This window comes from Drosophila grimshawi, unplaced genomic scaffold (assembly GCF_018153295.1).
Source record: "Drosophila grimshawi isolate 15287-2541.00 unplaced genomic scaffold, ASM1815329v1 contig_80, whole genome shotgun sequence".
In the NCBI taxonomy this organism is placed as follows: Eukaryota; Metazoa; Arthropoda; class Insecta; order Diptera; family Drosophilidae; genus Drosophila; species Drosophila grimshawi.
In genome coordinates, this window is record NW_025063639.1 from 919,915 (window position 1) to 1,064,093 (window position 144,179).

Consider the following 144,179-nt stretch of genomic DNA (forward strand, 5'->3'; position numbering starts at 1 on the left):
ATAATTTAATAAATAAATAATAAAGCAAGTTGAATTTTGCATTCGACGTAAATTAGCTTGTATATCTTAATATTTAATTTTATATATTATTCATTAATTTATATTAATTTTATTATATTATATTACATTAACTTATTTTAAAATTTGTACTTTTTATAAATTGGAGGACTTTTTTTAAAGCACATTACATAAAATAAATAATATTAATAATAATAAAGCGACTTTGATTTGTTTTTATATAAAGTTCCCTGTATATTTAAATTTTTCCTTTTTATAATCCAATTTATATATTTATACATTCATCTAATGTAAAATTGATATTTTTCAAAAGCTTGTTAATATTTGTGTACCGTTTTTAAGAATTGTTAAATTAAATAAACATATAATAGTAATAATAAAGCGACTTGGATTTTAATTTTAATAGCTTTAATTTTTATTGTACAATTTATTTTAAAGGCTTTTTTAAGTTGTGCACTGTTTTCTTGGAGCCACTAAATAAAATAAATAAATCAAAATTAATAATACGATTTTGGTGGCTAAAAAAATTTATTTATAATATAATATATATATATATATATATATATTTATAATTATATGTTTGTTGTTTTTTTTTAGATGATTAAAACAGGTTCTTGGGATTGAAGCAGTGCTCAAGGAATTGATGCAGTGCTCAAGGGAAATATATAAAATGATGCCGAAAAAGACGTCGTGACACTAACAAAGACATCCATATTCACAACCCGTATTCACATCCACAAAATCGACATTCACATTTACATTGAGCCTTTTGCATGCAGCAGCATCCAGAAAGGGAGGCCAAAAACTGAAGCTCTTTATTACGCCTGCTATTTATACGCACAGACACACACATGCTTGCTTGCATGGTTGCACATGTGCTTGTGTGCTGAGATCTCAATTAACTGCATACAAAGTTTTGGCGTCGCATTTACAGTTTAACTATTGCTGCGTCTTCTTGTGCTAGGCTAGCCCGTAAGCACATCTTCTTCTTCTTCATAGAGATTTTGCTTATACACAGCGATCGCTATGAGCCTCCTTGCAGACAATCGATAACAATACAGCGATGCGCTGCAGGATTTCATTTAATTTAATTGCAATTTTTAAACAGAGCGTATATTACATTAGTTATGAATACCTCAATTTATATTTATTTATTTAAGTATTTTTTCTCTATTATGTATAATACATATAACAAATATTTACACTTATGTGCATGCCACTACAACAAAATTGGTCGTATGACAATTTAAAGGATGTTCCCTAACAACCAAAAAAATACACAGGACTTCGCAGGCATGCATTCTATTTTGAAGCAGCCAGTGAGGCTCAGTTTGTTGTTACTTACGCGAGTGGGAAGTATGTGGGTAATGTGTACGCATCCATTTCGATTGAAGCTCCGCTCGCCGTTTGAGAAGGAATTTTGTTTTAGTAGCACTTAGGATGCGATGTGAAAAGAGACACACTTCTGTCACGGCATTTCACATGCATAAAGTTCGCCGCCGGAAAATGCAACGATTTGCTTTCAATTACAACTGATGAATTGCGAATATTTATATACACATATATATGTAATTAAAAACACAGATGAACATACACATAATATATATTTGTATTTATCATTGGAATTTCATTATTATTTTTAGCACTTGTATTTTGATGTTATTTATTTTGCATAATTTCTCATACAGTATTTACACACACATAGACACAATACACATACACATATACAAACGCTGCTGCAAATGAAGCACTTAATTTGTACTAACAGCAAGGCAAAAAATAAATTAAGTGTGACAAAGTCAATATAATAACGGCAAACAGGCACACGGCGCGTCGACGTCGTCGTCGTCGTCGTCGTCGTCTTACTGACTGAGCAGCAGCAGCTCTTGCAATGCCTCGCTTAACTTAGCTGGAGCAACGCATGCTGCTCACGCACACACACATACATACTCACACAAAAAGAAAAACAAAATAAAAATCAAACAGATACTAGCAACACAGATTGAGACACACTCACGCACACAGAGAGAGAGTGAGATAAGCACTTCTCACACATACACAGGCAGCAACGCCGCCATAGACACAAGTGTACACCACCAACAACAACAACACATGCGCACAGGTCACGATCTGCTCTGCCTCTGCTTCTGCCTCTGCCTCTGCCTCGGCCGCTGCCTCTGCTTATGTTTACTTAGAGCCGGAAAACAAATTGAGAGAGGCGGGCAAAAATTGAAGATGGCCAAGGCAAAAAGTTGCCTCTCGCTAAATTTGACTTGCTCAGATCAGAGCTGCCAAATGAGCTGTGAAAAATATCTGATTTAGCGTGGTGTTCAAAGCAATAAGCAAAACACAAACAAAATAGCATTAATAAATACAAAAGTACAGATTAAAAGTAAATCAAAGAATTTTATATATTTTTTTTAATTTTATACATTCTAAATAATTAACAATATTATATAAGTTAATTAATAAACAAAACAATTATAAAATAGCTTTAATGCATAGGAATGTGTACGCTAAAAATAAATATATTAATTTATTAGTTTTATTAATTTTTAACAAGCTAAGCAATTAGGAATTTTCTTTTTTAGTTAATTTATTATAGCCGTTTTGCGTTTAAAACAAATTTTCAAAGCCATAGCATTAATACACACAAACGTAAACGATATTAAATAATTATTATTTATTTTATACAATTAAAAATTTATTTTTTAAATGGTTTCATAATTTATTTATTATTTTCAGCCATTTTGCATCCAAAAGTTGCCAGCACTCGCACAGATAAAACTGTCGTTGCTCTCTCTCTCTTTTGATACCGCTGCAGGTACAATACACACACACAGACACAGGCACACAATGGATGTTGGCTCGGCGTCGACGAAACCAACTTCAACAACTTGCTACTTGTTATGCAGCAGCAGCAGGCATCCAGCAAACGTGCAGAGAGACGACGACGGCGATCTTTAAGGCGCACCCACATTCTGTCTGCACAACGCTCTCTTCTCTGCTGCTTCTCTCTCACTCACGCACACGCTCACCCGCGATATCTGTTTCGCTCGCTTTGTGTGTATTTTGCTCTCTGCCCCGCGCACTCTCCTGCTCTATTGCAGACACACTCGCACTTGCTTGTCATCATCATCATCATCCTGTATCTCTCACTCACTCACACCACTTGCTCCCTTTGCTAGCGCTCAAAACTGTACACAACTAACACACACACATTAGCTCCATATGCATCTGTATGTGTGTATGTATGTGAGTGCTCAATTAATGCAACAAAATGCTCTTTTTATAAAGAAATTACCCCGCCTGTATCCGGGTTTTTATTTAATGGCCCGTCTAAATAATTTGAAGAAATTACCAGCGACGATTTTGATGATCCTGCGAAGCCTTTTTAAAACAAACAAATTTAAGCGATGCATATTTTAATAATTTAATTTCATGACAGAAGAAGAAGAAGGAATAGAAAAAATGGGAGCAAAGGAAGAAGTAGCAGAAACTATCAAATGCTTACAAACTGTAGTTTTCGCAAAAGGTAAATATGTACACACTTACACTAAATACATACACAAACACACATGTGCGTATGTGTATGTGCGCTCATATTTGTTTGCCCTCATCTGTATATTTGACTTTGACAACATGCCACCGAATACACACACACACGCATCTGTAAATAGGAAAAAGCATTCATTGCATGACATTTTTCATGGTATTGGAAATCCTAGGAATTGATACACTGTTCACTCCCACAACAAAAGTTTTTAAAACACCCTATACGCAAAAAAATAATTAAGTTAATAAATATGAATAAATATGAAATAAATTCTTCTTTACCCTGTAAAAACACCCTTTGCACACTTGCAACACCTATGCTAATAAAATGTAAGATAAATCTAAATAATTCTAAACAAATGAAAATAAATATAATTAAAATAAATTGGCATGAATAAACACAAATAAATTATAAATAATCATAAATAAATATAAAAAAGCATCAATTAATATAAATTAAATGCATTCAATTAATATTAATTAAATAAATTCTATTTCCCATTTTCTATTTCTTCCCATAAGCAAAATCTTTTTTAAAACTGTATTGGTTTAAATTTATTGATTTTACTTTAGATAAAACGTTATCGAACAAGTGATATAAAATTCAGTTGCATTTGCATATAATAAATACATATATAAATTACATAATTTAAGATTAATATAATTGTATTTGAATTGATTTCGTTTAATTATTTTAAGCAGCTTTTATATGTTAACAGATAAATAAACAAATTAATACATATATACATAAGTATGGTAACGTACTAATGAGCACCAAAAACTGATTCAGGCAGCCGTGTATGTGTTTGTGTGTGTGCAAGTACCTGCAAATGCAGGAGACATTTCTCAAAGCGAAGGTATTTAGGAAGAAGAAGCGCAGTCGTCTTCGGCAAAAACGATCCTTCTTCGGGCAACCTGCGGCGAGGAACACTCTATTTTGGAAAGTCACCAGCAACACACACACAAGCATCTTAATGCCCAAACCTGAGCAACGTCTTTTTTTTCTTTTTGGGAAAGAGCACACAGCGGGTACTGGAACGATCCTTAAAATGCGCTGCGCTGGCTTGCGTGCTGTGCGCTCTTTTTTTTTGCGCCAGTGCTGGCAACTTTAGCGGCAAATTAAATTTAGAAAAATCAGGTGACTAATATATATTTCATAATATAGAAATGGAAAACATTGTGAAATATATTTTTTATGCATATATTAAATGAAGTAATTCTCTTTAAAGAAAACCCAAGAGAAAGCTACTTTTTGACGGGGTAAAAGCGATATGATCAATAAAAAGCCAAAGCGAGGCAAACAAATACAATGTATAGAAGCACTCTGAAAAAAAGCTAAATTACAGGTCAGGCTGCTGAAAAAAAGCTAGTTTATGGACATAAACGCGGATATTTACATATTTAACAATTAAAGCATCGCTCTCTAAAAAAGCCAAATTGCCAGCCAGTTTTTTCACGGGAACAAAATGCAATAGTGTCAGCACTATCGCGGCAATGTTCTCATAATGTGTGTTCCTTTTGTAATTTAACGTCTTATTCAAGTCATTTCAAGTTCTTTTTTTCGTTTTTCTTATATTTTTTTATATTTATTTTATGAACACGAGAGCGAGCTGTGCTGCGCTGCCTCTGCCTCTGCCTGTGATTGTGATTGTGGATTGTGAATACAAAGCATTCACACTCACACTTGCACGCATTCGTCTTATTTAACGAGGGAACTTCTGTCGCTTCTCGGAAACAACATAAAACCAGATAGGTACGTATATGTATATGTATATATATATTTATATATATATGTGTGTGGGGATTTATGTATGTATTCATGTGTATATTTAAGTTTTTAGGTTTTGCATCTGCATTCAAATCAGTTCAGCAGCATCAGCATCATCAACATCTCATATACAAATGAAAACGCCTCGTTTTTTTTTAAACTTCCACGTTCCAGCCTCTGTAATTGCATGTGTGTTTGTATGTACATATGTACTCTTCTATTTAAGCACAGCGTTCTCTAATTTTTCCTATTCCAATTCCCAATTCCAATTCGAAAGGTGAATTTCCTATTTTTCGAAAACAATGCTTACACATCACAATCTGTACAATTTTTCAACAAAGTGTTCGAACAGAGGAAGAAATGTAAATTTTCTCATTTCTTTTAGTGACTTTTATTTTGTATATATTTTCTTGGTTTTGCAACAATTTAAAGTACTTGCAATTTTTTGGCAAACTCTTAACTCTTGAGAAGTTAAGAAATTAAATTAAATGAAATCAAACTAGATGTAGATATTTATTTGCTTTATTTATTTATGTTATTTATTAATATTAAGTAATAAACTAAGCCTTAAATTCTAATAGGCAATATTTAATATCTATATATTTACTATTAATATTTAGGGTGTTAAGTTGTAATTATTTATTTATTCATTTAACTTTTATAAACAACTTATTCGATATTTAATTAAAATTCAATTTTGTTATTTATGGATGTCAGTGATAAATATTAATGAATAATTAATAAAATGAATAAATACACGTCATTTTTGTTCTTTTAAGTCTAGCTTTGATATTTACATTCAATCAATTTATATAAAATTTACAGCGGTTTGCCATTTTTTAATATATTTTTTAAAATGGAAATTATTTCAATTTAATATATAGTCAAATATATATTCTGAATATAGATATTTTTTTTAATGTTTTGAAGAGTTGAGATCTTCTTTAATTAATTTTATATAAATATCGCAGACAAAATTAACTTTAATTAATGGAATTGATGTTTTCTGCTTTCTTTTCAAGTTCCATGCAAATATCCTTGCAATCTGGCAACCCTTTACCCCCACATTAGCACAGGAATTCCCGAAAAGGGAAGAAGAAGCGAACCACGCTCAAGGAAAAAATCGAAATGCAGAAAATCTTAATTAAGATAAGTAAATATATGTCTATATACTTAAATAAATAAAGAACTATATATACATATATTAAATTAAAAAGCAATTGTAGTCTATAATAAAACTACTAAAATTTCACATATAGAAATATGTTTGTATTTTTGCTGGTGGCATTAAGGCTGCTTCCAAATTATCGAATTTTTTCTTCGTTGTTGTTTGTTGTTGTATAGTTATTACGGTAAACAGCTCGGCTGCGATTGTCAGTCATAATAATAACAGACTGACAATCGCAGCCGACGAAATGACTTTATTTTCCAATGCGGCTCAGCTCTGGCTACGAGCTTGGGTCTCTGGGCCTGGGCCGATCTTAAGGGCTTAATTAGTCAGCAAATCGGAAACCAAAACGAAGCAGTCAACGACGAAGTCAACTCGCTTCATTTCCAGACAAGCCAACAATTCTCGCTCTCAATTCCAGTTTTTGTATTACACACACATACATACTTACATGTTCACATACATACATATATCGATGCGACTACCGACGGTAAAGAGCTCGAACTCGGCGAAGATCAACAATTATGTTATATGTCTGTATGGATGTTGTGTGTGTGTATGTTATGTGGGATGCAGGGCAGGCAAAAGAAGAGAACATTAGCTTGGGCATGACGAAGTTTTGATACCCTTTAAATTTACACTGCATTTAAATTTTTGTTTAGTTTATGTTTGTAAATTGTATTATTATTATTGTTATTATAATTACTATTAATATAACCATTATTATTACTATTATTATTATAATTATAATTATTAAATATTCTGCTTTGTTACAAACCTAACGCCAAATTATTACTATCATTATTATTATTTGTCTTATTATTATTATTATAATTATCATTCTATATTCTGCTTTGTACACACCCAACGCCAAATTCCAAATATTCCATCGCCAAACGTTGACAAGAACAGCAACATCAACTACATTTTGGCTTTCGTCGACTTCTTGCGAGGGCTTCTCAACTAGTATGACAAAAACACAAGAAACCACAACACGTAGCCTGTCTGCTACGACACCCCACTTTCTTATACGCTGAGAAAACACTTATACACAGCAAATCTTATACAACGCTGTTATGTGTTTGAGAAAATTTCGATTAACCCATGCCGGTAAACTTTCCGCCTTAGGCAGAGCGCTCGCTCAAGTCTAAAACCCATTCGATGCAATCGCTTGCTATCGTGACCTCTCTTTCCCCCTCCCAATCCAACTCGTTTTCGCTCTTTCGCTCACTAGCTGCCTGCCTGCCTGCCGTTTGCTCTGCTTGCTGCTTGCTTTCGTTATCCATCTCTTGCTGCTGTCGCTGGCTTTTGCTGATGAAGACATTACTATTTATAAGGCCAACCGCAGTGAATTTTTGCGTGTCCGTGTTTTTGGGATACGGCATCTCTCTTCGTCTGTCTCGCTGTCTTCACAGTCTGTTTTTATGTGCGTGTGCCTCCAGCAAGACACACACACACACTCACAGACACACAACACAAAGCAAAGACAAAGAGCTCTGTGTGAACGTCATCAGCTTCCCATTATTGTACATACATATATATTTTATGCTTACATGTGTCTCTGTATGTGTGCAAGGAGACTGTAGCATGTAGACTTTATGTATTTGGTGTGTGCACTGGAATGCATGTTCTTTACAAAAAGCCTAATGCTGGAATTCTTTGCTGTTTTTCCCTCTTCCCCATATTTCGTTGATCACGATTCCTAGACCAAACAAAAAGTCACAGAAATATTGGCAAATGGATCGTTTCAGTTGCAGTCACGAATCCGTTGTGAATTAATCTTTTGTTTCAATTTAAACTTAATCCTTAAAATATTTATATATTTACACACACAGATACATATTTTATTTTTGGGGCGTAGCTTCAGTTTTTAAAACAGCAAAAAACTTGTCATTCAACTGCCTTTTAAAATTTACTCTAAGTTTTTTTTGAGGCGTGGCCAAGCGAAAAGGTGGCAACAATACTGGAAGGATGCCAAATCTGGTCACTCTGGCAGCGAGTGTGTGAAAGTTTCAGGGTTTATTCGTTTTGCCGACGCTAAAGGAAATTGGGTTCTTATGGGGAAATTTGTTGATCGTTAACAGCTTTTTCATTAATTGCTCTAATTTACGCAAGATGGCGCTTATATAGTGTGGAATATTTAAATATTATTTACTTATTTAATGTCAACTAAAAAAATACAAAATGTAAGAAATGCGCTTAAATTTATTTAAAAATTGACTTTAATTTTACATTACAAATTAGAAAATACAAGCATTGTTTATGAAACTTAAAAGATTTATCAGTTATTATTAAAATAAATCAAGTAAATTATTTTTGATTCGCTTAAAGCCATTTATTTTAACACAAACACTGAAATAAATATGTCATTTAAACGTAAAAAGTATATATTTTTGAGTTTATTTATCCATTTTCATGTTGTAATTTCAATAATAATTAATTAAAAAGTGCTTCATTGAAATTGTATTTATTTATTAAAGAGCAGCATAAACAGTTTTTTCTTTAATTTGCAATTAATTTGTAGTTTCGTTCGTTGAAAATCACGTATTCAATTTAATGAACCAATATAGGAACTAAAATACATGCAGATATTATTAACCACAAGCTTACATATATATGTATGTATTTATCCATGTATATATTATGTATAAGTATGTATATAAATTGATACAGCAGATTTTCTTGGGGATTGGGTTTTTAAAACCGCAAGCTTTATATGCTGGCTTAAGTAGACCAATTAGTCTCACCATGAGAAATGTAACACCCAATAAGTAACTGTATATATATCTAAATATATATATAATATATAATTGATGTCAACTTATTAAATAGATTTATTTATTTAAAGTCGACTAAATTAGGTCGCAAAAATATTAAATCAGAAATAAAATGTAATAAATCAATTATATGAGAATTATTCTTAACACATCTGTGGGATATTTAAATTTGTATTTATTTATTTATTTAAATCAGTCTACAAAATCTGAACTCAAATGTAACAAATAATATATAAATTAAATATAAAATTGGCAGCTAAACAATCCAAGAATCCAAAGCAGAAAATATAGCTGAAAATAGGTAAAAGAGAAAGAGAGAGGATAAAAAATATAGGGGAAATTATGCGAATCTGTCTAATTAAATGAGTTTACCATACTTAAACCGATGGGACTTTTGCTAGAATTAATAACTCAATTAAAGGAAGAGGGTAAATAATTAAATTAACAAATAAATATTTAAATAAATAAATAAATAACAATCTTACTAAATAAATAAGTAAATCAATAAGTAGGTTAATAATTACATAAATAGCTAAATAAATAAATAAAGAAGTCAATAATTAAGTAAATGAATCAATAAACATGTCCATAAATTAATAAATAAATAACAACTACGAAAAAATTAGTAAAAAAGGCATTTGCAACTACAAAACAAAACTAGTAAGTACACTATTATTGTTATATTATTGTATAATATCCGCCTTCAGCTTGTGGCTTTTTTTTTTAATTATTGGCTAGGGTATTTAAGTGTTGGAAACCTGGAAACCTGGATACTGACAAGCTGACAAGTTGAGAAGCTGAGCATGTTTGTCTGCGGCTAATGAAGACATTCCAAACTTGATGGTTTGATGCCTGATGCTGATGCCTTATTCTCAATGCCTAATGAAGCACTGCACTATGAAACCAAGAGAGAGAGAGAGAGAGAGAGAGAAAGAGAGAGAGCGAGAGAGAGAAACACACAATAAATGACCAAAAACCGGTCTAATCGAACTTTATTTTCGAGTCGTTCGCAGCGTTATGGAAGATTGTAAATATGTATCTATATGTATATATATATATATATATATATATATATATAATTTTATGCTCGTCTACCTACCTAGCAAATAATGAAGTTAAATTGATTGACGTCTTATTTTGTAGACGCTGAAATAATTAAAAATGGAAACAAATATCGATAAGAAAATGAAGAACAATCGGTAATCGGAAAAAGCTGAAGCAATTAAAAATATGTATATGTTGGGAAACAAACAACAGACTTTATTTATTTAATTAGCAGGCAATAGGGTGTTGAATTTTTGGCTTTTTTATTTATTAACTTATATATTTATTTACTTATTTAATTATTTACTTATGCATAAATTTACTTATTTATTTACTTATTCTCTTATACATTTTTTCATATTCTAATTTATTTTGTAAGTTGTGTATTTATTTTTATTTATTTACGCATTTATTTATTTTTGTTTCGTATTTACCTATTTATTTATTTACTTATTTATATAATTAGATTTATTTACTCATTTCAGCTGGAATAGAGTGTTAAGCATTTTATTCTATCTCTCTCTCTTCTGTTCGACTCCTAACCGCGATTCGTTTGCTGCGCTGAACAGAAAGAGAGCACAAATGTATGTATGCCGTGTGTGTTTGTGTGTGTGAAGTGCTCTCTTTTCAAACATGGGTTCAATACTTTTGGCGTCGAACTAGTTATTTATGAGGCGAACAGCGCAGACAGTGCGGACGTACAAAAGGTAACAAAAAAAAACAGGTTGCATAGGAGGAGTTTAAGTTTTGGGAAAACAAAATGGCGAGTCTACGCATCACTTACATAAAACGGCATATTGGTTGCAAACCAAAAGGGGGCAATTCAAATTGTGATAAACGAAAACTTCCCTTTTTAAAAATGATCTAAAAAAAAACAGCAAACAAAAGTTGTGAATTGATTCTTAAATTTAGATAACTGATTTCCATTTAAATAACTAGATTATGCCATTATATATATTATATTTAATGTACTTATATATAAATTATTGTTACACTTACTGGGAAGCATTTATGAATTGCCTGTAAATAAAATTCTACACTAATGTTATAACAGCCAGCTTTATACGTGTGTGGGATCTGTTCCTTTAACGTACACACATACACATAAAAAATGCAGCTGTGAGCGGGAAATTTATGCCAATTGCCAAATAAATACGCATATTTATTCATTTATGTATGTAATTTATTTAGTTATATATATGTTTGATATGTTTATCTTTTCTCACATTTGAAAATATTAAAAATTAAAATAACTGAGATCTTTTGCCAGTGCTGTTCAAATTTTGAGGTGCATAGCAAGCAGCTTCTGCGAGACAGGCCCTACTGACAAGTTGCTACACAGCACCAAGAGAAAAAGCTTTTAAGCGGTTTGAAAGCTGAATCAAGACTGAAATTGAATTGAATTTTCTAGCTACATATTGAAAACCCTTTTTATGTAATCAAATCAAATCTAACAAAGTTTATTATTAAGTATTCGGTTATTTTACAAAAAATTGTGCTTATTTACAAAATCCAACTGATTACAGTAAACAGTTAACAGTGAAAAAGGTCAAAAGCTTAGTTCTTCTTCTTTTCGTCGGCATCCTTCTCCACTTCGGGATATTCCAGTTTGACGCCAGGTTCGCAGATGAATTTTGGACAGCAAAATGGGAATGGAGCCGTCTTATTTGTCTTCTCCGTGTCCAGCTTGCATTTGTCGTTGGCCAGCGACAAAGGCAACGGTCCGCAATCCTCCACGAGTTCCAGCAGTCTATTTAGAAAATTATATTTAGGTTACTTTCATGTTATCAATTAATTCTGTGATCGCTTTTACTTGGCAGGATTCTCCTCGTTTTGCACGCAAGTTGAACGGCCACAGAACGGAGTCAATTCCCACGTCTTTCCAGGCTCAACAGTTGCACAGCGAGTCGAGGCGAAACACATTCCAGGAAAATCTACGGGAATAAACGAGAGAATTTAAATTAGAAGAGCGAATAAATATTGACGTTATAAAAGTAATAGGTCATAAATAATAAATTATAAATAATAAGTAATAAGTATTAAATACGAAGTATAAATATTAGGTATAAGGTATTTGTAAGTGATAAATATAAGTATAATAATGAGTGAATTTACATTACAAAACTGATTTAGTAAGTATAAGTAGTAAGTCGAATTTTAATTACAAAACTGAATAAATAAGTATTGTAGTAGTATAAGTAAAAAAATATATGGGATAAGTATAAATAATGAATGCAGTACTAGTACAAGTAGTCCTTATCGAATTAAACATTGAAGTAGTACAAGTAATAATTATATAACTATAAGTATAAGTAACACGCACAAGTATAAGTTAGCTCTCATCTAATTACACTTCCATCTCTATCGACTTGCTGCCCAATCAATTTACGCTTCCACTCATCTGCTACAATATAAGAGTATTAAAACTGATTTTAATTTTAGCAAGCTATGGAATAGTGTAATAGAATAAATATTTAAATAAAATTAATTAATTAATTTAAAAAAAAACATTTTTAGAAATAATATTAATATATCTATATATAATTTACGTAACTTTTTAATTTCATTAATAAATTAAAAGGCTTGAACCAGTTTAATTGAAATAGCAGCTTTAGTTTCTCCACTTCTTCTCTGTTAAATGCACTCAACACACACACACACAAAATATAAGTACAAGTAGACAATGGCTGTCTGCTCATTTTCCTGTCTTGGAACTTACCCCACGCTACCCCATACCCCTCCCCCCCCTCCTCCTCACGCCCTCACCAACTTTTCCCCTGCCTGGCCTTGATGCAATTTGTAATTTGTATTTTTTATTGTGCTTTCAAAACGGCTCAAGCGAATCTAAATTAATCTTTGTACATTTATGTACATTTAGCAATATTCAAATTTGACTCAAAAGAGTTTTGAATGTAAAACCTGGCTTACATTTTTTTTTTTGCACGGCAACTGAAAGACTTCAACTTAAAAATATACACACACACATGCATACATAAATACGCTTAAGCCACGACTTCACTTTAATCCGTTAGGAAACACAAAAGCTCACTTGCCAAATGTATATGTATATTTATGTATGTAGATGTATGTATGTGTTTACAGACAATGACTCACCTCGGAGCACATCGGCAGGAATGAGACGTTTGTAAATTTTTATTTCACCATCTGTTTTCGGCTCCTCATTCGTAGCGGTTTTCTCAGCTGCCCAGCCAATGGATGGGACCAGCACCAAAGCCAAAGCGCAGCCAATTAGCAGTGAATTAAATGTATTCATTTTTAAACAAATAAAATATCAGTTTCAGTATTTATGACAGACAAATAACAACAACAAATGCAGACAACGGTTCCGAAACGAGTCTGCTTCAAGCGAAAGTAAACGCCGAATTGAAATAAGCCGACCAGTGTTACCACTATTTATAGGCGAAATCGCGCTTGCTGGATTTACAAGTTTTTTTTAACACTCCCTCCCACTGTCCCGCCTTGCCCACTATTTTGTTGTTGTCGCTAACAAAACCGAGCTTTGTCTGCTGCTGTTGACGGCGTATGTGTGTCACGTGTGTGTGTGTCTGTTTCTAAATGGAAACCTCACATATATATATATATTTTTTATATAAATGCTAACTACACACACACATACACTATATGTATGTCTGCTCATTCATATATAAATGCATTATGCATATATTGAATTTGATTAATTCTACACTTTATACATGCAGGAAGAGCATTAATTAAGCCGGTGCAGTTGGCATTTTTTTCCCCCAAATTTGGTGCGCGGCAACATTTGTCGCCATTTCAAGATGTAGTTTTCAATTTCATAACAAGCTGGATATTACGAAACAAATCTTGAAATAAGCACTATATAAATTAAATTTAACATATGTATTTGTATTTATACTTATTAGTATTTTATATATGCACATTAATTATTAAAACATAATTACACACCTCGGACCACTGTGCTAAAAACATTTAAATCAAATGGCGGATTTAGTGCAAGCACAGCCAGAAGTATCGATATATCGGTGTTTAAATGTAGTTTTGTCGTAATAAACTGCAAGTCAGTGGCAGTAATTTAGTTATCTTACTTATATTACTAGAAATGTCAGCTGTATCAATTACGAAATATATTCATATTTACTTAGCGTTCTAAAACAAAATACAACAAAGTATCCATCTTTTGCTGCCCAGCATCGGTTTTTGCTGCCACCTAGCGGCCGTTCAAAGTTGGGGCAAATAGGCTTGCCTAGCATCGGTTGTGGTAGCATTCACACAGGCGCCACCTAGCAGATTTCCACAGTTGCGAAAAATAAATCGCAATGCATTTATAAATTAAAAATTGTTAATTAAAAACAAATAAATAAAATTTGTTTAACAATATTTTATATGCATTTTTATAAATACTGTACATATTGTAAATATTTTACAACAATATGCTGCACAAATCTACAATGCCAATCGATAGTAGCACTGACAAGTAGCAAGCAACTATCGATATCCGAGTAGCTGCAATCGTAACACGTCAATTTTTAGTGACACAAAAAGTTGTGTGAAAAATTTGGTTCTTAATTGTTTTTTGGAGGAGCAGAAGACAAAAATATAAAAACATGGGCCTAACAATATCCAGCTTACTAACGCGACTCTTTGGGAAAAAACAAATGCGCATTCTAATGGGTAGGTTGCTAATTAAAGTGTGTGTTTAATTTCTGAAGCGGTGGCAATTTACATTTACCGCTAGCCACATGAGTACGTAATAAATAATATACAGCTCCAAAGCTCCAGCCACGCAGCCATGAACATACACACACGCACATGCAAACATAGCACTGTTAAGCACACACATCCATGTAAATGTGTATGATATGTACAGACACACACACACACATTTATAACGTTCTTTTTCATTCCAGTTGGCCTGGACGCAGCTGGAAAGACAACCATATTGTATAAATTAAAATTGGGCGAAATTGTGACGACGATTCCAACAATTGGTTTTAATGTGGAAACCGTTGAATATAAAAACATATGTTTTACGGTTTGGGATGTGGGCGGTCAGGATAAAATCCGACCGCTTTGGCGTCACTATTTCCAAAATACACAAGGCCTCATTTTTGTGGTTGATTCAAACGATCGCGATCGTATTAACGAGGCTGAAAAGGAACTGCAAAATATGGTAAACAATATATGGATAATAAATGTATATATTAATTACAATTTATTTGTGCGCAGCTGCAAGAAGATGAGTTGAGAGAAGCCGTTTTGCTGGTGTTTGCCAATAAACAGGATTTGCCGAATGCGATGAGTGCTGCCGAATTGACTGACAAGCTGCATTTGAATCAATTGCGGAATCGTCATGTTAGCGTGAACTCTTCACTAGTTCCATTTGCCATGCTGACTTTAATGTTATATTTTGCGTTCTCTTTTAGTGGTTCATTCAGTCGACTTGCGCCACTCAGGGGCACGGATTGTACGAAGGACTCGATTGGCTCTCCGCCGAATTGGCCAAGAAATGATTTTCCCTTTTGTTTTGTATTAAAATAAACTAAAAAAAAAAACAATTACTATTGCTTAGATTCTTAATAAATAAATATATATGTGTATAATAAGACGAAACAATTGTTTTGCTTTTTCTTTTATATATGTATTTAACATTTTCTTTTTTTAATCAACAAAAACAATACAAAAACTGTCGCAGCCAATCAGCTGTTAACATAACATGCAGCTAACATGCGTATAAGATATAATAACATTTGTGTGTGTATAAGAGAACAGAGGAGGTAACTTAGGCCAACTACAAACAATTATGTATGTGTTTGTGTGTTTGTGTAAAAGTAAGTACAACAGTAATGACAATTGGAATGTATTCGCTTGGAGGTTGTACATGCATAATATACATTTACAATCTTAACGATTTTAACTAGAGTTTAATCTACAAATTTTATAGGCAACAATATGTATCTATATATATTATAACTGTTATAATATATAAATATATATATATAGCAACTGCATTATTGTGACACATTTTTACTGCTTTTTATTTAAATACTTATTTTTACATATTTATATATATATATATATATATATATATATATATATATATATATATATATATATATATATATTATATATATATATATATATATATATATATATATATATATATATATACTTTATTTTAGATAGTCTAGCACTTTTAAAAAAAAAATGCTAGCAAATAATACTCTCTAAGCTATTTTTCTTGCGGTGTCAAAGGCTGATCAAAGATCAATATCCAAGGCATCTGGCGTTAGTAACATGGGTTCCCCATGATTATCATCCAACAAGGAATCATTTATCATGGCCGAATGATGATGGGGATGATGTCGATGATCCTCGGAGGATAGCAATGGATCATTATCGCCACCATCACTGAGCAAACCAAAGGCGCCACTCTCCCTGGGATGATGATGATTATGATTCTGATGGAGTTGTCTTCTCGAGTTGCTCTCACAACTGCTGTAAATTGTGGTTGCTGCAGGTTCTGTGCCACTCCTTGGTGAATGTGGGGCGGACAACAAATGGCTGCTGTGCGAGGATAACATGGGATCACCGCCCTGCACAGGATGCTTGCAATCCTCCATCAACTCATCAATTTGATTGAGACCCAAGCTGGCATCATCACTGCAGTTTACAGGCAGCTGTAAGAGAATTAATATTAATAATTATAATACTAATAACAATAATATTAACATTAAAGTGAAAGAGATTCTCCTTCTGCTTACATCCTCCATCAGGGAGACGGCGTGGCGTGTTTGTGCAACGGATGTCGAGGATGTTGACGTTGAGGTTGGACTGCTACATTTGAGATACGAATTGGCGGGCGTCGGAGCCGAAACGGATGTTAAATTATAATCGGATAGAGAGAAAACCGGCGATTTAGCCTGCATTTCCAGTTCCTATAGAATGAAAATTAGCACTTACTTTATTAGTTCATTTTATTTAAGTTAAATTAATTAAATTAAATTACAAATAAATATTAATTTAATTCGAATAACAGGAATGGGAATGTATTTATTTATTTAGGTATTTATATTTAATATCAATATTAAAATTCAAATAATATTTATATAATAAATATTCAAATATTTAAACTAGTTAAAATTTAATTTAAAATCTATTAATAAAAAATTTAGATATTTTCATAAAAGAATTATATTTAAGATTTATCAAAAAATGTACAGAGACTAAAGAATAGTTTAAGTTCAATTCAAAATCATATTTAATATTAAAGTTAAATCATAAATACTTGAAAAATAAATTCAATTCAATTAAAAATCACATTAAATAATTATAAATTTAAGTTTAAAATAAGAAATATTTATAAAAAAAATTTGAAAAACTAAATAGCTTAAATTCAATGAAAAATCAAATTTTATGCTAAATTTTAATTAGCAAGTAAAATGAATTAAAAATGGAATTTAATATTAAATTTTTTTGAAGAAAAATAAGAAATCTATTTATGTAGATGCAAGACTTACCCGCACACGACCAATTAATTTACGATTCTGCAGTTCCATTTGGCGTTGACGGCTCTCGTTTTGTCTGAGCCGAGAAACTTCGTGTTTCAGGCACTTGATATAATCCACAGAGGACTTTAAAATTGTGCCCTTATTGGGGCGTATATCGCGAACAACCTCGTAGAAGGCCTCGCTGCCCTTGGGCAGCAAAGTACCCAGCTCCTTGATTCTATCATTGATATTAAAGCGGCGACGTCGCTCAACTTGAAAATAAAACAATTATTGTATCAAATTTAATTCTAATTCGAATTTTATGCCCAATGTTTCAGCTCACTCATATTGTGATTATCCTTTTTCTGGCGATCCTTGGCTAAAGCATTTAATTCGGCGTCCGTCAAATTTTGTGGCTCCTGTTTAATGGATAGTTCCGAGCTGAAGTTATTATCGAAATTGAAGGAATCGTTTTGCAATATGTCGTCAAAGAGATCGTCTGCCTGTAAATACAAGAAAATCAATAATTAAAATTTAATTCAAATTAAATCAAATGCAACACTTCACTTACTTTTAATTAACTATTTACGTTTGAACTATTAACTATATATTATTATTAATTATTCAATTATTTTCAATTAACTATTTATTTATTTTTAAACTATTAACTACTAATAATTTTTCACGATTTTTAATTAACTGCTAACTATTTATTTTTTAGCTATAAACTATTTATTATTAATTATGCAATTATATTTAATTTATATTTAAATTTAAATAAATTATAAATATGAAATGAATAAATAAGTAAATAAATACATAAGTAATAAATAAACATAATAGTGGAATTTTCCAGCATCTCATAAATTAAACAATTCTATCAAATTTAGCAGATGAGCGCAGTAATAATAGTTTCGTCGCTATTCAGTAATAATAGTTTTAACAATAAATGATAACTTTGTTTGTTATTTAATTTATAAATTCACACATAAACGCACACACATACATATATGCGTGTATTTCAAGGTACGATTTGCGAGAGCTGGTCACACACATTTTTTGTTAAGTGCGATTATTGAGCAGAGTCGTGCTCTACTGATTAGGAAGCCAACTCACCTCTCCCCGCTACACAGCGCACTTAACAGAATGGCCAAATTGATTGCGTAAACAATTGGCACACGATAGAAGTGGATAAATCCACACACACGCACACGCACATGTATGCAACGTGCTTTTCAAGTTGGTGCTCTCACTGTTTGTATGTGTGTGTGTGTGAGTGAGTGTAAATTGTTTGCTAAGAGTGTATGCATTGGCTGCTTAGTGCTGTGAGCGAGAGAGAAGAAGTTCTAGTGTGGGAGGACACGCAAAAAAAAAGCGTAAGCAAATAACTGTTCCTCTCGCTACATTTATAATGCTCAGCCGATGCTGTTGCAATTAATAAGTGTAAACACATAAAAGAGTTGCCAGCTTAAAATACACAGTATCATACACTCACATATATTGCAAAACAATACTTAGTCAATGTTAAGCTGGTAACTTTTTTATTGCATGTAGCCGCAAAAAGCCTGCACTGAATTTTAATAGATTGCCTTCAAAATAAGTAAAATAAGCGAGCATACTGCTACATACCCTGTATTAAGATCTAAGTAACCAGACTTTAAATATAAGTTTGGAAATTATTGTAGACTTGTATTATCAGTTAACTAAACATAACAAACTGATAGAGAGATATTTATTCACTTACATCGCTGTCAAATGAGGGTAGCTGAAAACAAATACAAAAAAATGGTATTGGTTAATCAGAAATTGAAATAAAACAGGGGCTCATTGAATCTTTATATTGAATCTATATATATATATATATACACACATAAATTTATGTTATTGGGGGACACACATTGATGACAATTGGGGAAATGTTATGTATGATGAGCGTTGTTGTGTGCAAATGGTTGTGATAAATATACATTTCGTAACAACATATAGGCTTTAAAATCAATTTAGGTAATTTATGTCTGCTGTCCACAAGTGAAGATAATATAAAACAAAAATCGAATACTTCCTCGTTTCAAAGTCAACATTTTACTCAGTCAACAAAGTTGACACTATCAAAAAAAAAAAAGATTTAACACAAAATATTGCCCACTCCCCCCACCCATCATAAATTTTCCTGTCTTCTATAAGAATGATTGAACACACACATATACAAAAAAAATAATCTGTTTGAGCAACACTAACAGCAACATCGATATTTATTATCATTAAATTTACTCACAAAGGCAGATCATAAGCAATCAATCAAAATGTAATCGAATAATGCATTTCTTTAAGAATTAAAGCTTGTCTAATTTACACACGCACGCACACATCTAAGTACACAAGTCTGAAATTAATATAAGAATTATCTGCGCATGATGTAATACAGATGTACATGTGCATATGTTAAGCAAGTATTTTAATATGCCAAGAAATTCAAGTAATTAATTGCATAATGATAAGGCCATTTTTTTCACAACATCAAGTTAAGTTTGTTTGTTTGTTGACGCAAGTTCTCAGATACCATAAGTAAATGGACCAAAGCAGCTTCTGATTGGTTACCACTCGCATGTTACACAGACACATACACGCATATGACACACATAACTCGCACAAGGGGTTAAAAAATAAATAAAGACAACCCACATAATAATTGAAATGTAAATGTAAATGTAAACATTGCCATTGGAGTTCAATTTGTTAACATTATGATTACCAGCATTTTTTTATGGGCAGATATAGAGAAAATTCTATATATAATTGAGTAAAATTGGGGTTTACAATAAAAAGAAGCAGAAGCCGTAATTCCCAATTGTGATAAAGATAAGTCTGAGCGGTTTTTACTATATTTTTATGCATCTAACATGCATTGCACCTGTTAAAATGCTTATCAACTGTTAAACATATACATATGTATGTATGTATTTACATAGAGATCAGTTAGTTTGTAATGACGTTAATACCCCACCACGCAGTACACACACACACACATACAAACGCACACATACAGCTGTATGTGTTGATAGCTGTAAAGTTGTAGAAGGCCCCTTAGCGATAATAATAAAAAAAAGGAAAAAACAAGAGAACCTAAATTGTTCATGTTATCTAAGCAACAGAAATCTTATTGTCATTACGTCTACGCGCAAGCAAACAAAATAAATAACTTGTTAGCATACATACAAACACACTCATGCATAACAGAAACAGCAGCAAAAAAAAACAAGCCTGAACTGAATTTAAAGAGAGAAATTATCATACAATATATACATACGTATATACAGTTATATACATCTGTACGCACTTATTAGAGATCACTCGTTAATAATAAATTTACTTATTTACACACGTGTAACATACACAAACACACACATATAGTATACATATATATATATATATATATATATTTACTTAAATCAATTTGAGTCAAGCTAGCCAGTTAGCAGCGTTTGCCGGCCGAATTTAAAACCGGTTTTCAATCAAAATTGGAGTCTAATTCGCACGCGTTTACCAATTTGAAGGACTTTTTTTTCACAAATATATGCACATACATACATACAGACACAGATGAGAATTATTTGACAGCGGTTCTTTTCTCTACTCTCTTCGCTTTTAATCTTTAAAATTGTAATTTGCAGGAGATCAATGAGCTTCTGTCGCCAACAATCTATACATTCCTCAATGCTGTTCGCTATTTGTAAGCTTTTGTATAAATATGCATATTATGCACAGTATAATATATATCTACGTATATATGTATATGTGTGCATTATCAAAAGCAATTGCGCAAATATTTGTTAATTATAATTAATTGAAAATATTCGCAAACAGTCACCACAGTCAGCAGCGAATCGCATTCGATGACTCGTTCGTTCCGAGCGAACTGAAAATCGAGAGTGGAACGAACTGGAACATACCCTAAAAAAAACTATAGATGTAAAGCACACTAACATAAGAGAGTCTAACAGAAAATATAATATATTTAAAAGCTTTAAGCTGTCAATTTCATAAATGTTATGTATTCATTTTGTTGGTGGTGTTTCAAACATATTCTCATTTTTATAATACCCATTTTGAGTTATTTTATTTTTCAGGGTATATTAATGGAACAGACACACAGACGGACTTGAGTATAATGAGACTCGGCTACAAGGGTACAAAAAGTTAAATTTAAACAAGTTCTTTCAAACGCTTGTCAAAACACACACATAATAATTAATAAAAAATACATAAAAAAAAAAAAAGTTCAATTAAAATTCGAATGCAATTATTAAAAAATGGTAGATGAATGTGAATATAATGCTATAATCTCATCCTACATTCTAGTGTTGGGCAACAGCAAGAGATTAATGCGGTCTCGCTCGCTCTCTTCCCCTCCCAAACCACGCTCTCTTTCTCAAACTCTCTCTACAATGCAGCCTCCGCAAAATTGTTAGATTTTTCTTTCTTTTTTTGTTTTCACCTTTGTACGCCTGCGCGGTATAAAGCTGAGTATCGGCATATTTATGCATCGACTCGCTTGCTCAATTCTTGCCTGCTCCTCTTTGTGTCGCTCTTTCGTTTTGTTTATTGTCTTACGAGGGGATGGACCGTTCCTATTGGCCAACGTTGCTGTTGTTGCTGCTGCAGTTGTTGTCGTTGCTGCCGAGGAGCAACGTTTGCTGCGCCGCTCTGGCACACTGGCAGCCGTTATCCAAGGTAGCACGTGCATTTGTTTTCTAACACGCCTCTCTCTTTTTAACTTATTTACTTAGGGTACGAAGACGTTTATCGTCACGGTCATCGAATTTGTAAGCGAAGATCTTTTATCAGTCGATAGACTTCGTAATGCTGCATTTATCTGCTGCATTCATTCACAAGTCTTGTCATCGAGCATGCGCAGAGGAATATCCTTAAAATCCTATACTTAAATTGGCAGGGACACATCATTTTCTATTTTTCCAAACACTGCCAATAACTTTTTTTCATATTGATGGGAGTATTATATTTGAATTGCATTTATCTATACATATATATTATGTATGTTTTGTAAGGCAACCACTTTAACTCCACTCCCCACTAAATTCAATTTACTACTAGTAGAACGAAATTTCGCGCACACATTTTTTTTTCGGAAATATCTAGCCATGACAACCTGTTTGATTGATTGCCTTAAGTTGGCAGCCCAATGGAAAATACCGCTCATTATGTACACCACACTACCCCCTGCTGATCAAGCGCAACAAAAAAAAGCAAAAGATTACTAAATGTTAGTGGGCAGACAAAAGCTGCTTATCACGAAGAACACGCCACAATTGAAGTTTATACGCAGTTTTTCCGTTTAAAAATGTGTATTTTAAAAACGAGGCCGATAATTTGCATAATTTCTGACAAAAGCTGCTTAGCACGATAGATGAACCGTTCGCAGTCTGACAAAAGCTGTATGCTATGTAGAGCGTTCTTAAACTTAATTTCTGAAGTCGGTAAATTTAAATATTTGACGCGTAAATGATTTTACTGACTATAATAAATACGGTTTAGTTAAATAACTATTCAATTTAATAGATTATTAAATAAAACTCACCTCCGAAGCACTTGTGGCCACCGAACTCAGACTAGGTGACATGGGAGCTGATGTCGATTGCAATGGACTCGCTGTGCTGCCACCCGAATAATTTGAGGAACGCATTTGACTATTATTTATATTGTTCGAAGCACGTCCAGCGGAGCTCAGCGAAGAGTTAAGATTAAAGTTGGCTTTGCTGTTGCTGAAGAGGCTGTTGCCATTGTTTAAAGCAGCCTGATCCTGATCCAAGGCAAAGAAATTGCTGGAATTGCATCTGCCACCAGTTGTTGCAGCTGCTCCTGTTACAAAAGCTGAGTCTTCCGAGGAATGCAACAGTTTCTTATCGCAACCAAAACTGTTAGGCTTCTGCTGGGACTGTTGTTGCTCATTATTGTTAATATTCCTATTAATTATCGTATTACATTGTAAGTTTCCCGTTGATGCTGATGTATTTGAGGCATTTTTTGTGGTATTCTATTTTTTTTTTTTTTTTTGGGAAATAGAACTATTTGTCATTTAATTTGTAAATAAAAAGATACATTTTAAATAAATAATTGGCTCACATCGAAATTTTGGCAGCTCCAAACGGAGGGTTTCAGCGATTCACTCAGATATTGACGCACTTGATTCTTCTGCTTCTGGATCACATGATATCGGGTGGGATTCTCAAGAACGGTGCTCACCTGGGGTAAGAAAAAAGATAATGGGTATTAGATATAGATAAATATAGAGAGTAATATTATTGAGCTTAATGTGTTTTTTTTTTTTTAAATTTATGTAATAAATATAGATTATTATGTAATATTATTGAACTGTTTTTAGCTGCAGTTAAATCATTTATATTTTATAATTATAAATAAATATAATAAACATTAATATTAATATAAAATAGTGATAATAATAATATAAAACATAATATGGGATTATAAAAATAAATAAGTGAACAGCACTTAAATAATATGTTTATTTTAAAAATAAATAATAAATATAAATATATATAATAAAGATAGATAATAAATATAGTTATAGATTATCATTTATTATTATTATTAATTATATATTATTTATTATATTTAATTTATTATTATTCATTTATTAAGCTCTTTACCTGTAGAACTTGTGGCGGCACATCGACTCCAATGCTTTGGAGGGGTACTTTGAGAGTAACAGGACTCGAGGCTGGCGGCAGACGAGACGAGTTCAACTGGGCTGAAGATTGATTTGACTGATTTAGGCTGGAGGCGCCACTGCTGCCACAGGCACTCGTATTGCTATCGACGGCCGTTTCCTTCTCAAAGCAATCCGTCGTCGTCTGCATTCCGTACGCATTCAACAAACCAGTATCCGTGGTATGCACCAATTGTTGCAGCTGTTGTTGTTGCATCAGCATTTGTTGCTGCTCCTGTTGCTGCTGCTCACGTTGCAGTTGCAGCTTTAGCTGAGTGCGAGATGTGGGCATGGCTGTTTTAAAGGTGGGTCTAGAAAATAAGGAATAGCGTTTGAATATATTGTATTTAAATCATATTTGAGTTTAAATAATAACCGCCAAAATTGTGTTTGTGTGTGCAATCGATAAATATAGCCTAGCTCGTTTAAATATGAGCGCAATAATATTAATTACTCAAAATGTCATTTCCATGAGTATATAAAACCGTCATGTTAATTACTCAAAATAGTATTTTTTAATCAACGCCACTAATCGATTTTTATTTCGTTGATCTGTAAACTGGACTTTACTTAATAAAAATATACCGATTACAATTTAATTTCCTTTTATGGAAAATACCTACCCACCCGTCAGTGGCGGTAGGCCCACAATACGGGTCTCTGTTGTTTCATTAACGCCAATATCACCCAAATCCACAATGCTCGGATCCATTTCGAGAATCATTTCCAAATCCTTATCGATGCCGACGTTGACACGAATATTTGTTGTGTGTTTCACTTCGTTGTGACTGACACTTTTAACAGCTGTTGCTTCATCCGGTTCATCTAGTTCCATTAGCGCTGTTGGTTCCACTCCTATTTCAATGTCTGTCTTATACAGCTGTTGTTGTTGCTCTGTTAAGATTACATCTTGCTGTTCGCCGTTGTCGGGTGACATTTGCAGTGTTTGAACACGCCGCAAAAATTGCTGGAATTCTTCCAATCTTACCACAGAAGATGCTGCGGATTCTTCATTCCCTCCCGGAGGAGTTTTCAATATTTCACTGCGTGTCTCCATTAAATTATTCGACGTTTCATTATTATTATTACTGTTTTTTTCAGCGTTTTTATTCGCCGCTGTTTTTTTGGCCCAGTAGGAAAACATGCTCAATTTGTATATTTAAATATCCAACGATTCACTTTAGATAACAATGTGTACAAAACATCACTAATTGGGCCTTGATCTTGTCTAGAATATCACTCGATAAATGAATGCGGAAAAAAGCTGAGAGAAATGTTAAGCACTGCACAAATATACATATAAATAAATGTATATACACTTATACACTCAGATATTCATTTATATGTATGTGTGTATGTATTAAAAAAGCCGCAGCCAAAAAAATGGGTGCCCTTTCAACAGTGGTTTAACAGGAATCGTTTGCTCTAGTTTAACAGTCATTTAACATGGAGTTAATTATCTTCATATTATATTTATATATTTAATATGATCTACTTTAGTCAAACTATTATGTTTATATATATTATCTTTATGTATTAAATACGAATAAATTAATTTGTATATTATATTTATATATTAAATATTAATTAATTTATTAAATATTTATTATAATCTAGTCATACAATGTACTTCTCTTTTTATTATACACCCAATAGCCCTGTATTTTTTGATAGATTTATGTAAATACACAATTAAATATATGTAAAACGCACACATGCAAATAAAATAAATATATGTAAACACACACACATATATATACATATTGCTCATTATATATGTGACCTAACATTTTGGCCACAGCACGGACATGCGCCCTTACAAAAATGCTAAGCATAAACTATGCTAAACGTTGCTCTTATACAGTGAGTAACGAGAGTGCAGTTGCATGATTAGATCGACTGCGCTGTTAAGCGACTACTGTTACAGAAATATTTTAATACTTATGCAGTCGAAGCTGTTTGCTGCTGCAGTTTGTAACATGAATATATAAAATATATTATGTACAAAATTTAATTACAAATAATAATAAGAAAATAATATTTGTAGCCATCTATTTAAGCCAAGCAAAATATAAAAAACATAGACATTAGTAGTTTTATTTCTGTTGTATGTACGTAAAACAAATCGACCAACACTTTATATCAATGGCCTACCCCTAGTACTGCTGCTCAATTGGCAACGCTAAATATCACACATTTGTCTTAAATTAACATACACACAAACATACGGAGTTGCGTATGTATTGATAACGACATGCTGAAGAAAAAGACGTTAATCTCCAACACACACACACAGCTGTAAGTATGCGCGTACGTGTGTGATTGCCCAAATAGCCGATAAGATAGTAAGAAAAAAAGTGACCATCAGCCAATAAACATACGTTTGTAGATATATGTATATATAAATCTTTAAGCTACACACGCAGCAGACACACATACACACACAGACATATACTCACATTTCATCGGTGCGCAGAGAACGAGTTGATTTCAGCTCATAGAATTCAACATTATCCGCGTTGCCAGCCAAGAAATCCATATTTGAATCGCTATCGTTGAGTAAATTTAGGTTTAAATCAAACTCCAGATCAAAGCCCAGATCAATGCCGGATTCCGCCATCGCTCCTCCAAATTTGTCTTATTTTTTACTCTTTTTTATTAAAATTGTGATTGAGACTAATTGGGGACGTCGCCACATTTCCACATTATTTCGCACAAATTTATACGCGTGGAGAGTAGTAACAAGAGTAACCAGTAATCGATCGACGAAAATAACTCTCAATTTAGTTAGCGGTGAGAGTATGCCGAATTTCGACATCGATATCGATATTTAGAAAAATAAGAAAGCCTTGTTGCACGACTAAAGTGATTAAAGGAATAGTCATACTAAAAAAATATCGGCTACGGTAGATAGAGAAATTTTACTTGTTATGCACGCGTGTTGATATCGATATTTAAATAAAATTAAGACTGCACAAAATTTTGTTATGCCTTGCCTGTCGAAAGCACCAATATATCGCTCAGCCGGCTAGCTATCGGCTCAGAGGTAGTTCGACCGCGATATATTGGGCGGCAAGTTAACAAAATATTTTAATTCTATTATAAAAAAAAAAAAAACAAATATTTCCATCAAACCAGTCCGCTCGCTGCTTTGTTGGATGTGTGGATGTTGTACAGCCTGCGTGTCACTCCCTTCCTAGTGATTCCTCCTCTAAATTTCCTGGAGAAATTCCCTTTCACAATTATTCCCTTCTCGTTTGTTTCTTATGCCCTCATCTCATCCGATCACATTGAATTACCACCTCATATTCATTTTTTTCAGACTATTTCATTTACAACTTATGTGATACATGTGACATCGTGGTCCCTAACATTTTGTTGGCCAACACTAAATTCGCTTATATATATTTAATACAATTTTATCTATTTACTTAATTTAAAGCTTACAAAATATTTATGATTTTTCTTTTCTTTTTTTATTTGGCTTCAAAAGTGCGCATCACTGAGTGACAAAATGAGCATCACTATTGCATTGGTTAGGGCCGATCAGCTGTCTTTGACCCAATCTGCCGCAGTTAGGCGGGAACAAACTCACAGGTGTGTTGATATAATCCCAGGCGTCTCAGGGTCTCCGGGCTTCGACTTCCTGGTTCCTGAGTTCAGTTGTCCCTGGTGATTATCTCCTTGATGGTGGCGATGGGTAGTTCCGGCTGTTGCTGCCGCCGGTTTGTATGTTTTTATTTTATTTATCTTTTTTTACCTTTACTTTTAATCACATTTAATTTATTTGAATTTTTTTTTAAATAAATCTTTTTGCAGCGCATGCGCATGCGGTCCCCTCTTCTTTCTTTCTCTCTCTTCCTACCTATTTTTCTCTAGATGGTCCCTCATCGATATCCCTTACCTATCGATGAATCTGCCGACCATTACAATGTTGCACAAGTAATTAAAATAATGAAAGGAATACCTGAGGGAAATTTTAATAAAATAACTCTTGTTGCACATTAAAAGATTAAATACTGTTAATACTGATTGCTAAGAAATTCGTCAGCAATCTTACTCGAAATGGCAGCCCTAATCGAATTGCACCATCTTAAGAGCAGTTATCGTGTGCGGCGTTATGTCGATAATTCGCGGCTGTCGAAAGTCACCCTTGCCTAATATCATTAGTTGTGCCGATAAAATTCTTTCACACATAAATTGTGACAAATAAAAAGTGAATTTTCGATTTTTCTGGTTCTGAAGAGCAATTCGTTTATAAACTAAATATTAATGTCATAGGTGTATTAAATGTTTTAATTGGATATTACGCTTACGGCTAATATTATCCACACACACAGACACACACCCCGACAAACGGTTGCAGTTGCAGCTGAATTCGTTTTCGTACGTATATTCCATTGCATACATACATACATACGTGTATGTGTGCGTGTTTTTGCTTTTTGTTTGTTCGCTTTGATATACATACATAATTATTAATTTAGCATAGAATATGTTATTAAAATGTTATACAATTAACATAATTCATCTGTTTTAACATTAAAGTAATATTGTCAATTGATTCTCAGGTGTATGTATGTATTTTTTTTTGTATGTACTGTGAATTTTATGATGAACATATGTGCCTGCTTGTGTATATGTGTATATTTTTATGTGTGTGTCTATTTGCAAGTGTATATTTTTAGATGACATGATGAATGGATTTAGATAAACATTTTAAATATTTGTTGGCTTAAAGTTTAGTAACATTTAATATAACTATACAAATACCATTACTAATAATATAATATAATAATTATTATTTAAATAAATATATTAAATATTATTATTGCTTAATAGTTCGTTATTATTGCTTAAGAGTTCGTTAACATTATTTAAAAACAGTTAACATAAAAACAAATATATTTAAATTTAATACAAAAGCCGAAGCCAATCAGTCGGATAAAATGGATAAAAAGATCTCGTCCACATCGCAGCCGCGCATACTGAAAAAGAAGCATTTTCGCGTCAAGCATCAAAAGGTGAAGCTTTTCCGTGCAAATGAGCCGATTTTGAGTGTTTTCATGTGGGGCATCAATCACACCGTATGTGTTAACCAACACTATGCATAACATAGACTTAACATTCACTTTACAGATCAACGAGTTGAGTCATGTTAATATACCAGTCATGTTATTGCCAGACGACTTTCGGGCCTATTCCAAAATTAAAGTCGACAACCATTTGTTTAACAAGTGAGTAAATACTTAATATAATATATTAATTATTATATAAATATTATTTTTAGAGAAAATATGCCATCGCATTTTAAGGTGAAGGAATATTGTCCTTTGGTTTTTCGAAATTTACGCGAACGTTTTGGCATCGATGATGTGGATTATCGCGAGTCCTTGACTAGATCACAACCATTGGGCATTGATTCGTCCGGCAAGTCGGGCGCCCAGTTCTATCAGAGCTATGATAAATTCTTCATCATTAAAAGCCTGACATCTGAGGAAATTGAACGCATGCACGCCTTCCTCAAACACTATCATCCAGTTAATTATCTATATATAACTTCTACTATTTATATCTATTAATGTTATCTCATCTATTTTATAGTACGTTGTTGAGCGACATGGCAAAACTTTGTTGCCGCAATATTTGGGCATGTATCGCATTACTGTGGAGAGTGTGCAGTATTATTTTGTTGTCACGCGTAATGTTTTCAGCTCCCAATTGACCATACATAAGTATACATAACTATATCTATATCTCTTAATTTATTACATCTTTTATTTTTTTTATAGAAAATTCGATTTAAAAGGCAGCACTGTAGATCGCGAGGCTTCCGAGAAGGAGCTGGAGAAACATTTACCCACATTTAAGGACAATGATTTCATCAAGCAAAAGGTCAAATTGGAAATTGGCGAGGAGCCCAAGCAAAAGTTGCTCGATACTCTCAACAATGATATTGATGTAGGCATTGTATTATATTTATAATATATAGTATATTATGTATATTAGGCCTGTAGGTGTATTATATAATATTATGTATTATATTTTATTATGTTATATTCTCTATAAGTCTATATACAATATTATATATTTATAGCTCCTAACCAAGTTGCATATAATGGATTATTCCTTGCTCGTTGGTATCCACGATTGTGTCCGGGCCGAGGAGGAGGCCCTGCAGGGCGATACCGCACCAGCAACGGGACGCAGCGAGAATAGCGAGAGTGAAGAATGCGATAGTGGTGAACGGTAAATAATATATCATAAATATACATATCCATATTTAATATTAAATCTGTGGACAGCTGGACGTACAACACACCACCGGATTCGCCACGAGGTGCACAATATAAAGAAGTTGTTTATGAAGTCGATATTTACGCCATTCCAAGCATTGAAGGTTTGTCTTTAAATGTATATTATATATACATTTAAATATATTTCATATAACCTTAAATATATATTTATTATTTTAAATGTATCCCATATAAATATATAAAAATCTTTAAAGAGAGACGAGAAATCTACTTCATAGCAATTATCGATGTTTTAACTCAATATGGTGTCAAAAAACAGGTAAATTAAATAATATGTGTAAAATATGTCCCATTTCTTTGATTATACATATGTTTATATAATTTGTAGGCAGCGAAAGCGGCTAAGACAGTAAAATATGGTAGTAATGTCGATGGTATATCAACTTGTGATCCTGAACAATATGCCAAAAGATTCCTGGAATTTATGGATAAAGCTATAGAATAAGATTATATAATTGTATTTGTCATATATATATATATATATATATATTTAAAAAAAAACTGAATCATATATATACATATAAAATATGTCGTTATTACATTATTTCCCCCCCTTCAGTTTAACCCCCTTATTATTTTCTCGAAATAAATAACACTCTTGGTGAGTTATCAACATTTATTATTATAAATTGTGGCATTGTCACAACAAAAAATAATCATGTGTAAAGAAAACCAAAAATAATTTGGCCTGGTTTACTCAAATTAAACGCTATCAATATATATATATTAATAAAATTGCAATTTAAATTAAGTAAATTTATGAATTACTTTTCCATTTTCCAGTTGTTACTAAAATTGAATTGCGAAATATATGGAAAATATATAGAAATATAAATATGTCAAAATACTCACCACAAAACGATTAACCTGATAACGCGGCCCAGTTGGCGATTTGCGCTCTTGGTTTGTCATATTTTCAAAGCGATCGCGTATGCTGAAATGTATGTAGGTATTATTATACAATAGCTACAAAAGAAAGATTATTGTGTGCGTTTCTTACGTCTTTGCGGTCTCAATTGTTGAATCATCGGAGACCTGCTGTGAGTAAATATCCACATAGCCTTCAATTAATTCGCGCTTGATTTCATTGGCCTGCCATTTTTCAAATTTGGCGCGCAATTGCTTTGCGCGAGCTGCACTTTGTGCCTGTAATCGAATAAAAGGAGTAAGCTCGTTATCGAAAGCAGTTGTGTATGGGATCGATAGATAGGCGTCATTGCGATAGCGAATTGAAAAGTTAGTAATGCAGCCGGTTAATTGCTAATAAAATTACTTATTATATATATCTATTATTTAAAGCGAATGAAATTATTATTGAAATCGAATATTAATTGTGAATGATATTAATTATTAGTTAAATCGATGTGTTGTTTAATATATATAATTTATGTATAAAATAAATACAAATATTAAATGTATACAATTTTTTACCTCTTTCAAAGCTTCGTCGCCATGGCTCGTACTCAAAGCTACTATTTCCTTATCGATTTCGATCTCATCATCGTCATCCTCATCGCTCTCCTCATCCTCGTCGTCTTCTTCGCTATTTGATTTATCGTAATAGGCTCGTCGATCTTCGGGTGGCGGCGGTGTAAAACATTTTAAAGGCCTGGGACCCATTTGTTCAGCTCCGCGGCGTGGATTCCGTTCCAATTCCCGAAACTTGTTCAACATCGTCGATGTTGTCTGGGTTTTTTGCAGCACATTGTCGTAGAAAGATTTTTCATTCGGAGTTGGATCCGTACCTGAATCGGGAGAGGGCATTTTCACAACACCCTCGCGAGGTGGCGTTATGCGAAAACGGCGCTTTTCGCCATCTTTGGGCCGATACGTTTCGAAGAACTTGAATTTCTGACTCAATTCCGCCGTTTCAATTTTGACATCTTCCGGTTTGGCATCTGATTTGACAACATCAATGTCAACATTCTGAAATTAATTAAATATAAATATATATATATATATATATGTATATATGTGACACTAACTCACTTCTGATCCAAATTGAGTTTGATTAATGCTTCCGCAGGGATTAACGCTTTGTTGTCTCTGCGAACTTTCGCGATTTGCATTCGTATTCGAAGCGATATTTGCATCCAACTCCATAAAAATGCTACGCGATTTTTTACTGATAGCTGCAGAAAATTGTAAATGTCAAATTTAAGTAAATGTAATGTTAACATACTGCAATAGCTCTGCCTGAAAGCTCTAGCTATTTAAAACTTGTTCAAGCAGGCTACAAAGCCTCTGCTCGCTAATAGCTCTTAAATTTAATGATCGCAGAAGCAGTCAACAAAAACAGAAAAGGAGGAGGGAGCAATTAAAACACACCCGACTCAAATATTTCGGCATCCTCGGACAAGTTAGAACCGTGTCCATTGTTAGCTGCTTGCGCATCGCGATCGCCTTTTTCCGCAAACATTTCGCCATTTTCGAAACGCTGCTTAATGGAGCGAGCAGCATCGCCGATCTCCACATCCGGTTGCTTGCCAATGGAAGTGCGGGCCTGACCCGATTCGGCGACAGCCTGTTGATACATTTCCTTAATTTTCGCCTGTTTGCCCATAAAGAGCCGCGAGCGTATATTTTGAATTTCTTGTTTGCGCTCCTCGCGACGTTCTTCTTTTGATTGAAGCGTGCCTTTTTCAAATCTGGTTTTAATATCATTCATTGCATCGCCTATGCCAACGGGCCGTTCTTTTTGTGTGCTTCGCTTTGAGCGCATTAAATCGGCATCTTCGTTCTCTTCTTCTTCGTCGTCATCGTCAGCGCTGCTATCGTTATCGTCGCCTTGGCTCTTCATGCGATACTTTTCGAGTACAGATGTGCTACGCATAATCACAGGCCGTTGCTGCAGTCGCAATTGCTCCTCCTCTATTTTGCGCTGCTCCACATTCTCGAATGCCTCGAATCGTGAACGAACGTTCAATTGATGAAGTTCATCCAGACCCAGATCCGGTTTATCAGATGCTGTTTATTAAATACACATATATGTATTAAATATATATTTTTATATAAATAAATATTTATTAATTTACCCCTCACAACATCCGGTGGCAGCTCTGTCGGCTGGCTTTCACGTATTATGAGCTCCGTTCGACGTGGCTTTGGTTCCTCAGCCTGCTCTACCACCTTTGGCGCAAAGAGCCTAAATGAGTAAAAGGAGTTAGTTCAACTGGCGATAGCATCGCTGTCACATTACGCATAACTCACGACTTGAAATGTACATTGCAGTAGAGGTTGCCGTCGTGACTCTGATAGCTATCGAACCTGCAAGAGGAGAGCGTGTGACGTAATTATTAACATGCCTTGCTTCGTCACAAAATACGTACTTCAGCTGTTTGGCACACTCCTTGCAGCGCAAACAGCTTTTATGATAGATGCTCTTATCCGTCTTTAACTGCACAACAACCTCTTCCATTTTGTACACTGGCTTCGAGCAGAGTCGACAATTTGTCTGCTGTTCATCTTGTGGATTCTAAATATAAATATAACATTTTATTTAAATATATAATTTTTTAGTTGCTGTTTTCTGTTTGGGACATATGTAAATTTTATTAAAATGTGGCAGAAATGTTTGGATTATTGAATGAATTTCATTTGCTTACACTGAAGATTTCTTGGGCTTTACTAGAATTGCTTGAACGTACATGGATTAAATTGCGCTTCTGCAGGGCATCAAACTTATTGAAACTGCTCTTCTATAAAATGAGCGAATAATAATTATTGTCGATCGATCAATCGATATATCGAAGCATTACTTACCACAGATATATTTTGATTATCGTATTCGCATTTCTTTGGCTTTTTTGATTTATTCTTTTTCTTAGCATTTACATTTAGTTCATCTGCTGCATCGTTCGTTATATCTGATGTTGACTGTATTCTTGCCTCGTCTTCGACGCATATTTTAACTGATTCCGTTTTCTTAATTTCGCTGCTCACCAATTGCTCAGTTTTCGAACTAGTTTTTACAGACTTTTTAACTAGCTTTTTGGTTGTTTTTAGCGACTTAGATACCAAATGATCTTCCTCCGCATTTATAACTGTATTGAACTGGTAAAAAAATATTTAACATTTGTCTTTATTTGTTGGTTATAATTAAATTATGCTTTGAATTTATATGCATACCTTTTTCGTTTCCATTTCGGCAGCGATCCAATCTGAAATAAACAAATATGAAATTTTCTATGTGTATGTGTGTAGGGCAACAGGAGCAGATATATTTGTTTTATTAATATATATATATATATATATATGTGTGTGTGTGTGTGTATTACGTACATTTACCTGAGACCTAAATGCGCAAACATACAAATACACACATACATAGAAAAACTTGTGTATTGCCCGTATAAAAATACGCATTTGTACGGAATTCGGACACAACATATATATAAAAACACAAATACATATTTTTCTGTGTGTGTGGGTCTTATAGACAAGATTGTTCGCTTCGCGGTCTTACTCATGCTTCTTGGATACACACGTACACATGTAAATTGAGCGAGTACCGTTATAGAAGGAAATATAGAAAGAGGAGAAGGAGGGGAATAACAGAGATGCGTCAGCTTCTGTCCATTGAAAATGTTCTATTTTGCGGCTGCAATCTTGAAATGCCGTTCTATTTTTGTGCCAAGTATTTTTTCAGCAGGGGTATTTTTTCTATTGCTAACAGGTACTTTAAAACGAATTTCTTTATTCATAAATTTAATTACTTTATTAATTAATTTGTAATTTTATTTATTGGTTATTTATTTATAATTTATCTATTTATTATTTTTTTTGGTTATTTATTTTATTTGCATCACTTTTAAAATTAATACTTATTTATATATTAGCACCTTAGTTTAGAAGTTGTTTTTAGTCTAAACTTCTACTTCCACACATATACAGATTTCTAAATTTCACTTTTAGGAAGTTTCGCCGAGTAAACCCAATTGAAGACTGTTCGGATCCGGCTGCACACAGCATTATTCGATTGGGAAATTTTGCTAAGCTTTTGCATATCTCAATTCTTTGTGTTGGGCAAGCTTTTTAATGATCTCTTTTTTTTTCGGCCGGAAAGAAAGTCTAGAGATGCTGCCCACTATTTAAATAAAACAAAAAAAAAATAAATAAAAGAAGCTAAAATGTTGCAATTCAGCTTATATTTGATTTCTTTATGCTGTTTATCGATAACATAGCTATCGCTAATTGATTGAGTGAATTTAATTATTATTATAGAAAGAAAATCGAAAATTACATGTAATTTTAACACTTTATTTAAACCGTTGAAATATTCTTTCCTTTTGCAATATTTAATATTATGCACGTATAAATAATTACTTAAGGCTTAAAACTTAAGTGCTAAATTAATAGAACTGAGATGTGTGTAGGATGAAGGAACCAAATATACAAAACAAGTCTAAGGAAATGCTAAGTTTCTATATAAATATATAGAATGCATGTTTAATAAGGTGATGCTGATAATTCGATATATATATTAATGTATATATATATATATATATACAATTGTTTTTAAATATTTATCACTTATATATATATATATATATATATATTATACTTACGGCCACGTCTCTTTTTTACGAAGCGTTTCTTGTCAAGCTCTAAGTATGCATGTACTATTATCATTATCACTATTAGTGTTAGTATTAGGCTTAAAGTACACATGCGGACGAAGAAATATATATATTTATTAATTAGTTATTAATTCAAAATATGACTTTTGATCAAACAATTCCAACAAACTAAGAAACACTGTCCAAAAAATACTCAGTTTACAATATACCCACATAAATACAGATATAGAAATCAGAGAATTACTCAAAATACTGAACTACTTTTTAAAAAAGTGAATGAATTGTTTGATGCATGTATTTTATATTTATATATTTTTTATATTATTATATTTATATTAAGTCTCCGAAGAAATGCCTAATTAGTTAATGATTAAATGCAAGCGTTGAATTAATCATATTGTTTATATTGTTTTTAATGCCACTATTTAAATTATTTTAGTTTTTTTTTTAAATATTTTTTGCTCTAGCCTGCCTTGAGATCTTTGCCTCCTGTGCGTGCGTGTTAGTTCCAGGAAGAGGATGTGCTCAGCCTAGCGCCTAATTTTAATAGGGGGTTACGTAAATCGATAATAATCGATAACCAAATATTAGTCTATCACTTGTATTTGGCAGTGTGTTGTTGCCATATATATATATATATATATATATATATATAACGAATATATATACATAACAACAAAACGGGACTGCCCTAAATATATAAATATTTTAGTTGCTTGCGTTAAATTTAGCTAAATGTCCTTGGATGTCGATTTCAACTTTTGTGTGTGCGCATATAGCAATCGATATCGTGCAAAGCCTGCGATTTGCTGCGAATTATTGCTGTCGATGATAGAAACTGTGGCGAATTGGTGCCAGTTGCGCTGGGCAGATCTAAAATTAGAATTTACAATTAATAATAAGTATAAAATTAACATAAAGTATATATAAGTATAATATATAAATAAGTGTAATATCTATAGGTATAATGTATATATATGAATATAAAGTATACTGTATATAAAAGTATAGAATATAATATGTACATAAACTATACTATATATACAATTATAATAAATATATAAATGATACTAATATGTATGCTAGTATAAAATACAGATAAGTATAGAATACATATAAATATAATATACATACAAGTAAAATATATACAAATTATACAACATATATAAAAGTATAATCTATATTTAACCGTAATATATACATATAAATCGAATAATATAAAAACAATTATAATATATACATATACATATATACATACAATAGGTACAAGTGCAATATATATATGATTATAAAATATGTACAAGTATTTTATATTTCCAAACAACATCTATAAATATATATATATTCATAACATATGCATAAATATAATATACATAAAGTATATATAATACTATAATATATATATAACATAATATACATACAAGTAAAAAACAAATCAAATATATATATAAAAGCATAGTATATACGCATATAAATATATTTAAATCAATTTAAAATCGCTCAAATATTACGTTCAGCGGCTCCAAATCTGGCCATTGTAGTTGCTGTTTTTGCAATATTATTGTTGCCACTGCTGCCACTGCCACTGCCACATCCACTCTCCACAGCCTGTTGTTCAAGGTTGCCACACTTGACGCTCGTCTTGCTGATGATGTCCGCCAGCAGATCCACAGGAACAGCGGCAGGTGAAGCAGTTGCCGCACAGAGATTGCCGCTATTATTATACTTAAAATCGGAACCAACGAGTCCAATGTGATTGACGCGTCCGCTGCAATTACTGTTATCGCGCTCGGAGGCAGCTGACGAGGTTGTGGCTGCCTCATGGCTACAATTGGTATTTAGGCCTGCAAAAATAAGATATTTAATTAACCAATTGAGAGAGTGATTGATGCAGATTAATGGTAATTGATTAATGGCGTGATTCTATATATAGCTACCCGTGACTGGTGACTGATCGCCGCTAATGCTGCCAATGCCCGCAGAGCTACCGCCACCGCAACTCAAGCTATTTGAGCCGCCTCCAGCTAATCCTCCACCGCCTCCACTGGAACTACTGGGTGGCCTGGGCAGACGGCGACGCAGCCAGGGATGTTTCAACGCCTCCGATGGCGTCAAGCGCTTCTCCGTATCCCACTCCAGGCAGCCGCGTATAAAGTTGAGAAATAGTGGATCCTTGCAGCCTTCAAGCGCCTTGGAGAGACTCTTCGAGCAGGGCGGACCACGTGGCTTGCCACGCCTCGACTGGCCGCCAATGAGGACGACCATGCCATCGGACATAGTGCGCACCGTGCAATACCGTGGATAGCCCTTCGGGCTGAAGAAGGTTTTCGCTCGCTTCGAACTGGCTAGCAGGGATTTGCTGGGCATACCCAACACTTCGATGATGCACGCCAATTGATCGCTTTCGTTTTCGCCCGGGAAGAGGGCGTGGCCGGAGAGCAGCTCCGCCAGTATGCAGCCGAGGGACCACATATCAATTGCCCGCCCGTATTTGGCGCCCAATATCACTTCGGGCGCTCGATAGAATCGAGATTGTATATACGTATAGACACGCTGACTCTCAAAGCAAGATGAACCAAAGTCGATGACCTGAAGGGGATATATATATATATAGTATTAGTATTATTATTATTATTATATTTACATATATATATATTTATTATTATATTTATATGTTAAGCTCTGTTAACAGATTGGCAGAAAGCGGCAAATTACAGCGAAATGGAAATTGTAAATGAAGAAAGAAAAAATTATTTAAGCGTTAAAAAACCGGACGAGTTAATTAATTAATCAATTAAAAAATTAGAGGCGAACAATTAATTAAAATGGTGTAAAGGCAAACAAATTAATAAATAAATTTGTTTTCAGCTGCCAGCAAAGCCCCTATTTTTATTTTTAGCTGCCACAAGCCAATTAAATTGCAATTGGAAAAATTAGTAAATTATCCGCGAAAAAAATATTTTAATTAATTAAATAAAAAGTTGTAGAGTAGAAAAGGAGATAATTAATTAAATTGTAGTAGAGGCTAGAAAATTAATTACCCAAAAAGTCATTTATTAGCAAAAAACTGATTTTAATTAATTAAATGAAAAGTTGTAGAGGGCAGAAATAATTAATGAATTCAAAAGTTGTAGAGGCTAGAAAATTAATTAAATAATTAAAAAGTTTTAGAGGAGAGATTTAATTATTTAAAATAATTCTCTTCAGCTAGCAGTAGAGCTTTTTTTTTGTTTTAAATCTATAAGCAGGCCTCTATGAAATAAAGAAAAGTGAACTCACCTTAATGCCCGATCGACCTTGTTGCTTGAGGAGGACATTCTCCGGCTTCATATCACAGTGGATAATCTCGTTCTTATAGAGTGCATCCAGACACTGTAAGAGTGAATGCGCAAATTTGCGCACCAGCTGCAAACTGAAACCCTTAAACCCGTTCTTCTTGATCAGCTCATAGAGATTGATGCTAAGCAGCTCGAAAGTGATGCAGGTGTGATTGCGAAATGTGAAATAATCATACATATGTATGATATTCATCGTATTGTATTTATCATGATGCCGCAAATGATGTAAAATGCGGATTTCTTCCTGCGCTTGCCGATGAAATCGTTTCTCATTTCGCACAATTTTTAGGGCAACATGTTCATGGGTTTTATGATCGTAGGCTTTGATCACCTGCCCAAAACTTCCCTTGCCAATTATTTTCAGCATTTCGTAGCGATAGGCGACATGATCGTGGGGTATGTGTATATAGGCACCCTGTTCATTATCATAATCGGAATTATTGGGCCCATAAATGCCGGGCCTCTTCTTAGCATTGGCGCCTATGAAATAAATTTGGGGATATGCCAGGATCTCTGTCCTCTCGTAGGGGGTTAGCTTGTGCATATAGAGTATCATCACTTGCTGGGGTGAGACAACCAATGCTTTGGGTTTATCCTGCAGCGCACTCTTCTGCTGACCCGACATTATTATTTGATCGTGAAATGTAAAATGTTCCGATTTCGTTTGATTTTGCGAAACTAAGGCCAGCGAATCGACGACGGCTGCATTTAACGAGAGCGATGTGGGCGAAACTTCCAAGGTGACATTGGGCAGAGAGCTCGCTGCAAATATATGGGGGAACATATAGAAATAATTAATTATAATTATATATATATATATATATATATATAGTGAACAAGATAGTAGAAGTAAATTCTAACTAATGTTATTTAACAGCTGTAGCACTAGTGTAATAGATATAAATATTTCGTATTATTTGTCTTTTATTTAAATTCTATATTAAATTTGATATTTAATTTAAACTATTTTTCACTTGTATTATTTTTTGTGTGAACTAACTTTAGTTGATAATAAATAAATAAAAAAAAGTATAAAGAAAGAGGTATTTCTATTTATGTCAGTATTTTCTCTTAGAAATATATAAATTAATATAGAATTTATCTAATAGAATATTATTTTTTAATTCTTAATTTAATTTAGTTTATGTGTTATTTATCGATTGACTTTAGTTGATATAAAAAAAGTAAATAAATAAACTAAGAATAAAATATAAAGAAATAAGAATAAAATAAAGAAATTAATATACAATTTAAGTATAATTTAACTAATTGAATTTGAATTTAATTTAAACTATTTTTTAGTTTCTGTATTTTTTAAGAATAAAGTAAAAGAACTCTTACTTTTACTACAAATATAAAAAGATATATATATATATATAAATTTTACCTTGAATAGTTCTGGAGATGCCGCAGCCATCTAAGCTAGAATCATGTTGCAATTCCTGTTGTTGCTGCTGCGTTTGTTGCAAAATATTATTAACATTAACATTGCCACAGCAGCTGTTAAGCTCCGCTGTTTGCGTTAACATTTTGTGGCGCTCCTGAAAAACGCCAGGGCCAGAATTGAAACTGCTGCTAAAAAATAAGGCGCCACCTCCAGTCGAACAATTTTCAACGCTTTTCGCTGGATTTTGAGTGGAAATTGTTGTTGAGGAGGATAAAGCGGATGAAGCTGAGGTTAATTTTAGCTGTTCCGGCTGCATATCGGCCGCCGTAAAAGTGCTCGCATCACGAATGGGATGCGTTGAATGCGCCTTGGGTTGAGAAGAGCCAACCATTATATTATTATTTAACTTGAGCTTATAATCGAAATGCGCTAGATTATTATTAAGGTGATTGTTATTTGAATTCAAATTGTGCCCCAGATTTATGGCTTTCAATTGCTCCTCGCGACTGGAGTTTGCCGCGGCTGTTGCCAGGGACATTCCTAATAAGCTCGGCGACTTTTGGACTTTATTTAAATAACCGATTTTATGTGACTCCAACACCAGAGACAAGTTATCAATTTTTGGCGCATGACTCTGGCAATTTTGCTGGGCGCATAATTCACTCAAATTGAACTCAGTTTGTTTGTTTCGCCACTCTTTTAAATTCTCCGAAGATTTGTTAGAACTTTGTTGTCGCCACCATTGCCGCGCTGCCTGTTTTTGCTCCAATTCGAGGCTCTCAATTAACAGTCTTGGTTTGGTTAAGCAAATTAAATTTTGCTCCTTGTGTTGGGGATTATTTAAGGGCCAGATGCGCAAGGGATTATCTAAAGAGCGGCTTTTTAATGAGGACAACTTGGGCTGTTGATCAGCTCTCGATTTATTGCGATCTTGTCTGTAATAATCTCTGTCATCGCTGAGATAGAAACGCGTCAGGCGTTGTTGTCTGCTTAGGGAGTGCTCCCGTTCCAGATATAATTGTTCCAGCTGCTTCTGTTCTCTTTTTTGCTCACTGTTTTGCTGCTTCTTTTGCTCCTGCTTCAGCTGCTCCTTCTTCTGCTCCGCTTTTTGCTGCTTCTTCTGCTCTTTTTGCTCTCTTTTTTTATCCTCTACTTGATGCTCCTGTTCCTCCTCTTTTTGCTGCTTTTTTTGCTCTAAAAACAAGCTTAGATTTCTATAGTTATTGCTCTCTCCCAGAAATTCACACGGAGTTGGCGTTCCACATCGACTTGTAGAGCAATCAGCGCCAATTCTGCTTCGATTGCGTCGCAATTGTGGCTCAAAACTTAACAGATTATATTGCGATTTGAGCAGTGTAATCGAAGTGGAAAGGGAACCAAAACCTGAAGCGGAACTTGCATCTCTTCCAAATGTGGAAGCTGTAGCTGTAGCCCAAGGTGTAGTCGAAGCTGTAGATGTAGCTATTCCCAAAGCTGAAGCAGTTTCTAAAGTCCAAGCTGAAGTCGAATTTGAAGCTGAAACCGTTCCTGGAGTTGTTCCTGTCGCTGAACCCTTTCCTGTAGCTGTTTCTTTAGCTATTCCTGTTGCTGTTGCCGTCTTGTAGTTTAAATAATTATTGTAGAAAGGAGTTGGTTGAAAACAGTTCCGATTTCTGCTTGCTCTGCGAATGGAGAACACATCGAAAGGGTGCTGCTCTGAGACGGTTCGATGAGGATTAGATGATTTAAACTGCTCCAGTTGCTCCTCCTGCTTCCGCAGTTCCTTCTCCTTTAACTCCTGCTCCTTCTTTTCCTTTCCCTTCAGTTCCGTCTTCGCCTGCTGCAGCTGCTCCTCCTTCAGCTCTTGCTCCTTCTGACTCTTCCGCTTCTGTTTCACCTGCTCCTTCTGCTCTTTCCACTGCTCCTCCTTCAGCTGCTGCTCCTTTTCCTTGCGCCCCTTCTGTTTCTCTTCCACCTTCTCCTTCAGCCCCTTCTCTGTCCGTTGCTTCAACTTCAGCTCCTCCCAATTCTCCTTTTGCGCCTCCTGCTTCTCCTTAAATTCTTTCTGTGCGGGCTCCGTCAGCTCCTCCTCTTTCAGTTCCTTCTGCTTCTTCACACGCTGCTCCACCTCTCGCTTCTCCTCTTTGTTGTTATTCTCCCTGCTCGTCGCTATTTGCCGACCACACAGCGCACTCAGCAAATTAAAGCTGAGCACATTTTTGACTGCATTTCTTGTGTGTGTTTGTTGCTCGTCTTTCTGCTCCCTTTTAATTAAACATTCCTCAAAACTTTTGCTGCGCTTTGTTGTTTTTGTTGTTTGCCTGCCACTGGGCTGCCACATCCAATAAAACGGCTGCGGTTGCTGCTAAACCTATTTGCATTTTAATTATATTGACTTCATTCACAATTATACAAAAGAAAAATCCATTTCAATGTGTGTGTAAAAAAAATGGAACCATAAAATAAGCAAATCGTATTTGTTAATATCGATATATCAACAAAATCAATATCGATATATGTTCCAACAACAAACACGGTCACACACTCTCACACATGCATACATATGCGTCCATTTGGCTCTGTGTATGGATGTCGGAATTGAACATATGTGTGTGTGTGTGTGCAAATTCAGCATTTGGCCTGCTAACAATGGTAACAACACACACACACTGTAGGAACTGGGCACGTTATTTGTTGTTCTCTAGCTGTATTTTTTATCTGCAGAACAATTGTATTAATTGTTTTGTGTTCATCGTTAAGCAGTTTTTTATTAAAGAATTTTCATTTGGCAGAAACACAGTGTGACCAAAACTCGTCTGATTCGCATGGGCACAGATGGTACCATTGCAACATTGCCACACTGCTGTGATATAAATTTATAAATGGTAGCACTTTTGCAGTGTATATTTTAGTTTTTTATTTATTATTTGGAATGTCAAAACTCATTTACGTATACATATTATTAAATGAATTTACATTTGGCAGAAACAGTATGCCCACAGTTTGACTTATGGGTCCACTGCAGCGCTGCCACTTTGCGGTATATATTCTTGTTTATTTTAATTGGAATGTAAAATATTAATTTGCGCTTTATTTATTTATATTTATTATTCATTTAATAAATGTATTTATTGTAGAAATAGCTGGCACATTTATTAATTAACTTTAATAAGCAGCCCAGCAGCAACTCTTTTATCGAACGTACTTATCGGCGCTGGCAAAGCTTATCAAGACAGTAAGTGCTATCGGCTTACCACCACGAGCCACCAAACAAGAAAATGTAAAAACGTTGATAATCAGTAATTGTTACAAATAATTTGGCATCTCGCTGCGCTTATAAAACAAATCACATAACTATTCTACTTAATTTAATTAATAAATAGTTATAATTGCAACAATGCTTAAATGAGTTTTTTATATCCAACGTGCAAAAAAACCACCCCGAAAAATAGGAAAACGACCACGGGAACTTGCTTTCAAATCTACTGAAACTATTTAATATGTATATATAAACATGTAATTAAAATCTGGAAGTTATATCAATAATAATTATGTGCAAATCGCAACAGCTGCAACACAAAGTGTAAGTGTTAAAATTAAATAAAGTGTTTCTTTTTTATTGGCTATTGGAATTTTGCTAAAATGGTACAAATATATGTACATGTATATATATGTATGTGAGTGTGTGTATTTGTAAGTATGTTTAAATTCTGTTACCACCCACGGCTATAAATATGTATGTATATACAATTATGCGAATATCTTAATGTTAATGCAAATGTTAATCTGTATGTGTGTCTGTTTGTGTATGCAAACTAGCGTTTAACCGTTATACACGTTATATTTGTACATATATTTTAACAGTGAGTATTTTTTTTTAACAGCCAATACACTTTCCCTCTATCGCTCTTGCATGTGGGTTTTCCACCCTTATGCGTAATACATGCTTCCAACTGGTTCAAGGTGGGTTTGAGCGGGTGTGTGGAGTGTGTGCGGAATGTGGTGGATTTTATTTGGGTCTTAGTTGCCCATTTCAAACGGACAAACTTGGATGAGCTTAGTCCCCTCCACCCATTTCACTTTCTGTTTACGTGTATGTGTATTATTTAAGCACAAGAAGCAGAATACTATAAATATAAAGATATATGAATAAATAATATGAATAAAAAAAATTGAATTTAATTTATTATCTACTTTGCGCAGGGCTCTTCGACAATTTTAATCGTGAGAAAAAGCTTCGCCAGCATCGGCCATGATTGATCCCAGCTCGAGTGAGGAAGATGGCGACGATGATACCGTTGTTAATTTGCCGCACAAGGGGCGTATTGGTGCCGCGCACAAAGCGCCACCTAGCGGTAACGCGGCAGCAACCGCCGCCGCCGCACAATCATCATCATCGATATCGACGTCGTCGCCGGGGGCGGCGAGCCTTGCAACGACAGCCATGCCAGCTTCCTCAACCGGTTCGCATATACAAAATGGTGACTATGCTGCGAATCAAAGACAAACAATGGCGGCAACTGCAAATAACCGTTTCGAGGGCAGTATCGTCAGTGGAGGGGGTGGGGGCGGATCAACAAAAAATGAGCAGAGCCAGCTGAGTGGAGAAGGTGGCAACCTTGAAGTGCCCAATAACGGTATTCCCAGGTTTGTGTTGATAATTTTTTGTATGTATAAAATAATATTTGTGAAATGTGCTGTTTTTTTGTTTGTTGGGTAAAATAAAGCGAATTTTTGTGGCTAAATCACTTTATATGCTGACAAATGCATTCATTTTCTTATATATATATAATATATATATCATTTTCTATACAAGTAAGATTGCTCAAGAAGGAAAAAAGATACTTAAGCCATTTATTGATTAGCTTTAATTTTATTTATGCAACAACTAGCGTAATTTATTTAATTTTATTAATACTTGTTAATTAATAATAAAAAAAAAAAATAATTAAATCATAATAAACTGCAGCCATTTAAAATAAAAGTAAAATAATATATATTTTATTAATTAATATATCAGCTTAATGTTATTAAGACTTGTTTACTTATTATAATTAAATTTAAATAACATGTAATAAGAAAAATCTGGCTGCATGGTATTTCTTAGTTGATCACAGCATGCTTATTTGTTGTTGCTGGATAGGTTTTGCCCGCTTAAGAAACGAGTAAGCGAAGCTCGCTGGTAGAAGCGCTGTCAGCCAATCAAATTCAACCACAGAGCTATCTCTCTCTTGCTCACTCTCACTACGAGCTTTCTTACTTGTTTTTTTTTTTTCAATCGTTTAATTGAAAAATATTTTTTATTTTAATTGTTGTCCACAATAAATTGAATTGCAAAACTTAACTCTCAATATAAATATATAATCATTTTTTTCGGGTTTTCAACGTTCATCCAAATTATGCACAAAAAAATATATACAAAATATATAAAAATTAATTAAAAAAAAAAATTAAATATTGGCACAACGCAAAAAAACAAAACTTAACAATTCGAACAACTAATAACAATTACAATAATAATTACAACGCACAACTATATATATATATATATATATATATATATGTATATATATAATTAAATGACCAATATATAAATATATATATACATACATTCATGCAACGATTTTTGAGTGTGGATGGTTTAAAAATTGGCAAAAAAAAATAAACTACAAAAATCTACTAAAAAAAAAAAAAAAAAAACATCCATATCGAACATCGACTATCTAACATCGCACATCGATCTCATTAACATTTGATCACGAACATCTAACGGGGAACTGGTCTGATCGATGTTGCTCGGTTCCGCTACCGGTTCCGGTTGTGCTACTGGTTCTGCTACTGGTTCAATTTTTATAGAACGAGATTAACACACGGCAATAGTCGCATTATAATTCAACAATTATGCCCGCCAGCGTCGGCAGCAGCAGCAGCGGCAGCAACTCATCATCATCTACAAAAAAAAAATGATTATCAGCAGCATCATCATCATTATAATCCAAATACAAATCAAAAATTTCAAATTGATTCTGGTGTTGTGGGTGGGGGGGTTGGTTGTGGTGGTGCAGCTGCAATTCACCACATGCTAAGATTAAAAGCTCCACCGTCAACACAACTGTTAAGCACCAACAACAGCAACAACAACAGTAACTACACTAACAGCAGCCACATTAACAGCATCATCAGCAGCAGCTTTAACAGCAGCAGCAGCTGTAATAATAACAAAAAAACATTGCTATCGTCATCTAGCGGCATTTCGCAAGAGACCCTCAACCAGAGCGTTGGATCGTCGCGCGCGAACTCATTGCCACGCCCCCTGTCACCGTCGCCATCGGTTGTCAGCGATAAGCACGATGGCGGCGATCCACATGTGAGTACCGTTATAGCTGTTACACTTGCCTGCAAAATAATAGTGCCACATGTTATATTATTTGATAATAATAATTTATTGGTCATATTGTTATTATTATTTTGAGCGTGACTGTATATTTAAATAAAAATAAACTACCTTAACAGTTTTTAATACTTTGCAACAGTGTTACTATTATTTTGAGCACAGCTGTACACATAAGCAAACACTATTAACTCATCTATCGATGTGGTTTTTTGTTTTAAACAGGAGAAACACGAACGGGAAGAAGAAGAACGCAAGCGTCGCATTCAATTGTATGTGTTTATTTCACGTTGCATATCGTATCCATTCAATGCCAAGCAGCCAACGGACATGACCAAAAGGCAACCGAAGATAACCAAACAGCAGCTGGAGATAATCACTCAGCGATTTCAGGCAAGCAATATTTGCTAAAAAAAAAAAAAAAATAAAAAAAAAAATTATTTTAAAACTTTTCTACTATTATTATTAATAAATGAAAAACTGTAACTAATTTATATTTATTACTATTAATAGCTAAAAACAAGTCAAAACTAAAACAATTAGTATATTTTAATTATTACATATATTAACATTTACAAGTATATTTTTTCTTATTATTATTAAATTAATACTTGTAAATCATTAATCATATTAATAATAACATTAATAGCTAAAAAAAGGGCAAAACAAAAACGATTACTATGTTTTTATTATTATTAATTATTATATATATATTTAATTTCTTTCGCAGGCATTTCTCAAGGGGGAAACACAAATAATGGCCGATGAAGCTTTTCAGAATGCGGTGCAAAGCTATCACGATGTTTTTCTCAAATCGGAGCGTGTTACGAAAATGGTTCAATCCGGAGCATGCTCCCAGCACGATTTTCGTGAGGTTTTCCGCAACAACATTGAGAAACGTGTGCGGTAAATATTAAATATGAAATCATTAATCTAAGTCTATATTTATAATATATATATATATAAATATATTTATAGTTCTCTTCCCGAAATTGATGGCTTGAGCAAGGAAACTGTTTTAACATCTTGGATGGCCAAATTCGATATAATTCTGAAGGGCAGCGGCGAAGAGGACACAAAGCGACCCTCACGCATGCAACAATCCTTAAATAGCGAATTAATCCTGTCCAAGGAACAACTTTACGATATGTTTCAGCAAATTCTATCTGTGAAAAAGTTTGAACATCAAATTCTATTTAATGCGCTGATGGTAAACTTTAAATTGAAAAAGAATTGTGTATTTAAATTAATACTTATATTATTATTTAGTTGGATTCGGCTGATGAGCAGGCTGCGGCGATTAGACGTGAATTGGATGGTCGAATGCAGCGTGTTGGCGAAATGGAAAAGAATCGGAAGCTAATGCCAAAATTTGTGCTTAAAGAAATGGAATCACTTTACATCGAGGAATTGAAATCGTCCATTAATTTGCTGATGGCCAATCTGGAATCACTGCCAGTCTCCAAAGGCAATATGGACAGCAAATATGGGCTACAGAAATTGAAGCGCTATAATCACAGGTAAATGTATATTAATTGTAGATATTAATGCTATAGAGATATAAATTATAGATGTGCATGTTATAAATTAAAATTGATGATATATTAATTGAATATATTAATAAAGCTATAAATATATATTATAGATTATTATATTTGCATTAATTGTACATATATTTTTAAATTATTTACATTTACTTGTCTGCTTTTCTATTCGATTTCTTGCGCCTACTTCTGGATAATTTCGATGTCACAGTACACCATCATTTTTGTAAGTATTAAAATAGATCTACTTTTAATATTATAAGTTTAATTACCTTCTATTCTCATAACAAATAAATAGAAAAATGATTCTACGCTCGCATGGATCTCTGTCTAAGCTCGAAGGTGACTCCGAGGATGGCACCACCCAATTAACTAAACTGGATGTGGTGCTGACCTTTCAATTAGAAGTGATTGTGATGGAGGTGAAGGGCCTCAAATCTCTGGCACCCAATCGCATTGTCTACTGTACCATGGAGGTGGAGAACGGTGAAAAGTTGCAAACCGATCAGGCCGAGGCCTCAAAACCAATGTGAGTGTTATAAATAATATAGACTATATATTTATATATTATATATTCCTAATCCAGGTGGGATACTCAGGGGGATTTTACGACCACGCATCCTTTGCCTGTGGTGAAAGTGAAGCTGTACACCGAAAATCCAGGCATGTTGGCGCTGGAAGACAAAGAGTTGGGCAAAGTGACCATTAAACCAACGCCACTCTCTTCCAAAGTAAGCGACGGGATAAATAATGAATTAAAATAAATAATAATTAATAATTAATGATTTCTTGTAGTCTCCCGAATGGCATCGCATGATTGTGCCCAAAAATTTACCCGATCAGGATGTAAGAATTAAGATTGCCTGTAGGTTGGATAAACCATTGAATATGAAGCATTGTGGGTAAGTGTAGAAAAGTAGAGATCTACTTATTAAAATATAGTAAATATTTTATTATTGCTTTATTAATGCTTATTTTATTATTAAAATTTACTTTTTGTATTATTAATATTTACTTATTTTGTTAATAATATTTGTTTTTATAGACATCTCTTCGCAATTGGCAAATCGGTGTGGAAGAAATGGAAACGTCGTTATTTTGTCTTGGTTCAAGTCTCGCAATACACATTTGCAATGTGCAGTTATAAGGAAAAAAAATCGGAACCATCCGAAATGATGCAGCTAGATGGTTATACCGTGGACTATATAGAAGCTGCTAGCGGTATTTACTATTTAAAACTATTTATATATTTTGTATATATTAATTATTATAATATTTCTATATTTATTTCTATTTATAGCAAATTTGATGTTTGGCATCGATTTGAATGGCGGTCGATTTTTCTTCAATGCGGTACGAGAAGGCGACAGCATTGCATTTGCCTGTGACGATGAGAACGAGTGCAGTCTTTGGGTAATGGCCATGTACAGGGCAACGGGACAATCGCATAAGCCAACGCCGCCAATTACACAGGACAAGAATTCGGCAATGTCAAAAATTCAGGGTGGTAAGTTTGTCAGAGAGTTTAAAATACCTCTGTGTATGTATTATATTATATATATATATTATTGTTATTATATTATTTTTATTATTATATACATTTAATCTAGATGCCGATAAGGCGCGCAAGCATGGCATGGAGGATTATATAAGTGCCGATCCCTGTACCTTCGATCATGCAACACTTTTTAAGACATTACAAAACTTGACGCTCGAATATCGCCTAAGTGATCCCTACGCATCGTTGGTAAGCTAATAAATATATTTTATATTTCAAGTAAATTGATTATACTTAACTTATTTTAACAGGGTTGGTTTAGTCCGGGTCAGGTATTTGTTTTGGATGAGTATTGCGCCCGTTATGGTGTTAGGGGCTGTTATAGACACCTGTGCTACCTATCTGATCTGTTGGATCGTGCTGAGAAACAGCACATGATCGATCCGACACTGATCCATTATTCGTTTGCATTCTGTGCGAGTCATGTACATGGCAATAGGTAAAGTATCTGTCAAATACTCAATATTTATATCTCTATATATAAATATGTATATAATTATATATTTAAACACTAAGTTATATAATAATGTGTGATTTCTTTTTCTTCGGGCACTCGCTGAGTTTAATAAGTGTGTGTATCCATATTCCTGTCGCATCTCGATTATATATATATATATATATATATATATATATATATATATCTTTAACTGACACTTGAAAATTTGAGGAAATTCTTAGAAAGGGCGCAAAAGTGAACTAGTTCCCTTGAAAAATTATCTGCTTAGCTACTGTAAATTGTCAACTTCTTGAAAAAGTTTGATTATATTAATAGCAGGTTTTTTTGTAATTGGCAATTCCTTAAACAAAATTAAATTTTATTAGTAGCAGCTTACCTTTTTATTTCATTTAATTTGGCAACTGCTTGAAGAAGTTATTTTTTATTAATTGGCAAGTCGGTCAAAAACTAAATAGAAGACTGCTTGTAGAAAGCTTTCTTGCTTTCGATTGGCAACTCCGTAGAAAATTAGCTGACATTTAATAAAAATACTCTATATGAAGGAACTTAACTCGAATGTAGTTAAATACATATCAATTTGTCCATATATACATACATATACATATATATATATATATGTATATATATATATATATATGTATATATATAAAATATATATAAAAATAGCTGCGCAGCAAACACGACATCAAAAAGGAAAAGCTTAAGACAGTAAAGGAGAACAGTGCACAAGGAGAAACAGAAGCTGGCTGCTGCGACACGCCTTCCTCTACTCAACCAGTTGTTGCTTCTCAGTTACATCAGGGTACTACGAGCAGCATGGATCAATCAACAACGCCGAAGCTGACAATGGATGGCGCTGCTACCGCTGCTAGTAATGGAGCGCCACCTTTTCGTTATTGTATGCCAACACATGCGGTATACACATCGCCAGTACCAACGGCACGTACTCTCCTCTCTCTCACACTCACTCGAAAGCTCTCTTTTTATTAGATAAGCATTGCATTTCTAACATACACACATGCATACATACATGAAGTTACACACACACACGCACAGGCAAAAAGGAACAAAAAAAAAATTGCAATTCAAATTACATAATTAGCACATGTCGCGTGTGCATATAAATTAAAGAATTAAAATAAACTGCAGGCAGCGACGTACACTGTTATTTAGTATTACTGTAAATAGGATAAACGTTTTTAGGATCACTTAAATTCCTGATTTCCCTCCTCACCACTTATAATGTATTTGTAAAAGTTGTGTGTATGTTGTATAAAAGCTTGTCCTGATCGATGTAACATTATGTGTGCATGCTTAACAGTGTTAGACAACAGAGACAGGGCATGAGCATGTCAAGCACATACCTCTTCTTACTCTTCTTATACTTCATGTGCCTTATGTGTATATGTGTAGGTGGTGATCGTATGTAAAAAGTATTTATTTTGATTTGCTACTGTTAATGTTTAACATAACTATCTGTGACTCTTCGTTCTCCCTCTGTTACTCTTCTCTGTTAATTCGCTTAATTCGCAGAGCGACTAAAACTTACATACATACATACATATATATATACATACGCCTAAAAGCTTTCAGCTGGTTGGTTAGCATATGTTAGTAATGTGAGGCATATTTCCATTTCCCCGATATATATATGATGTCTTAGTGTTAAAAGCATGTGTGCGTGCGTGAGTGTATTTTGTACTTAGGCTCATCTATTTCTGTCTTCCTATAATACGCAATTAATTAATATCTCAATTGAAAAATGTACCAGCAATCATTTCTACATAATAAACAATTAACTAACATTAACATTAACACACACACACATATATAAATACATACATACATATATACACATAGATGTACATACATACATACATAATGCACGCCTCTCATAACTCATAATCAACACATAATATATAATATAAAAATATATATATTCATATATATTTAATATGTATAAAAATATATTTTAACATTTGCAGAAATTAAATTGCACTCATACACACATATTTAATAGCCGGGTAAATTTATTTATAAATACATTTATATCTAATTTTTACAACTTAATTATGAGCTGTTAAAATATATATAATATAATTATGAGCTGTTAATATGTACCTTGTGTGCAGGTTTTATGCTTGAATTAAAGCTTTTGCTTAAGGCTAACTTAACAGCCAGCCTGTAATTCAATTTCTTAATTAAATTGAATTAATTAATTTTTGCGAATTTCAACAAATCGATCGGTTAAAACAGCCTGTAAGTCTAATTAATTATAATTATAAAGCGTGCAATTAATTTCTACAAATGTGTAAATATTTCATGAATTAACGAAAATTGAATTGTGTAGAAAACAAAAACCCCATATATATGTTTTGATCGTATATTAGAATATATATATTTAAGACTCCACATAGTGTTTTGTTCATCATATATAATTAAGATTTAATTCTTTCTTTATTCCTTGATCTTTTCTTAATTGTGTTGTTTTTTATGTAGGCATTTGCTTGGTTCAGCGATCTACTGGTTGAACATGCGGAAATATTTTGGTCTCTATTCGCAGTTGATATGGACAGAGTTTTGTCCGAACAAGCACCAGATACCTGGGACTCATTTCCCCTTTTTCAAATACTTAACGATTACCTAAGATCGGATGGTAAGTGAATGAAAATGAAAAAACAAAGTTTTCGTTTTGCTATTTATTGAAATGCTTATTTTTAATATTATTCCTATTAGTATTTCCCCTATAAATTTAATTTATATATATTTTTTATTTATTATTTTTAATTTTCTTTATTTTTTTTTTTAAATATTTTATTAAAGCTTATAGATTTTGTTTAAATTTTAATTAAATTCAAATAGGCTGTTAAAGTTGAATAAAATTAAGGTTTTTTTTCTGTTTCCCTTTTTATCTAGAATATTTTGCCATTTTTTAAAATATTTTCATAAGTTGCTTAAGTTGCTTTACAAATTTAAAACAATTCTTGTGAGTGTTATTTTGTTATTATTGTTATTATTGATTTCTTTTTTAGATAACTTACGAAATGGAAGATTTCACCAGCATTTGCGTGATACTTTTGCTCCGTTGGTTGTTCGTTATGTGGATCTGATGGAATCATCCATAGCCCAATCTATACATAAGGGTTTCGAGAAGGAACGTTGGGAAAGCAAGGGGTAAGTCTAAATCTATATTATCTAAATATATATAGAATATCGCATTGATTTGGCAGCATGTACATACATACATAAATACATTTCATATACATAAATATAATTTATAATAAGGCTATAAATATAAATTCAAAACAGTGATTATCTTAAGAGACCCAGGCACAATTTATAAACGAATATTACAAATATGTATATATTTACGTATGTATTAATATACATGCATACATATGTATATATATATATATATATTATGTACAAAGCAAGCGCATAGATTATACAGTTGCGGCAAAATTAATAGGACCATTTTGAAAAGGTTTAAAAACTGGAGAAAGACTTAAAAAGAAAAAAAAATCAAATTAAATAAATTAAATTTAATGAAAAAGTAAATAAACGATTGCTATAAATGAATTTATTTACTACATTTTGACAGTTTTCAATGAAATAAAATAAAAATATATTGAAAAGAACTTTTATTTATGAAAGATGTGCTATTATTTTTGCCGCAACTGTTATTTATTGTGTGTATATGTGTATACATATTTTCGCTATTGGTGTGCAAGCATTAATGTTAAGCAGTTGGACTTACAAAACGAAACGAAAATTAAGCTTAGGCTCAACTTCTGTATGTGTGTGTGTGAGAATAATAAATGCTACATACACACACACACACACACACATACAGTGTCTCATAGCTCATCAGGGACAGTGTCTAGCAAAAAATTTAAAGAGCTATAAGGTTTAAACAAAAATACAAACGCAAAATGTTTAAATGCCAATTTGTTTCATTTTATATCACATTTAAAAAGGAAACTTTAGTTTTTATTAAAATATTAATTAATTAACTAAAATTAGTCAAAAACTGAAAACTTATCCAAAATACAGGTCAAAGCTTATTTCGACAGTCTTAGAAAAGTAACATATTAGGCGTATAAAAACTTAAATAAGGATGTTCATACTTAGTATGATATCCTTTAGCGTTAATAACTTCCCTTAACCTATTATTCATGGAAGATACCAGCTTCCGGGTAGTTTCTGGACAGATTTTGCTCCAATCATCCAGCAGAGCATTTTTGAGATCGGATCTGTGATTCCGGATGTTATTTTCAAGCGGAGCCCACAAATTTTAAATAACATTTAAATCTGGAGAGTGGGCCGGTGGAATTATCATGTGGGGGCAGTTCCAGATATGCCAGGACTGTACTAATCCGGACTTATGCTTGGCTGTTGTCCTGGCCGTTGTCGTGGTAGAACCGGAAAGAACGCCGGATTCCTAGCTTCTCGACACTTTGGAGTACATTTTCCTTTAATATATTGAGATACACATTCTTGTCCATTGTTGTTTCAATGAACACCAAATTTCCGACACCGGCTTCCGAGATAGATGCCCACACCATGACACTTCCTCCGTCGTGCTTGACTGTTGCCTTTAGGTGTTTCGAATTCATCTCAGTATTGGACTGTCGCCACACATAGTTCCGTCCGTCTAAGCCAAAAATGTTGAATTTGGGCTCATCTTCAAATATGAATGTGTTCCAGAACTCAAAATCCTTGTCCAAGTGGGATTTGACAAATGTCATCCTAGTCCCATTATTTTTTTGGCGGTTATAAAGGGCTTCTTCCGTTGTACTCGGGGTGCGCAGAACCCGGTGCACAGTTTCCATACTGCACTTTTTCCCCATTCCATCCTGCACCTGTTGAGTCAGTTTTGGAGCCGATAGCTTGTGATTTTCCCTTATTTTCCTGATGATCCTCCGCTCCTCCTGTTCGGTGAAAAACTTGTTTGGTGCCTTTCTGCCCTTGTCCTCTATCCGATTTTCGTCGACGAAGCGCCGAATGATGTTGAATACAGTTGATTTGCTTAGATTTACCATTTTAGCTATTTGGCGATATGAATATCCAATATTGAAATGTTCCAGGATGAGATTCCGTTGTTCAATGGTAGTCCGCTTGCCCATAGTCCTTTTTGGCTGGTTACATCCGAGATGCAGGATATAACTAAACTGACTACGAAGGATTGGTCTATTTATACCGAAAATAATCAACCTGACGTAAAAAATCCGGGATTATGGCACCCAGGTGTCCATAACGCCCCTGGTTCAAATAATTTATGACCATAAATAAAGGTTCTTTTTTACATAACCAGGCCTAGCCGGAGAGGAAACCCCAGTTTATTGGGATCATATATTCATTATGGTGGTTAATATATGTACCTGGCATCGATATTTGGAATTTTTGAAAAATATTGTATAATTAGTTTATGGCAGGCAATTAAAATTGTTGCTAGGCACTGTCCCTGATGAGCTGTGAGACACTGTACATACACATACACAAACACAAACACATACACATACACATCCACATACACATACACATACACATACACATACACATACACATACACATACACATACACATACACATACACATACACATACACATACACATACACATACACATACACATACACATACACATACACATACACATACACATACACATACACATACACATACACATACACATACACATACACATACACATACACATACACATACACATACACATACACATACACATACACATACACATACACATACACATACACATACACATACACATACACATACACATACACATACACATACACATACACATACACATACACATACACATACACATACACATACACATACACATACACATACACATACACATACACATACACATACACATACACATACACATACACATACACATACACATACACATACACATACACATACACATACACATACACATACACATACACATACACATACACATACACATACACATACACATACACATACACATACACATACACATACACATACACATACACATACACATACACATACACATACACATACACATACACATACACATACACATACACATACACATACACATACACATACACATACACATACACATACACATACACATACACATACACATACACATACACATACACATACACATACACATACACATACACATACACATACACATACACATACACATACACATACACATACACATACACATACACATACACATACACATACACATACACATACACACATACACATACACATACACATACACATACACATACACATACACATACACATACACATACACATACACATACACATACACATACACATACACATACACATACACATACACATACACATACACATACACATACACATACACATACACATACACATACACATACACATACACATACACATACACATACACATACACATACACATACACATACACATACACATACACATACACATACACATACACATACACATACACATACACATACACATACACACATACACATACACATACACATACACATACACATACACATACACATACACATACACATACACATACACATACACATACACATACACATACACATACACATACACATACACATACACATACACATACACATACACATACACATACACATACACATACACATACACATACACATACACATACACATACACATACACATACACATACACATACACATACACATACACATACACATACACATACACATACACATACACATACACATACACATACACATACACATACACATACACATACACATACACATACACATACACATACACATACACATACACATACACATACACATACACATACACATACACATACACATACACATACACATACACATACACATACACATACACATACACATACACATACACATACACATACACATACACATACACATACACATACACATACACATACACATACACATACACATACACATACACATACACATACACATACACATACACATACACATACACATACACATACACATACACATACACATACACATACACATACACATACACATACACATACACATACACATACACATACACATACACATACACATACACATACACATACACATACACACACATACACATACACATACACATACACATACACATACACATACACATACACATACACATACACATACACATACACATACACATACACATACACATACACATACACATACACATACACATACACATACACATACACATACACATACACATACACATACACATACACATACACATACACATACACATACACATACACATACACATACGCATACGCATACGCATACGCATACGCATACGCATACGCATACGCATACGCATACGCATACGCATACGCATACACATACACATACACATACACATACACATACACATACACATACACATACACATACACATACACATACACATACACATACACATACACATACACATACACATACACATACACATACACATACACATACACATACACATACACATACACATACACATACACATACGCATACGCATACGCATACGCATACGCATACGCATACGCATACGCATACACATACACATACACATACACATACAAGAGAGTACAAAAAAGCTCTGCCATCCTCGCACTCTCCCGCTCGTTCGCTCTCTCGACTCCATTTTCATTGCAAATTTTAAATATTCCCCGTATGTATATGATTTTTTCGATGATATTTAACAAATATTCTGATGTGACCACTATATATATATAAAAGGATAAACGCCGCCTTGAATCCGACCGCATTAAATAATGCAGCGCAGGCGCTAAACACGGCAGCCCTCAACCCCGCCGCTCTGCTCAGCGGCAAGAAAGATCAAGTCAATTTCTATGTGCCGAAGTTGCCAAGGCGAACTGCGGCTGCTGATGAAATGAGGTTTTTCTTATCTACATACATAGCGTTCTCTCTCTCTCTCTCTCTCTATTTGCATTACGTTGTTGTTGTTTTGCTCTGCATAATATTTATCCTAGAGCTTTTTTAGCGCCATAACATTAACATTCACTGTTGTTGTTCACATGCAAATGTTAAATAAATGTTATTAAATATGCTTATGACAAGTAGTAATTTAAATAATTAGTAAATATAAGACGATTTTATAATTTTAAATATCACAAATAAATAAATTGTTGATCTTCACATACATATACATATTATATGTATAACATTCATATCTAATTTTTACTTTGTTGTTTTACGTTATGGCTTGGCTGTAATTAAAAGTTCACATTTCACCTTAAACTTGAGCTGAGAACGATCGACCGTTATGTTAGCACTCACCTTAGCCTACGTTATTGCGTTACGTAACATTAGCGGCAGCTTAACATTAACATATTGTTGGCATTGCACTTGGGTATTTATTCATCATTTATAGTATATATATGTATGTATAAATACATTAATTATATTAATATCGACATCAAGCTAAGTTAATTCCATACGCAGATTTAAAATCACATTTAAGTCTACTTAAATTATTATTAATGTTAATATGAATATAGCTTTATTGCCTGTAGTGAATGCAAAAGATTTGTTTGGACGCTGTTTTTTGGCCATAAATGTTAAATGCGCTTACGTAGGAAGATTGCGTAGTTGAGTCTTGTATGTATATAAATATTTAAATCATATATATAAATAAACATTTAAATAAATATATACACATACAAATATATTTCTGAGTAGGTTTAGACGAATTACTTTTAGTATTAAAAAAAAATAACTGCATTGAATGAAATCGAAAATAAATGATTAAATAGTTACTTAATAATTGTTTTCTGTATTTTCCATTATTTAGAAATGGCTGTGCGACTTCTGAGGATCTATTTTGGAAATTGGACGCATTGCAATCGTTTATACGCGATTTACACTGGCCAGATGCGGAATTTCGTCAGCATTTGGAGCAACGGCTGAAAATGATGGCCGTTGATATGATTGAGCAGTGTATACAGCGAACGGATGCATCGTTTCAATCGTGGTTGAAGAAAAATGTTGCCTTCATATCGACCGATTATATAATACCGTCAGAGATGTGCGCCATGGTAAATGTGATATTAGATGCTAAAAATCAAAGCTTTAAATTAACTACCATTGATGGTATTGATCTGGTAAGTGCAGCGATTATTGATGATTGAATGATGACCGATTAATTAATCTATTTATTTATTGTAGTACAAATTTCATGCGAAAATTGATGATCAAATTGACAAAGCGAATGTGGCGATGACACAAGGCCTCAGTGGCAAACTTATGTCAGTGCTGGAGTCGACTTTGTCAAAATTGGCCCGTTACGATGAAGGTAGCCTAATTGGCTCCATTCTTAGCTTTACGAATGTGTCCAGTTCCGGCAAGGATCTCGGCCAGGGCTATGTGAATTTCTTTCGCAATAACATGGATCAGATTCGCGGCAAAATCGGTGATGATCTCTGGACCCTCAACTTCTTCGAGCAATGGTATTGCCAGCAAATCGCCTTGCTCTCTACGTGGCTCTCGGAGCGTATGGATCATGCCCTACACTACGCCCAGGTCACCTCCATCTCTCACATCATAAAGGTAAGAGAGAAGCTTAAAATATATATATAAATAAATAAGGAAAAAAAGCAAAAAAACTAAAAAAAATAACGTTTCGATTAAACGGGCTTATTTCTTATCTGATCTTGTCAATCATATGCTCAATAATTTGCATATTTATATTTATATATTAATTTTTAAATATATATTATTTATATAAATTTGAAGTCAATTACAAGTTAGTTTATGTATATATAATGTATATTTATTATTATTCATATCAATTAGAATACACTGCCTTTAAAATGATGGTTTTGATTTTATATTCCGAAAAACAGAAAATCTACTCGGACTTTGAGCTGCAGGGTGTGCTCGAGGGACAAACTGAATTCAAAATCATATCAGACAGTTATACAACGAATGACTGCTGAGGAGGCGACTTGTGCCCTGACAATGCCCGACGTAGCCGATGGCGATGAGTAAATATAATTCTAATTTTTGCTAGGAATTTATTTAATACATTGAAGGTTCTCGTGTAGAAACGGCGACGATGTACGCAATGGGGATGAGGAGGATGCGGGAGATGAGGCTGGTGGTGCTGGTGGATCCTCATCGCGTGGTGGCATGCCAAAGGCTAAGATGGGTGCCTCGCAGGCGGCAGCTGTTACCAATGTGGTAGCTGGGCGTGTTGGTAATTTACTGGGCAAGGGCATTGGTGGACTTAGCTCGAAGCTGGGAAGCGGCGGTTGGTTCTAAATTTAAGTTCATATCCAGCTTTATTTCTCATTTTCACTTCCCAGCTTAATTTGAGCCAAAACACCAACAAAAAAAAAAAAATAATAATATAAACAAGAATATATGTAAAGAGCATTACTATATATATATATATATACATATATATCTATATATATTCTCAATTTAATATGGCCAGCAGTCTTAGCATATATAATATATATATTTTTAATGTATTATAATACCAACTTATGTTCACTTTAAGCAGGAACAGTTCTTTCTTGTAGCAATTACTGAAAATTCATTTGAAATACAGTTAAAAAAAAATACACAAAACAAATCGTAAACAATATTACCTCTTAAATATATTATACGATTATCAAATATACAATTTACAAATTAATTAATTATTGGAAAACTAATTCTCACTTATTAAATTATACTACATGCATATTTCTTTATCAGCAGCATTACTTTTTTTGGTTTGTTGTTTAGTACAATATCTAGCAAAATAATCTTCCAGCATAAACAATTGTATTATGTAAAATAAGAACAATGGCGGGAAAATTTGTGTTCCCTTCATTTGAGCTTAATTTAAAAATATATATCGGTTTGTTTTAGTGCAGACTGAGATTAAATAAACTATCTACCCACATTATGTATAAATGTTTATGGTTAAAAAATAATATCTAACTTCATAATATAAATATATATTTGGCCTTTACCACAATAAATGACATAAGCAGCTGGCAACAAAAAATAAATAAATAATTTTTATTAAACGTCAACTCTTCACTTTAAGCAATTATATCTATCAGATATATAAATATATATATATATATATATATATTTATGTATATATATAAATTTATATTCTGCTTACGTTTTAATGATTGCAAATAAAAAATGTATTCAACATTTAGCGTTCATTTTAGTTATTTATTAAAAAAAAACTTAAAAGTGTGTATGTATGTATTTATGTTAATATATAAGAATAAATATATACGAACAGATGAATTGATATATTCCAATATATATACATATATATATATACATATATATGTATTCAAATTATACAGCAATTTTACTTTTGTTTGGCAATGAAACCCAATGTGGTGTGGTATTTGCTGCTGGGGAAATTCTAAAAAAAGCACAGCTCTCATCGTCCTCAGGCAATTTCCATTAATCGATAACAATAATCGGTTTAAAAATAAAAACCGCCCAAATTGAATTAAAAAACTGTGTTTTTTCTCTTGTCAACATGTTTTGTTTGTTGTTTTTTATTAAACTGTATTTGATTTGATATTTTCATTTAAATATCCTACATTTATTTTTTGTATTTACCAATTTAATGTTTCTTTGATTTTCTTATGTGAATGCTTGATTATTTCTTGTTCATTATGCATATAATATAACTACTATCTGTGTAATAAGTGTGGGTGTATGAAAGCACACCAGCATATTTCAGGCTGAGGTGTGTGCGATAGGGAGAGTGCGGTGTGTGCGGACTTCAACATAGAACGTAACTATCGGAATACGGATATATCCATCCTATCCGATAGTCAAGCAGCATTGAAAGCTATAATAGGGACTAAGATAACATCGAAGGTAGTCCATGAAGTTCGTTCAAAGCTAGACCTGCTCGGGACTCACAACAGGCTCACCCTACGAGGGGTCCCGGGTCACAGGGACATAGCGGGAAACGAGGCAGCTGACAAGCAAGCAAGAATGGGGGCAGAAAGGCCCCTAACAGGACCAGAACCGTATTGTGGCATAGGGAGACACACTATACGACTGGATCTTAGAAACGAGGAGAGACGGAGACGGCATCAGAGCTGGTCAGAGGCAGTAGGACTCCGACAAGCCAGATGTCTCCTTGGTGGTTATAATCTTGTATGGGAAAGAACAGCCTTAGGATACTTACCGGTCTATTGACAGGACACTCTAGACTAAGGAGTCACCTGACAAAATTGGGTATATATAGTAGCGATCTCTGCAGGTTTTGTGAAAGAGAGGAGGAATCCTCGATGCACATCCTGGCAGAATGTGTCGCCTTAATTTGAAGAAGAAGCAGCATCCTAGGGGCTCATGTTTTCAATTGCAAAGACATAGTAGACCTCAACCCAACAAAGATCCTTACGTTCGTAAGGGAGTTGGGGCTGATGGAAGAGCTATAAGGCTCAGAAGTGGGCACAATAGATCAAATAGGTCGCGGTGCAGCTTCCCCCCTAATAATAATAAGTATTTATTATATATGTATTTATTTATATATATAGAACACTTTGTAAATCTATATATATGTGTATTTATTATATTAATTAATATTATATTTAACCTCTTTACTAATTACTATTGCCTACTTACAGTTTAGAGAGCTACTAAAAAATAAACGGAACAGTTAACCAATAAGTGTAATTTATTGATTTAGCTTATTTTTTTATTCTTATTGTTTTAATGCAAAAACCAGCGTAAATCGTAATTAACTCTGCTTCTTCATATCTGCTTTTAAATACACATGCACACACACACAAAACGCTCACGATTAGACAGGGTGACTCAGGAGCAATAATACTCAGTGCCATTACGAGCCGCGAGATCGAACGTCTGTAAAGCTCAGGCGCACAGAAAAAAGCAGGCCGATTCAAAGCTCTGCATATCAGCTATGTATGTATGTTATATATGTACACGTCTTGTTTTAATTTAATATTTTACTTAACAGTCTTTTTATAATTGGCAATGGCTTAACACACATTGTTGTGCTTACATATGTATATGTGTTTGTGTGTATGTAACATTTAAATACACTGTTACTGTTAATATCGCATTAATTAAATTCACAGTTACATTTACATTTATTTATTTATATTTATACTTGTTTTCTGCATTGAATGGTTGGCTTAGTTTTTTTTTACATACACATTTAATAGAAATTCACAACTTTAAATGTTAAACGCTTATGCTAAATGTTAACATATCTATGTGATCACACATACATACATACAATTACATATGTTGTGTGTGTATTCAACTATAAGCTAATATTGAAAGCTATTTTTCTTTCTTTCTTTTTCTGATTCATTCTCCGATTGGTTCATTTCGGGCAGTGTCTAGCAAAAATTTTAATTGCATGCCATAAACTAATTATACAATATTTTTCAAAAATTCCAAAGACCGATGGTAGGTACATATATTAACCATCTAAATGACTATATGACCCCCATAAACTGGGGTTTCCCCACCTGCTAGGTCGAGTTATGTAAAAAAGTACCTTAATTTATGGTTACATATTATTTGGAACAATGGCGTTATGGACACCTGGTTGCCATAAAACCCGGATTTTTTTCGTCAGGTTGATTATTTTCGGTATAAATAGACCTATCCTTCGTAGTCAGTTTAGTTATATTCTGCATCTCGGGTGCCACCAGCCAACAAGGACTATGGACAAACGGACTACCATTGAGCAACGGAATCTCATCCTGGAACACTTCAAGATTGGATATTCGCATCGTCAAATAGCTAAAATGGTAAATCTAAGCACCACAACTGTATTCAACATCATTCGGCGCTTCGTCGACGAAAATCGGATAGAGGACAGGGGCAAAAATGCACCAAACAAGACTTTCACCGAACAGGAGGAGCTAAGGATCATCAGGAAAATAAGGGAAAATCACAAGCTATCGGATCCAAAACTGACTCAACAGGTGCAGGATGAAATGGGGCAAAAGTGCAGTATGGAAACTGTGCGCCGGGTTCTGCGCAACCATGACTTTAATGCCCGAGTACCACGGAAGGATGACATTCGTCAAAACCCACTTGGACAAGAATTTGGAGTTCTGGAACACATTCATATTTGAAGATGAGTCCAAATTCAACATTTTTGGTTCAGATGGATAGAATTATGTGTGGCGACAGTCCAATACTGAGCTGAGTCCCAAAATCCTGGAAAATAACATCCGGAATCACAGATTCGATCTCAAGAATGCTCTGCTGGATGAGTGGAGCAAAATCAGTCCAGAAACGACCCGGAAGCTGGCTTCTTCCATGAATAATAGGTTAAGGGAAGTTATTAAGGCTAAAGGATATCATACTAAGTATTAACATCCTTATTTAAGTTTTAATACGCCAAATATGTTACTTTTCTAAGACTGTCCGAAATAAATTTTGATATGTAGTTTGGATATGTTTTCAGTTTTTGACTAATTTTAGTTAATTCATTAATATTTTAATAATAACTTAAGTTTCGTATTCAAACGTGATATAACATAAAACAAATTGGCATTTAAACATTTTGCGTTTGTTTCTTTGTTTAAACTTTATAGCACTTTAAAATTTTTGCTAGACACTGCCCGAAATGAACTGAGAGACACTGTATGTATGTATATATATATATTTTATATATTATATATATGTATATTGTATGCATATATTGTAGCAGCATAAAAGCATCTTAACGTTTTAAAATTGAAGCTATTGTTAAAGAAATAAAACTGAGCTTTTCGGTTCTAGCATTAATGGAAATGTGTACAAAATTAATAGGACCATTTTGAAATTGTTTAAAAACTGGAGAAAGACTTAAAAGAAAAAAAAAAAATTCAAATTAAATAAATTAAATTCAATGAAACCCAAAACACAATGTGGTATGGTATTTGCTGCTGGGGACATTCTAAAAAGAGCACAGCTCTCGTCATCGTCTTCAGGCAATTCCCAGTAATCGATAACAATAATCGGTTTAAAAATAAAAACCGCCCAAATTGAATTAAAAAACTGTGTTTTTCTCTTGTCAACATGTTTTTTGTTTCTTGTTTTTTATTAAACCGTATTTGATTTGATATTTTCATTTAAATGTCCTACATTTATTTTTTGTATTTACCAATTTAATGTTTCTTTGATTTTCTTATGTGAATGCTTGATTTTTTCTTGTTTACTATGCATATAATATAACTACTATCTGTAATAAGTGTGGGTGTAAATAAATAAAAAATATCACAAATAAATAAATTGCTGATCTTCACATACATATTATATGTATAACATTCATATCTAATTTTTACTTTGTTGTTTTACGTTATGGCTTGGCTGTAATTAAAAGTTCACATTTCACCTTAAACTTGAGCTGAGAACGATCGACCGTTATGTTAGCACTCACCTTAGCCTACGTTATTGCGTTACGTAACATTAGCGGCAGCTTAACATTAACATATTGTTAGCATTGCACTTGGGTATTTATCCATCATTTATAGTATATATATGTATGTATAAATACATTAATTATATTAATATCGACATCAAGCTAAGTTAATTTCATACGCAGATTTAAAATCACATTTAAGTCTACTTAAATTATTATTAATGTTAATATGAATATAGCTTTATTGCCTGTAGTGAATGCAAAAGATTTGTTTGGACGCTGTTTTTTGGCCATAAATGTTAAATGCGCTTACGTAGGAAGATTGCGTAGTTGAGTCTTGTATGTATATAAATATTTAAATCATATATATAAATAAACATTTAAATAAATATATACACATACAAATATATTTCTGAGTAGGTTTAGACAAATTACTTTTAGTATTAAAAAAAAATAACTGCATAATTGTTTTCTGTATTTTCCATTATTTAGAAATGGCTGTGCGACTTCTGAGGATCTATTTTGGAAATTGGACGCATTGCAATCGTTTATACGCGATTTACACTGGCCAGATGCGGAATTTCGTCAGCATTTGGAGCAACGGCTGAAAATGATGGCCGTTGATATGATTGAGCAGTGTATACAGCGAACGGATGCATCGTTTCAATCGTGGTTGAAGAAAAATGTTGCCTTCATATCGACCGATTATATAATACCGTCAGAGATGTGCGCCATGGTAAATGTGATATTAGATGCTAAAAATCAAAGCTTTAAATTAACTACCATTGATGGTATTGATCTGGTAAGTGCAGCGATTATTGATGATTGAATGATGACCGATTAATTAATCTATTTATTTATTGTAGTACAAATTTCATGCGAAAATTGATGATCAAATTGACAAAGCGAATGTGGCGATGACACAAGGCCTCAGTGGCAAACTTATGTCAGTGCTGGAGTCGACTTTGTCAAAATAGGCCCGTTACGATGAAGGTAGCCTAATTGGCTCCATTCTTAGCTTTACGAATGTGTCCAGTTCCGGCAAGGATCTCGGCCAGGGCTATGTGAATTTCTTTCGCAATAACATGGATCAGATTCGCGGCAAAATCGGTGATGATCTCTGGACCCTCAACTTCTTCGAGCAATGGTATTGCCAGCAAATCGCCTTGCTCTCTACGTGGCTCTCGGAGCGTATGGATCATGCCCTACACTACGCCCAGGTCACCTCCATCTCTCACATCATAAAGGTAAGAGAGAAGTTTAAAATATATATATATATAAATAAGGAAAAAAAGCAAAAAAACTAAAAAAATAACGTTTCGATAAAACGGGCTTATTTCTTATCTTGTGAATCATATGCCCAATAATTTGCATATTTATATTTATATATTAATTTTTAAACATATATTATTTATATAAATTTGAAGTCAATTACAGGTTAATTTATGTATATTTAATGTATATTTATTATTATTCATATCAATTAGAATACACTGCCTTTAGAATGATGGTTTTGATTTTATATTCCGAAAAACAGAAAATCTACTCGGACTTTGAGCTGCAGGGTGTGCTCGAGGACAAATTGAATTCAAAATCATATCAGACAGTTATACAACGAATGACTGCTGAGGAGGCGACTTGTGCCCTGACAATGCCCGACGTAGCCGATGGCGATGAGTAAATATAATTCTAATTTTTGCTAGGAATTTATTTAACACATTGAAGGTTCTCGTGTAGAAACGGAACGATGTACGCAATGGGGATGAGGAGGATGCGGGAGATGAGGCTGGTGGTGCTGGTGGATCCTCATCGCGTGGTGGCATGCCAAAGGCTAAGATAGGTGCCTCGCAGGCGGCAGCTGTTACCAATGTGGTAGCTGGGCGTGTTGGTAATTTACTGGGCAAGGGCATTGGTGGACTTAGCTCGAAGCTGGGAAGCGGCGGTTGGTTCTAAATTTAAGTTCATATCCAGCTTTATCTCTCATTTTCACTTCCCAGCTTAATTTGAGCCAAAACACCAACAAAAAAAAAAAATAATAATAATAATAATATAAACAAGAATATATGTAAAGAGCATTACTATATATAAGTTAACATCCATTCTTACGAATATCCGGAACCAATGCATTCGAATAAATAAGTCAGCACTTTTAATATTACAAATAACTAAAGCCAATGCACTTGAATAAACAAGTCAGCAACATCTAATATTACAAGCAACCCAAGCCAATGCACTTGAATGAATGTCACAACATACGCGCCCATTCAACATTACAAATAACCCAAGTCAATGCACTTGAAAGAATATCATAAAGTACGCGCCCATTCATTATTACGAACAACCTAAACCAATGCACTTGAATGAATGTCACAAAATACGCGCGCCTCGTCAGCATACTTTCGGCAACGCGGAACTCACACGTAAATATGCTGAGCCTACGATCACAGCTAAGGCGCATGGAGAAATACGACACGTACCTCTTCAGCGCATTCCACTTGAAGACCACCACGGGACCCAGAATGGACAACTGACACCAGCAGCGACTAAGCAGAATCGATAGCCAGAGGTTTCATTAGGATAAGCTAGAGTTTATAAAATCAGTCTGAATAAAGCATCCGAACAGAACAAGCTGGTTTTTTTTCATTAAAAACCGTAAAGACTCGTTTAATTGGCGCCCGAGCAGGGACCGGTACGGATGTAAAAGTCATCGTGAGTTAGTGAAAGTGATTTAATCACTGCACAAATACAAACATAACGTCGCGAAACCGGACAGTGTCGAAAAATGCCAAGTTCTATCAAAAGCGCCTCAAGTAGCCGCAGATACGAACAAAATCAGGGCAAGTGGTATCAAAAGCGCCTCAAGTAGCCGCAGATATGAACAAGACCAGTGACAGTTCTATCAAAAGCGACTCAAGTAGCCGCAGATACGAACAAGACGGGTTGATCAAAAGCGCCTCAAGCAGCCGCAGATCTAAACCCAAAAAGGTTTCAAAATACATCCGTACCGGTGCCACAATAATACCGCCGACAACCCTGTAGTGTCCGTCCGCAGGGTACCGTGAAAGAAGTATCTGGAGGAACCCAAGTCACCCGTCTCGACTCGTAAGCGTCGCGGGACAAAAAGGATCAATTCCAAGGGATCATCGCGGGAGATTCGCCGGAATGTTAACTATCTTGTAAGCATAGTAAATAAGAACAATTTTTAAGATTCAAGAAAAAAATTAATTTGGATTCGGAAAAGAGAAAAAAATAAAATAAGAATTAAGTTTTGAAAAATTACAACAAAAGAAAACAAAAGAGAGAATTTAAAAATTACCAAGATTCAAAAAAGAAAAATTTAAACTCTGAAAAGTAATAACTAAAAAAAATAAGAGAATTGAAAAATTAGATAAAAAATTAAGATCCAAAAAAGAAAAAATTTAAACTCTGAAAAATAATAACTAAAAAAAATAAGCGAACTGAAAAATTAGATAAAAAAATTAAGATTCAGAAAAGAAAAAAGTAAAAATTAAGGAAACAAAAGAGAGAAAAAATATCAAATAAGAAAATAAGGATTCAAGGATACAAAAATTAACAAAAGAGAAAACTAAATAAGTTAATTAAGACTCACAAACTTTTAAACAAAGAATAACAATAATTCTTAAGATTCAGTGCATCATAGATTAAGTAACAAGTTTCAAAAAATCATTCTTAATAACTAAATAACTGCCCAAAAAAATTATCAATTCAAAAATTAAAAAAAAAGTGGTCCGAATATAAAATCACCTGAATTCGTTAAAGACAACATTACAAAATGCAGTCAAACGAATTGTCCGAATCTCTAGCTAATTTGAAGCTGGGAGCATCCAGTACCAGCTCCCAAAGAAATACTCAGGTAGGCAACGCAGCCTATGTCAGCCAAAATCTAAAAGACACCCTTGTAACACTGATAAAAGAAACACTCCATGGAGGCGATATAATAAGACAGGCATTAAATACCGAAGCTAGCGACTGTCTTACTGATATTCCATTTACCAGTCCGAGACTAGGCGAAGAACAAGAAAAGGTTCCAGAAATAACGCGGTTGATTAGAGATTTTTCTGGAGACCGAACTGCATTTAGCTCCTGGAAAAAGAACGTTGACAGAATAATGAACATTTACGTTGGACAAGAGGAAACCTACAAGTACTACCTAATAACTCTATCAGTCCGTAACAAAATAATAGGAGAAGCCGACGCAGTGCTCGAGTCCTATAACATACCCATGAACTGGAAAGCAATTTCCAGGTGTCTTACAGAACATTACGCCGATAAAAGAGACTTAAAAACTCTCGAATACCAAATGTTCTACCTAACTCAGGGACGTCTGTCCGTGCAAGAATTTTACCAGAAGGTATATCACCAACTATCACTCATCCTTAACCAGATAAGTGTACAAGAAGACGCACCGGAGGTAGTTAGGGCCTTGACGAATAATTATCGGGGTAAAGCCCTCGATACGTTCGTAAGAGGTCTAAATGGAGATCTACCTAGACTCCTGGCAATCAAAGAGCCAAGGGACCTGAGTCACGCTTTGCATCTGTGCGACTTGGTGGAGAACCAAGAACATAGAAATACCTTTTTCCCCAAACCAAGACAACAAACACCACCTCTGCCGCCCAGAAATCATACTCCACTACATAGATTGTCCCAAACCAATAACCCTGTACAATGGAGGAATTTCAACCCAAATTTATACCAAATTCCCAAATCGAATATGAATCATCAGATGTTACAGCAACGTAACCATTACTCTCAACCATTCCGTGGCCAATACACACTGCCGCCACAAGCCTTCAACCCTGGACAGGGGTACCAAGCGCCTCCGCGCCCTGCTTTCACAAAACCAGAACCAAAACCCGTACCAATGGAAATAGATAACTCCATTAGAACAAGAAATGTCAATTACATGAATAAGCCAAGGACCAATGATTTCACTGGAAAGCACCCTAGCAACGCACCCAGTGGACAACCTCCTAAAATGCAACGTCAGTTCCATATCTCAACCGGACAATCAGAAGGAGGGGAGGAACGACCAAACTCCTACGGCATGAAGGAAGAGGAACAAGTCTATCTCGAAAATGACGGACCAGAAAGAGGTTACGCCCTAACCGAGGAGGAGGAAAATGGAGCTTACTATGAATGTCAAACAACAACGGTCGACGCTTCCGATATCCATTTTTTAGACTAAGCAGTTCCTCTCTGCCCTATTTCCAGTGCATAACGAGGAACGGCCACCCATTGAATTTTCTTATAGATACAGGCTCAAATCAAAACTATATTCAACCAAATTTAGTTCCAAACCCAAAACTCAATCAGAGAACATTTAACGCAATGTCCATCGGCGGACAAACCAGAATATCCCACCACACCTTCCTTAACTTATTCGGCCAAAGAAATAGACCAATCAAATTCTTCTTGCTACCAACCTTAAAAACCTTCCATGGTATCTTAGGTAATGATACCATGAAACAGCTGAACGCTGTCATCGACGTCAAGAACGAAGTGTTGATTATTGACGGAAATTACAAGATTAAAATAAAACAACTAGAAACGCAGGCAGTAAATAATATAAAAATAAGGACAGAACACATGACAATCAAACAGAAGAATTTTATAGATCACGTCACCAAGACCCGAACAACCCTGTTCGCAGAACCAGACGAGAAACTGACCTACACCACACGAGTGTTAGGCGAAATAAGAACCACATCAGATTCTCCAGTATACAGCAAGCATTATCAATACCCCACTTCGCTAAAAGGAGAAGTCAAAAAACACATAAACCAGTTGCTGCAAGACGGCATAATAAGACCTTCACGGTCACCATGTGTGGATAGTGCCAAAAAAGAGCGACGCCTCAGGAGAAAAAAAGTTTCGAATGGTCATCGACTATAGGAAACTTAACTCGGTAACAATTTCGGATCGATACCGAATCCCTGAAATTGGAGAAATTATCGCACAATTGGGCGATAACAAGTATTTCTCCGTGCTAGATTTGAAGAGCGGATTCCATCAAATCCCCCTCAAAGCAAAAGACATAGAAAAGACTGCATTCGCAGTTAACGGCGGAAAATACGAATTCACCAGACTTCCGTTTGGACTAAAAAATTCTCCATCAATATTCCAACGACATTTGTTACGTCTACATCGACGATATTATTGTCTTTAGCAAGTCGGAAGACGAACATATCAATCATTTAAATACGGTCTTCACGACCCTAGATAATGCAAACATGAAAATCCAAATCGACAAATGCGAATTTTTCAAGACCGAAGTCGATTTCCTGGGTTTCACTATTTCTGCGGATGGAGTAAAAACCAATCGCGAAAAAGTGAAAGTTATCAAAAGCTTTCCAACACCCAAAACCCTCAAAGACTTACGTTCTTTCCTGGGTTTATCAAGCTATTACAGGAGATTCATTCGGGACTACGTCAAATTGGCTAAACCCCTCACTACACTCCTAAGAGGAGAAAACGGTAGACTTTCAAAGAGGCTCTCACATAAAACAGAAATAACACTTGACAGCAATGCAATCAAAGCATTGGAAAAAATCAAGGGCACGCTCAGCTCAAACGATGTAGTACTAGCGTACCCCAACTTTAACAAAGAGTTTCACTTGACAACTGACGCATCAAATTTCGCCATCGGAGCAGTCTTGGAGCAAGACCCATTACTTACATATCCCGTACACTCTCGAAAACAGAAGAAAATTACGCGACTAACGAAAAGGAAATGCTAGCTATTGTGTGGGCACTCCAGAATCTGCGCATGTACCTCTATGGTACATCAAAGGTAATAATTTTCACAGACCATCAGCCCCTAACCTTCGCACTGAGCAGCAAAAATCATAACGGAAAACTAAAAAGATGGAAATATTACATCGAAGAGTACAACCACGAACTAAGATATAAGCCAGGAACTTCTAACGTTGTCGCAGACGCTTTATCTAGAAATCCCCCAAAATCCGAAATAAACAGTACAACAACGTAACCAATTTTGGTAGTTACAAGTTAGGTACACCCAGAAACAAATTCAGGACGTTACATTCGAAAGCGAACAATTAGAAATCATAACAAAAGAACACACTAGAGCCCATAGAAATGCAACAGAGAATAAAAACCAAACACTTAACAATTCCTTCTTTCGTAACCTAAAGAAGAAAATTGAAAAATAACAAAGGCCTGCGAAACTTGCAAAGAATGCAAGTACGACAAGCATCCTCAAAAAGGAGAACTGCAACCAACTCCTATTCCGACTTATCCAGTCAAATTATCCATATCGATCTATATACGACAGAAAGAACTATTGTTCTCACTGCCGTAGATAAATTCTCAAAGTATGCACAAATTAAAATTTTAGTTTCAAAAACAGATGAGCAAGTAGAAAATAACAATAAACAACTAATAATAAATAAAATTCTAAGCGAAAGAATGAATGAGCTAACTGAAAACACAAATAAAATTGTAAAAGACACCATAGGCAATACGAATTTTCAAAACGAAATAGCTACATTACTGAAATACAAAATACAAATTTTCAAAGAGGAATTAAATAATTTAATATACGCCATTCATTGGGCAAAAACTAACACAATATACTCAATAATTCTGTCAAAAATTGAAACCGAAAAAATTGCAAATTTACTAGAAGGAAAAAGTACATTTTTTATTAATCCAGAAGAATTGTTAGAATTTGCTAAAATCAAAATTGCCACAAATGGCAAAAAAATATTGTATACCATTAATATTCCAATTATATCAAAAGAAATGTGTACAACCTTATTGCTAGTACCAGTAAAAAAATACAACAAAATCAATAAGTTAAAATTTAATAACATAATTAACTGTAACCAACAAGTATTTGGAATTAAGGAAAATTGTGAAAACCATAACGATAAGAGCATTTGTAAGAAAACTAAACTAGCAGACCTAAGCAACGACACCTGTATAACACGAATTCTTAAGAACAAAAAAGCTGATTGCAAATTCATAAATAACCAACATGTACCAGACCACGAAGAACTGTTCACCGGAACGATACTGCTCAACGATTTCAAGGGAGAAATAAAAATCGACGAGGAAACAACGGAGCTACAGGGAACATTCCTCATCCAATTCGAAAATTCTACAGTCAGGATTGGAGAAGAGCTGTACTTATCAAAAGTAATGACATCGGTAGAAACAACACCACCATTACTACAAATAATAGACGGAAAATCGGAAGTCGAAGAAGTACTCTCATTACAAATGTTAAAGGAAATCAACATTAATAACACAAAAGAACTAAAAACACTCCGAAGCAATAGCACAACCTCAACAATAGTAAATTTTGGACTCTCAGCCACGCTCTTCATCACACTAACAATCATGGTCACCCGTTGGATGAAACAGAAATCCGGCACAAGCGAAATTAATAGACATGTCCTCCTGTCTCCCCGGAGCAGAGTCAAACCATCCAAACAAGGTTCTACATTGCGACCGAGGACGTCCGCATTTAAAGGGGGAGGAGTTAACATCCATTCTTACGAATATCCGGAACCAATGCATTCGAATAAATAAGTCAGCACTTTTAATATTACAAATAACTAAAGCCAATGCACTTGAATAAACAAGTCAGCAACATCTAATATTACAAGCAACCCAAGCCAATGCACTTGAATGAATGTCACAACATACGCGCCCATTCAACATTACAAATAACCCAAGTCAATGCACTTGAAAGAATATCATAAAGTACGCGCCCATTCATTATTACGAACAACCTAAACCAATGCACTTGAATGAATGTCACAAAATACGCGCGCCTCGTCAGCATACTTTCGGCAACGCGGAACTCACACGTAAATATGCTGAGCCTACGATCACAGCTAAGGCGCATGGAGAAATACGACACGTACCTCTTCAGCGCATTCCACTTGAAGACCACCACGGGACCCAGAATGGACAACTGACACCAGCAGCGACTAAGCAGAATCGATAGCCAGAGGTTTCATTAGGATAAGCTAGAGTTTATAAAATCAGTCTGAATAAAGCATCCGAACAGAACAAGCTGGTTTTTTTCATTAAAAACCGTAAAGACTCGTTTAATTTATATATATATCTATATATATTCTCAATTTAATATGGCCAGCAGTCTTAGCATATATAATATATATATTTTTAATGTATTATAATACCAACTTATGTTCACTTTAAGCAGGAACAGTTCTTTCTTGTAGCAATTACATAAAATTCATTTGAAATACAGTTAAAAAAAATACAGAAAACAAATCGTAAACAATATTACCTCTTAAATATATTATACGATTATCAAATATACAATTTACAAATTAATTAATTATTGGAAAATTAATTCTCACTTATTAAATTATACTACATGCATATTTCTTTATCAGCAGCATTACTTTTTTTGGTTTGTTGTTATTTAGTACAATATCTAGCAAAATAATCTTCCAGCATAAACAATTGTATTATGTAAAATAAGAACAATGGCGGGAAAATTTGTGTTCCCTTCATTTGAGCTTAATTTAAAAATATATATCGGTTTGTTTTAGTGCAGACTGAGATTAAATAAACTATCTACCCACATTATGTATAAATGTTTATGGTTAAAAAATAATATCTAACTTCATAATATAAATATATATTTGGCCTTTACCACAATAAATGACATAAGCAGCTGGCAACAAAAAATAAATAAATAATTTTTATTAAACGTCAACTCTTCACTTTAAGCAATTATATCTATCAGATATATAAATATATATATATATATATATGTATATCAGATATATAAATATATATATGTATAGATATAAATTAATATTGTGCGTACGTTTTAATTAATGATTGCAAATAAAAAATGTATTCAGCATTTAGCGTTCATTTTAGTTATTTATTTAAAAAAAACTTAAAAGTGTGTATGTATGTATTTATGTTAATATATAAGAATAAATGTATACGAACAGATGAATTTATATATTCTATATATATATATATATACATATATATGTATCTCCGGGCCGGACTAAGGCGTTATTCGAACCGTGCCGAGAGTCAGCCTGGCTGGGGGCCCGGATCAAAACTAGCCCAGTCTTTAACGGTGAGCTCAGGCAAATGGCGACCGTCTGTTCTAATTCAGCCTTACCCGGGTATTGCGGATCTCTGCCCGGGCGGACACTTACTTCTCCGCAGCTCGTGGGATTCCATGGAAAAGTTACAATATATAAAGATATCGCAGGATCTCCCTGCGGAACTTGTCGCAAGACAATTAGAGGGTCATATCCCTGACGGAGAACGACCCTTGCGTGTGGTAGACAATCCTCCACACCGTGCTGCTCCAGCAACAAATAGGAGAGTGCCACGGGCACGAGAAACTCCGGCTGTGAGGCATGGGAGACCGATGGCTGGTACACTCAGACCACCGCACCCAACACCGAACAGCGCGAGGCAAGGCGCTCAGCGCCCAAAGAGGAAGGGAGAGCTCCTGCCACCAAGGGGTCAACCCGGTGGGCTGGATGACCCGAACCGGAGAAATCTCTGCGGTTCAAGGGTCAAGTGGTACCTCCGGTACCTCCAGCAGGGACTCAGCTCCGATGAAGCCCTAAAAAAGGCCAGAGAGCCCACGGAGGATGTTGCAGCACCTGCGCCAGCCTCGAAAAGGCAGATCAGCAGTCTCACACCTCCGATGGCCACCCCCAAGAGGATGTGCCCGGGGGTTGTGGGCGCTGCCCGCGGCTCGGCAGCGGCAAAGGTGCTGAAGAACAATGGGGCAGGTAATCTGGACCTGCGCCCAAGCACATCGCGTGCAGCGGCCACGAAGCCCAGCTCGCCGACACCCACCGAGCCTCGCCTGTCCTATGCAGACATGGCAAAAAAGGTAAAGGTGGCTGTGTTGCCCGTGGGCTTCCCAAGGGTCATGCTCAGTCACGGAGATTTATCTGTCTTGGAAGAGGCCATCATTGACAAAGTCATTGCGTCTGATGGAGATGTCGCGGTCTCATTCGTGGGCATTCACTTCCGTGTTGGATTCCTGGTAATTGAATGCTCCGATGAGACCTCAGCCGATTGGCTAAGGATCGGAACTTCGAGGCTACAATCGTGGATGGGCGTGCACCTTGAGTGCAAGGTCAGGGACCACGACATACTGACGCCCCACTGCATCACGCTGTTCTGCCCCAGGAGTGAAGTTCGATCTACCGAATCCCTGTTAGTTCTGTTGAGGAACCAGAACAGGATCGAGACCCACCTGGAAGGTAATCTCCAGGAGGAACGAGGGTGGAGGAGCCCTCCTGGTGATCGGGATAGATGAACTATCCAAGAATATAATTGTGGAGAAGGAGCACCAGGTCTTCTTCCGTTATGGGACCATCCCCGTAAGCGGACTGAAGAAGAAGAAGACTGGAGAAAAGCCCCAACCTGCTCCAACGGGCAAGGAGGATGTCTCAGTGGGCAACACCACCACATCGGACACTCCTGCCCCGGAGCAGGGCAGTCCGACTGCGCAGCCCACCGACCCGTCGGAGGACCTCGCAGATGACGAAGAACTGGCAGATGCGACGCTCTGCCAGGACGAGATGCTGGGGGACGACGATATCCCCATGTCCTCGCAGGAGCTGGAGGAGGAGCTGCAGGATGCAGCTGCAGCTGACGTCACTATGACGAGCAGCGGTGACGGGGACTGCTCCAGGCCCCATTCACCGTGTCAGCTGGAGCCTCCCCAAAAGTAGATATCAAAGGTCATCAACACAGGGCTAGCTCAGGTAAACATCCACCGAGCTAAGGCAGCCTCGGCGGTCTTAGCAAGGATGTTTACCAACAAACACCTTGGGCTGGCCCTGGTACAGGAGCCGTGGGTGAACGATGGCATCAAGGGCCTGTTCACAGTCGACTCAAAGGTAATCTGGGATCGGAGAGATCCAGCACCCAGAGCTTGTATCATGGTAAGGAAAAGTATTAACTTTACTATCCTTTCAGAATTCCTGACTAGAGACTGCGTTCCCTTACTGGTTTACACCAAGGGCAGCGCGGTCTCTATGGTTATCGTATCCGCATACTTCGCAGGGGATGCACCCTGCCCGCCACCAGAGATCGAGAAGCTGGTGGAGTACTGCAGAAAAGAGAAGATGCCGGTGCTCATCGGATGCGATGCCAATGCGCACCATACTATATGGGGCAGCAGTGACATCAATCTAAGGGGTGAGTGCCTAACTGATTTTATTTTCAAATATAATCTAGAACTAGGTAATGTCGGATCTACACCGACATTTGTCACCAGGATCAGGGAAGAGGTGCTAGACATCACCCTGATCAATCGGTCCCTAAAGCCTCACCTTAGGGACTGGCATGTTTCCCAAGAGGAATCCATGTCTGATCATAGGACTATCCTATTTAACTTAAAATTAAATACGGATAGTAGCACACAAAAACCCTAGAAAAACCAACTGGGAAGGGTACAAGTCGACCCTAGGACTTTCCCTAGCCAACGGGCTGTCTGGTAATCCCAGAAGGCCGCTAGAGCTTGACAGGGCTATTGGTTACCTCAATAAATGCATAACCAAGGCATTTGAGGATAACTGCCCGGTAGGGAAAAAGTACATGGAAAAAGATGCCCCATGGTGGAACGACAGCCTAGAAAGGCTGCGCGTGACCACACGTCGCCTCTTCAATAAGGCAAAGAGGGACGGAATATGGGAGCAGTACCGTGAGAGCCTGACCCCTATAATAAGGAGATAAGGAAGGCCAAACGGAAGAATTACATAAACTTCTGCGAAGGCATAGTTAGCACAAGCGAAGGCGCCAGGCTCCATAGAGTACTGGCGAAACGAGCGCCTGATGCGAACTTAGCACTGAAGCGTGGGGACAACTCCTTTACGAGCACTGATCTGCAGAAACTAGCATTACTCTTCGAGACACACTTCCCAGGAAGTACACCCCTGCAGGAAGAGGCTATCGAGAGGGAAAGTAGATACAGGCCGTCAACTGACGACTGGGCATGCGCCAAGTCGACAGTCTCAAGGGAGAGACTTAATTGGGCAGTTGGAACATTCCAACCCTATAAGTCCCCTGGAATGGACGGCATATCGCCAGCCTTCCTTCAAACGGGACAGGAAATACTTCTCTCCCGTATTAGGAAAGCATTAGTAAGTAGTCTAGCCCTCGGATACATACCGGGCGCATGGAGAAGAGCTAGGGTAGTCTTCATCCCCAAGGCAGGGAAGAAAGACATTACCAGCCCAAAGTCCTTCAGACCCATCAGCTTAACATCGTTTTTACTGAAAACGTTGGAAAAGCTGGTGGAATATAAAATCAGAAGCACTTTGCTTCTGATTTGCAGCATGCATACAGAGTAGGCAGGTCCACGGACACAGCACTTTATCAGCTGCGACGTACTTTGAGTGCGGCAATTGATAATAAGGAAGTAGCACTGTGTGCCTTCTTAGATATAGAAGGTGCCTTTGATAACACATCGCACGATGCAATCAATGCTACTCTTGAAAGAAGAGGCCTGGACCATACCACCAGCAGATGGATAATGGCACTGCTACGGTCCAGACAAGCCACGGCATCATTACATGATAGCACTGTAACAGCCCTAACCACCAAAGGCTGTCCCCAAGGGGGGGTGTTGTCTCCGCTACTCTGGAGTCTGTTAGTAGACGAACTACTAAACAGACTTGCCAACAGTGGTATTCAATGTCTAGGTTATGCCGATGACATTGTTATCATAGCGCGAGGCAAATTTGAAGAGTCACTCTGTGACATAGTCCAGTCAGGGCTAAGAATAATGAATGACTCGTGCATGGAGGTTGGACTCAACCTAAACCCTACGAAAACAGTCATCGTTCCCTTTACCAGACGACATAAGTTACAGAGGATGAGACAAATATGACTCTCAGGGACCCTACTTGAAACGAGTAGGGAGGTCAAATACCTGGGAGTCACATTTGTCAGCAGACTTAACTTTGGCACCCATGTGCAAAACACGATATTAAAGTGTTCCAGGACGCTTTATACATGTCGTAGTATTGCCGGTAAATCAAGGGTTTCATCACCAAAGATATTAAGATGGCTATACCTGATGGTAGTAAGACCCATGTTAACCTATGGGGTGGTAGCATGGGGTGACAGGGCGCGGATGATCACCGTGAAGAAACAACTACAAAAGTTGCAAAGAATGGCCTGCGTATGTATGACAGGAGCTATGCGCACCTGCCCAACAACGGCCCTTGAAGCCTTAATGGAGCTCACACCACTCCACCATATCATAAGGTTCAAGCAGAAAGCCACGCTTCTTAGGATATCGGCAGAAGGAGTTGGGGGCAACCATATCCTAAGCCATAAAGATGCCCAACTCCTTTCAAACGAACTACCCCTACTGACGCAACCAAGGGACGAAATGGTAGCCGAATACATATTCGAGCGAAATTTCACAGTTCGTATGAGTAGTAAAAGGGAATGGACAACTCTGGATGAAGTCCATCCCATGAAACCGCACACCATAAAATGGTACACCGATGGATCACTCACGAATCAGGGCACCGGCCTTGGAGTGGTGGGTCCTCGGGTATTTTACCATGAATCTCTGGGAACGCACACCAGCATATTTCAGGCTGAGGTGTGTGCGATAGGGAGATGTGCGGACTTCAACATATCCGATAGTCAAGCAGCATTGAAAGCTATAATGGGGACTAAGATAACATCGAAGGTAGTCCATGAAGTTCGTTCAAAGCTAGACCTACTCGGGACTCACAACAGGCTCACCCTACGATGGGTCCCGGGTCACAGGGACATAGCGGGAAACGAGGCGGCTGACAAGCAAGCAAGAATGGGGGCAGAAAGGCCCCTAACAGGACCAGAACCGTATTGTGGCATAGGGAGACACACTATACGACTGGAACTTAGAAACGAGGAGAGACAGAGACGGCATCAGAGCTGGTCAGAGGCAGTAGGACTCCGACAAGCCAGATGCCTCCTTGGTGGTTATAATCTTGTACGTTTTAAACAGATTATAACCATGGGAAAGAACAACCTTAGGATACTTACCGGTCTATTGACAGGACACTGTAGACTAAGGAGTCACCTGACAAAATTGGGTATATATAGTAGCGATCTCTGCAGGTTTTGTGAAAGAGAGGAGGAATCCTCGATGCACATCCTGGTAGAATGTGTCGCCTTAATTAGAAGAAGAAGCAGCATCCTAGGAGCGCATGTTTTGAATTACAAAGACATAGTAGACCTCAACCCAACAAAGATCCTCACGTTCGTAAGGGAGTTGGGGCTGATGGAAGAGCTATAGGCTCAGAAAGGGGGCACAATAGATCAAATAGGTCGCGGTGCAGCTTCCTCCCTAATAATAATAATAATAATAATATATATGTATTCAAATTATACAGCAATTTTATTTTTGTTTGGCAATGAAACCCAAAACCCAATGTGGTGTGGTATTTGCTGCTGGGGAAATTCTAAAAAAAGCACAGCTCTCATCGTCCTCAGGCAATTCCCAGTAATCGATAACAATAATCGGTTTAAAAATAAAAACCGCCCAAATTGAATTAAAAAACTGTGTTTTTTCTCTTGTCAACATGTTTTTTGTTTGTTGTTTTTATTAAACCGTATTTGATTTGATATTTTCATTTAAATATCGTACATTTATTTTTTGTATTTACCAAATTAATGTTTCTTTGATTTTCTTATGTGAATGCTTGATTTTTTCTTGTTTATTATGCATATAATATAACTACTATCTGTGTAATAAGTATGGGTGTATATAACATTTAATATGTAGTATTTATTATATATGTATTTATTTATATATATAGAATACTTTGTAAATCTAGATATGTGTGTATTTATTATATTAATATTATATTTAACCTCTTTACTAATTACTATTGCCTACTTACAGTTTAGAGAGCTACTAAAAAATAAACGGAACAATTAACCAATCAATGTAATTTATTGACTTAGCTTATTTTTTTATTCTTATTGTTTTAATGCTAAAACCAGCGTAAATCGTAATTAACTCTGCTTCTTCATATCTGCTTTTAAATACACATGCACACACACACAAAACGCTCACGATTAGACAGGGTGACTTAGGAGCAATAATACTCAGTGCCATTACGAGCCGCACAGGGTAACTGAGCGCTCACGCGAGATCGAACGTCTGCAAAGCTCAGGCGCACAGAAAAAAGCAGGCCGATTCAAAGCACTGCATATCAGCTATATATGTACATTGCCTACAAGTGTGTATGTACACGTACAGGCAAAATGTTTTCTAACATTTAATTGGCAACGTAAACATACATTTTACATTTGACATTTACATCTATCTATTGCTGCTCACATTGATCTACTTATACATGTCTACATGTGTGTGTTTGTGTGTTCATTTAATATTTGATGATTGGCAACATTTACGCTTAACTGACTTTAGTTGAGTTGAATGTTGGCTTAGCAGATGTTGTGTGTGTGTATGTGTAAATACATTTGCGGAGCTTTTGTCTGTTAACATTGCGTTTGTTAACAGCATGCATATTGGTACATAAATGAGAAAAGTAGAATTGTTACAACTAAACTTAAGAGTTAAGGGTAAATAAATAAAAGTGTAAAGATATTGCAAAACGGTTCCACATATGCACTACTAACGTACAAAAATTCAAATAAAAAACACAGAAAATTGGAAGCATTGTTCAACTTAAATATAAAACTTTCTTTTCCGTTCTTTTTACTAAAGCTAAATATACATACACATGTGTGTGTGTTTGTTTACATTTGACAACTCACCACAGCTCAGCTCAGCTCAGCTCAGATCACCTCATCCGTCGTCAATCGTATTTGGCTTTTGTGATTGTGATTCGTTACGCATACAAACATGCATATGTGTGTGTGTGCGTGTGTGTATGTATGTAAGTAATTCGTACCGTGCTGCATTTAACAGACGTAACAGACTCATGTTATGTGTTTGTTATATATGTACACGTGTTGTTTTAATTTAATATGTTACTTAACAGTCTTTTTATAATTGGCAATGGCTTAACACACATTGTTGTGCTTACATATGTATATGTATAAGTGTGTATGTAACATTTAAATACACTGTTACTGTTAATATCGCATTAATTAAATTCACATTTACATTTACATTTATTTATTTATATTTATACTTGTTTTCTGCATTGAATGTTTGGCTTAGTTTTTTTTTACATACACATTTATTAGAAATTCACAACTTTAAATGTTAAACGCTTATGCTAAATGTTAACATATCTATGTGATCACACATACATACATACAATTACATATGTTGTGTGTGTATTCAAGTATAAGCTAATATTGAAAGCTATTTTTCTTTCTTTCTTTTTCTGATTCATTCTCCAATTGGTTCACCTAAATAACTAAGCTACATGCATACACTTAACAAAAAGAAGCAGTGACTTTTAAGAATTAATCAAATAAGTAAACAAAAAATTAAATAAGGGAATAAAAATAAAGAGAAATTAAAAAAGTATTTGTGCTTTTTCTTTTGCAGTTAAAAATGCTATACATATGTACTCATGAACAAATAATATACATACATATTAGACAGACAGACACACGGATGCTTAATCTGTCACAGCAGCTATATCAGGTCCAGTTATGTCAATAAATTCGTACGTTTAAAAAAAAATTTTCTTTTATACATATATACACACACATACATAAATACAAACATATATACATTTTTGATACAAATTATAAATAATACTGTTGGTTTTAAGAACAATTTTTATTTAATTTGATTTTGTATTCTATTATTTTGTGTGTTCGCATGAGTTTTATATATATGTGTGTGTGGATATGTATGTATGTATATATATATATATATATATATATTGTATATATATATTGCAGCAGCATAAAAGCTTCTTAAAGTTTTAAAATTAAAGCTCTTGCTAAAGAAATAAAACTGAGCTTTTCGGTTCTAGCATTAATGGAAATGTGTACACTATTGGAAGCCTTGGAAGCAATTGGAAATACATTTTGTTGTTCTTGATGCAAATACACAAAGAGAAAAAAGAACGATAGCATTTTGAATTTGCTTAACTTGATTAAAGAAAAAAACACTGTCAAAAATAAACAAATTACAAATTTCCAAAAAACTTGTTAATGAAATGCACAGCATTCAGTGGAAAATTGCTCACTAATAAAGTTTTTTTTGTGTGTATGCATGCTTAAATCTTTTTTCTTTACATGATTATCGTATATATATATATATATATATATATATATATATATATATATATATATATAAGGTTTATTTTGTATTCAGAGCTCTAGCTAATTTTTTAGGTGTGTGCATGTGTGTGTGAGTGTGTTTAGCAGGACTAGTTCACACTGGAATTATGATTTTTGTTTTTCGTTTGTTTCGCTTACTAAATTCGTTTGCTGGTCTTTAAATGTACAAATGGTGTACCGGGTACAAGGTACATACATACATACAGGGTATACATGTAGCTTTTGGTACTTTTCCAATTAATATTAATGGCCACATGTTACACGTTATGACGATGGCTTTGACAGACAAAGAGAGAGAGAGAGAGTGAGAGAGAGTGGTAGAGAATGTTGTACTTATTGCACGTTGATATTATTATTATGCATATTCCAGCCTGCTATGAAACGCTTATGGCGCCCGTTTCAGCTGCATTGCCATTGGCTGTCGCCGGCGGCGGATCGTTTGTATTGCGACGCTTTATATTAGTCAAAGATGTCGGCGCATCGATCGCTGGCACAATGACAGAGTTGTTAACTGAGCTAACGCCGCCGCTGCTGCTGTTAACGTTACTGTTGTTGCTGCTGTTAGAGGCTGCTAACAGCTGTTGCTGAAAATGTTGACTCAGACTGCTGCCGAATAATGAGTGATGAGCATGCGCGAGCGCATGTTGATGTGTATGCTGGTGTGGAAGCTGGTGTGGAAGCTGATGTAGATGTTGTTGTGCATGTGTATGCTGGTGTGCATGCTGTTGATGATGCGCATAGGGATTGTGTCGCAAAATTGACTGCTGTTGTTGCGCCTCAGCGATTAATGCAATATTGTTGTGCTCCTCTCGCCGCTTGGTCAGCTGATTAATGCTCAGCGGATTGTTTATGTCCCGCGGATTCGCACCAATTGGATTGCGATGCAAACTGCTGGCAGCGGCGAGCGGCAGTGAAGTCGCTGCTGTTGGCGCTGTTATTTTTAAGCAGGCGTACCCGCTAAAACCGTTCGTAGGTAGCAGGCTGCTGTTATTGTGGTTGGCGCTGTTATTGCTGCTGGCGCTGTTATTGCTGCTGCTATTAGCAGCTGGAAACAGCTGCTGCTGCTGCTCTGCTGCCTGCAGGCTGAGGCCCATGCCCAAATGGCTGAAGCGTGTGCCAAGCATCATGGCTCGCTCAGACGCTGACGTTGACGCTGCTGCAGACGTCGCCGGAGACGCAGTGCTTGTTACTGTTGTTGTTGTTGAGGTATTCGGGGTATTGCTGCTGCTGTTAAGGCTACTGCTCGAAGAGCCGCCGCTGCTGGAAGTCGTGCCCGCCGTTGCTGTTAACCTTGACGGCTGTTGACTGCTGCTGTTATTATTGCTCTCAGCCACTGCCAGTGAGAGCGAGAGGGAGAGCATATTGTTGTTGCTGCTGTTGCTGCCGACGGCTGGCGTCGCTGGACTAGTTAACATGTTCATGTTAAGTGGACTGGCCAAACTGGCCGTTGTCGAGGGACTCTGCAGACTGGAAAGGCCGCTCAAACAGCCCGGACTGGAAAGCGATTGACTCATTGATTCGTTGTCCTCGTTATCCGCTGGTATTTTATTCGTCGTCGTCGTCGTTGTTGTTGTAGTTTCCGTTTCGTCACCGCTGCCGCAGCTGATGTCGCCGGCGCCACCGATCAAATCATCATCGTCCTCGTCATCGTCGCTCATCTGACTCAGATTTCCAGTGTCATCCATACCGCTGCCATCTTCATGGCTGCCGCCGCCATTTCCATTTAGCGCTTCCATATAACGAATGCATTTCTTTTTGCGTCTGGTCATGCGAAGAAAAATGGAAATAAAGCATATAGAAAGAGAGATATAGAGAGAAAATGCTTAATTAGTTGGAGTCAGCGTTGAAAATTCATTATTTAAAAGGTGCTCTATGCAAATACATATATACATACATATATATATATATATATATATATATATATATATATATATATATATATGTTTAAGGCATTCCACACAACAAATGCACAAAATGATCATTGAGAATTGATTGATAAATTAATAAATGAATGCATGCTTAAATAAACAAATTCAACCGTGCAACAAATAAATGCTACGCCAAAAAAATCAATTAAAAAGCGAGCCGCTTTTTGGGCTTTCCTTTTTCAAAAGTATATGGGTGCTCCCAATGCGGTACATGTTAAAGCTCTGCATTGACTGTCTAAATATATATTTATTATTTCGCGATTTCTCCCGCATTTTAAATTTAAATATAAATGCCAAATAATAAAATATATATCAACTTGTTTTCTATCAATTAATTGGGCCCTCTCACCATATATATATTTTATATATTTACATATATATATATATAATTCCTATGTTTATTATTTTAATAACTGCATGCAGGAATTTCACATAACAAAAAAAAAACAATAACAATTTCAAAACAAGGCAACAAAATTCTTTCTTATGATTATTAGAAAGATTAGCCGAGAAGCACATAATAAATAAACCGGACTGCATTAATCGCATCATTAAAGCAATTATTTGTATATATATATTTAAGAAATCAATACTTATTTTGTCCGTATCAATTATTTTCATTCACGTATATTTAAGAATTAATTTTCTATATTAATTATTTTAATATGTATTTGAGAAATTAACAATTCTTAAACATGATTTAAGTATTGAAATCCGTCTTCAAACTTGAATTAGCTATTAATTATAAATAAATAAAAGCAACTAACTTTGGTAATTGAGGTAAATTGAAAAAGATTCGCAGTGGTCTCCAAACATTCCAATTCGAAAAATATCAATACAAAAACAATTTTTTAGACAACAAAACAAATAAATATATATATATATATATATATATATATATATATATATAAAGTTAGTTGGGGGCATAAGCAAACCGTAAATTAAAAAATATTCAACTCACTCGTAGGAATCGAATATCGAATATTAAATTAGCATAAATTGTTGGCTAATCAACAATAAATATAAAAACAACTTGTTCGTTAAAGAAACAAAATTCAAAGATAAAAAAAAAAACAAAAGGCAAACAACTGCAACAACAACAACAACAACGGCAACAACGACAACAACAACAATATCAAACAGCTCTAGCAAAAAATTTAAATTAAAGTTCGTTGTAAATGGATTTGATTAATTAATTCAATTTAATTAATTCATTAATTATCAACGATATATGTATATAAATATATAATCAAATATATAAATAATTATATAAATATATGTATAGGCCTCCATTAATTATATATATATATATATATATATATATATATATATATATATATATATATACAACAAACTTTGGTTTATAAAACAGCAAATAAAATTTGTATGTACATCGAAGTAATTAGGAATCAGTTGTATATATATACGACATGTATATAAAAGTCATATTTAAATGCCGCATCAGCACAATTTAATTAGTCTAATTTAATTACAATATTTTCCTTTTCGTTTCCTTAATTTTTTTTTTTTCCTACAACCGAGTTGGCTTTAAATTAAAACAGCAGAAATTTGTAATTAAATTAATTAAAGCCTCAAATTTTAAATTAAAATAATGAAAACTTAAATTAAAATAATGAAAAATAATGAAAACTAGATTTGCTTTTAATTTATTTTTGAAGATGCTGAAGCTTGTATTTAAATTAATAAAATACGGAAATTTGCAATTAAATAAAACTGGGAAAAGCCGACTGCATTCAAAGATTAAATAAAGTTTTTCTTTGATTTTAAAGTGTGTGCTCTTGCTACAAACTATATTAAATGAATATTAAATAAATATTAAATACATACACATAAAATAACAAACAAATAATTGTTGCTAATGCGGCTTACTTATTTTGTTTGGCAAAGAACATAACAATTTTTATTGGCATACAACAAAAATTTTAATTGTAGAGTTAATATTTTATTTATTTACTGGCTTTTTAAATGCTGATTGAGATACGCCAGCCTCGCTTCGAGCTGATTTTGAATTAGGTGTGCAATGCATGTTGCATGTTGTCCGTCCACTTGAGGGGGACGGGGCAGGGGGGCAGGGGCGGGAGGGGGATGATGATGATCTTCTTTTATCTTTTGTCTCTTATTTTTTTTTACAAATTTACATAAGTTGGCGGCGCTTGGGGCGAGAGCTGTTGATTGCTGGCAGAGGCGCCACTCCCACTCCCACCCCCTCCCCCGCCTCCTCCCCCATTTAAAGGTGCTGCTGCTGTATTGCCAGTGCTGGCCATCATTTGGAGATGCGTCGTAAGCGAAGAGGATGTCGATGAGGATGAGGAACTCGACGATGAATTGGGCAACATGACCGTCGTTGTTGGCGTCGTCGTTGGCGTCGTCGTCGTCGGATTGAGCATGCCTATGCTACTTATGCTATTCATCACATTGACACCGACACCGATGCCGATGCCACCAACACCTACCATGCCACCGGCTGGGGTGTGAGTAAGTATGCCGCCAATGTTGCTGCTGCTGCTGTTGCCCAAGCCAACATTGGGACTGAGAGTGGAGAGTGGACAGTTTCGAGTGGAGAGTTTCCAGTTGTGATTTGGAGAGTTGATAGTTGGAAAGTTCCCAGTTGATAATTGAGTTGTTGGTTATTGGAGAGTTTCCAGTTGTAATTTCATAATTGGAGAGTTCACATTTATGATTTGGAGAGTTTAAAATTTAGTTTTGGAGAATTGATAGTTGGAGAGTTTTCAGTTAATAATTGAGGTGTTGGTAATTGGAGAGTTTCCAGTTGTAATAATTTCATAATTGGAGAGTTCACAATTAAAATTTGGAGAGTTTCCAGTTGAGATTTGGAGTGTTGACAGTTGTACAGTTGATAATTGCAGAGTTGAGAGTTGGTAATTGGAGAGTTTGAGAGAGCAATTTTTATGTTGGTTCAAACAGATTTGCTTAACAATTGAATTGAGTAGTTAAAGGATTTAGTTTATAGCAAAAGAGCGCTCAAAATATTCTGGTTTTTGTTCCAGTGTAGCTGTGTGTATATTGTCTGTGTGTGTGTGTTTAATTAAGGATCGTTTTAATGCAAGCATCATTTGAAAATGGGCAACTTTTCAACAATTCATCCAATAGTTAGTTATTAGAAGAAGAATAACCATCAAATTTATTTGTTTCTGCAGATAAACATTTGATTTGAGACGCAATTTTCGAAATATAAACTGAATGCAGGTGTTCCACAAGAATTAATTCTCTAGCTATTGGCAGCTATCGTAGAAACATATCCCAAAAATCTTTCCAAACCAAAAAAAGAAAGAAAACTAAAAGGTTCCTCAGCCAAGAACTCATCTTACAATAAAAAAAATTATATTAAATCAATAATCGAGTGGAAAATCTAGCAAAGCAAAGCTATTACTTCAAAAAAATCCAGAGAGAATTATGTGTAAGTAGACTATATTTCTGCATAGAAATCGTCTCAGTACAGTCCACAGTTACCAACTTTACAACTTTATAGCTTTAGAGAAAGAACTCTATAAATTTGAGCTATCCTAGAAAAACTGGAAATTATACAAACTCATATTATCAATCAACAGTTCCTATAACATATATAATATGCATATTATGCAAATTTAAAAAAAAATAGCTCAGAAAAATTGGCAGACTTGGCTGGCAAAGCTGACCAATAATCAATTTACTCTGAGAGATCTAATAGGGATTTACAGGATTTTTTTAAATATTGAATGCCTGCCACATTTAATTTAAATTTTAAATTGAAAAGCTCATTGAATTATTTAAATTTAAATATTCCTTCCCATTGAAAAAACCCCTTATCAGCAGAAGTCAAGAGGAAAGTTGCTATATTCACTTAAAGATTCACTCTTCAGATATCAATATATAGTTATATATATATAGTTATATATATATATATATATATATGACAAATTTAATAAGATATTTGATCCTGTGCAGGGGGAAGGAGCAGGGTGGCAGGTAGGAGAGCGCAGGCACTTAGTTTTTAATTTTTGTTTTGCATGCAAAATGGCCTTTTTTCGTTAGTTTTACCGATTTATTTGAATATATATATTGTTGTGTGTATGTGTATTTCTGGTACGACTTAAAACGGTATGTGGTGTAGATAAAGGGGTGTGGAATACTTATAAGGTGTGTGTGTTATTGTCTACTTTATATATATAAAATACATACTTTATATATATTATTTAAATTGAAGGGATTTAATTTGGGCCTTTGCCTTTATAATACATATATATATATATATATATATATATATATATATATATATATATATATATATATATATATATATATATATATATATGATATATATATATAATATATACATTTATATTAGAGTTGTAAAAGAATTGAATATAGTCGAAGACTATGAATATTTAATGGCCAGAGTTTTAATATTTTAATATTTGCCGATTTTAGATATACGAATTTAATATATCTATTTGAATTAAACCTGATTTTATATATTTGAATTTATATTTATTATTTACTAATTGTATTTATTTTATTTATTGTATTTATAGTACTTATTTAAATTATTTATTTACATTTTACTGCTCTGCAACTACTCCCACTAAAAACCCTACTTTTAGTATAAAATAGCAAATTGTTCATTTTTTTGTTAAAATAACACAAATTGTTAATTTTCCTAATTAGTTGCTTTTTGAATATCATTTCAAATAATTAAATTATTAAATAACATATAATATTGCCTGCAGTATATATTTATTTAAAAATGCTTTCAAAGAGCAAATATTCTTGATCAGTAATTAATTGAGCATAGTCTAAATAAAAAATTGGGTGACTTATGCGATATGTGTATATATCATAGATCATATATTATTTATTATATATACATATATATAAATAAATTAACTTTTAAGCAATCAGAGAGAGGGAAAGAGAGAGAGAGTGAGAGAGAGGGACAGTTGATTTTGGCTTATTCACATAATTGTGAATATTAAATTATGCATTTTTAATTGTAAACTTTGAATTGTGAATTTGAAAGATTTTAATTTTAGTTTTTACCACGCACAACTCTAATATAGATGTACGCTTGAATGTTTTTTTATGGTATGTACATAGAGGATTTCTTACTGCGCTTATGATTCATGATTGATTGGCTGATTAAGACTAATTTGAAATTTACATGAGCACATTTTATTTAATATTTAATTAAGACATAAGCGCAGTAAATAATAATAATAAATAATTTTTTTGTTTAAACAATAGATAATTTACCTGCAGGGTTTGCACCACTGATTTTGCTGATCCAAACCGAAACGCGCTCGACACTTTTTCATATTGTTGCCTGGTAGAATATATAATATACGTATGTTTAATATAATAGTAATTGAATATAATATTAATTGGTTAATGGGCATAATATGGTAGTTGTTTTGTTAGTTAGTTGTTGTTTGGGGGCAGCAGAACATTTACTCACAGAGAAGCATTCACTACAATCACTGTAATCACTAAATTTAATTAAGTCTTAAGCACACACACATACACAGTGAGAAAAGGAGAGTGAGAGAAGAGATATACACTACAAGAAATGAGGACAGAAAAACAATTGATCAATATGTACAGATATTAGTAATTAATTTATAGCTGTAGCCTTTTCTTATTACACACACAACTCCACAAATTAATTAGACATTTTAATTACGGCAATTAATAATTAATTATTTATTATTATTATTGTTTTCTATAGCTATTTTCCACTTGATAAATAATTAAATAAGCATTTAAAATTATGTAGAGTTTTATGTTTAATTATTATTTTGGTATTTATCTTTATATTTATTATTTCCTCTAATAGATGTATAATAAATAATAACATAAAGTTATTTAATTTAATAAGCAATTAAAACTATTTATGCATAATATTTAATTGTTATTTTTGTATTTATATTTATGAATATTAATTATAATTTATTTATCAGTGGAATTTAGCTATTAATTATTTGACTAATACACGCATCAGCTAATTACTAATTAAGCGACCGTTAATTAGTTGGTTAATTATATATAATTCTTGGGCGTATACATACAATACATATACGCATGCACTAAACGATGTACTTAAATAAATACAAATTTATATTCTATGTATGCCATATTCATGTTAATTTTTACTTTCACTTCATTTCTAATAGAAAAATAGCTCACAATGCTTGATGAATGATTGAGCGGTTAATTGCATGATTAATGCATGATGTATGATGTATATGCATATGTGTATTATTTTTTTTCTTTTTGCATGATTTTCTTTCGACTGGTGCCGAAAACAAAAATTGCCCTCACACACTCATATATATAATATATATATATATATATATATATATATATATGTATATATGTGTATATATATATAAGAATAAATATATATATATATATATATATATATATAGGCAAAAGTCGGCTAAATCATTTATATAATTAATCATAAATTTTGCTAATCGTTTGATTTTATTCTTATTTGATTTCAATTGCAAAGCCTGGACCACAATAAGTATTTCTAATTATTTCTCATTTATGTACATCATTTCATTTATATATATATAATAAAAAAAAAAAAACACAGATTATAATGATATTTTGTTGGATCAGATTCCTTTTTCTTCTTTGGTAGTTGGTATATATATTTATATATATATATATATATATATAAATATATATATATATAAATATATATATATATATATATATAAATATATATATATATATATATATATATATATAAATATATATATATATCTTCTTATACAGAGAGAGAGAGAGAATATTTATAGATGTATATATAGTGAGGGAAATCTAACCTCCACCGCCTGCATCGCTGCTGTTGCTGCTGTTTGCATCTTGTTTCCGTTTCCGCTTCTTGCCACGTGTGGCATTTGTGCGCGAACTCCAATCGGGATACATTTGCATGTGCAGCTGACGCTCCCTTCTGGCCAGCTCATAATATTTCGCCTGCTCCTCGCGGCCCAGCGCATGCCACTGCATGGGTGGGGTTTCAAGAGGGGCGGGGGGAGGGGTGAGTCGAAGGGATTTACGCGACAAATATATATAGTTTGTATATTCGTATTTTTAGATTTGTTTTCGATTTTTTTTTGCGATAAGCGCAATTGGAAAATATTGAAAAAATAAAGATAGATGTAAACAAATTAATCAAACGTTGGTTCAGTTTTTGTTTGCTATTTCTTTTACATGCTAATTTGAGATAGTTTATGTTATCTGACGACTATTTGGTACTGGTAACGGAAAGTATCGGTTCTTAAACGTTTTTACACTGCGCAAAATATAGTAGTAGTAGTAGTTATTATTGTTTTTGTTGTTGAAAAGCTTTGACGGATCGATCTGGTAGACGGTTTCGGGTATGCATGCATTCGCCAATTGAAAGTCCACACAGAGAGTATATATTCAGTTTCAGTATATATGTATATACATATATATCTGATTTCTATGGAAATGAAAGCATTAAATAAAATGAAGTTTTCGTTTTCGTTTTGGTTTTTTTTCTATCTTTTCCCGTTTTGTTTTTTGGACTTTTGCTTGCCAATAAATACAATAATTGTATATATATATATTTTTGTGTATATATCTTTTTTGTGTGTGAGCGTGAGAGTGTGTTTCATTATTATTATTATTACTATTACAGTGATTATAATTGCCAATTGAAACCCCTTAGAGATATATAGAAGTATGTAGCCCTATATAAATAAATATTAACTGCTCTCTTAATTACATATAATCAAGAGTTTATCAAACGAAGATGAAGAGTAGAATTTGATGGGGTATTTCTCTTTCCCTTCTTCCCTTCTTATAGATGTTGTATGCCAAGTAGGAAAATATACTAAATTTATTTCCTTTAAAAGGAAATTATAAAGTCTATTCCTTAAACCCTAAGCTGCATATTAGTTAAATATATATGTATAATTTTTAATCTAAAGAATTCAAAACCAAATCATGAACCAAAACCAAATACAAAAAAAATATATATTATTAATTATAATTAAGTCTGGAAAAGAAAAAACAACCAAACAAACAACCAAAATGTAATATAATAATATAATAATTTACACAAGCTTTATTCTAAATCCAAAAATATACGTAGAAGCAGCTAAATATTTATATATATTAACTATAGTCTGTGTCTAGGTCTAAGTCTAGTCTAGTTTTAATTTTGTTGGTTTTCGAGGGCTTTTTTTTTTGTTATTTTTGGGGTATTTTACAAGTGTTAAATGTATGCTAATTATTTACACAAATTACAATAAAAATAGTTACATTTTTTTAGTTTTAAATTTTAATTTTTAATTTGTTAGTTGTACTAAATTTGAAATAATGTGCTTGTTTTTGCTTGTTGTGTGTTGTTATTTTTGTTGTATGCATGATTTTTATGTAGTTTTAATGGAAATCGAAACGAAAAACATAAAATTTCAATGCGGTTAGAGAGAAAGAGAGAAATTGATAGAGAGAGAGAGAGAGAGAGAGAGTGAGATAGAGAGTAATAGAATAATAATAAAGAAAATCGTTTTACAAATTTGAGCATAATTTTTGTTGGTGTTTTTTTTATTTTTTGTTTTTTTTTTTAGTGCAATACCTCCCGAATCCGCTGTCGATCTGTCTTTTTTACGCTTTTTCTTTTTCGAGACGTAACCGTAGTTATCTCGTGCGCTCCACCCCGGATACAATTCCATATGCAATTGGCGCTCTTGTCGCGCCTTTTCGTAATATTTGCTTTGTTCTTCGCGGGATAGTTCGTGCCACTACAAAATTAATCATCATCATTATCATCATCATCATTAATTTTCCATATCAAAACACAAAAACAAAACCAAAAACACAACTTAAAAATTGATTTTGAATTATTAGTTTTGATTATTTATACAACGATTTTGTTGTTTTGTTCGTTTTTTGTTTGCAAATGCTGTGTTTCTTTTTCATTTTTAATGGGAGCCCTCTAATCTGCAAGTCCTTCAGTTAGTTTTGTCATTATTGAGTGAGTTGTTCACCGAAACAATTGAGAAACACATTCGCAAAGCTTTGAATATTTTTGTTTCCCGCCTCCCTCTAAAAACTATACGTTTTTTTATTAGATCTTCATTTCATTTTGTGAATATATATATTTAATATATATATATATATATATATATATATATATATATGGATTGGTCGGTCGGTTAGCTTACCCGTCGCCCCAGTATCTGATTGATCGCCGCCGACTCCTTGAGTGTGCACTCGGCGACGACCTTGGCACGCATCTCCTTCATGTAGAGCATAAATGCATTTAGAGGTTTCTTGATATGCGGCTTCTTTTTATCACTACTGGAACTATCCTTACAATCGTTGCTATTTCCCTGCGAATTCGATGAGCTTTTCATATCCAAGTTTCTGCAATTAAAACCAGCATATCAATTATTTTATGTATGTATTACTAAGCATATTTGCATATATATTTTGTACATTTTTATTACAAATAAATAATATATTATAAAAAATACTTTATTTTTAATTTTATTTTATAAATAAATAAAAAAATAACTAAAATATACTATTTAATCTGAATTTGTGTGTCGAATTTTATGAAATCTGAATTGCCGAATTCAAATTTTATTTATTCTGAATAATTGAATAAGAATTCTATTAAATCTGAATTAATTAATTAAACTAGAATATAAAAATAATAAATTAATCTGAGTTTGAATACTATTTAAAATAAATTACTGAATTAGAATACTATTTAATCTAAATTATTGAATTATGAATTAGATTACTATTAAATTAATTAATTTACTAACTGCATTAGTACTTAGGTTGTGTAAGGCATTCCAGTCTTATATATATATATATATAAATCTGCATATATATTTATATTAAATTTAAATTTTTCAAGTCTTCTGTATATATAAATATTTATGTATTTGCTTATATTCAATTTAATTTTTTATATATATTTCAAATATTCTCTAGTCTATAAAAATTTAAATTTTTATTATTCATTTTATTATTCAAATATTTATTAATCAAGTCTGATTAATATGTATAAATATTTATATAAATGTTTAAATGTTTTTATATATTTTATATATATATGCTCGTATATATGTATATAAATATTTATATGTTTGCTAGTTTGTTAGCAAATTGACATAATATCATATATTTAAAATATTATATTATATATTACATTTTTTTAAGCCTGCTGCCAATGCTCAGATCGTAGGGTGCATCTGAGGACAAGGACGACAAGGAGGAGATGCCGTCAACACAGCTGTCCGCTGAATTGGCTTGGATTGGATGAAGGACACTTGCTGCTGGAGGACACCCGCCGCCGCCAATGCCCGCTGCTGCAGTCAGGGCATTAAACTGTGCCTTAAACATGTCCGAAATGGCCCGTTCCTGGAGAGCAGCAGCTGTCGAGGAGGAGGCAGAGGCATCTCTAAAAACAGGCGGTGCCGTAGTGGAGGAGCTGCTTGGCAAAATAGCGAGCACCTTGTAGCTAGTAATGCTCGGACTCAACTCCTGATTCGCTGTCAGAGTTGAGGCTGAGGCCGCGTTTGAATTTGCATTTTGGATTGTGTTTGGATTATTTGTGTCGATGCGTCGCGCATATCTCGATTTGCGACGATGATGGTATTTATGCGAGGCACTCGTTGCCGGTACGGTTGCGGCAGTAACGGTGGAACAACTGCTGTTGCTGCTCGTCGGAGGTGTTGTGGGTGTAGGCGGGAATTGTATCTCGGTTAAATACACAGAGTCATTGGTGGTAGCAGTGCGGCAACGATTCTCTGGTATTTTGCTGGAGTGCTGTAGTGCTGTTGTAGTGCCTGCCGTCGTGTCCTGCAGCTTTGCTTGCGTTGCATATTCGAGTAGAATTTCAGCGGCGGTATTGCAATTTTCTGGCTTGATTTCGGCTGGATTTTTACTATTATATTTACTATGCCAAATGCAGGACGGCGTTGAAGGGGAAGACTGCTCCAGTTCCAGTTCCAGCTCCAGCTGCAGCTGCTGCTCGTCTTCTGTCTGCTCCTGCTCCGCCTGCTCATCTCCCTCCTCTGTTGGATTTGAGTCACTGCTGGCTATGCTCTCACTGTAACCATTCTTCACCACAGCTGCTGCTGCCTGCTGCAATATTAAATTCTCAATGTCCTGCAAGCTGCGTGTTGAGTTTTGGTTCTGCTGCTCCTGTTCTGCCTGCTGCTCCGGCACATCCTCAGCTGGGTTTTCCGCCGACAAGGCAATTGCTGCCAGCGCCATAACATCATGCGTGGCTGTGTATTGCTGATTGCTCCTGGTCGTAATCGGATTCAAGCCCAATCTCTGCAGACTGCGCAAATAGTAAAGTTCCGCGCTGCTCCACTGTTGATAGAGGCAACGCACTTGCAGCAGCATCGCCTCGATCTTACAACGGTTTGTGGCCAGCTGACGTTGCACAGTCAGCTCCAAGTTGGAACTGGAACTGGAACTGGAACTGGAGGAGTTGTCCTGCAAATTCAGCTGAAATTGTGTAGAGAGCATTGTTAATTGCTCCAAGCCCTTTTTAACATCAAACAGCACTTTTTTTTGCGCCTGAAAGAAATAGGATTTTGAAGCATTTGCTACTGTTTGAATATCCTTTTTCGATTTGCTAGTTGTGGGCTTGATTTTGGGTTGCCAGTTGGCATTTAAGGACACTATATCCTGATTGGAAAGTTTCTGATTGGGAGCCTGATTTTTGCTCTCATTTAAATTTCTATTATTATTATTATTATCTTGTTGCAAGGATGAGACTGTAGCTACTCCTCCTCCTCCTCTTCCTCCCCCTGCTCCAAATGCAGATTTGCTCAAGCCAGAGAATTCTAAGATATGAACTCTTCTTTCTCGCTCCTGTTCAAAATTTAATTGCGGCGCTTGAAGAAATTGCGCATACAACATTTGTGTGGCCAAAAGTTGTTGTTGTTGTTGTTGCTTCTCCAATTCCCAGTTGCGTTGTGGTTCTTCCAATTTAGACCATTGTTGCAACAAATCCTGTTGTTGCCTCAAAAGTAACTCGGACATTAAACTTGAGCTGGCAGTTTGCGGAGTGTGGAAAATGTGATCCTCCATTCTGGCATCCATATTATTACTATTATTATTATTACAATTATAATTATAATTATAATTATTATTATTAATATTATAATTATTATTATTATTATTTTTATTATTATTATTATTGTTTATATTATTATTATCTTCTATTAATTTGCCAACTGGCTTGGAAAAGTCCTTTGGCTGCTGTTCTTCTTCTTGATCCTTGCTATTTTCAATCGTTGATTTTTCATTATAATCTGTTTTATCCTTCGCACTCGCTGTATCCATAACAGCGCTACAGTTGAGATAATAATCCTTGTTTTTAATTTTTTTTGTATATGTCACAATTTGTTTTTATTTTTAAGTCAATGCATTATTTTTTATTTTTGTCTTGACCTGCACTATTCACATTAAGAGCGCACAGTCCTACACAAAGAGTAGCTGATTATTTTGCCCTTATGCTTATTCTTCATTTTCACATATACACTGCGGCTATTATTATATTAAGAGCAAACAGTCCCGCATAAAGATACTGCAGCTTATTAATTTGCATGCCTCTCTTTATGCTTGCTTACGCTCTCTTTTAAAAAGTTCTCTCGCACACGCATTTTATTTTACCCTTATTCTCATTTCCCACTTGCGAGATTAGTTGCGCGAGAGAGAGCGACAGGCGCAGTAGCCTTAACCATATAACCCTGTTGCCTGCCTGTTGCGGATTTCAAGCATATCTTTGAGAGCATGGTTACACACACACACACACATGCATACATGTACACAGGCGTGCATACATACAAACGGTTAAACAGTGTGTACAATGCATGTAAATAAAATGATAAGTGTTTACCTAATTGTTGTACTTTTCAGCTAATTTACATTTATATATTTAAATAAAAATAAAGCAATTATAACTGCATAAATAGATAAAAACAACAACTGCATTTTATGCCAATTCCAATTTCACATTCTACTTTACAGACAGCATTCAGCTGTTATGATTGTATTACGATAATGTCTCTTTGCCGCTGTCGAGCAACTATAAAACGTGTGCTCGTGTTTGTGTGTGTAACTTTGTTAGGTATCCCTGTTGTCAATGTATTTATGTGTGTGTGAGCTGATTTATGGCTGACGCTTTAAACACAATTAATATGTGTGTATGTGTGTATGCTAATTTAATGTAGATACATTTTCTCTAATTAAAGCAGACAAGTCGTATTTTTTTTATTAGATAATATTAAAGGCATTTTTGTATGCATTTCACAGTTATGCAATTTACAATTAAATAAATTATTTCACTGTATTGCACACACACACACACTCAAAGAGGCACTCACACACACACACACACTTGTGCATCGAATGCATTCAGAGCCAAATTTCGTTTTGCTTTGCTTTGATTTTCAGCATATGTTGAGAATATTTTTTGCATTGCAACATTTTACGATTTCAATAGATTTATTATAATTAGAAACTGTTGTCTTTTCTTTGCACACTGCATATATTTTTATTTGCATTTGTATTTATATATATATTTTTTTGGTATTTTAGCTAACAAGTATAAAACTGTCTGCCCATCAATTTGACGAATTACTTCCGACTTTGGGGGCTTTTTAAGCTAGCAATTTGCACTGCTATTCGAGACTCTATTCGCCTGGACCGTTTCTGTCCTTCTCTCGCTTCGGAGAGAGAGAGAGAGAGAGAGAGAGAGAGAGAGAGAGAGAGAGAGAGAGAGAGAGAGAGAGAGAGAGGCCGGCGGGCGCTAGTGCAGCAAAGGTTTGCGCCGTGAGAGAGCGTTTGTAAGCGAGAGAGAAAGCGTGTGTGTAAGAGCGCCTAAGAATTAGAGCAGGGGCAGGTGGCGCCATCTGTGACGAGGAGTGCAATGTCGAATTAGCAATTTATTAGTTAGTTTTGTGTCCAGCAAGCCTCTAGCGGCAGCTGAGAGAGAGAGAGCTGCTCAAGGAAGACAGCAGACAAAAATGCATGTAAAAGTAATTTAATTTGAACATATATTATTATAATTATTAAAAAGCACTCAAACTAATTGCGTTCTTACTCAACACTAGCTAATAAAAAATACGGATATTTATTTATTTATTTATAGCTTTAATTCAACTACTAACTGTAAACTAACAATATTTCACAAACTTCACCAGACCAGAGAATGGAATACTGATAAATTGCCGTTCGTTAATGCAAACAGTTGTGGAACTGTTGGTAGAAATACACTGGCAACGCCATCTATTGCACGAATTTTTTCCACTGTATTAAGGGAAAAACAATTGGAAATTTCCCTGTTTATGTTATTTACGTGTGTGTTATTGTGTGTCTGTGTGTTGTTTTATTAAAGGAAAAAAACAGATAAGATAAAATATAAATTTCTGCTTTCAGCTTTGATAACAGAGCCAAACATTTTTTATAAGTGCAAAAAATATTGCAAGAGAGAAATGAATTAATTCAATTTCAATATGAAATTATGGAAATAAAAATACATATTCAAATATAAATAAACCAAAAACTGAATTTGGATTTTATAAATAAAACACAAGTCTTAAAATATCTTTACAAAATATACTTGGGGTTTTCTTCTATTTTTTTTTTGTATGCTTAAATTCCATCTTGCAATATATTAAAAGGGAATGATTCCTTTCTAAGGGTTGCAAGCTTTGAATTTTTAAAGGCGCAGACGCAAACCAATCGACAATTGGCCAATGGCAAACTTGGTATTTATGTAAGGGTGTACATACATACACATACATAAACACGCATACATACATACCTATACATATACATACGTACTTATGTATAGTGTGAAGCGGGGGTTAAAATTAAATATGGCGTCTGTAAGCAGAATGTACCCACACATTCAACTATTGGTGTGTGTGCGTATGTATACATGCATGTGCAAGTGTGTGCGTATTTGTGTGTGTTTTAATGACCGAGTGTGAAACTAGCCGATTGGGGATCAGAAAAAACAACAGAAAACATAAAATAAAAAGCAAAACAAAACAATAGTAAATAAATAAGTAAGCAAAAACTAGAGTGCAATCATAAGCAGAGTGTACGACTTTAAAATAAGCAGCAGCAACCTTAACTTCAATTTGTATTTAATTTAATGTAATTTAAGCTGTTGCTCTAAAAACATATAATAATAGGTTAAGAATTGTTTATATAATAACTATTTAAGTTCAAGTTATTTCTTACTTTAATTTATACCTTAAGAATTGTGTATATCTATTTTCAAAAATTTAATATCTTGCTTTATTTTTATATCTATATTTAATGTATAAATATCTTTTAAATTGAATCTATTTCTCTATATTTATTTTAAAATATAAAAATATAGAATACAGATGCAAATTAATCTCTTGCTCTATATTTATATTTAAAGATTAAGAATTATATTTATAATATATGCTCTATATAGTCTAAGGATTACGTAAGTATATAAAATAATATAGATGTACTTCAATCTGTTGCTCTATATTCGAATTAGTTCGTTGTAAATATGTAATACATATTTAATTTAATAGATATTAATCTGTACATTTGTAAATTAATTATTTCGTAAATATATTATTTAAATTTCATTTATTTCTCATTTAAGTTTAGAGATTAAGGATTATGTATATAAATCTGTATAAAAAAGATAAAGATAAATCGCCTTCTCTAAATTTATTTATGTTTTTCTATAATTTACATATTATATATAATTATATTAAATTATTATATATATGTGCAGATCTCACCTTGAATATCGATTGTTCGTTGTGTTATCCTGTACGCCGCAATCCTGTTTAGAACTAGACGCCACAATTGCCGGATGCGAACTTAAAACGTGATGCGGTGTGGCATGCACAGAAGGCAACAAACTCGGTGAGAATCGAAATGGGAAATCGCTAAAAATTTAAGTTTAAAATGTAAATATATACAAAATAAATATATATGCATATATCAGACATATATATGACTAGTTATAGTCACCTGGACAACGTTGTATTTATCGGTAATGAGGAGGGATAAGGTGTTCTAAAACTAGATGCTGAGTAAACCGACGGTGTGTGCCTGAAATTAATTAATAACCACATTAATTAAATATAAATCAAATCAGATGCAGAAGATAGTAGACAACATAATAAATATTTATATCTGCATATTTAAATAAGTCTGTACATATTTGAATAAGTCTATTAATATTTAATAAATATGTAATTTAATACAAATTAATCTGTTCATATTTAAATAAGTCTATTAATATTTAAGAATTATATAATTTAATAAATATTAATCTGTAAAAATAAGTAAGTCTGTTAATATTTAAAACATTTTAAATTTAATAAATGTTAATCTGTATTTTGCCTATTAATTTATGTAATTTAGTAAATATTAATCTGTACTTATATAAATAGGTTTAACATTTTTAATTGAATAAATACTAAACTGCAGATATACATAAAGTCTGTTAATATTTAATACATATTTAATTTGAGGAATATATTATATATATATATATATATATATATATATATATATTATTAATTATTCATCTGTTTGCATTATAAACTCACCAGGATGCTACTTGAGACATGTCGGGACTTAGCATCGGATAAGGATATTGACTGGCAGCAAATGGATATAAAGCTGGACGTGTAAGACCTAAAAAAAAAAGAAAAATAAATATTAAATAAAGTTAATTTAAAGTGTAATTAAAATAAGTTAGGCAATATGCTGACAGCTGAATTTAAAAGTTGAAAATTAGTTTTAGTTTTTAGTTAATCATTCAACAACTATATATAATTTAACTTAAGTAATATATCAAATTGCAAATCTTATTTATACATTAAAAACTGAATATACTCAAAATAACATTTTTGTGAACATTTGTTTATCTAAAGGAAAAATCAGAGAGCGAGAGAGAGATGTATATATATTATATATATATATATATATATATATATAATAATATGCAGATAAGACCGATAACACCAACAAAAGGGGAGGAAAAGCTGTCCTCTTTCTGCTGGATGTCTGTTTGTCTGCATATAGAGCTTAAAATAGTCGTGTAAATATCGGATTATTTAGCGATTTGTACGTTCTTCATTCTATCTATATATATATATATATATATATCTATATCTTCTAGTGTCATTTTCATTTTAATTGAAAAATTGTTGTCACATCTTTCGCTCCCCCTTTTGTCATCATTTGTTGTCATTTTCAAGTTTTATTGTAGTAAACCAAAGTTGGTTGTAAAAAAAAAAAAGAAAAAATAAGCGGTTGTCACATGAGAAAGGACGAAAGGATGGGTTGAGATAGGAAAGGGGTGTACAAAACGCTCTAGGGTTATATTCTGTTCTGGATAGGGCGACTATTCCCAGCAATCAGCCGCGGGCGAAGTGCGTGTGCCGCCTCAGCAGGATTGAGGGGTGAGTGGGTAGGGGTAGGGGTAGGGGTACGGGTTTACAATTCTAGTGACGACAAAAGGATGTCGTCATCATATTATTGGGGTGTGTTGCAACATGTTTTTTTATTCATTAGGCGTTTTTTCTTATATTTTTTTCTCTGTTGTATTTTAGATTTCAAGTTGAATGAGCCGAGCCGTATTAGTGATACTGATATACTATATATGTAAGGGAATAGGGAATACCCTTACTGTCAGACAACCCTCAACTGTGTTGTGATATGGAATCTGCTGTTTTTCTATATTCATAGTTTGTTCTGCTACAAGAAATAATTTTTCTATATTTATTAAATCTGCTATTCTATAAAAATTATTTTTCAATATATTTCTAAATCATTCATTTTTTATAAATATATGGAGTTAAAATAAATAACTAAGTAATATTGAATAAATTCTTTTAAAGTTGGAAATTTAATAACTAAAAATTAAATTGTTTATATAAACGCTTTTATATTATTATTAAATTTTCAATTACTAAGTCTGATATAATATTTAAATATAGAGTATTATTTAGTCAGCTCCACAATTCAGATAACAATTTGGCAGCTTTAAATTGTCAACCCCTCACTGAAAAATGTCGTATTAAGGCTTATTACTTTAAAATGGGCAGAGTCCGTTCGAAATACCAAACCCAAACCCAATCCCAAGCCCAAACCCAGGCAATGCTTGGGTAATATTTAAGCTGAGCTGCGCATATCATTACTATTTCATCTCTTAGCTAAAAAGAGGCATGTGCCGATTGCGATTGCGATTGCGATCCTGAGGAACCAGAGAGAGAGAGAGCTCAGTACTCAGGGTCACGAGGGTTGATTACACACACACAACACACACCACGAGGTCCTTTTCTGGAGTGGCGTTCAACAGACAAAAGACAAAAGGGAAAATCGAAGGGGCGTTCACAGTTCCAGTTTGAATAGGCTGCGGGGTGAAAACTGAAAGAAAAAACGCCCCCTTTTCAGCACTACTAATAGTCCAGCAATTAGGCGTTTAATCATAATGTAGCGCTAACAGATTTTGTCAAAATACACCATTTAAATATGTCTTCTTTCTGAGTGGAGTTGTAATAATAAATATTATACATATATATATATATATATATATATATATATATATATATAGAACGGTGAATGGTAAACGAGTATTTATATTTATTTATGCTTACATGTTTGTATTAAATTATATTAAATAATTCATAATAAATAAATAAATAAATTTATTTGGACATAGATATTTTTTATTTATATATTTATATTTACTTCAACTCGGCTCAGATGCTGATCAAGATTTTTATAGCTCTTGCTACAATTAATATTTTATATTAATTATTTATATTTATCTATTTCTATTTTCACATTAATATTTTTTTTATTTATTTATTTTTATTTATACTTTTATATTTGCTTTATATATTTATATTTATTTATGTATTAAAAATTCCACACTTATCACTCAACAAATAGTTTCATATCTCTAAAAAAAAACAAGACATTTTGTCAACGCATAATCAGCAAAATAATCATAATAAATTACACGCCACTCGCATAATTACATATATAAAATCCCCCCACAAACATATGAATTATTATTTGGCATTATTCAACTCCCCCCTCGACCAACAAGCAAACAAACCAGTAGAGAGAAGCTGGCTGAGATTTTATTGTGTTATTCAATTATTAGTATGGCAGTTTGGCATTGTTAAGGATCATAATGCCGTGTAATCCGCCAGGCAGGCTCTTAAGTGCATGCCTTTTATTTACGCCGTTGGTACTCATTAGATCCGACCAGACGGACAGACATGCAGACGGACCATTAACAGAGCCCTTAAGCGGCCAACCACCAAAAAAAAAAAAAAAAAAAAAAAACAGAAAAAAACCCCAGGACACATTTTTGAAGCGAGGGAAATTTTGCAGAATGAATGCCGTATGAATTTATTCGCCGTAATCGAGCATAGTAAGAAAAATCTCATCTTGTGCAATTATTATTTCATAATTTGTTTGAATTTCGTATCTAGAGAGAGCGACAGAGAGAGAGAGAGAGAGCTGCAGAGGTGAAGGGTGAGAAAGTCAATAACTTTGCGGTTGGGTTACTTTTTATTGTTGTTTGTTAGGTTTGTTGGGTAGTTCTTCTTACCCTATATATAAAAAACTGAGATCCTCAACATATTAATTGCTTGTTGCGAGTGCTTTTTTAAGTGGGCTTAGCGTGTGTGCAATTATTATTTAAATTACGCATGCATAATTTATTAATACATATATATTTATTTGTCGTAGCAGGCCACAAGTGTAGTACTACGACTGTAATATAACATCTTTAACTTAACATACAACTATGTAATTAACATATAATATCGATATCGATCATTGGTGTGATCACCAACTTGAAGAAGAAGAAAGGAGTCATCAATAATCAATCAATCAAAGCATCAATTTATCCGTTATTATATATATATATATATATATATATATATAATTTCGATTATTGAGCTGTATTAAAATATAAGTATTTGCAGTTCTACTTGTTTAGAAATATATTTCTTAATAATAGTAAATAATCCTTAAAAATAGCACAACTAGTTTTAAGATTCGTTTAATATAAAACTAAAAGAATATTCAAATCAAAGCTTAATTTAAATATCTATTATTGAGAAAAATGTCTACGTTTTAGTAATATAATACGTTCTCCCTTATTTTTAAAGCATTTTTTATTTTATTTGCGCTGGGTTTCCTCAGTCCTAGCAATAATTATTGCAGCATTTTACATCTAATACCCGTAGATTATGTATTATTTACTTGTGTAACAAATATATTTAATTTCATTTCTGCCCTTTGTATTTAATTTATATAATATTTTATTTATATAATATTTAATTTATTTTCTGTTTTTTATTTTTATTTATTTATTAAAACCTTTTACAAACATTAAATATATGTAAAATTAAATACATTTAAAGGTATTCCTTGGCATTTTCAAGCCTCTTATCCACATTTACATAAGATTGCCCAAATACATATTATATATATGTGTGCATTCGATTTTCAAGTACTTAAAACAATGATTGCAATTTTCCACCCAATTGCCAAATAATTATCATATTCATGTCATTTTACGCTGAGCCTGACGAATTCGAGATGGAATAAAATTTGCATTGCAATTAATCGGTGGAGTGGGAGGTGGGGTGGGGGGATAGAGAGAGAGAGAGAGCAAAAGAGGTTATAAAGACAGGGAAAAGGAAAAGCATTCCGATTATAATTAGCCTTCAAATCATGCTTCAGAATTGTATTTAACAGATCACAAATGTATTTAAATAATGTGTAAAAAAATTTTAAGAACAGGAAGATGGTATTTATTTATAGATTTATATATAAGAATGATAAACTAAGCCCTGTCTAAGATTATTATTATATTTATATTATTAGTATTTTCATATTTATCTTTCTTTATGTGATTTATTTTCGTTACTTTTTTTAAATTAAATGTATCTTTCTGTTATTGTATTTACATTATTAATGGTTTATTTTTTAAATTTATTTATTTATATATATTTATTTACATATGACTTATTTTCGATCTCTTGAATAATAATTATAATAAGGCATGCAAGAATCACAACAGCAAGTTTAAATAATTACAAAAGTATTATTTTTTTGCTCACCAATTGCTTTGGGATCCAGCTGATAGGGAGGTATTCCACAGTGGGCGGGCGGTGGTGTTGTTAGCGGATCTCCATTGTGGCAAAAGAAAGGAGGCAGCCCAATTTTATTTGCCTGCAAATAAGAAATCAAAAAACACATTTAAAGTTAAATAAATAATTTGTGTAAATATGTAAAAAAAAATCAATATAACATTTCGATAACATAAACTAATTATGTTATGTTTAATAACAGTGATAAAATTCAATAATTGTGGTGAATAATATGTACTAGACATGAACAGAGAACATTTCGATAACTTAATTAATTATGTTATATTAATATAAGCGATTTCGATACTGTGCTAGATAACCGAGTCAAACATAATGAGTAACATATTTAGCATTAACATTAATCGATTAAAGCTTTTCAAGCTTCATTGAGAGTGTGTATAAATTATGAAAACTGTAATGAGAACATTTCAACATTACAAACTTTAAATAGTTCGAGTTCGAGTCCGAGTCAGAGTTCATTGGACTTTTGTTGACCTCTAGCGGTGACTTCGCTTAACCTGGCAGCAACTGCAGCCGACGCAGGCAATGCAGAAATGCGCACAGATAAACAACGGGTGAAAAGGAGTGGGAGAGGGAAAGAGAGAGAGGCTGAAAGGAGAGCGGACAATTGGTAAACAGAACGGAGTATGCTGTGTACTTCCCCACCCCTCTTCCTTACTTATGCAAGCAGCTTCTCTATGCCTTCCTCTCTTTCCCTGGACCTTATCATTAAGCAGGCATTGTTAACAAAGTACACATTATCAATTTAAAGTCCACATTAATGTACTATTTTATATAATCATCTATGATAAATAGTTGTGAGCTTGGGCAATGAATGTGATCGAAAATCTATCCATTCAATTTTGCGTTCATTGATTGGATTGAAAATGCAAATGCTCTCCATTCCTTTGAGTTTCTGCTTTACATTTTTACAGCTTTCTAGATCAATTAGTTTGGAGATCTGCATGAATAAAATTGATAAAAGCTCTTTCTCTATTAGAGTTACCTGCTCCGCACTATTCTCTACTCCGTTCATTCGTACAGCTTATTAGATCACTTAATTTGAGCTCGGCATGAATAAAAAAGGTCAAAACTCTATATATATATATATATATATCTACTTAATTTAATTGTTTATTTTAATTTAATTAATTATTGTATAATCATCTATGATAAATTGTTTCGAGCGTTCTTTTGAAAGTTTTCAATTTATAATATCGCCATTAAGCATAAAACAACATTTATTTAAGCTGTGAGTTTAGTGAATAAATAAAAATAAATAATAAAAAAGTTAAAGCTCTCTTTCCCGTTGACTAGAGCTCTATTCGTCTCTCACTCTCTCTTCCTTCACATGTCTACTTTACATTTGCTGCCTTCTAGATCGATTAGTTTGATCTCTGCATAGATAAAAATGGAAAAGGTTCTCTCTCGAATTGAGCTCGCTGCCTTTTTCTACTCTTTTAAATGCAAGCGAAAATAGTTATATTGCATTTGTTGATGCAACTTAAATATGGCTAAAAATATTTAAAGCGCGCTCTTAATTAGTACTCTCCTCCTCTCTCACACTCTCTATATTTTGTATTGCTTTAAGTATCCCCGTTACACTTTTACCACATAAAAAAAGAACAGCTCTCTCTCTACTCATAGATCATTTCAGTTTTCAAGTTGTTATTGTCAACTTTGTATGTTCAATGTAGTTAACAAAAAAAATTCAAACTGACAACAATACAAACATACATATATGCATATACACAAATATGCAGTTAGATAGTGCAATGTGTGTGTGTGTGTTTAATGAATATTTGTAAGTTTGTTGCGTATTATCACCAATGTTTTTGTTGTTGTTGTACATGTGGCTTGATGAATAAAACTACAAAAACAACAATAACAAAAACAAGAATAATAACAAGCGACGGCAGCAGCAAGCAGCGGCTACAAAGCAAGCGAAACCGAAAATATGTCTTTAATGTTTGCCGCCGCTAAACGAATATAAAAAGTGCCGCCAACGCTGCCGCCGTAGCTTTCCCTCCACCCGCTATACAACATTGCCAGCCCCCTCCCCCAGCTGCGTAGTCTCAATGTCTGCTTGGGTTTTTTTTAAATATTTTTTTGCGTCATTTGTGATTGTGCTGTTTTTGTTTTTTTTTTTTCGTTTTAATTTAAGGTTAAAACTAACGCAGCTACAATTCCAATTTTTAAGCGTTTATTGTGCGCTGATATTTATCTGCATCTATATATATTTAATATTAATATTGGTGCAGTGCCCATTTAAATACACAGCTGTTTGTTAACACGCTGTTAATTGGACCTTTAAATAGAAAAACACATTTTACATGCTGTTATTAGCAGATATAATAAATAAATAGTTATAATTTAAATCAACTCTGTTTGCATTTAATTAAAAATACACATAAATCAGCTTTTGCTTTAAGTGTACATATTTATATATACATAATTTTAAAGCTTATTAATACATACATATTTATTATTTACAGTTACTCGATGCTCTCATAATAGCTTTACGAAATTAATGAAATGGAATGTTGGAAGTGAAACTATGCAAAAAACGAATGAAGACCACGAGACGAGGCAGAAGACGAAGCAGATTGCTATTGATCTTAAACATTTAACAGTGTATTTACATTTGCAGAGCGAAGCAGAAAGCTTTTTTCATTTCATCTTTCATTCCTTTCTCTTGATAAGACACTTTTGCATGGGATGTATGGGGAGTGCTTTAAATCGTCCTTAACTATTGTTATTAAACTTTGGGCAATATACTCAATTTTTAAAGATTTTCATTTTTACATATATTTTGTTATATTATTTATTACTCTTACTTTGCTATGTTTATTGTCTTATCTTTTAACTATTATTTTTAATCAGAAAAGGCATAGATTTATTTATTTATTGTAAATGATATATAGATATTATCTTAACTATTATCTAAGATACCCTGTATACCCTGAACCCATTAAAAATGGGTAAAAAAAAAGGTATGATTTTGTGCAAATTTATGTAAAAGGCGGAAGGAAACATCTCCGACTTCATAAAGTATATATATTCTTGATCAGGGTCAACAGCCGAGTCGATATAGCTATCTCCGTCTGTCCGCCCGCCGTCTGTACCGTCGTTACCCCGATACGATTGCGTGTACGTATATTTGTATGTATGTATGCACATTCACGTGTTTGTCGGCAGAGCGCACTTGCAGACCTGCTCACATTTTGATGCAAAACTTTTAAAGGGAAATTTCCCAATATAACTAGAAATATTTAACAACTGGGTTCAGGGTAAATCGTAGTCGGGTGAGCTCGACTACAGTACTCTTACTTGTTTTATTAGAAACTGCATAAATTTACTTATTTGTTTAATATTTATTATTTACTATAAAATTAATTTGAGTTTGCTACTTTAATTAACTTATCTATTATCTAATATTTTTCATCAGAATAAATGATAAGTATTAAATAATAAACAATAAATAAATGTATATAAAAATGTAATATTTATTACAGAAATAATATATGTTTATATTTATTTTTGTATTTATTTATATATCTGTATTTATTTATTTTTATCATATTCATAATACAATTATTTAGCTTTAGCCCTTTTGTTTTTACATCAACAAGAATTGGAAACGTTCTTAAAAATACAGCAAAATTTAATATTTCTATTATTACACTACTATTGTACTTATTATCTTAACTGTTGGCAATTATATTTCATTAGAAAATGCATAGTTTCTTTATTTTCTTAAATCATATTCAGCATTAATTATTGTGCTTTAACCCCTTTTTGTAAATGGTTTTAAAAATGACTTGAATGGGGAGAAGGAGATGCTGTAAGAATTGGAATTGGACGCCATTGTTTAAAACTGTAAAACTGCAGCGCAAGATGTTTTTTTTTTCTTTTTTTTGGGGTTGTTCTTTGTTTCTATCTCTTTCTCTCGCATTAAAAAAGGCATATCAACAGCAGCACTCAGCACTCGGCAATCACTTTCGGGTGGTTGTTGCTTGTTGCTGGCTGCTGCACAGTTGCTCCTTCTTCTCTGTTTCTGCTGCTGCTCTGCTTTTCTGCTGCTTCTTCTTCAGTTTCTGATGCTGCTGCCGCTGCCGTGCTGTGGTTCTGCTGCTGTTTTTTCTTTCGCTGCTGCTCTGCTGCTGTTGTTCTGCTTCTGCTATGCTGCCGCTGCTTAGTATTTGTAGTTGTATTAGTCGGCGTACGCTTTTTTATATTTTTGGATTTCTTGGGGTTTTTTTGTGCGGAACAAGGCACGCACACAACGACGCTAGTTCTCTGTGTCTGAATGTGTAGTAGTAGGAGTAGTAGTAGTTAGTGTGCATGTGAATCCGTTGATTATGTTTATACACACGAACACGAGAGCGTGAGTGAGAAAGGGAACGCAAAAGAGAGTCAACGACGTCTGTATGTATGCGTGTATACATGTGTGTGTGTAACGAAGAAAAATGCTAAAGTACCAACAACAACAACAGGCACCACCACCAACGACGTAAAGCGAACCGATAGCAACCGAGGCGGAGGAGAGGGTGAAGCAAAGCAAAGCAAAGCTCATTCCTCTCTTTTTTTGGGGGTGTTGTGTGCTGCACTGTGCAACACTGTTCGTTGTTCGCCGTGCATCGATTAAAGAGATATAAATTAAAATACTTCATTTTGTTGCTGTATTTTTTCCAAATAGATGTCTCAAAGCTACATTTTTTATTAACTGATTCAAAGCGAACTAACGAGTAAAATCGATTTTTAAATGCATAATTCTTAGTCTTAAAGCTGACATAAAAAACGGTAATTTATATTTAAAATTGAATAAAAAACTGATAGTCCACATTAAATACAAAATAAATAACAAAATGTTTACAACTATTCACTTTTAGGAATTATGCATTATAATTTATTTTTAATTTTAAATCATTTGAACAGCAACTTAAACTTGAATTTGAAATTCCATTGATAAAAACGGTAATTTATATTTAAAATTGAATAAAAAACTGATAGTCCACATTAAATACAAAATAAATAACAAAATGTTTACAACTATTCACTTTTAGGAATTATGCATTATAATTTATTTTTAATTTTAAATCATTTGAACAGCAACTTAAACTTGAATTTGAAATTCCATTGATAAACCACATTTAATAAAATAACTCAATTAAATTATTAAATATAAATAAATATTCACATTAATACATTGTGAATTTAAATTTAATTAATAATTTTTAATCTTCTTTCATTTAAAGTGTAAATTTAAATTACAATTGTTTTGTAAATCTTTTTAAAATTTGTTGACTGTTGTTTTAATTTACATTTAATAAAATAATTAAATTATGCACTAATAACAATTGGATTTCCTATTCATTTATAAACGTTGTACATTTATAAATTTAATAATTTAAATATTATAATTAATTATCATTTTATATAATTTTAAGTGCAACTTTAAATATAAATTTAATTTTCATTTCTTTTCTTAACCTATGTTTAAAATTAATGCAGTGTTTTATATAAAATAAACAAATTGCGTTTTCTGATAATAAAATGAATTATAACTATAATTAATATTAATATTAATAATATAAATGGAAAGGGACATTTTCTACAAGGGCAATTTCTTACCAAGAAAAGCCCCCTTCCAGTCAATAGAGTGAACCTGTTGCGGGCTGGAAAGGCCTGCTGCTTTTCCTGCACGTTTTTTTCTTTTTTTGGTTTAGAGGATGTTTGCTGCCGGTGTTTTGTACTTAACCTTTCTTTGTTATCACTGTCTGAAATGGTGCAAAGCTCCACACAAAACTAATGTTTGACAACAGGAACAACAAAAAAAGCGCTCAGGCGCTCAGAAGATGATGAAGAAGAAGAAGAAGAAGAAGCAACAAGCTGACCATTTGGATTTATTTGTCGGCGTGCGTACTTTTTGTTGTTGTCGTTTATTTCTAGTCGTTGCCTTCGCAAATACATTAAATGTATTTTTTGTTTGTCGTTGGTTGAACGCCCAAAAATTAAATTGACACCAACAACAAATTCGCAATTGGCATCAGTGGTTTGGCTATAATCGAATATATATCCGTTCCTAATCCAAAACCCAAACTCAAACGGAAAGGGCTTCATCGCCAACGGTTGTGGTCAAAATAATAGCACCACTAGCTAAAAATGCATGAGCAAAACAAATCATTATTTTTGAAATTAAGTGTTAACATTTAATTCAATTTTTAGGGTATACTCGTATAAATTAAAGTTCTTTCCAATATATTTACATATATGTTTCTCTTTTTGACAAAAAGTAGCGCAAAAGAAAAAAAGCACTTTCTAGAAATCATTTAATTATTTATAATATTTATAATTATAAATTATATTATTTTAACCGTTAAATTTCAGACTTTTCACTGAATTTAATTTATATAATATTAATTTTAATTAAATTTAACTAAGTTGCAAGTTGTTGACTTTTTTTTGTTTCTCACTTTTTTTTAACAAGATCGTTAAATTCAAGAAAAGACACCTTTCAAGTGGTGTTATTATTTTTTCGACATTGCATTTATTAAATAAAACGAATACCAAAAATAATCAAGTTCGAAACTTAAGTTTTTCTATTTTTAAATTATGCATAATGTTTTTAATACAAATATATAATCAATTCCAACTATTAAAACAGTTTATTTTTAAAATCTATGCCTATATTTAACAGTAATATTAAAATACCAATAGATTTATTTTTTCTTCTATTCAAACTCTAAAAAATTGCAGAGAATTGTTATTTTTTAATCAGTATGCGGGGGCAATCAACAAATGCTGTTGATGCTGATGATGATGGTGATATGATATTGACACACATGTGAGTAGTTTTAATTTCAGGACAGGATGGGCAAATGCCGTAAAAAAAATATATAAAAAGGGAGACAAATATAAAACGTTGAGAAAACCCTCCCCTAATAACCTATCATTCAAAGAGGACTTTAAATGTAATTACCCTTTTTTTTGTTGTTGATAATAAGTAAGTATAATGTAAACTATATAATAAAATCATCCCTTGACATTTTATATGGTCGCAGCCCTAAACTTAAAATATAAATATACAATGTAACATTTCCAAAAAAAGGAAACATTTTATTGAATATTTAATATTAATTATTTAATTTATATATGACTTTCTGTTAATATATTTAATTGTATTTAGACTATTTTTGATTTAAGTATACATTTTTTTAATTTTTTGATTTATTTATGACTGGTTAGATCGTTTTAAAATTTTTAATTTTAATTTATTCTATATAACTTTTCTTTTCTTTATTTATTTATTATTGATAACCATTTAGATTTTTTTAACGCATATATGGCTTTTCTTTTATTTATTTATGACTATTTAGTACTATTTAGAAAATTTTTGACTTATGCATGACCATTTTTTTTTTATTATTCTATTTAATTTAGACTGTATTTGATTTCTGTATAAATTTTCTTTTGTTTTATCAATTTATTGATGTAATAATACAATTTGTAGAGAGTTCTTACCATTGTTACGGGCAGCCCACCCGGTGCACCATTAGCATATGAGTAGGGAGACACCAAATAGCCCATATTGAAGGTAGGTGTATGCGGCTCGAGTTTATCTGAAATTTGGGAACGAGCCAATTAAATGTGTAACTATTAAAAAAAAATTAAAAACAGGAAACTAAATCTTTTTTTCGATCATTTTTTAAGGCAGCAATAAACGCATATTATTAGAAGAGATGAATAACATTAATATAATGAAATTGAAAAGGGAAAGATGGTGGCGGGGAAGAGGAAGAGATAAACGAGGACAATTTGTGTGGAAGCGTTGATGTGGAGTAATCTATCTCGCTCTCTCTCTCTCTCTGTCTCTCTCTCTCTGTCTCTCTCTCTCTCTCTCTGTCTCTCTCTCTCTGTGGCCTTCGTTCAGTTGTATGCATGTGTGTGTATTTATGTGTGTGTACTAGTTATAGCTCGCACTTTAAAACAATTAATAAAAGCATTCGAGAATTCAAATTAAGTTGCTGACCGACATTTATTTCTCTATGCTTAATTCTACAAACTCCCCCTATCACACTCTCTCCTCTATCTTTCTGTCTCTTGCTTTAATTTGTTACGCAAACTGGCAAAAGAAGAAGCACGAATTAATAGGGATTTTTCCCAGCGCTGATTACTCTTCTTCTTATATACACACATATGCATATGCAAATATACATGCACACACAGAGAGCAAAGATGATGTTACCATTGGGAAAATATCACAGTCCTACCATTAAATAATTCACAGCTTGTTAGAAAAGCAAGCACAAAAAACACGCTAAAATATCCACAAAAAAAAACCAAAAACACAAGCAGCAATGCACAAAACAAAAGCAAAACAAAAAAAGAAATATCTTCTTAAATCAAAATGTTAAGCAGGAGAAGTAGGAGGAGAGAAGGAAGCCGCAAACGCGGAATGAGAAGCAGCCAATATACACACACAAGCAACGAAGGTACGAAAGGTACAAAAAAAAAATACTGGGTAACAAAATAATCCAGGCGTTCTGGAAACAACAAGCGTCTGCTAACCATCCAGCCAGCAAGAACTTCCAAACACACACACGCCGGCAGCGGCGGCGGCAGCGGCTCGTCGATTCTACGAAAACTCATTAATTTCCAAGGATACACAATACCCAAGCAAGGCAGACGTACTTCGGAATACGTATATGAATACAAACATACACACACATGCATCCGCAAGTCGCTTATAGAAGAAGAAGGGCTACAATCATACTTGCATGCAAGCAAACTCAGTATTAAGCTGAACTGATCGACGCACAGTGGGCAAAGTAGTTTGAAATTGTCACGTAATTTAATAAGATGTTTTCAGGCAAGACGAATGCTGTTGCGTAAAGCAGCTGACATTTAATATATTATTAATTTGAATTATATTTATTTTTATATACATATCTAAAATACAATTTGCTGCAATTGTATTATATACAATTAAATTCCAATTCATGCTCATAATTCCAGTGTGCGACTTGCATTTGTATGTATTTTTGTGTGTAGGTGTGTGTTTATGTGAGTTTGGCCTCAACAAAACACATACTATTTGCGCTTGTATGTATGTTTTTATGTATTTGTGTATACATGAATAAAATGTTTTCAATGCTCACACACACACATGGGATTTCAGGGTCGTCGCGATTTAAAGTGCAAGGGATTATGCATATATAACAAATTATAAAGTTTTAAAATTTAATATACATAAATATTTAAAAGTGCTCATGTAATTTTATTTATATATCTTTTTGTATTAATTTTGGCGCCACACAAAAAGCAACCCTTCTCAAATAAGCCACTGGGCTGATTACGCCTCTTCTTCTTCTGCAGCTTCTTCTGCTTAACATTGTTTAGCAGAATTCTCCTGCAGAGTGTGGTCAAGGAACCAAAGGTAAAAAGCTCGTTAACTGTTTTGTTATGGGCTTTAAAAAAAACAGCAAAAACAAAAAAAAAATGTGTAGACGGCGGCGTCGGGTTGTTAACAAGTTATGCATGTCTGTCTGCCTGTCTAGCAGTCGCAATCGACGCTTGCTGCAAAGTGAGCACATACATATGTGTGTGTAGATATGTATTTATAAATGTACATATATAAGTTGGTACAAATGTACATAGGTGCAATTTATGTGCATGTGAACTGTGCTGTGCAATGTTAAGTATTGATCGTTGTATGCAGATGCTTAAAGCATGCTTATGTTAAGCATTACGTGCTTATGCACTGTTAATAAGAAAGTACAAATGTGAACTTTGCAGTGGTAAGTAGTGATCGCTTAAAATATTCTTATATTAAGCATTATGTATGTAATACATTTACTGTAAAATAACAGATTAAATGCCAGGTAAAGGGAAATAATTTCACACTTGTCACAATCGTCATTTTAGAAAATAAGCTGAATGTGAATTCAGTGTTATATTTGTGCACAAATCAATAATAAATATCCAAATTTTATGTTGGCAGTGGTTATTTCTGTTTAAACAATCAACTGCAAACACAAATTAAATTTAAAGCGCTTGCATACATACAAACATACATACATATGCATATGTAACGTGTGTGTGTGTTCGCTTTTTAATTTGGCTTGCAAGCAAACCGAAAATCATACATACAAACATGCACTAACACATGCATATACTGATAAAAACACATACATACATTTACTCGTTCTTTTCAAAAGAACAAACACACATACACACTGACATGCTCCGAATAAGCCGCGCTGACGGCGAAAAGAAAGCAAAATATAGCAAACAGAAAACAGAAAAAACAAGAAACAACAAGAAAACAAGAAATGAAGTAGCGTGTCGACGAGGCGATCTGCATCACCTTGTTAGCACCAACCATGGAACGAAAACGAACGCAACAAATACTAAAAAGCTAAAGCGACGCTGGCAGCAGCGCTGGAAGTAACCGAGGCAACAGCAGCAGCAGAGGCGTCGGCAGCAGCAGCCGGTTATTTATCCGCCCCAACAACAACTGTGGCTTCAAAATATAAGCACATGTTTGCCGCCTGTCTCATTTAAGTTTGTTTATAAAAACAGTGCATGACGAATGCGTTGCTCGTTCATGCTTGTATTATATATATATATATATATATATATATATTTATATATATATATATATATATATTTATTAGTTGTCAATGCTAAGCAATCAGCAGCTCTTCTTCTGCTTCTTTCAGGTTGCCTGCCTATAATCTTTTTGCTTAGTTCTAATTAGATTTGATAGTTTTTCTACACTAATTTCTCGCAAGCCGCAGTCGGTGGCAAATAATATGTACAGACTGCTGCCGATCAGCTTGCATTTAATTTTATCTATGCACAGTTCCCCACCGAATAACAATAAGAAATCAAGTAGCGATGGGCAGTGCAGCTTTTACTCGAAATGGTCAAAATAACAGTTATGTTTCTATGTTATTTATTTATATAAACACGATATTAAAGTGCTCCAGGGCGCTTTATACATGTCGTAGTATTGCCGGCAAATCATGGGGTACATCACCAAAGATATGACTGTACCTGATGATAGTAAGACCCATGTTAACCTATGGGGTGGTTGCATGGGGTGACAGGGTGCGGATGATCACCGTGAAGAAACAACTACAAAAATTGCAAATGGCATGCGTATGTATGACAGGAGGTATGCGCACCTGCCCAACAATTGCCCTTGGAGCCTTAATGGAGCTCACACCAGTCCACCATATCATAAGGCTCAAGCAGAAAGCCACGCTTTTCAGGATATCAGCAGAAGGAGTTGGGGGCAACCATATCCTAAGCCATAAAGATGCCCAACTCCTTTCAAACGAACTACCCCTACTTACGCAACCTAGGGACGAAATGGCAGCGGAATACATATTCGAGCGAAATTTCACAGTTCGTATGAGTAGTAAAAGGGAATGGACAACTCTGGATGAAGTCCATCCCATGAAACCGGCCTTGGAGTGGTGGGTCCTCGGGTATCTTACCATGAATCCCTGGGAACGCACACCAGCATATTTCAGGCTGAGGTAGGTGCGATAGGGAGATGTGCGGACATCAACATAGAACGTAACTATCGGAATACGGATATATCCATCCTATCCGATAGTCAAGCAGCATTGAAAGCTATAATGGGGACTAAGATAACATCCAAGGTAGTCCATGAAGTTCGTTCAAAGAGTCACCTGACAAAATTGGGTATATATAGTAGCGATCTCTGCAGGTTTTGTGAAAGAGGGGAGGAATCCTCGATGCACATCCTGGCAGAATGTGTCGCCTTAATTAGAAGAAGAAGCAGCATCCTAGGGGCGCATGTTTTGAATTGCAAGAACATAGTAGACCTCAACCCAACAAAGATCCTCACGTTCGTAAGGGAGTTGGGGCTGATGGAAGAGCTATAGACTCAGAAGGGGGGCACAATAGATCAAATAGGCCGCGGTGCAGCTTCCCCCCTAATAATAAATGTTATTTATTTCCATAAATATGTGTATGTATGTATGTGTGGGTGGGTGTATATAGATGTATAGATAAAAATAATATAAATATTAAAATAAATTAATGGCACTTACTGAATACGGGACTGTGATCCGGCCTCGTCACTGTTTTGCTGCCCTTTTCCTGTTAAAAAAATACATAAATAATAAATGTAATTTATTAAATTTAATATTCGATTACTATTAAATATACATAATTAATAAATTTAATTCAATTAAATTTAATATTCTATTAATATTATAATATATATAATTAATGAATGTAATTTAATAAAGAAATTAATTTTCAACAAGTATAATTTACCTCACTCTCTGTTAAATCGATAAGGCTTGATTTCTCTTCGACTAAAAGGTTCTCGGATGATATTTTCTCATCTTCGCGATCGCCTTCATCTTTGAATATCTTTACCTCGTCGGTGCTGCCTAAATCATCACCGGATGCACCATGACGCGAATGTGTATGAGGCATGTTTTAATACTCTTCCCACCACCACCAGCAGCAGCAGCCAGACACTTTCCAGTCACCTTCCAGGTTGTTTAGTAGTGCGAGCGAAATTTATTTTAATATTGCCTTCGGGAAGCTGTTGCTAAATGCTGCATAATATGACGTCATCATCAGCGTCATCATCACAACTACTATTCCGTATTTAAAGTGCTTCAGTTGGATTATAACCGGATTGACTAATTTGCCGGCCATATCGCTTCAAGCGCATTTACCGGCGGATTTACAAAATAAAAACAAACAAAAAACAGAAACAAATAATTCCTTAATGCGTCTTTACATTAAATTTCGTCCACATATGCACGCCTGTAAACAATAAAAAGATTTCCATTAATATTTGTGTCTTATACCACAACCTACAACATCTTATAAGTTATTAATTCTCTTATACTCTTATAATTATATTCTTATATTAATGTTCTGTATAAGCAATGCATTTTAAAAGTATATGACACACATAAACCGTCCTTTTAGTGACGCTTTTTCTTCTTCTTTCATAAGTTGTTTTGTGCTTGGTTATTTACCGCTGATCAAAAAAATTACATGTAATTAATATGTTAATGTATATATGGACTGTTAAACGGACAGAGCTATTACTGTCCTATTACCAAAAATAACCGATAATTGGTAACATTTGCCATTTCTTTAATGTTAATGGAGTAGACTTCCAATTGAATTGCTGTAATATGCATTCCCATTATGCAGATGTATATATAATTTGCTGAGCAGCGGCAAAAGCTCAGTTAGTTGTCCCCTGAAGAATAGTTCGAAATGTGCCTAAGACAATCAGCTGTGTGTTGTTTCTCAACTAAAAAAAAAAATTGTTTTAATCACTGCAGAAAAGCAAATATTTATACAGACAGAAATTTGTATTTATCAGTATCAGTTTCTATGCTAAACATATATAAGCATGTGTTTGTATGAATGTATTTTCGATGTCCTACTTGTCATCATTTTCGTTAAAAGTAAAAATGCACAAGGCCTTTTTGCGCCTTTGCCTGCGTCTTCGTCTTCGACTACGGCCAGTCGATAATGAAACGACTTCCTAGAACAATCTCATCACTGTTTGCATTTGTATTTGTGCATGTGTGTGTTTGTGTTATGTTTCTTCTTCTGCTGTCTGCTTTTAGTGTGTAGAGCCGAGGAGTCATGCGGATCCGAACGAAGCCGAGTCGAGCCCGAGACGCCGCCGCTGCTTCTGCTGTCACTGTCTCTTTCGAAGAGACAACGAAAGAATGGAAAACGACCATACACAAGCGCAATATCTGTAGGTATGTATTTGTAGTGTGTGCCTGTGTGTGCGTGTGCGCGTAGGGCTTATGCTGAAGTTTCGAACATTGCTTCGTCTATTTTCATACACACACATACATACAACAAACATACGCATGTACCTGATGAGGTGCGGGTCTCTGCGTATGTGTGTGTGCACAGCAGGGAATAAGGTTAACTATTAGTTCAAGGTAACAAGCGAACCCAAAACAACAACAACAACACTACTGCTAATGACACAACGAGTTTCTATTTAGAGACGTGATTGTAGGATAAAATATCAACAGGTAGACGAACAGAAAAAAAACAACTCAAAATCAAAGAGCAGAGAATATGAAAAATGATTTGTATTTTGTATTTTCAGCAAATAAACCCATACACACACACACGCTTATAAACAAACAGCATTGTGTGAATTCAAAGAATTACAATTTGGGCTAAGTATTTAGATACAATATATAAAAAACTTACGTTTTGAAAATTGTAATTGCCGTCGGTAACACAGATGCGTTTTTATTTGACTTTTAATTGGCACTCGTTGTATGTAGATTTATATTTAATTATTTAGATTTTTATCTATATTTTTTGTGTATGTTTCATATTCATTCGCATACACATATACACTAATACACTTGCACATTCATATGTAAATTGTTATATCTAAAACAATATTACATTTGATTTGTGGAACACACTTTTTTTATATTTATTTTTATTTCTGTTACACACAATTTTTATTTATTTTGATTTGATTTGAATTTATCGCACTTTTTTTTACTTGTTTTGTATTTTATTTTCTTTTTTGTCAACTTTTACTCGTCAAACGCACATGCCACCAATACATTGACAGAACCAAAGCATATATATATATAAACAGACACACACATATACATACACACAGACGCTACGATGACGACGATCCCGATCAAAAACGCCACACGTTACACACACATTGACACATACTCACGCGATACATTCATATGTGTGTATGCATAAGTATTTTCTGCTGTTTTACATGTGTGTACATTCACATTCACATACATTTATATACACACCAGTGTATATATATTTATATGTATCTTTATTTTGTCAAGAAGTAAAATTTCGTCGGCACGATCCTTCTTTCTTTCGTTACTTAATTCGTGCATATAATCAATTATTTACCTCATTTTGCATATAAATTTTAATTTTAAATTACCATTAAAGAGTTACGACTTTTTCTGTAGTAAGTGCAATTTTTGAAATGCGGTAAATTTAATATTAAAAAACGCTTGAAAATATCACACACAGCCAGCTCGCCAAACCTCGCGCAACAAAAACTGAGAAATTAACAGAGCGTCGAACGCTTCCGTAACACAACTGAAAGCTGTTAGGAATAACAGCTAGCGCTGTGTACATATTTCAAAACGGCACTGTTACTATGACAGACGAGTTGCTTCAGCTGTTAACAAGCAGTACTCGCTGCGGCACAGAAAACAGCTGATATTTGACAGTTGAAATATCGATCATTTCAACTTGCACAAGTTACTTGCTATCGATTATATCGCGTAAATCATAATGTTGTTAGCAGCCAAAACGAGCTGAAATTCATATTATCGATATTTAATTTGAAGCCGAAAATACTTTTACAAATTTTTCTGCCACGATACTTTCTAAAACAAAAATCTGGAAAAAAGCCAAACATTGTCCATGAATGTATGAAAGAGACCAAAAATTAATTATCAGTTGTTTTCTTGTATTTAAATATTTATTCATTTACTATATCGCAACAGGAATTGTTTTAATTGTTTAATATATAAGAAATAACTGCTGCTTTTAATTTTATTTGGGATGCAAACAGTTCATTTCAGCTTCCCAAATAAAGTATTCATTTTAAATAAAAAACTTATGGCTTAAATGCCATTTTAATTTCAGCAGATCCGGTTTTGTCATTTATGGTGTAAGTGATGGGGAATCCGTAGATAAATCATAATTCAAATTAAGCATTTTAATTAGTTTACCTTTTACCTACGGTAAATTTCCGCTAGAAATAAAATAGCCTCCTTCATGCTATAAAAGAGAAAATTATAAAAAAAGATAAATTAGCAGATTTTTTGTAAAGGAGCTTTTAATACTTTTTATAAATAATATCAGCAATTAATTAATTTGCGTTGGATTTGTAACAGTTCTCTTCATGGCTTATCGAAGCGAGCTGGGTAAGTTTGTCATCAGAATTTGTATTGGATTTAAAACAATTATAAAACAATATAAAACGAACCTTTCTTTCCACAATAAATGTTGTCGTTGCTAAAAAAAAATTGAAAATAATGCTCATTAAGATATTTCAAAGTAACTACAACTAACTTAAACAATCAATATGCTAATCAGTTCTACTATCTTAAACAAAATCGTTCACATGATTAATTCAAATACGATTGAATGTTCATCATTAATTTAATACAGTTTTTTAATAGTTATTTATTTTTACTTACTTTTTTAACAAGCAAATCACAATAAATTTCCAGAAACCAGAAGTTTCCAACTGCAAGCAAACGAAAATAAATATAAAGATAACTTATATATATAAATTGATAAATAGTAAACATTTAAAATTTTAATTCAGTAGTTGGATTTGTCATTTATTGCACAAATGATGGGGAATCCGTAGATAAATCATCATATTTAATATTCATATTCATATTTCTTAAATATTTATTAAAAACTTACTTTTAAATGTAGAAAATATTTTTCGCGTCATGCCACACACTGTAATTCAAAAAGTGTATAAAGCGCAATTAGCAGGTTTTATTTTATTTATTTATTAATTATTTAAAATTCAATATCAGCAATTAATTAGTTTGCGTTGGATTTGGAACAGTTCTCTTCATGATAAATCAAAGCGAGCTGGGTAAGTTTGTCATCATTATAAAATAGTTTCAATTTAAAAAAATTAAACTAACAAACCTTTTTTTTCCAATGTAGAGCGAGCATATGTACAAAAGAAGGTATATATCTGAAAAAATAGAGAAGATTGATTTAAATATTGTAGAAAAAGTGAAACTACAAAAAAATGAATTTAAGCTCAGTTGCAAAGGTGACAAGTTTCATCAGAGTGAATTTTCAAGAGTAGCAAATAAATAAAAAATCATCAGTAGAACTAAAATAAACATTTAAAAATATAAACAACTCACCATTTGCAGATTTAATTTACTTATATTCAATTTGTGTGCAATTCTGTAAAAAAAAAAAAAATAGAAAAACAGTTCTAAATTTAATAACCATTGTCAATAAATAAAAATATTTAATTCAAATAGAGATTCATCAGTTACAAAGGTGAAAAGTTTCATCAATTTAGTTATTCAAGAGTAGCAAATAAAAGATCATCAGTAAATGTATATAATAATAAATAAATATATAAAAAGACAGCTTACCATTTTTGGAAGAAAATGAAGAATGATGAATGAATTGCTGCAAAAATAATTAAAAACACTTGAATTAATAATAAATAAAGTTAGATAAAAGATGGAAGATCAAAATTGCTGTATCGCTTTCAGCTTAATTTTAGATTCTCATCAATTAATTATACAGAGACGAAAAATAATTTTAAAAAACATCATGTTCAAAAATAAATATGTGAAATTAATAAATAAACATTTTAAACTCACCCATTTTTAAAAGGCCGTCAAATTTTAGAAAAGTCTGATAAAATAAAAGAAAAATAGACGGAAAATAAATAAGATCATGTTATAAATAAATCATAAATTAATTAAATATCAAAAATAATTAGTTTTACACTCACCTTTCCAAAAGGCCGTCAAATTTTAGAGGAAATGCCTGAAAAGAAATAATAAAAAGAAACCCGAAAAAATGCCCAATAATTGTAAACAAAATATAATTTTTTTTTTTTAATTGTTTGACATTTTGAAATGGGAATTCAAAGTGTATAATTTAGTTATTTAAACGGCCTCCTGGACAGGTGGCTCATAGCCCTCGGGGCGATCGATGACGGCACCCTCGGCGGAGACGACGGCTTCTGTGGTTTTGCCACCGCCATCGTTATGAAGTTCGAGCAATTTGGAGACATCGAAGCGGGGCTTCTTGAGCACCTTTACCTTGCGAATGTAGACATCGTGCAGCGGATAAATGCGCTGACAACTCTTCTCAATGTCCTTGGCAATCGAGTCCAAGGCCAGCTTATTGACCAGCTGCTTCAAATCGACTCCGCTCACCTCGTTCGTAATAATGTCAGTCATGCGGGCGCGAATCTTGCGCACCTGCGACTGCTGAGCGTAGCACGTTTTACGCTGCGACTGTTGATCCTTCGATGTGAATCCGATGCAGAATATACGCAACAAATAACCGTCGCTTGTTTTGGCCTCGACAATGGCCTCGATGAGTGTTTGCCACTTCTTAACCATCGACCTGTGTTTGCAGAATGGAAAATGTTAATGTAAATGGTAACAGAAGTCATGCACAAGTTTGTCTTTCGGATGTTTAATTATATATATTTTTTTTTATTATTTTATTATACACTGCCATACACACATATATTTAAATACTCTACACACACACATACCTGTATTTATCGGTGGTCAAATCCATGCCATGAAAATTGCACAGCACATTGCGATCCTGCACATCTTCGGCAATCAGGCGGAACTTGCGGAACGAGCGCTCGGGATCGATGTCTTTCTGCAAATCAGCCAGCGAAACTTCAAAAACGCGACCTTTCAAATAGTCGGACGCAATGCGTTGGCCCTGCGTACGATTCACGAGGGTTTTGCCAATTTGGCGTGTTTGGAACATGTTTGGTGCCTTGACATCGTACCAATCCTTGCGCGAGAAGGGATCGATCACCTTCTTTTTGCCACCTTTCTTGCCGCCTTTGGAGAGACCCTTATTCTTGCCGACCGCCATGGTGAACGCCTGAACCGGAAAAGGTAGTCACGTTGGCACAACTGTCAAAAGATGGCAGCCAGCAAACAGTGTTGTTAGTTGTCCAAAAAAGACATGCTACACTTTGCGATTTATAATTAATACAAAAACGTAATTGGAACTTTGGGAGAAATGAAACAGCTTAGATACATATAATTTTAATATGTGATTTAAAAATTGTTTATGAATGAATATGAATATGAAATTAATCGAAATAACCATATTTTATAATCAAATGCTGTTTTGCTACAGTTTTTAGTTTATTTTAATGTAATAAAACAAATATTATAATAAATGAATTATTTCAAATTAATGAAATTATCAAGATTCTACAATTTGTGATAGTTTTTATTATTTTAAATTAGTAAACCAATTAACATTACATTTAGATTAATCACTTACAGCTCCTATATATAATTTTTGTTGTGTAGCTCAATAAATGTAGAACTTTGTATTTAAATAATTAAATAAATGTTGTCAACGTTTTACATCACAAAACTACAATAAACAAAGCATTAAATTCCTTAGTTAACATTTAATATTTAATGTTAATAATAATAATAAATCTCTAATAATTGATTAAAGCAGTTTCGTTTGTCATAACGTCGCAATTGTTCCATTAAGCAAATAAACAACCAGCTTATCAGCACTGTTTTTGTGAAATTTGTGTTGATAAAAGAGCGTGGTATTTTACGGCGTTAAAACTCTGGTCACACCGTCAGTTATTCATCGCATCCATTTTTGTTCGCTTAGTTACTTTTAAATTATTTTCGCGATCGAAATAAAGTTCACAATTGTTTGTCTTCTCAACACAAATATTTTACAATATATTATTATGTTAATCGGCTCCCAACAAGGCATAAGCAAAGCTACTTTTAAAAACCCTGCCAAAGGACAAACACATACACAGACGGACACCATAACAGAGCATCGTATTTTTCTGTGGAGTGTTTTGCATGAATTTGGCTGGCATTTTTGTCTCGTATGAAAATATCTGCAACTGGATGGACCACATTTAATTAACTTCTCTTGATCTCGCCAAATGCAAAAATGTACAAATTTAGCAAATTAATCTAAGAAACGAGCCATAACAACAACCATTAATAAATGTAAGCGAAACGCTTCAAGCAAAACGAATAAGCGCATAACATATGTAAATAACATAAACACATATATATGCATGTGTATGTGTAGCGAACAACGCTCAGGAAACGCTGCAAGCATTGCGAATAAGCGCTTTACATATGTAAATAACATAATCAGTAAACTGTAAGGAGAACATATGTAAATATAACATATGTAAATGCACTGTACAATTGATGTAAACCAGCCTGTAATGGATCCAACTAATTTTGCCTATGAACATTATGGTATATTAGTTCAAAACGATGACGATGATATTTCAAAGGCCGATGAACTAAACACATTAAATGTACAGCATTTAAATGATGGTAAGTAGACAGAAACGTATGTTTTTTATGGAGTTAAATAACCGCTTAAACTTATTTCAATTCATCGTTTTTGATAAAAATCTCAACAAAAAAAAATGTTAATTGAATTTAATTAATTGATTCATTATTTAGCACTCATTTGTAGCAGTCAAAGAAAGCAAAACGAATCCTCGAAAAGAACCGAAGAAGACGACGAAGATTTGGTCAACTGCATGCAACAGTTGCAACAACAACAGCAACAACAAAAGGTGGAAATTAAAGACGTTGATATAATGGATCGAAAGAGTGGCAAATGTCGACGCTGGGAACAGAAACTCGTTCAAATCAAGACAATGGAGGGGGAATTTAGTGTCACAATGTGGGCATCTGGGACATCAGATGATGAATATTCTGGTTCCGAGCAAAATGCTGATGAAATTGATTATTTAAATGCTGCCGCAGAACAAACAGATATACGAAAAACAGAGACAGTATTAAATCAACAGCAACAGCAGCAACAATTGCTATTCCAGCAGGAGCAATTTCTTCAATTACAACCCCATTTGGTACTGCCTTTAACTGGCACAACTCTAGCAACAGCAACAACAACATCAGCAACAGATAAATGCAATAATCGACAGCAACAATCGAAGCGAAATTCAACAACACCTTCGTCAACGTTTGCTGTAATTTCGTCGCAGGATTGTCAACTAATTAGCAGTGATTCCAGCGGAATTCTTCCAATCGGAAATCAATCCATATTAAGCAACGATAATGATTGTGATCTGATCAATCAGCATAATGAGACGACTAATTCTGGAACAACACTCTCAAACTATAGCATAGTGCGTTCAGGTAAGTCATAGCTTAGTTGTAATTATGAAATATTAAGTATTAGTTATTGTGATGAGCAGAATTCATTTCTCTTAATCAGTTTACTATTAAATATTCCTTGCTAAAATTTAAAATTCAATTTAATTTTAAACTATAAAAAATATTTAAAAGATTTTGTGCGTTTTTTTATGATACTGATTTGAAAAAAGTCCTAAAATTGATTTAATTTAATTCAAATTTTTTTTGGTAGAAATTTTATAACTATTTCTTATTTCTTTTTTAATTGAAGTTACTTTTAAATCTTATTTATCAATTTAACTGAATAAATTTGTATTTGTATACTTCTTGACTTTAGTTGACATTAACTAAATTAATAAATAAAAAAGAAATTATTGTACTATATTTTCAACTCTCGATATATATATATACTTGAAATAAACAGATAAATATTAAATTATTGTATTATATTAATTTATTTATTAATTTTAGCTACAGACTCGGCTGAAAATGGAGCTGCTGCTGTTGCTGCTGGGGATGTCTCAGATTTCTCTCAGTACAGCAATGATAAGAAGATCGCCTGTCCGCACAAGGGTTGTCACAAATACTTTCGGGATTCGTCCGCAATGCGCAAACATTTGCATACACACGGGCCGCGGGTGCACGTTTGTGCCGAATGTGGCAAGGCATTTGTGGAGAGCTCCAAGTTGAAGAGGCATCAACTGGTTCACACGGGCGAAAAACCATTTCAGTGTACCTTCGAAGGCTGCGGCAAACGCTTCTCTCTTGACTTTAACTTAAGGTATAAATCATATATATAATATATATATTTATATAAATATATATATATGTTATCTGTTTCTCTGTAGAACACATGTCAGAATCCACACGGGAGATCGTCCTTTTGTTTGTCCTTTCGATGCCTGCAATAAGAAATTTGCACAGTCCACTAACTTAAAATCACACATTTTAACCCATGCCAAGGCCAAGTAAGCAAATATAAATATATATATATCTATATGTATAATATATATACAAATTTTGTTTTTTGCAGGCGAAATACGGGCACTCCGCGCCATAATAATTGTCTCAACAACTCAGAGCCTCTGAGTCCCGGCGATAGTTCTAGAAATTTAATTAAAGTCGAATTGCGTGATACAAATAATACTACCACGATTTCAGATAATACCCATGCCGCCGCCTCGTTTGTAATGTATGCCGATTAACATCCTTATTCATTAGGAGTACTACATTTAAGTATAATATTATTAATAATTATAATAGGTACATAGTGTTTGTATATATTAAGGTAAACTATCTGTGTAGGTTAGTTAAGACACGTTTATTTTCTCAAAAGATGATTACTATTAAATAGAATACAAATTTATATAAACATTTTTGCATTTTTCCGACTGCTGTTCCTTTCATTATTTTTAGATCTTTAAAATGTATATAGCACTTATATTTGAATCTTTAATTTTTACAGTTTTATTTTATAGGGTGTTTATTTGATGATTTGTTCTAGGTAAATCATATTTATAGGTTGTATTCAGTTGATTCTCATTAATAGGCAGCGGCGTATTTTTGCGTAATGCGAAATCTGTAAAGAAATTGAAATCTATATATATATCAATTAGATTCCATATCTTATATATTTACCTCCCATGTAGACTTGCGAGCTTTTAGTTCGTTGCAGTAACTGATCATTTAACTTACGATTTGGTCGAAAGTAATTTTTTAATATATTTGACTTGTAAGATTCGGGTGATTCCTCAGTTATTAACTAAAAAATAATAAAATCATTAAATTAAATTAGATTCGCAAGAATAATAATAATACTTACTGTACTATCTTCCGATTCTGTATAACCTATATCTTTTCCATTGCGTGCCTCCAAGTCCAAATTTTTGTGTTCGATAAAGTTGATTTTTTGAAAAGCTACTCTCAGATCCGCTGGTGGTAATTTGATATTATTTTCTATATCATTGGGTAGCTTCCACGACTTAATATCATCATTCCACAAAGAGTTTTCCATAAGTTTCTCTGGATTCCTAATGAAAGAAGTTTGAATTAAAATATTGAGCATATTTATACGATTATTATTATATTTACCAATTTTTGCCATTTTTGCGTAAAATTGGTTGCGCTTTAAGAAGGAGTAATTGATAAAACTTAAGATTACGACCCAAATGCCTAATTTCATCCAAATAATCCTCCCTATCCAATTGGAACTCTGAATTGAGATCAGCAACTTCTCGTTCCAACATTTTGATTTTCTGGCTGGATATTTTAATTCGTTCATTTTTGCTATTGATCTCCTGTTGAATGCTGGCATAATGTCCCTGCAACAAATCCCGATCTTCGCTCTGCATGCGGCTCAGGGCATGGGCAATGGCACTTAGATGACGTTGTGCCTCCAATTTGCGCATTCTGTGCCGCTCTCGCAGCTGTATATCGTTGACTCTTTCCCCACCAATGAGTGCATGTTTTATTAAATCGATGCGTTTGCGTGCATGCAACTGAAAATCGTCATCTCTCTCCTTAATCTCATCTCTTTCCACTCCTTCCTCTCCTTGCTCCCTTTCGGTTTCTTTGTCGTTTATTTCGTCCTGCATTTGTTGTCGCATCTTGGCCTTTTCCTCCTCCAGCCATAATTTCTTGTTTCTATCGTTGAGTAAAATATTCTCCTGTTGATTCTCATCTAGCATGCGTTTCAGGCTCATAATCTCCTCCTGATATTGTCGCAGCTGTGCATCCTTGGGATCCTCGTTGATGGTGGGTATATTTGATATACTCTTCGCCCGGCAGGCATATCGTAGAGTGGATAAAGTCTCATCGTAGCTGTTATCGGCTGGCGATACACAGGATACCATTAGAGTTTTTGTATTGCCACCCAGGGAATCCTAAATATTTATTTAAATTTAATTTATAATATATATTTTATGTAAATAGATTATTAATACCTGTAGTAGTCTAGTTAGTTTTGAGTCTCTGTATGGTATATGCTTTGATTTGCCATCCACCAATGCTGAGATTACATTTCCCAGCGCCGATAGGGATAAATTAATTTTTGTTGCCTCTTTTAATCTCTCACCAAAAGCGCCCGTTTTACACTGTCTCTCGGAGCCCGCCAGATCGACAAGGTTTAATTTTCCTCTACGTATACCCCCAATTATTGGATTTGTTCCTGGCGAGCACGTTTCTTGAATCTGTTCCAAACTTATGGTGAATATTGTATGAGATCTCGAGCTCTTATCATTCATTAAGGTGGCAGCTGTGACCCGATTTTTATTACCAATATTTAGCCAATTATAACAATCCGTTGCACTCATCACTGCTTGAGTGGTTAATGTTGGAACCATGACTCCCAAGCCTGGCACATCTTTAAGTGGATGGTTTTTAATGCTTGTCGGATTATTAGCACTCAACAGATCCCTTATACTCTCATTGTAAATCTCCAAGTAGCTGACCAATGCCAAATATCTTACACTTGTTGCCATCGAAATGGTTTCAAATATATGATCAAAGCAACGCTGAATAATACCATTGTTTTCAACAGCCCCGGAATATCCGTCACCCTTTTTTGAAATTGGAAATTTATTAATGATATGTTATATACATATTTTTAATCAATTAATTACCTACCTGCATTGTGTGTGTTTTGCCGCATCCAGTTTGGCCATAGGCAAAAATGGTGCCATTATAGCCCTCCAAGGTACTTTCGACCAACGAATAACACATATCATTATAGATTGTTTCCGTCTTTGAGTGTCCATCGTAAACGCTATCGAATGTAAATGATTTTCTTGGTGCACTACGCGCCGAGGGATTTAACACAGAGACAACGTAGTCACCAATTTCCACAATGCTCTGGGAATTAAAAAAATATAAATTATATATGGAATTAAATATAAAAGGTACATGAATAAAGTTGTTTTTTTGAGGAGGGTAATCGATAATGAAGAGCAGCTTAATTTATCGGAAATAATAAGACTAAATATTTTCAAACTTATTAATTTTATTAATTTATTATTATTTATTTATTTAAAAAAAAAACATTCATTTCTTTATCATTATTGTTATTATTTTACAAACTTGTGTTGTGTGTTGTGTTGTAAACTTAACTGATTTATTTTATTTATTTTTATTTGTTTTATTTATTATTTATTATTTATTTATTCACTTACTAGTAATTTTCTTTCGATTAATTTCTCTGATGTATCATACGTAGGCAAATGTTCACAAACACAAGGTTTATACAATTAACTTATTTATTTGTATTTATTTATTTGTATTTATTTATTATTATTTATTCATTCAAAAAGCAAATTTTTTTTAGAATAATTTCGCTGATATTTATTAATATATATTTATTTATTTAATTTACTTCATTCATTAATTTATTTTTATTTATTTATTAATTATTATTTATTTACTTAAAAACACATACATTACACTTGCTGCCGATTTCCTTTAGATTCATGGGACGACAACGCACAATGACTTTAACATTTTCGCCCATTTTTTCCCCTAATATTGTTGACCGTGTTTTGCAATGCGATAATGTGGAAAGCACATTTTATACTAGCTGGCCGTGTTGAGCAATCAATGACCTGAACTTGAACCAATATTCAAACGTGGTACTTACCAAACATCTATACTTTATACACACACATTCAGACAAAACATGCAAGTATAATAGTTGTAATTATACTCTGTTGTTGTGTTACAGTAAAAGAGTATATTGTTCGAACTGATCATGTTTTCAACTTTGAAGGGCCTACATTCATTGTTTTTGTAAATCGTTCTGACAAGGTTATGGCATTTTGAAATTTTACTGTTCGCAAATTAGGACAACAGAGTTTCTGTGTTACCTCTTTTGTGTGAGGCAGCTGTTGCTGCTGACAGAGTATCATGTGGCAGCTCGGTTGTCACGGTATCACATAGTGACATAGTTGGCATAGACTTTTAACAGCTGTCCTCAGATAGAAATGTTTTCAGCTGTTACTGCTCTGTTTAGGTGTATTACATGGTTGGCAACTATATTGTTAGAGTATCACGTAGTGTCAGTGTCCACTACATCGCTTTTATTTATTTTCATGTGTGGTTGAATGCATAATAATTACAAGGTCATATATATGTATGTGGGTACGTATGTAAGTACAATTAATTGTATTGTTTAGTTTTCCTTCGATAATCGATCAACTTTAATACATAAGCACAAAAATCTGTAGTTAAACATTGCACGAGGCTCTTTAAATAATGCAATATTCATAATTATATGACACTTATAATTTGGTATAAGAGTGCATGTAGTGTAATGAACTCAAATTTTACCGTTGCTTCAGTGGCTGAGCTTTCAAGCATGCGCTTTGCTTAGTGAGCACTGAAGGCTTTTTAAAGCCATATGAAAGCTTGCCCAATAAAATAAAATGTGAAACAATTTACAGTTTTGTGGTTGCTTAAATCCAATTTGCACACTTAATAATATATACTGAAATAATATATATATTATATATATTGGAGATTTCATATTATATTATATATGGAAATGGCGTAAGACAGTTTGAAATTAAGTTTTCAGAGTGAAACAGATGAAAATATGCAAGATGGTTATACCAAATGCTTAGCTAATATTAATGGACAGCATAGATCTACCTTAATGAGAGGGGAGCCCCTTAATTTGAACGCATCCTACGGGATCTACTATATGATATATATTGTTTTGCTATCAATGCTTTTGGTTGCCAATGCACTGCCACCAGTAATACGAGTTGGTAAGTAAATTATTTATATATTATGATAATATTATATTATATATTTATTTTTTATATTTTATTTAGGAGCTGTTTTTACAGAGGACGAACGTGAGGGTGGCATTGAGTCGGCCTTTAAATATGCCATTTATCGCATCAACAAGGAGAAATCTCTGCTGCCCCACACTCAACTTGTCTATGATATTGAATATGTGCCCCGAGATGATTCATTCAGAACCACCAAAAAAGTCTGTCGTCAGTTGGAGGATGGTGTCCAAGCCATCTTTGGACCCACAGATCCACTGCTCGCAGCCCATGTTCAATCGATTTGTGAAGCCTTTGATATTCCGCACATAGAAGTTCGAATTGATTTGGAAATGAGTGTCAAGGAGTTTTCCATCAATTTGCATCCGTCCCAAAACATTATGAATTTGGCGTATAGGGACTTGATGATGTATCTCAACTGGACAAAAGTTGCAATTATTTACGAAGAAGACTATGGTAACTATTTCCTAAATTTACATTACTCTACTAACAGTCTAAAATGGCTTTCCAGGACTTTTCAAACAGCAGGACCTGATTCACTCATCGGCGGAGATGAGAACTGAAATGTATATAAGGCAAGCAAATCCGGAGACTTATCGACAAGTTTTACGCGCAATTCGCCAAAAGGAAATTTACAAAATCATTGTTGACACAAATCCAACAAATATCAAAGCATTTTTTCGATCTGTACGCAAAATGCATAAATTATTATTTGTATATTATATATATATATATGTAATTACTTATTCGTATATATGTATGTATGCATCTGTGATCTAAGAAACATATTTATTAATATTAATAAATAATTAACAGCTGCTAAAACCATTTTTAATACCCGATCCATTGATCGCTTCATTTTCTTTCTTAAATCATCTACATTTTATTTGCAATATTATTCTTATTATTAGATGCATACATATTTATAAGCCACATATATATATAGATAATATGAGAAAGTTTATACATATTTCGGTATGGTATTTCAGATTCTACAGCTGCAAATGAATGATCATCGCTATCATTATATGTTTACAACATTCGTAAGTAAATGGATAGTCATTATAAGGATATGAGTTCTATAAATTAAGTTCATAGGATCTGGAGACGTATGATCTTGAGGACTTTCGCTATAACAGCGTAAATATCACCGCTTTTCGTCTGGTTGATGTCGGCAGTAAACGTTACCAGGAAGTTATAGATCAGATGCAAAAGCTGCAGCACAGCGGTCTAGATATTATCAATGGCATACCCTACATACAGGTTAGCTTCAGAATCTTCTTCTACAATATATCTGTATTTATAATACTATTTCAGACGGAATCGGCCCTGATGTTTGATTCGGTTTATGCATTTGCCTATGGCCTAAAACATTTGGATAGCAGTCATACTTTGTCTTTCAAGAATCTTTCCTGCAACTCCGATCAAGTCTGGAGCGATGGACTCTCACTATATAATTATATCAATTCGGTAGGATATAAAAAAAATCTTTGTTTATTTGTAATTATTTATATTTTTGCTATTTAGGCCACCGTTGATGGCATGACTGGCAGGGTTAATTTTATGGAGGGGCGACGCAATAAATTCAAAATTGATATACTCAAATTGAAGCAAGAAATAATACAAAAAGTTGGCTATTGGCAACCAGATATGGGTGTTAATATATCAGATCCCACAGCATTCTACGACTCGAATATTGCAAATATAACACTGGTCGTCATGACTCGAGAGGTTTGTTTAAATAGTTTCATAAATACATACGTATATATATCTACATATATATTGGGTATTTTTAGGAACGGCCGTATGTAATGGTTAAGGAGGACACTAACCTAACAGGAAATGCCAGATTTGAGGGCTTCTGCATTGATCTCTTAAAGGCCATCGCACAGCAGGTGGGATTTCAATATAAAATTGAATTGGTGCCAGATAATATGTATGGGGTTTATATACCGGAAACCAATTCCTGGAATGGCATCGTACAGGAGCTAATGGAAAGGGCGAGTATTTTATTTATATATATATTATATATAGTAATTTCTGTTTTTTATTTTGTGAACTACATTAAATAAGAATTGTAATTAAATTTAGTAATCTCTGTTAATAATTTCTGGTTTTTAGCTGAACTAAATTAATTAATAGTAGCTTTGAAATTTCAGCGCGCAGATTTGGCTGTGGCCTCAATGACCATAAATTATGCGAGGGAAAGTGTTATTGATTTTACAAAACCATTTATGAATCTCGGAATTGGCATACTCTTCAAGGTAAATAAGTTCAGCTCTTAATTGCTATGTAAATACCCATATATATATATATATTTATATATATGAATATCAGTTAATTTAGATGGAAGTATTTAAAATGTGTGTCGCCTGTAATCGTTTAGGTACCGACAAGTCAACCCACACGACTGTTTTCCTTTATGAACCCATTGGCAATCGAGATATGGCTTTATGTGCTAGCTGCTTATATCCTAGTATCGTTCGCACTATTTGTGATGGCTCGTTTCTCGCCGTACGAATGGAAAAATCCACATCCCTGTTACAAGGAAACCGATATCGTTGAGAATCAGTTTTCTATTTCCAACAGTTTTTGGTTTATAACGGGCACATTCTTACGACAAGGATCCGGTCTAAATCCAAAGGTAAGTTCAGCTACTGAGATTTCTGTGAATAATAAGGTTCGTATTTAAATTTAAATAGAGTATTGTGTATCTATTTTCCACATGGCTAAATTATGCATTTATTCATTTTTTTTTTTTTTATGCTTTTATTATTATGAGTTTTGTATTATTTTTCAGATCTCAGATCGTGCTCAAACGAAGTTTTTCTCTTTTATGAATCCGCTTGCGATCGAAATATGGTTATATATAGCATTTGGCTACATTCTAGTCTCGATCTGTATCTGGATTGTGGCCCGATTATCTCCAGTCGAATGGGTTCGTTCCAAACCAGCCTGTTCCATGGCCTGCGATCATATGTTGCATAAAATACGAAAAGCCAATTATATATACGATCAATTGGAACTGAAGTCGTTAACGAGTGCTAATGAAAAATTAAATAATGATTATAAAGATAATGCTGATACTGATCTTGTGGATTGCCTGACAAAAACAACAAGAAAACAGCCAGTTTTTCCTGCCGACAAGCATAATGATAATACCGATAACTATAACGATAACGATTTCGAGGACACTTTGGAGCTGGTTAACGTCCAAAATGATTTTACACTGAAAAATAGTTTCTGGTTTGCAATTGGCGCCCTAATGCAGCAGGGAGCCGATTTATATCCTAGGGTATTCATTTATTTAATTTCTATTTCTATTTATTTATTCAATGTCAACAAAAAAAATAGAAAAAGTACAAACATTATTTGAATTGAATTGAAATTAATATTTTAAATTAAATCCCAATTAATTAGTAATATGTATTCCATAAAATATTAAGTAATTCAGCGAAAGCCAAGGGAAATTGGTTGGCACAATAAAGATATATATATTTATAAATATATATTTCTACTGATTTATATTTAAATCAAATTCTTTTCTCATTAAATTTTTAGGCCACTTCTACGCGAATCGTTGGCGGCTGCTGGTTTTTCTTTTGTCTGATTATAATCTCATCATATACAGCTAATTTAGCTGCATTTCTAACTGTGGAGCGTATGATAACCCCGATTGAAAGTGCGTCCGATCTGGCAGATCAAACGGAAATATCCTATGGCACCTTGGAGGGTGGTTCGACAATGACTTTTTTTAGGGTGAAGATTTGTGGAAAATAATTTTAGACATTATTAATATTATTTATCGCAGGATTCCAAGATTGGTATATATCAAAAGATGTGGCGTTATATGGAGAACCGTAAGTCGTCTGTATTTGTGAAGACCTACGAAGACGGCATTAAACGTGTTATGGAGGGAAATTATGCCTTCCTAATGGAATCTACTATGTTGGATTATGCTGTTCAGCGGGATTGTAATTTAACACAAATTGGTGGTTTGCTGGACTCCAAGGGTTATGGTATTGCAACACCAAAAGGTTCGCCATGGCGCGATAAAATATCATTAGCAATATTGGAGCTGCAAGAAAAAGGCATAATTCAGATATTGTACGACAAATGGTGGAAAAATACGGGAGATGTGTGTAACAGAGATGACAAAAGCAAAGAATCAAAAGCCAATGCGTTGGGTGTGGAAAATATCGGTAAGTTATCGATATCTAAAAATATATATATACATATATATAATACTTAATATAATTAATTTATATCTTGTCTTTTGTTATCGATAGCTTAAAAATGTATTTATTTATATTCATATATATTTAATAGTTAATTTGATTAAATTATATCTTTTATTTTAGGTGGCGTATTCGTTGTTCTACTTTGCGGCCTGGCGCTGGCTGTTGTTGTGGCCATTTTTGAGTTTTGTTGGAATTCCAAGAAGAACTTGCACACCGACAATCAATCCTTGTGCTCGGAAATGGCCGAGGAGCTGCGCTTCGCGATGCACTGCCAGGGTTCCAAGTCCAAGCAGAGACCAGCCATAAAACGGGATTGCTTAAAATGTGCTCCTGGGTCCACCTATGTCCCCGTTACAACAATGCCAAATTTGGGCGTTCATTACAACTATTTTAATTGAGAACGTTGATTTTGGAGAACGCTTCTAAATTCTAGTTAATGATATATACATAACATCATATACATAATATATGTCTAACTGGCTTAACAGAATCAATTATTTTTGTATTGGATCTTTCAAAAATAAAAAGCGAATAATACAAAATAAATAACTAGTGTTTTAATTATTATTGCAGATTTCTTATTTCGCAACTATTTCAGAGAATCCCTTAAATAGTGAAAATAAATAAGAAGCATTTTAATTAAGTGCAGAAATCACTAATGTGGATTGAGCTGAGAATCCGGATAATTCCCTAATTATTGAAAAAATCTTGATTACGTACATTTGTACACAGGCGATATTTATTTGTAGTGCATGTACATTTTGTTAATTGTGCTAAGCAGACTTTAATTTCTAAAACTCTATATATATAAATTAAAAACACTATTACCGTTTATTCTTTTTATGAGACTTGCTAATTTTACGTCGCTTTAATATCATCTCATATAGAGCATCGAGTCCTTCTTGCAGACCCTCGCCAGTTATAGCACAGGCTGGTTGGATATACCAGCCCTTTAGCTGCATCGACGAGGAGGCGGAGGAAGAGGCGCTGAAGCTATTGTGCTTTATTGTAAACTGCGAGGAGGAGGAGGAGTTTATTCCCGTTGTGGCTGTTGCAAGTGGTGCACCGTGTGGCAAACTGGCAGCCTTGTCCCTGCGCTTATCGCTGTCCTCATCCAGATCGGTTTTTATATAACTTTGGTTTGACGTACAATTACTACTACTACTATTATTATAGCCAGCAATGTTGCCTGTCGATGTTGAGTTGGCTGTTGATATATGCGAAATTGGATTGTGTAGTTCCTGCAAGCCCAGCAACTTTTCAAGCTGCTTGGCGCAACAAGCATTTGGTAGATCTTGTTTATTGGCCAATATCAGCACCGGCACGCCCTGAAAATTATATTAAAAAAAGTACATAAATTATATGTTATTTATAGACTTACCTGATTATCTGGACATTTGGCAGTGCGCATTAGCTCCATTTTTGCCTCCTCCATGCGTTCAGTGTCCACAGAGTCCACAACAAATAGAATGCCATCTGTGCAGCTACAAAATGAACAATATAAATATAAATTAAAAATTGAAGTATAAAAATAAATATAAGCTGAACTAAATATATTTAATTCGCACCGCGTATAGCTTCGCCAGAGCGGTCGTAGTTTTTCCTGTCCGCCCACATCCCAAACAAGAAAGTGAACCCCCTTCGCCTTTCCCAGCGTGCCCTGTACCTGCAAAATATAAATATTTATCTCTTGATTTGCATTTTTTTTTTTAATCGTTTACCTTCTCACAATTGAAGCCAATTGTGGGCACTGTGTTTAAATACTGATCAAATTTGAGTCTGTAAAGCGCTGTTGTTTTGCCAGCTGAATCCAGGCCTAGCATGACTACGTGCAGCGTTCCCTGTAAATATCAGATTGCTGTACAATTTATAAATGTTAAGTTTATGTTAATGGCTGACCTGTGATGGCAAGGCATCCAGTAAATTGCCATTTTTTACCATCGTTGCCCCCATTTTTTTTTTGTTATTTCTTTTTTTTTGCTGTTTCTGTTTTTCTTACATTGTGTTTCCACAACTTTGCTTAGGGATGCTGCTCTTGTATCGATACATCGATAGGTGTAAAATCTACTTCCATTGATTTGAACAGATATGAATTTTAGCAACCAGCTGGCGCAGTTCAATGTTAACATAGCACTCTGTTGCGCATCTAAAGCTCAAATGTACAACGGCCAGGGGCGTTTTATGTTTTTTTTTTTTAAAGTCGTTTTTATTTTAAATTTTAATTTAAGCTTATAGTGGCTATTTCTATTGTTGGCAAAATATTCCCAATTGAAAACTCGCTTTTAAAATGCGAGAACATCTTTTGTTTACTGCTGCTCATTGCGCTCTGTTGAGAGCGAATAGTTCACAGCTGTTAGTTTTCTTTATTTCTAACAGATTGCTTGGAAACTGTCAACATACACATACGGATAAATGAATGGGAGTGTTCGACAAAAATTTGAAAAATATCTAACCATTTTCCACGCTTAAATAAATAGGAGAGAGTAATTCCGTAAATTACTCAAAAATATGCTGTTAAAATGATTAATCGAGTTATGCCGTCAAATGCAAACCAACAATGCTGACATATGCGCTGCTAAGATCATTCACCGTTATTTTGAGTTCTTGAATTAAATATTCTTATTGCAACAGCCAGGGAAAAGAGAAAATATAGAATAATTGTTTTCAGATGCTTTTTTATTATAACAATTTATGCAGAATTTATCCTTCCATCTTGTCAACTAATGCCAAGTATAATGCGGCAACTGTTTAAATAGCAGCATTCATGTATCATATCCATATATATATTTATATATGAATGTATATATGTATTTTTGTAGCCAGATTTTATGTGCATGTATTTTTAAATGGGGTATTAAATGAAAAATAATTTACGTGTGTGTGTGTTCGATTTGTGTGTATGTTTGAATGGATACACACACGCACACACATGCATGCATACATGATTTGAATACGATATTGTGAATGTGCGCGGAAATTCTGGCTGGCAATGTAGTAAATAAATAGAATGTGGACAGTGTGGACGCTATCTTTGATGTGCACTCATATTCTTTGAATCGGCATATAAATCGGCAATATATATATATATATACATATATTTATGTACGACATACATATCTATATGTAGCTAAACTTTATTCATTCGAGGTCATTATTTAAATAAGTACGGTCCGAATTTAATTTTATTTCGTATCTTAAATTTAAGTTGCAGCAATTCACTTGCAAATTTCATAAATTTAAAAAAATATTAACTGTGGTAAGTAAATAATTAAGTACATAAAGTGATGTAAGAAATATGGATAAAAAAGTAGTGAATTAAAAATATATGAATTAAAATAAACAGGGATTATATAATGGACAGTGGTAAACATCAGTCTTTTTTTACCATTTACATTTAAGGGCATTAAATAATTAAAAATGCACATACATTTCTATAAACGTTTTTAATATTTTATAAAAACTCGCAAAAATATTTGTATATAAATAGATACTTCCATTAAAAAAAATATAAATATATATACAGATATACGTATGGATATATAGCGTTTTTAATATCGACTGACAGGTGTCAACAGGTGCTAAATGCAATTTTTGAAAACACGCAAATGTATTTTCTAAAACATGCTTAAAATAATATAAATTTATGCATTATATATATATATATATATATATATATATATATATATAGATATATATATTTCTTGCAATGCGATGCATAATTAAATAATTTTATTATTATTTAATTATTATCTACTTATTATTATTGTTATTATATTTTGTTATTATAATTTGCAAACATTTTATTTATTTTTTCAGAGAATTATACTTGATTTTATCGTAAGCAATGGAGTCTGAGGGCGTGGTGAGTTTAAGATAGCATGATCAAATATTATTTGATATGATATATTATTTATATCATGATTTATTATTTATTTAATTTAATATGCTCAAGCAAGTTGCTTTACTGCTGAAAATTACTTGCTGTATTTATATTAATTTTTACAGCTTTCTTTGGAAGTATTTTTTTCTAAACTGAATATTTTATTGAATTTTGTTTGTATGTTGTCTTAATTCTGGAATAAACACACTTTAACAAAATTTCCTAATCTTTTGCAATAGAACTTAGCTTTAACTTTATTGTATAATTAATTGAGAAATATGTAATTATTAGTTGTGTTCAAATGGACGTTTAAACAGATTTATACAAATGTGTTTCATTAATTTCCATATGATTGTGGTCCGAGTTTTAAACTTTATTGCTATTTCAAGTGAATGCTGCTTCTTCTTGCTTACAACGAATTATTTGGTTTTTTTTTGTATATAACTGTTTGTTATTGTTTTTTATTCCAACGATGAAGACAAAGGTGAATGAAACGGAAAGTTTGCCAGTGGCAAATGAGTCCAAAGAAAATGCAATTGATAAAACAGGTGAGCAACAGACAGCTCAAAAGGAGGAGATAAGCGAATCGAGCGATAAAGTCGCGGAGAGTGTTGCCAGTGAAGCAGACACCGTTATTTCTGCGATTGCGACTGTCGTCGCCGCTGCAAGCGAGAATGGTGAAGAAGAAGAAACGACAACAGCAACGGTGACAATCACTAAGAAGGAGAATGTCGAAGCAGAGCCCCAAACAGAGACAAAAACCACAACAACAGTTATTGTGACGAAGAAGGAGGACGATGCAAACGAAGCAGAAGAAGAAGCGAAGACAACAACCACAACAACAACAAGTACAGTTATTGTTACGAAGGGCGAAGCGGTTCCAACAGAGAACGAAATTATGACAACAGTTGTCATTTCGAAAAAGTCGAAAGCTGAGGAGGAGGAGGAAAACGAGAATGTGAAAGAAGAAAAGGAGGAGAAAACGGAATTGGAGAAGAAAACGATTCCCGTTGCAGCTGCAGTTGTCGCTGACGAATCCGAGGAAAGTGTGAGTGAAGAGGAGGTGGAAGAGGAGGTGGAAGAGGAGGAGGAGGAGGAGACAGAGGCGGAGGCTGAGATGGAGCCAGAGCCTCAGCCGGAGCCGAAGATCAATACGGAAAAAGTATAAATATATTTTAATTAACTATGAAATTAATATGCGCATTT

At 33.8% G+C, this 144,179-nt stretch overlaps 16 protein-coding genes across 31 annotated transcripts in view; 7 read left to right on the top strand and 9 right to left on the bottom strand.

The window, feature by feature from the left end:
* Window positions 1-1,567, bottom strand: part of LOC6570267 (transcriptional activator cubitus interruptus) — a 10,868-nt gene extending 9,301 nt beyond the window's left edge. Inside the window, exon 1 of the mRNA XM_043215879.1 lies at window positions 1,364-1,567. Coding sequence (XP_043071814.1) covers window positions 1,364-1,401 — 38 coding nt within the window. The 5' untranslated portion in view covers window positions 1,402-1,567. The remainder of the gene's footprint in view (window positions 1-1,363) is intronic.
* Window positions 1,568-11,774: 10,207 nt separating this feature from the next.
* LOC6570266 lies at window positions 11,775-13,712 on the bottom strand. The gene is made up of 3 exons (XM_001996485.2): window positions 13,445-13,712; window positions 12,144-12,264; window positions 11,775-12,080 (listed from the first exon to the last, which is right to left on the bottom strand). Exons 1-3 carry the CDS (start codon window positions 13,602-13,604, stop codon window positions 11,888-11,890), a joined length of 474 nt encoding a protein of 157 aa, XP_001996521.1. The 5' UTR covers window positions 13,605-13,712; the 3' UTR covers window positions 11,775-11,887.
* Window positions 13,713-14,804: 1,092 nt separating this feature from the next.
* On the top strand, window positions 14,805-15,946 carry LOC6570265 (ADP-ribosylation factor 2). The gene is made up of 4 exons (XM_001996484.3): window positions 14,805-15,004; window positions 15,241-15,503; window positions 15,560-15,685; window positions 15,757-15,946. Exons 1-4 carry the CDS (start codon window positions 14,938-14,940, stop codon window positions 15,841-15,843), a joined length of 543 nt encoding a protein of 180 aa, XP_001996520.1. The 5' UTR covers window positions 14,805-14,937; the 3' UTR covers window positions 15,844-15,946.
* A 575-nt stretch (window positions 15,947-16,521) lies between these two features.
* LOC6570264 (microphthalmia-associated transcription factor) lies at window positions 16,522-27,314 on the bottom strand. Of its 4 annotated transcripts, none has more exons than XM_032741977.2 (9): window positions 27,025-27,314; window positions 24,507-24,876; window positions 23,962-24,081; window positions 23,417-23,872; window positions 19,565-19,585; window positions 18,164-18,323; window positions 17,851-18,092; window positions 17,095-17,268; window positions 16,522-17,010 (listed from the first exon to the last, which is right to left on the bottom strand). In XM_032741977.2, exons 1-9 carry the CDS (start codon window positions 27,183-27,185, stop codon window positions 16,591-16,593), a joined length of 2,124 nt encoding a protein of 707 aa, XP_032597868.1. In that variant the 5' UTR covers window positions 27,186-27,314; the 3' UTR covers window positions 16,522-16,590. The 4 variants fall into 4 exon arrangements, with proteins under 4 accessions (XP_032597868.1, XP_032597864.1, XP_032597865.1 ...); XM_032741973.2 differs by lacking the exon at window positions 27,025-27,314 and adding an exon at window positions 25,189-25,576; XM_032741974.2 differs by lacking the exons at window positions 19,565-19,585; window positions 27,025-27,314 and adding an exon at window positions 25,189-25,576.
* A 1,400-nt stretch (window positions 27,315-28,714) lies between these two features.
* LOC6570279 (phosphatidylinositol 5-phosphate 4-kinase type-2 alpha) lies at window positions 28,715-31,633 on the top strand. Its single transcript, XM_001996482.2, has 10 exons — window positions 28,715-28,951; window positions 29,492-29,652; window positions 29,705-29,802; window positions 29,856-30,105; window positions 30,170-30,300; window positions 30,358-30,526; window positions 30,663-30,814; window positions 30,871-30,965; window positions 31,077-31,141; window positions 31,211-31,633. The coding sequence occupies exons 2-10, from the start codon at window positions 29,515-29,517 to the stop codon at window positions 31,325-31,327; spliced, it is 1,215 nt and encodes a 404-aa protein (XP_001996518.1). The 5' UTR covers window positions 28,715-28,951; window positions 29,492-29,514; the 3' UTR covers window positions 31,328-31,633.
* On the bottom strand, window positions 31,618-35,825 carry LOC6570278 (LIM domain and actin-binding protein 1). 3 transcript variants are annotated; one of them, XM_032741972.2, is made up of 13 exons: window positions 35,724-35,825; window positions 35,011-35,042; window positions 34,645-34,935; window positions 34,530-34,580; window positions 34,212-34,357; window positions 34,093-34,149; window positions 33,918-34,027; window positions 33,211-33,849; window positions 32,872-33,014; window positions 32,314-32,808; window positions 31,883-32,028; window positions 31,735-31,816; window positions 31,618-31,671 (listed from the first exon to the last, which is right to left on the bottom strand). In XM_032741972.2, the coding sequence occupies exons 2-13, from the start codon at window positions 35,023-35,025 to the stop codon at window positions 31,669-31,671; spliced, it is 2,178 nt and encodes a 725-aa protein (XP_032597863.1). In that variant the 5' UTR covers window positions 35,026-35,042; window positions 35,724-35,825; the 3' UTR covers window positions 31,618-31,668. The 3 variants fall into 3 exon arrangements, with proteins under 3 accessions (XP_032597863.1, XP_032597860.1, XP_032597861.1); XM_032741969.2 differs by having other exon boundaries at window positions 34,488-34,580; window positions 35,724-35,823; XM_032741970.2 differs by lacking the exon at window positions 35,724-35,825 and adding an exon at window positions 35,164-35,231 and having other exon boundaries at window positions 34,488-34,580.
* Window positions 35,826-36,740: 915 nt separating this feature from the next.
* Window positions 36,741-43,978, bottom strand: LOC6570277. The gene is made up of 6 exons (XM_032741967.2): window positions 43,727-43,978; window positions 41,187-43,536; window positions 39,741-40,561; window positions 38,399-39,050; window positions 37,973-38,305; window positions 36,741-37,334 (listed from the first exon to the last, which is right to left on the bottom strand). The coding sequence occupies exons 2-6, from the start codon at window positions 43,504-43,506 to the stop codon at window positions 37,216-37,218; spliced, it is 4,245 nt and encodes a 1,414-aa protein (XP_032597858.1). The 5' UTR covers window positions 43,507-43,536; window positions 43,727-43,978; the 3' UTR covers window positions 36,741-37,215.
* A 1,071-nt stretch (window positions 43,979-45,049) lies between these two features.
* LOC6570276 (calcium-dependent secretion activator) lies at window positions 45,050-69,267 on the top strand. Its single transcript, XM_043215880.1, has 24 exons — window positions 45,050-45,128; window positions 45,369-45,812; window positions 47,412-47,532; window positions 47,782-47,949; window positions 48,287-48,462; window positions 48,535-48,766; window positions 48,826-49,076; window positions 49,312-49,326; window positions 49,399-49,629; window positions 49,687-49,831; window positions 49,896-50,002; window positions 50,146-50,321; window positions 50,401-50,607; window positions 50,711-50,847; window positions 50,910-51,097; window positions 51,414-51,441; window positions 51,782-52,054; window positions 53,615-53,771; window positions 54,148-54,289; window positions 58,995-59,153; window positions 60,070-60,379; window positions 60,444-60,824; window positions 68,180-68,302; window positions 68,380-69,267. Exons 2-24 carry the CDS (start codon window positions 45,418-45,420, stop codon window positions 68,593-68,595), a joined length of 4,338 nt encoding a protein of 1,445 aa, XP_043071815.1. The 5' UTR covers window positions 45,050-45,128; window positions 45,369-45,417; the 3' UTR covers window positions 68,596-69,267.
* Window positions 61,166-61,648, top strand: LOC122322806 (calcium-dependent secretion activator-like). The gene is made up of 2 exons (XM_043215882.1): window positions 61,166-61,261; window positions 61,322-61,648. The coding sequence occupies exons 1-2, from the start codon at window positions 61,203-61,205 to the stop codon at window positions 61,536-61,538; spliced, it is 276 nt and encodes a 91-aa protein (XP_043071817.1). The 5' UTR covers window positions 61,166-61,202; the 3' UTR covers window positions 61,539-61,648.
* A 15,676-nt stretch (window positions 69,268-84,943) lies between the features above and the next one.
* On the bottom strand, window positions 84,944-122,429 carry LOC6570275 (protein pangolin, isoforms A/H/I/S). The gene is made up of 12 exons (XM_043215852.1): window positions 122,348-122,429; window positions 120,410-120,913; window positions 120,181-120,229; window positions 115,616-115,713; window positions 108,062-108,173; window positions 103,517-103,604; window positions 102,933-103,013; window positions 102,698-102,847; window positions 96,092-96,293; window positions 93,728-93,899; window positions 92,142-92,211; window positions 84,944-86,703 (listed from the first exon to the last, which is right to left on the bottom strand). The coding sequence occupies exons 2-12, from the start codon at window positions 120,572-120,574 to the stop codon at window positions 85,317-85,319; spliced, it is 2,574 nt and encodes an 857-aa protein (XP_043071787.1). The 5' UTR covers window positions 120,575-120,913; window positions 122,348-122,429; the 3' UTR covers window positions 84,944-85,316.
* A 3,318-nt stretch (window positions 122,430-125,747) lies between these two features.
* Window positions 125,748-126,837, bottom strand: LOC6570337 (40S ribosomal protein S3a). The gene is made up of 2 exons (XM_001996477.3): window positions 126,432-126,837; window positions 125,748-126,277 (listed from the first exon to the last, which is right to left on the bottom strand). Exons 1-2 carry the CDS (start codon window positions 126,770-126,772, stop codon window positions 125,812-125,814), a joined length of 807 nt encoding a protein of 268 aa, XP_001996513.1. The 5' UTR covers window positions 126,773-126,837; the 3' UTR covers window positions 125,748-125,811.
* A 672-nt stretch (window positions 126,838-127,509) lies between these two features.
* On the top strand, window positions 127,510-130,444 carry LOC6570336 (polycomb protein PHO). Its single transcript, XM_001996476.2, has 5 exons — window positions 127,510-128,241; window positions 128,374-129,075; window positions 129,544-129,853; window positions 129,921-130,040; window positions 130,106-130,444. Exons 1-5 carry the CDS (start codon window positions 128,094-128,096, stop codon window positions 130,275-130,277), a joined length of 1,452 nt encoding a protein of 483 aa, XP_001996512.2. The 5' UTR covers window positions 127,510-128,093; the 3' UTR covers window positions 130,278-130,444.
* Window positions 130,375-133,604, bottom strand: LOC6570335 (osmotic avoidance abnormal protein 3). Its single transcript, XM_001996475.3, has 7 exons — window positions 133,502-133,604; window positions 132,697-132,921; window positions 132,015-132,629; window positions 131,164-131,954; window positions 130,895-131,102; window positions 130,711-130,834; window positions 130,375-130,651 (listed from the first exon to the last, which is right to left on the bottom strand). The coding sequence occupies exons 1-7, from the start codon at window positions 133,571-133,573 to the stop codon at window positions 130,545-130,547; spliced, it is 2,142 nt and encodes a 713-aa protein (XP_001996511.2). The 5' UTR covers window positions 133,574-133,604; the 3' UTR covers window positions 130,375-130,544.
* Window positions 133,605-134,598: 994 nt separating this feature from the next.
* On the top strand, window positions 134,599-139,579 carry LOC6570334 (glutamate receptor ionotropic, kainate 2). Of its 3 annotated transcripts, XM_001996474.3 has the most exons (14): window positions 134,599-134,828; window positions 134,895-135,308; window positions 135,364-135,539; window positions 135,842-135,895; window positions 135,951-136,115; window positions 136,170-136,322; window positions 136,380-136,583; window positions 136,649-136,852; window positions 137,012-137,116; window positions 137,239-137,496; window positions 137,653-138,147; window positions 138,414-138,611; window positions 138,664-139,054; window positions 139,214-139,579. In XM_001996474.3, exons 1-14 carry the CDS (start codon window positions 134,654-134,656, stop codon window positions 139,489-139,491), a joined length of 3,270 nt encoding a protein of 1,089 aa, XP_001996510.2. In that variant the 5' UTR covers window positions 134,599-134,653; the 3' UTR covers window positions 139,492-139,579. The 3 variants fall into 3 exon arrangements, with proteins under 3 accessions (XP_001996510.2, XP_043071805.1, XP_032597928.1); XM_032742037.2 differs by lacking the exon at window positions 137,653-138,147 and having other exon boundaries at window positions 134,601-134,828; XM_043215870.1 differs by lacking the exon at window positions 137,653-138,147 and having other exon boundaries at window positions 134,600-134,828; window positions 135,951-136,322.
* A 229-nt stretch (window positions 139,580-139,808) lies between these two features.
* Window positions 139,809-141,141, bottom strand: LOC6570333 (ADP-ribosylation factor-like protein 4C). The gene is made up of 5 exons (XM_001996473.3): window positions 140,993-141,141; window positions 140,815-140,934; window positions 140,662-140,759; window positions 140,475-140,577; window positions 139,809-140,421 (listed from the first exon to the last, which is right to left on the bottom strand). Exons 1-5 carry the CDS (start codon window positions 141,044-141,046, stop codon window positions 139,918-139,920), a joined length of 879 nt encoding a protein of 292 aa, XP_001996509.1. The 5' UTR covers window positions 141,047-141,141; the 3' UTR covers window positions 139,809-139,917.
* A 950-nt stretch (window positions 141,142-142,091) lies between these two features.
* LOC6570330 (mediator of RNA polymerase II transcription subunit 15) overlaps window positions 142,092-144,179 on the top strand; it is an 8,664-nt gene continuing 6,576 nt past the window's right edge. For 8 of the 9 annotated variants that reach the window (XM_043215905.1, XM_043215909.1, XM_043215912.1 and 5 more), the window contains exon 1: window positions 144,053-144,135. In XM_043215905.1, coding sequence (XP_043071840.1) covers window positions 144,091-144,135 — 45 coding nt within the window. In that variant the 5' untranslated portion in view covers window positions 144,053-144,090. Of the gene's footprint in view, window positions 142,350-142,909; window positions 142,956-144,052; window positions 144,136-144,179 lie in introns of those variants that run through there. The other variant, XM_043215907.1, reaches the window with a different exon arrangement.

Bases quoted from the DNA above. Each gene is read 5' to 3' on its own strand.
- LOC6570334 (XM_001996474.3), top strand. From the start codon at position 134,654: ATGCAAGATGGTTATACCAAATGCTTAGCTAATATTAATGGACAGCAT. The intron at 136,584-136,648 runs GTTTGTTTAAAT...GGGTATTTTTAG, and splicing joins TGGTCGTCATGACTCGAGAG to GAACGGCCGTATGTAATGGT. The intron at 138,148-138,413 runs GTATTCATTTAT...TTAAATTTTTAG, and splicing joins GAGCCGATTTATATCCTAGG to GCCACTTCTACGCGAATCGT.
- LOC6570278 (XM_032741969.2), bottom strand. The intron at 32,029-32,313 runs GTAAAAAATTGT...ATTCGATTACAG, and splicing joins GCGACGAAGCTTTGAAAGAG to GCACAAAGTGCAGCTCGCGC. The intron at 31,817-31,882 runs GTAAGAAACGCA...CATACATTTCAG, and splicing joins ACAATTGAGACCGCAAAGAC to CATACGCGATCGCTTTGAAA.
- LOC6570266 (XM_001996485.2), bottom strand. From the start codon at position 13,604: ATGAATACATTTAATTCACTGCTAATTGGCTGCGCTTTGGCTTTGGTG. The intron at 12,265-13,444 runs GTGAGTCATTGT...TTATTCCCGTAG, and splicing joins TCCTGCCGATGTGCTCCGAG to ATTTTCCTGGAATGTGTTTC. The intron at 12,081-12,143 runs GTAAAAGCGATC...TTTTCTAAATAG, and splicing joins AACGAGGAGAATCCTGCCAA to ACTGCTGGAACTCGTGGAGG.
- LOC6570333 (XM_001996473.3), bottom strand. From the start codon at position 141,046: ATGGGGGCAACGATGGTAAAAAATGGCAATTTACTGGATGCCTTGCCA. The intron at 140,578-140,661 runs GTGCGAATTAAA...TTCATTTTGTAG, and splicing joins CTCTGGCGAAGCTATACGCG to CTGCACAGATGGCATTCTAT. The intron at 140,422-140,474 runs GTAAGTCTATAA...TATAATTTTCAG, and splicing joins CCAAATGTCCAGATAATCAG to GGCGTGCCGGTGCTGATATT.
- LOC6570265 (XM_001996484.3), top strand. From the start codon at position 14,938: ATGGGCCTAACAATATCCAGCTTACTAACGCGACTCTTTGGGAAAAAA. The intron at 15,504-15,559 runs GTAAACAATATA...ATTTGTGCGCAG, and splicing joins AAAAGGAACTGCAAAATATG to CTGCAAGAAGATGAGTTGAG. The intron at 15,686-15,756 runs GTTAGCGTGAAC...GTTCTCTTTTAG, and splicing joins ATCAATTGCGGAATCGTCAT to TGGTTCATTCAGTCGACTTG.
- LOC6570279 (XM_001996482.2), top strand. From the start codon at position 29,515: ATGGATAAAAAGATCTCGTCCACATCGCAGCCGCGCATACTGAAAAAG. The intron at 30,527-30,662 runs GTAGGCATTGTA...ATATATTTATAG, and splicing joins CTCTCAACAATGATATTGAT to CTCCTAACCAAGTTGCATAT. The intron at 30,815-30,870 runs GTAAATAATATA...ATCTGTGGACAG, and splicing joins GAATGCGATAGTGGTGAACG to CTGGACGTACAACACACCAC.
- LOC6570335 (XM_001996475.3), bottom strand. From the start codon at position 133,573: ATGGGCGAAAATGTTAAAGTCATTGTGCGTTGTCGTCCCATGAATCTA. The intron at 131,955-132,014 runs GTATTAATAATC...ATAAATATTTAG, and splicing joins AACTAACTAGACTACTACAG to GATTCCCTGGGTGGCAATAC. The intron at 130,652-130,710 runs GTAAATATATAA...ATTTCTTTACAG, and splicing joins CTCGCAAGTCTACATGGGAG to ATTTCGCATTACGCAAAAAT.
- LOC6570277 (XM_032741967.2), bottom strand. From the start codon at position 43,506: ATGTGGCAGCCCAGTGGCAGGCAAACAACAAAAACAACAAAGCGCAGC. The intron at 40,562-41,186 runs GTAAAATTTATA...ATATATTTGCAG, and splicing joins CATCTCCAGAACTATTCAAG to CGAGCTCTCTGCCCAATGTC. The intron at 38,306-38,398 runs GTAGCTATATAT...TTATTTTTGCAG, and splicing joins CGATCAGTCACCAGTCACGG to GCCTAAATACCAATTGTAGC.
- LOC6570337 (XM_001996477.3), bottom strand. From the start codon at position 126,772: ATGGCGGTCGGCAAGAATAAGGGTCTCTCCAAAGGCGGCAAGAAAGGT. The intron at 126,278-126,431 runs GTATGTGTGTGT...CTGCAAACACAG, and splicing joins TTGACCACCGATAAATACAG to GTCGATGGTTAAGAAGTGGC.
- LOC6570336 (XM_001996476.2), top strand. From the start codon at position 128,094: ATGCACTGTACAATTGATGTAAACCAGCCTGTAATGGATCCAACTAAT. The intron at 129,076-129,543 runs GTAAGTCATAGC...TATTAATTTTAG, and splicing joins CTATAGCATAGTGCGTTCAG to CTACAGACTCGGCTGAAAAT. The intron at 129,854-129,920 runs GTATAAATCATA...GTTTCTCTGTAG, and splicing joins TCTCTTGACTTTAACTTAAG to AACACATGTCAGAATCCACA.
- LOC6570264 (XM_032741973.2), bottom strand. From the start codon at position 25,502: ATGTCACCCGACAACGGCGAACAGCAAGATGTAATCTTAACAGAGCAA. The intron at 24,082-24,506 runs GTAAAGAGCTTA...TTCTTACCCCAG, and splicing joins TGCCGCCACAAGTTCTACAG to GTGAGCACCGTTCTTGAGAA. The intron at 17,269-17,850 runs GTAAGTCTTGCA...TTCATTCTATAG, and splicing joins AATTAATTGGTCGTGTGCGG to GAACTGGAAATGCAGGCTAA.
- LOC6570276 (XM_043215880.1), top strand. From the start codon at position 45,418: ATGATTGATCCCAGCTCGAGTGAGGAAGATGGCGACGATGATACCGTT. The intron at 47,533-47,781 runs GTGAGTACCGTT...TGTTTTAAACAG, and splicing joins ACGATGGCGGCGATCCACAT to GAGAAACACGAACGGGAAGA. The intron at 60,825-68,179 runs GTAAGAGAGAAG...TCCGAAAAACAG, and splicing joins CCATCTCTCACATCATAAAG to AAAATCTACTCGGACTTTGA.
- LOC122322806 (XM_043215882.1), top strand. From the start codon at position 61,203: ATGACTGCTGAGGAGGCGACTTGTGCCCTGACAATGCCCGACGTAGCC. The intron at 61,262-61,321 runs GTAAATATAATT...GTTCTCGTGTAG, and splicing joins GACGTAGCCGATGGCGATGA to AAACGGCGACGATGTACGCA.
- LOC6570275 (XM_043215852.1), bottom strand. From the start codon at position 120,574: ATGCCTCATACACATTCGCGTCATGGTGCATCCGGTGATGATTTAGGC. The intron at 115,714-120,180 runs GTAAGTGCCATT...CCCAAATTTCAG, and splicing joins GGATCACAGTCCCGTATTCA to ATAAACTCGAGCCGCATACA. The intron at 96,294-102,697 runs GTGAGATCTGCA...TTTTAATTGCAG, and splicing joins ACGAACAATCGATATTCAAG to AAACTTGGATATGAAAAGCT.